The sequence below is a fragment of the Amborella trichopoda genome, chromosome 5 (assembly GCF_054954075.1).
Source record: "Amborella trichopoda isolate Santa Cruz 75 chromosome 5, AtrichopodaSantaCruz75HAP2 v2.0, whole genome shotgun sequence".
NCBI classification, from domain to species: Eukaryota; Viridiplantae; Streptophyta; class Magnoliopsida; order Amborellales; family Amborellaceae; genus Amborella; species Amborella trichopoda.
Window position 1 is genome coordinate 13,858,224 of NC_142340.1, and position 114,431 is coordinate 13,972,654.

Sequence of the window (114,431 nt, forward strand, 5' to 3'; positions counted from 1 at the left end):
ATTTTTTTTTTATTGATGGCTTAATATGGGTAAATTTTAGAGGAATGTATTTCTCATTTTTTAAAAAATTATATATATGTTTCTTGTAATTTTAAGGTCCAAATTTTTGTCCCATTAAAAGAGGGTTTTGATGGAACTGTATCTTATAAAGATGAGCATTTGATTGATTTATAACCGTTCTCAGGTAGAGTAATATTCTTTTTAAAAAATCTCAAAGGTATTTCGCCATTAGAATTCTATTAAAAAATTCAAGTAACCCATCTTCCCCATTGGAACTCCATTCAAATATTCAAGCAAACAATCTTCACCAATGGAATTCCATGAAAAAATTCAAGCAAACAATCTTCGCCATTGGAATTCTATTAAAAAATTCAGCCATCGGAATATATGCACTTATCGAAAACCTTTTCATGGGAGAATATAGAAATGATTTTTTCCAATATTTTTTTGTGGGAAAATATAAAAATGATTTTTTCCAATGTTATGAAATTTTTTGTAAGCAATGTTTGGCATGAGATATAAACTTACAAAACTATTCCCAATTAGAGTTTGGTTTTCATAAACTTATATACCATTACCGATTACAATTTGCTTTTCATAAACTTATAAACTATTCCCAATTACACTTTGCTTTTCATAAACTTATAAATTATTCCCAATTATAGTTTGCTTTTTGAAACTAAAATTTATTTTCAAAAATATAATTTGCATATTTATTTTCATGATAATCCCAGGTTAAATACTGCATAAATATAAACTATAAAATTGGATTGGATGAATAAAGCATCACACAATTCCCAGACGCCACCAAGAACCATAACCGTGATGAATACATAAAAGCATAACACATATAGAGATGGAAAGGGATAAAGGGTTGCTTTTATTACTTCACTTTATCTATTGAACGATATGGTATGTATGTAGGGATTTCGATAACCCCTTAACTTGCGGCACCGGAAATCCCAAATATCGAGATCCCACCAGTACATGATTGATTAAATGCAAAATGAATACAATTATAAATCGAGTGCGATAAATAAAGCAAATATAAAAAACACACCACAACAACACACGATTTACGTGTTCACTCCGTAGGGCTACATCCATGACCTCGACAATTAGAAATCTACTATTACAATGAAGATTACAGTTTTGGGTTACAAGAGATAATACCTATCCGCTTTGTCCACTGAGAGATACCGTCCATCAACATCATCTTTCCCACTGCAATACCATGACCAAAAAGGTAACCTCGAGAGCAACATAGAGAGATGAGACATGTATCATGGAGACCTATCTCCATATTGGAAATACATTCCCATAACCCTAAAGAAGTGACCATACATTCCCATAACCCTAAAGAAGAGACCATACATTCCCATAACCCTAAAGGAGTGACGCTCAAAGGATAAGTATTATATCATCTTTGACTCTCTAATAAAGATATCACTTATTGCTTCTTAAGAAATTTAATTTTTTATTTCCCATAATACCTTAATCTTTATAAAAAAATATGGGTATGATGATTTAACTATCACTAAACCCAACAAGATAGACTTTCAGTCCTCTTCAAAAGATACGAACTTTTCAGTCAGACTGAACAATATGGTCTTGTTAAGCTTTAAGTGAAAGAGAACGATATGGTATTGTTAGACTTTCAATAAATAACGTCTTATTAGGCTTTCAATATGGTCTTGTTAGATGTTCAATAAAGTAATGTGAATATGATGATAGAATAGAGTACGAGGAAATAGATAAAATAATGTGAATATGATGAGAGTAGAGAATGAGGGAAGAGAAAATAGTAGAGAGAGAGAATTAGCGACAGGAGAGAGAATGACAATGAAATAATGTGAATATGATGGGTAAGCTTTCGATGAAATAATGTGAATAGGTTGATAGAGTAGAGAATGAGGAAAGAGATGAAAAAATGTGAATATGATGAGAGTAGAGAATGAGGAAAGAGAAAATAGTAGAGTAGAGCGAATTAGCGAAACCAGAGAGAACGAGGAAGGAGGAAATCGTTATATAATAGAAGAACGACTCGGTAGTTATGGCAAATTTGATAGGAGATTAGAATTTTTCACGTAACACACTTTTTCATTTTTTTTTGCCGTTCAAATTTTAAAAAGTCATACCGTTTAACTATCTTTATCATGTACCTCTCGATAGCATAATATATCTCAACGGTCATAGTAATTACCTTCATTTTATCTCTATATCATAATATCTCTCAACCGTCATGGTAGTTACCTTCATTGTATCGCTATATCATAATATCTCTGATAGTAGTTACCCTCAATTGTGATAATAGTTACCCTTCGTTTTGTTAGAGATTCAACATTTTTTTTTTTGTCAATTTGAATTAACAAAAACACACACCTTTTCATTATCTCTCATTTATCTTTTTATATAATAATATCTCACGCATCTGTATATCATAAATGGTCATAGTAGTTATCCTTTCTCTCACGTACCTGTATATCGTACTATCTCAGTTATCCCTTCGTTTTTAGTAAAGAGATTCAACGGTTAGTTATTTCTATTGTATATTATTTTTTTTTTTCTCTCATAGTAGTTATCTCGAGTTTTTTTTTTTTTTTTTGGCCGTTGTGAATTTAAAAACTCACATATTTTAGTTCTCTCATATATCTCTATATATCATAATATTTGTTCACTCATTTTTAATATCTCTCATATATCTCTTTATATCATATCTCTCAACGTTCCTAACAATTATTTTTTCATTTTTTGTGAAGTCATGTCATAATAGTTATTCTATTTATTTATTTATTTTTCTTTTTTTCGTCGATGCTATAACTTTCGCTATGTAGTAATAGATAGTGATATGTTTCTATATTTCCCCTACAACATAAAAGATCTATGCTTTCTCTACCATTCAATCGTCCAATTTTGATCAAAAGAGCTTCTCACCATTTGATCTTAGATCCGACGTCTCAAAGTATTTTATTTTTAATTTTTTTATAAAATTTGTAAGAATATGGAATTCGATATGTGACATCCTTTTATTGGTGCACCTATAAAAAATATTAAAAATAATTTTTTGATAAAATATAATAACCAAAATACCTCTTGAAATTTTCAAGGTATATTTGTCATTTTATTTTATTGGACATATTTGTTTTATATTTTTGGCTAAAGCCATGGGATTGGACATCCAAATTTTAGTGTCAAAATAATTTATAAAAAAAAGTTAAAAATAAAATAGTGGAGAGGTGTGACATTGTGATTGGGGCAATCTTAACCCTCCATTCAAAATGGGCGGTTACGTTTAGATAAGGAGTATGTAAGTTTTTAGATACGTCCCTCTTAATCTATTATCGAAGACCGCGAGGGCTTGTTGTCGTATTGCACGGTTCCCCTTCTTTTCAAACTTCTCACCATTTTACAGTCAGTAAACCTCCCGCTGCAACCCTGCGCATTCTCTGCTAAGGAAGAACGAGAGAAAGAGAGAGAGAGAGATCTTTTGGGAGAGAGGATGGCTGGGTACACGAGCATGGGAGACGCTCAAAGAAGGCTCTCAGACTTTCTCTCTTACTTCGCCGACGCCGTGTCCTCTCAGGACGGCCCCTCTCTCGCTCCACTCTTCTCTCTCTCCTCCAACTCCCCCTACTTCCTCTCTCTTGCTGATGCACTCGACGTTCTCCAGGTTCAAATCTCTCTCTCTCTCTACATTTTGAACGTCGATTTTTTCCGATCTCTCTACAATCTACATTTATACTAGTAATATGTGAGGAATTCAGGGCAATGAACATACTTTTATTACTTGGTTTGGATTGTCTTGCTAAATCATGCCCGTGCTGATTTTGCATATCTTTGAAGAGATTATGGGAGGGCTTTAGCCATGAGATTAGGATAGATTGTATTTAGAGAGTTTTAGAACTATCAGATGTGTTGGAATCTACAGTATATAGGTCCTTGTAAAATCCATATCAACCCTAAGTCTAGCTTTCTTATGTCCTTTGTGCTGCAACTTTATTCCATGACTCTAAGATTATTTATTTTTGAATGAGTGATGCATTCTATGGTAGTTCTCGCTGGAGCGAGCTTATTTTTCAGTCTATAATCTGTCCTTCTTTTTATTAAAAAATTGAATAATTGATACGTTCTACGTCAATTCGTGCTGAACAGAGCTCATTGTTCTCCTGTCTATGATCCACTTTTTTAAAAAATTTCATTTAATTTGGTTTGTTCATTCTTAGTACAGAGAAAAAAAATCATTCAGAAATCTTCCAATGAGCTAATTGCTTTGTTTTGTCCTTTTTTTTTCCTTTATTGGATTAACTCTTGAAAAATCGGCTGTCATATTTACACTAGTAACTTTGGAACCACAACCCATTCTTGATTTGTTTTTTGATCGGTTTGTTCTTGAATCCCTGATAGCCCTCACTTAGATCTAGCCTCATGGATCTAGTGAAACTTTCCTTTTAGCCCACTCCTTGATATGACTTCCTTTCTTTTCTCTCCCTTTTAAACTCCATGTATACTAGCCCCAATTTATTGTTGGCATGCTATGAGGGATGCTTTATGGATTTGCGTACTGAAAATGAAATGACTTTCGGATGGTTTTTCCATCTTGAGAACCACTTGAAATGTAATAGTATTGTTTCCATCTCTGTGTGCACGTATGCATTCTGTCACCAAATCATCCCCCTGCCTCAAACAACCTCTAATACCTCAAGCCTAGCAAACTCACACCAAAACATCACCACTATAGGCCTTTAATCTCCCCAACAACTCCCACTCCCACCCATCCAATATCTCCCCCCCCCCCCCCCCCCTCTCTATAATAAATATATTTAACTCTTCAAACCCTCAACCAAGTCCCTGGTTGCCAAATTGCAGCCCATTTCATCCCTCTTCAACCGCGGGGGCCCCAACCCACAAAACAGCCCCCTACCCCACAATCTCACACCCTCTCTCCCCTTGCCTTCCTTTCCTATTCCTCTCGCTTAAAGTCACATCCTTGTCCAATTCCAACCCATCTTAGCCACCCTGCCATGGTTCAACCTCTTCAAGGTCCTTGATTGGGACCTTATATCCCTAGCCTAACTGTTAGGTTACCTGCTCCTCCAACCACACACTCATCCATGGTAGCCTCTTCGAAAAGAAGTTAGAAGTTTTGCATAATTCTATTGTTGCTAAATGCTCCCCACAAAGACACAATTCAAAGGGCATCCCAAAATGGGCCTCCTCAATCTAGAAATTGAAGCTCACATTGTGTTACCCACCCCACAATGCCTGACATTTTCTTTTTTTTCCCTTCTAATGAGTTTTGTGAGGCTGTGGCCCTATCCAAAGGACTAGTTTGCAGAAAAGGAAACTAAGTCTCTCTCCTTGGAATTTGGCTTCATTGCTACCCGCCCCGATTGTTGTTGGATTTGTGTCCATGTGATCCCTGTCCATGCTTGCTAATGTGCTGTTTACAGAGCGATTGGAAATCTTTGGGGTGGTTTCCTTAAGCTTTGTCCCAACAGGCATCTCCCCTCTTGGGCTTGTTTTGATTCTCGTTTTGTCCCTTTCCTTGGAGGTCATCCCCAGATCTCTAGTCCTGACCTTTGGGACCCATTCTAATTCCATCTCCATCAACCTGTAGGCAGTGGATTTCCCCTGTTGGTCTGTTTCCATTGTGGAGCACCAATTGGACCACCTTTTACCTGTGCTCCATGAACAAATCCCTACTCTGTAGGATCACGATCCTGTGCCTTGGACCATAGAGCTCCTTAGGCATTGTGGTGACCATGGTAGTCCTAGGACACATGGCCATCCCACCGCTCCTAATGCTTGTCCTACGTTAAACTTGAGCCTTGAGTTGTTTCTTCTATCTCTTGACCCAATTTTCCAGAAAACGGCAGGCGGTGGGGGGTGGGGTGGGGGGGTCCTGGCTGCCCAACGCTTAGGCGGCCACCCAAGTGGAAGGAGGTGTTTGATCCAATTGTTTATTTTGTGCAAAACATACATAATGAGGCATAACACATCAAGAGTGCATAACAAATAGTCCATCCATAGTCTATACACTGCATACCATCAGTCCATACTCCATACATAGTAAGAAAAAGAAGAAGCATATTGAGGTCCAAAGTATTTATGATTTAGACAAGGAAAATATAATCCAACATCCTCATGTAATCTTCCTTCTCCTTAATATAATAACTTTCTCTCAAAAGAAAAAATAATATAATCCAACATTTAAATTTACTACTAGACACCACACAGTGCATAGTCCATACACTCCATACTCCATAGTCCATATACATAAGGAGGAAAAGAAAAAGAAAAGAAATATAGATTTGAAGACTCTAAGAGTCTTCAATCATCATTAGAAATAGTAGGGTCAGTTGCATTATATGCATTGGAGTCGAGCCCATCATCATTGGTGTCATCTCCCTCCTTAACATGACGCTTGTCCTTCTCTGTAACTTGTGCGCCCTTCCTCCTCTTCCTCTGCTCCCTTGTCCTTTGTGAAGGTGATCTAGTGGGCCTTAGGAGGGTCGACTGTAATACTTGAGGCCTTCATAACCACATCAGTCAATCCGTCATACCCCTTGACCTCGTCATCATCAACCAACCACGCCATGGCATTGTCCTTGTCTTTTGTTCTAAGGGGGTCGTCTTTCCTTCAAGATTCAATTCGTCTTTCCTTCAAGAATCAATTTAACTTTACATAAACTAAGTCATTGGAAGCTTTTTTTTCTTTTTAGGAGCCTACATGGAAAATTGAAAACACATATTGTAAATTGAAACTAATTAATATTACAATTTATATGGTAATGAGTAATTACTAATACCAAGTAGTAAAGTGTAGACTAATAATATAATTTAATTGTTTAAATTAAAGTTAATTAGCATAGTAAGTTAGTAACAAACATAACATCTCACAAGTAATCCAGTTCCGTTCACAGTCAGACAGGGTAGTGGTCAGGCTTAAGATCCGAATTGCCCTCTTTTGTAAGTTTGGAGCACTACACCCGTGCTCATTCCATTAATTGGCTGCAAATTGATTATAAATGTAAAAAACAAACAACAAACATGACACTGGAGCTTGAAGACGTGGTTAAGTATATTATTACCTGGATCAACTTTGGTCCTTTGTTTTATTGACATTGCACTTTCAAAAGACTTAATGCACACTTGTAATTTATTATTTCATCAACGCATATAATGTCTTGGATTTCCTGATTAGGGACTAGTACATCCAGACTTATTAAATCCAGTCATAATTGTATCATTTGTCTGTATACCCCTAACAACCAAAAAAAAAAAACTTTGGGTTAAAAAAATAACTAGCGTTATGCAATGGTCTGTGTAGCTGCTGGTCCCACTTCTCATCAATAATCGTCCAAATTGGCTCATAGTGGCACTAAAAGAATTATGGGCTATCTCTCTCTTGCAACTTTCTATTGCCTCATATATGAAGCCTTTAGAGGGCTCATCACCGTCAACCATTCAAAGGACTTTGGCAAGAGGAAAAAAATACCTGTAGAGTGGCCTTCACCACTCGACCAAAAGGCTTAGATAGGATAATATGTCTTACTTTCTTCCCTTTCTGATCCCTGGCCCACTTACATGCTCCTCAATCATCAAAAGTGAACATCTGCCTCAACTAGACTCTCCTCAAATGTATGCTATCTAGACATAGAAAGCAGGGAGCAAATCTTGTGATTCCCGACCTCACTATCTCCTTCTTCTTTGTAAACCTACGCATCATGCCGAGAGTGAGGGTGTGGCTATAGAAGATGGTTGTAACTAACTTGGCCTTCCTAACTATGCCTGCAATCTCGCTAGTATTGCCAATAGCCTCAAGCATGAGGTCGATGCAATGTGCTGCTCATGGTGTCCAAAAGATATGAGGTTTGCTCATGTGTAACAAATTAGAGGCAACAAAATTAGGAGCAGCGTTATCTGTGACAACCTGAATACTATGCTGCTCCCCAACCTCTTTGATGCCTTTCTCAAACACTTTAAATAAGTGAATGGCATCATGGCTATCATTGGAGGCATCAATAGACCTAAAAAAAAGTCCCTAAAGGATAATTCACCAACAAATTCATCTGACTTCTTCTATTCCTGTCACACCAAGTGTCAATGATAATAGACACCTCATATTGGTCTCATGTATCCTTCTGTGAGTCCACAATCTCCCTCGTGATCTGCACCTATTTTTCCAAAAGAGGCTCTGAAAGTTCATATAGGGTTGGGAGCTTCAACCCAGGTCCAAATTGGCCAATTGCCTCCACCAAGGTTTAGAAACTGCTATGGGTGAGCAGCATTGAAAGGAATACTTGCCTCATAAAACCACCGAGCAATGTACTTAACAATTCTCTCTCTCCTCCCTTATTTTCTTCTCAATGGTTGTTTGCTTCTTGATTTTCTCAACTGCAGCCTTGGGGTTAGGAAGGGTAAAAAAGGTATCCTTAGGCCCCTTAACCGGAGGTCTCTTAGGCCCCCTAGATCCAATTACATCTTCCTTTCCTTTCCTAGACTGAGACAAAGCAATCTACTCCACATCATCACCTCCCTCAATTTTTATTTTTTTGAGAAAGGTTAACTTTATATATATATATATATATATATATATATATAATAAAGATTTAGACAACAGCCATAAGACGACATCCCACAAATTGGGTGTTCAGTATACAACAGTCAAAACTTAGATAGGAGACGGAGAAAAGGATGGAGGGGGGAGTGTTATAGAGAGAAAAGGAAGAGGCACTACTTAAATGCTCAAAACAAAAAAGAAAAAAGAAAAAGAAATACAGAGTCTTCTATGGGCCTCACTTCTTAGTAGTCTGTGAGTCTTCCAAGCTTTCTGGCATCTTTGCAAGAGACGGGTAGGGACCCGTGGTGAGATATTATAGCAGAGGTGATGGTGATGGGGATGATTGGTAGATGAGAGAGAAAGAGAGACATATAGGTTTACAGTAGAGCAGTAGATAGGAGGAGGGGAGAGAGTTATAGAGAGAAAAGCAAGAGGCACTACTTAAAAATATCCTAAACAAAATAGGAAAAGAAATACAAGATATTCAGAAGTTGCAGGGCCAACTTCGTAGTTGTCTGCGAGTCTTCGAAGCTCTCTGACATCATTGCAAGAGACGGACAAGGACCGTGGTGAGAAGTTTCCAGAGAAGAGTGCAAGAGACGGATAGGGACCGTGGTGAGAAGTTTCAGGAGAGGAGTGAAAGTTGGACTATGTGATCAAGCACAGAGCATATGGATTAAATTTTTTTCTTATTTTTCTTATTCTTACACCGACAAGACCACTCACAATGTCCAATTACAAACAAATAACTCTTGAAACAAATAACGAAAAGAAAAGAAACACGGTTCTCACTTGCTACCGATATTGAATACAATCAGTGTTTCAAAAAGCGCTAGGCGGGTCCTCGGCGGCCTGGGGGGTCCAGGCCGCCCAATGCCTAGGCGGGCGCCTAGAACCTAGGCGGCTCAGTTGAACAAAAAAAGGATTATATGGTCTTTAACAATATATATATTGTATACAATATAAGAATTAGGTATTTAGGGTATATTAGAATTCAAAAGTATACTACACATTAGCACACACTCGAAAAGCATAACCATCACTCGGTCCATATCCAATTAATACTTATTTACCAACCAAATTATCAAACCAAAGTTACCAAATACCAAACCAGTGGAACTACAAATCCACTATCCACAATACACAAGAGGAAGAAAACAAAATGAAAGTAAATCTTGAAGACTCAAAGAATCTTCAATCATTGTTCAAAGTTTAATCGTTATTCATCATTCATCATTCATCATCAGAAAAAGTAGGGTCAACTGCATTTGCATCATTGCATCAGAGTCGTCACCCTCCTCGACATATTGGTCGTCCTCCTCTGTCTCTTCTGAATCTGCCTCTTCTTCCTCCTCTTCCTCCGCCCTCGTCCTTTGTGCAGAAAATCTAGTGGCCCTAAGAGGGTCGGCTTATGTCCTTGAAGCATCCATATTCATGTCCCATGTCAATCCTTCATGTCTTTCAACCTCACCATCATCAACTAACCACTCCATAGCATTGTTCATATTTTTTGATCTGAGGGGTCTCTCTTATCTCTCTTAGCAAACCTGTCCTTCAAGAATCGATTATACTTGACATAGGCTAGGTCATTGAGCCTCTTTGATTCATGCCTGGTCCTTTCTTTGTATGAATCTAACATAATCAAATGAAACTAACTAATATAAATATTAAATAATTAAAATATATAGTTCATGAATTTTTTTTTGATTAATGTTGACTTTTGTATTGTTGTATAAAGAAGTAGTACAAGAAAGTGAAAGTTTGAGAGATCCCTCTAGATGAGATTCTCAGTGAAGTTAGGTCAGCAGACCTTATACAAAAAATTGGGTTATAGGATTTCGGATTTCCCCCTTACAAGACTTACAAAAAATTGGGTTATAGGATTTCGGATTTTCCCCTTACAAGACTTACAAGCCAAAAACCAAAGATGGGGCCTATAAAAGTGCCCTTACACAGTGAAAGTTACAGTGCAATATGTATGAAAAAGTATAATAAAAAAAGTGTCCACTGGTCCATTGCAAAAAAGAATGTGGATCTGTTTTGAGCGACTTGACTCCGACTTCTAGCGCCCTCCTTCTTACAAGCCAAAAACCAAAGATGGGGCCTATAAAAGTGCCCTTACACAGTGAAAGTTACAGTGCAATATGTATGAAAAAGTATAATAAAAAAAGTGTCCACTGGTCCATTGCAAAAAAGAATGTGGACCTGTTTTGAGCGACTTGACTCCGACTTCTAGCGCCCTCCTTCGCCAGCCGATCTGGGAGATCGTTGGACATCCGCCAAGTATGCTGCCATGAGACGTCTATAACCCTGCAAATTTGGTGAACCTCATCAAAAATTGGGATCAAGTACCATGGTGGATCGCTTGTTCGACTGGCCCAAGAGATTTTTGAGTCCCCTTCAACTATTAGACTTAGACCCCAAGAGGGGTTGAACTTTTTCAAAGCTAGTAGGAGGGCCAAGGCTTTTGCATGGTGAGAGTCCTTGGGGCAGAGATATTCGGATATTGTTAGGAGAATATCGCCTTAGTAATTACGAAAAACTCCTCCAACCCCTGCTAGACCGGGTTTCCCCAAGGAACATCCGTCAAAATTTAATTTGATGGTGCCTTGGGTTGGTGGTAGCCAGTGGCTTGATCTTCTAACGCCTTGTCTTTGAAATTAAAGGATTTTTCCCCAATGTAAAGGGAAGAAATTCCCTGGAATTCCCGCAAAGAATGTATGATTGATGGCCCAGAAGGTACCTAAGGTCGTTACGTTATGAAAAAGCGTTGGGGTTAGATGTTAAGAGCCCCAAAAATTCTTGAGTTTCTTTCCAGCCATATAATCCAAATGGTAGCAGCTATAGTCGCCCTCCACAGGATTCTTCCTGCCTTATGCCAGCAAGAGTCGAGATTGTAGGTTAGAAGGGCTTTTACCGAGGGAGGGGTGACCCATTCTATGCCAAATAATTGTAGAACCTTACCCCACAGGTCAGAGGAGAAGTCACACAGTAAGAACAAGTGAATATTACTTTCCTCCTCGCATTCACAAAGAGTACATCTATTAGGGATGGGGATCCTTATGTGAGAAGGCAAGCCAGTTGAGGTTCTGCACTTTTGGTGGGGCAATGGTGGACCAAATTCGTAAGCTAGTTGAGGTTCTGCACTTTTGGTGGGGCAATGGTGGACCAAATTCTAGAATAGAGATCAAGGGTGGAGGGTAAGGAAGTGAGACTTTTATAGAAAGAAGCAACTGTGAACTTACCCGATGGAGTTAAAGTCCAGACAATTTCGTCTCTTTCATGGGAAAGGAAAAAGAGAGAGTGGAGGGTATTCAAGAGCCGTTGGAAATCAGCAGTTTCCTCTTCGGTCATGTTTCTTCGAGATGTTGGGTTCCAAACTCTACGACCTCCTAAGAGGCTAAATTCCTGGGCTATTGACGGTTCCTGGTCACGAGCAAGGGAGAAAAGGTTTGGAAAGACCTCTCGGAGGGGGGAAGGTCCTCCTAGCTATAAGTCTTAGATGGAATCTAATGTGCGTCTTGAAGGTGGCCAAGACTGTTAAAAGGGACTTCCAAGCTCCTGACACATTATGCCCTTGAGTTCTTCCTGGCAGCCAGGTATCTACGGGTATTCTATATATGGTTCATGTATTATTAATGCAATTATACAAACTACCATTACCCCTTCAAAAGTACCCCTATTGCGCTGACAACCCGATGAGGAAGTGGTTAGGTTTAAGATTCGAATGAAAAACTTTTGTAAATTTGGAGAACTACACCCATGTTGGTTCCATCAATTGGCTGCAAAGATATGAAATAAAATCATAAATAAATAATAGAATTATAAAAATGAAACTGCATTACTTGAACTTGATGAACTTAATAATATTATTACTACCTGGATCAATTTTGGTCTTTTGCTTCATCACCATTGGACTCTCAAAAAACTTTAATAAGCACTTGTAATTTATCAGCTCATCAGCGCATATAATATTCTGGATATCAGGATCAGGGACTAGCACATTTGCACACTTATTAAATCCAGTCATTTGTGTATATATCCTCGTCAACATAAAAAAAGCTGGGTTCAAATAATAACCAGTTGCATGAAATGGCCGATGTAGCTGCCTATCCCACTTCTCATCAATAGTCTCCCAAACAGGCTTGTAGTGGTTCTCATCATCGTCAAAATTTTGGGCAATCTCCCCATAGAAGCCTTGTCACTATCAACCGTGCAAAGGCTTTGACAAGAGGAAAAAATAACTTAAGAGCGCCCTTCACCCCTCGCCAAAAAGCCTTAGAAAGGATAATGTCTCTCACCTTCTTCCCAACCTGATCCTTGGACCACTTGCATGCTCTCCAGTCATCCGAGGTAAACATTTGCATCAACTACATTTTCCTCGAATGTATGCTATCTAGGCATAAATAAGTACCAGGTCGCAAATCTCGTGACCCCAGGCCTCACAATCTCTTTCTTCTTTGTAAATCTACGCATTGTGCTAAGGGTGAGATGGTGGTTATAAATGAAATTTGTATCTGACTTTGCCTTCTTCACTGCACCTGATATGTTGGTTAAACTACCAAGAGCCTCATGCATGAGGTCTATACAACGTGCTGCACATGGTGTCAATAGTCTCCCAAACAGGCTTGTAGCGGTTCTCATCATCGTCAAAATTTTGGGCTATCTCCCCATAGAAGCCTTGTCACTGTCAACCGTGCGAAAGACTTTGACAAGAGGAAAAAATAACTTAAGAGCGCCCTTCACCCCTCGCCAAAAAGCCTTAGAAAAGATAATGTCTCTCACCTTCTTCCCAATCTGATCTTTGGACCACTTGCATGCTCTCCAGTCATCCGAGGTAAACATCTGCATCAACTACATTCTCCTCGAATGTATGCTATCTAGGCATAAATAAGTGTCAGGTCGCAAATCTCGTGACCCCAGGCCTCACAATCTCTTTCTTCTTTGTAAATCTACGCATCATGCTAAGGGTGAGATGGTGGTTATAAATGAAGTTTGTATCTGACTTTGCCTTCTTCACTGCATCTGATATGTCGGTTAAACTGCCAAGAGCCTCATGCATGAGGTCTATACAATGTGCTGCATATGGTGTCCAAAAGATTCTAGGATAAGCTATGCGCAACAAATTAGCAACAATAACATTAGGAGCAGCATTGTCTGTGACAACCTGTACAACAAGATGCTCCCCAACCTCCTTGATTCCCTTCTCTATAACTCGGAATATGTAATGGGCATCATGGGTGTAATTAGATGCATCAATAGACTTGAAAAAAATACCCTAAAAGACAATTCACAAGCAAATTCATCTGACTTCTTCTCTTCCTATCACTCCAAGCATCAGTCATAATAGAAATTCCATACTGAGCCCATGATCTTTTTTATCTTCTACAACATCCTTCGTGACATTCACTGCTTTTTTCAAAAGAGGCTCTGAAAGCTCATATGGGGTTGAGGGTTTCATCCCAGGCCCAAATTGGCCAATTGACTGGATCAAGGCATAGAAGCTGCTTAGGCGAGCGGTATTGAAAGGGATGCTCGCCTCATAAAACCATGTCGCAATAAAAAAAATGGCTCTATCTCTCTTTTTCTTCTTCATTCTATTTTCAATAGTGTTTTCCTTATTTGTTTTCTCTCTTGGAACCTTAGGGTCAGGCCGGGGTAAAAACTATCCATGGGGCCTCGAACCCAAGGCTTCTTCCTCCCAGAACCAGAAGCAATTACGATTCCTTTTCCCTTTCCCTTAATAATGGATTGTTCTACCTCTTGACATCCCTCCCCATCCTCATCACTATCATCATCGTCATAACTGACCCGAACCCCAGACCTAATCTCTGTTATGGAGGCAAATTTCTCATCTTTTTTCATTTTTACCGTACTAAAAAAATTAGTTATTTCATCTTTAACAATATCAGGAGTCTTTTTACATGGGGCAACATCCCCCCTAATACCGACAAGATGTTTCTTGATCGGTTTATGTCCCTTTTTGTATCTTTCTCACAAAACTTGCTTCCTATACAATTTTTATTATTAGGATCTGAGTTGTAGCCATATTTCCAACCGGGATCACCACTTCTATTAGATCCCGAAGAAGACTTTGGAGATTGAGTTTGATTGCTCAATCTCCAAACTTCTACCTTAAACCCACATATTTGGGCCCTTGGCAAAAAATGCCCCTACCAAGTGCTTTTTCTGCCTCTGGGCGGGCCACAGTTCCTGGGCGGCCGCCTAGGCAAGTTCCCGAGCGCCTTGGGTTTTTCGCTTATTTTTGGCGGCTATGCCTGGGCGATGCGCCCAGGCACTGGGAGGTCCGCTTTTTGAAACACTGAATACAATTCCTTAAATCGAAACCTTAATTGATTGTTTTATGGGAATAAAAGAGCTCAACGCAAAAATAAAATTTAAAGAAGTAAAATTGCCAGAGATTACCTCAACCGGGCTTTAGTACACCCCATGCCGAGTCTCCTCCTTCCGATGGTTCTCGGGATCTAAGATCGGTCTCTTGATTTTCTTACTTATAGCAAAACCCTCTCAATGGCAAATGAATCTCAATCTAGAACCAACTACCTAAGACCTCAATGCCTTGGTCTTGCTCAAGCTCCCTTGGCTTGATCTTTAGAGAGATGAGAGAGAGAAATCAAAGCGAGAGGGAGAGATTTACTAACAAGGGAGCTAGGGCCGTGCCCCTTTTCAAACCCAAGAGAGATTGACTAGGTTGGGGCGTGCTCCCTTGTGAGAGAGATAGATGGCTGGTTGGGGCGTGTCCCTCTTTTCAACTTAAGGAGAGAGGGAAAGATCCTTGGTGGGGCAGGCCCCTTAGGGAGACCTAGAGAGAATTCTTAGAGAGAAGAATTTTCTATGCCTTTATCAAATCTTGACTGTTGATCTAAGGAGATTTGTGGGGTGAGAGATGTGAGTCATCTATTTCTTTGATCCACCATCAAGATTCAAAGGAAGGTGCTAGAACCTTTTCCAACCATTTCTTAAACCTATTCCATCAAATCTTTAAATAAGAAAAATATATCTCTTATCTTGATTGTTGATCTAAGGAGATTTGTGGGGTGAGAGATGTGAGTCCTCTATTTCTTTGATCCACCATCAAGATTCAAAAGAAGGTGCTAGAACCTTTTCAACCATTTCCTAAACCTATTCCATCAAATCTTTAAATAAGAAAAATATATCTCTTACTTTCTAGTTTAGTATATCCATTACTTATTTCTTGAATCAAGCAATCTTGATTCACAAGACTTACTTGTAATGGGATAATCATTACCACATTAAGCAAGTTTGAATAATCCCCTATGGGTGGGGCGTGCTACGTTTTGGTGGCCTCTCATAGGCCCCACCCATGCGTGCTACCTTTTGGTGGTCTCTCATGGGCCCCACCCAATTGCCACATGTGTTAAATGGGCTTCCCACATAATTTTTTGAAAATATTTAATTTTGATTTTAGAATTTTAAATCTCATAGTTCATCTAAAACATTGGAAAATGACTCTCTCTTAATTTAAAACATTGGAAAACATTGGAAAATCACTTTCTCTTAATTTATAAATTCAAATGTCAAAAAATAAAATATGTGAAAATTCACAAAAATTCAAATAAACCTTCTGAAAAATCATATAACATAATATTAATTAAAATTAATTAATTTTAATGGAATCAGATTCGTCTAAGTCTAGGAATTTATCAATGTATTGGAGCACTCCACCTTCAACTGCGGACCAGGATCCACCTAGCTTTCTCAAATTGACCTAGCAGTTCCCATGAGCCACAGTCCACTGCAGGGGCTCATGATTGGACCACCAAAGTCAACGAATAGACTAGGGGACACAATTTGAGTCTATGAATTTCAGGTTCTCCCCTAAAGACAAAACCATGGTTCGCCAGACCATGATGCAACCATGACTCAATGTTGCATAGAGGTAATCTCTCGCACATGTACACGCTTCACTCTCAATGGTGGATTATTATCTCAATACGGTATTTATATGTACATATCGTGTGATGGTACAACGATGAGGTTTTAGCCATGTCTCTAAAGGCCATTCATCACACACAAGGGTTACACAGTCCCTCGGCTCTCATTCGGGCATATTTCGACCTCATCAAGGGTTAACTCGCTAAAACCTTCTCGGTTACATCCCTATGCCTAGGTACCTTGGGTTTTTCCAACTCAGTTGGCCTAGCACGTCGAGTCTAATCGGAGTATCGACAAATAGCATTTGCCTAGTATGGTCAACAAAAAGACCATACTCCCACTGAGTTTATGTTTCACTATATATAATGTGTATACAAGCTCTCATAAGGCCTTTAAAGACCATATAAACCCAACATGTCCCACTTGGCCTTTGAAGGCTTTACAATTTCTCTTCCTCACATTCTCATCCCCGCAATTACAGTCTCTCTATCAAGCATTTTTCACTTATTCTCTCTCATTACATTAATCATGGCTTTCGTCATCGATCCTTTGACAAGGGATTTATGGAGGCAGCGCGTCTTTCTCTTTGCTGTTCAGATCTCATCTCGTACATGGTCGTAGTCCATCTTTCATATCGCATTGCGAATTATGGACTCGTTGTCGCAGAAGATCATCACGTACCCTCATCGCATGGGGTCGTATTTCCTTGGGCTTAAAGCAGTTTTTCAATCAAGCTGCTCCCTTATGTAGTCATACAACTAGCGTCATGCATCCGGGTTCCATGGGTAAACAACAGTATGTTGTTCTAGCTGGCCTGTCAAACACAAGCAGGTGCTCCCACTGGAATATTGAGTTTATCTGGTCTTTCATAACATGATACCTATATATCTAAATATTGAAGCAGCTAAAAATAATCGTGGGATTGTCAACAGCTCCCACTCAAACGTAACAAAAACAAAATTATGAGGTTGTATAACAATCTTATGCGAACATAAATAAATCAATACCCGTTTGGTTTCACAATATGTGAAACCTTCATGAATCACAAAGGTTCAACTACACTAGTCTTCTTGTTAGTATACCCATACAAACTAAGTTATCTAATCCATACAGCACGTGTACATATACAAGAGATACCCCTATGCACCATTGAGTCGTGGTTGTTTCATGGTCTGACAGACCATAGTTTTGTCTCTAGGGGAGAACCTGAAATCCATAGACTTGGATGGCATCCTCTAGTCTATTGGCTAACTTTGGTGGTCTAATCATGAGCCCTTGCAGTTGATTGTGGGTTAGGTCATGGGAACTGTTGGGTCAGTTTGAGAAAGGTAGGTGGATCGTGGTCCGCAGTTGACGGTGGAGTGCTCTTATGTATTGATAAATTCCTAGACCTTGGCGGATCCAATTCAAAATTAATTAGTTTTAATTTATTTTATGTTATATGATTTTTAGAATGTTTATTTGAATTTTGTGAATCTTCTGATATTTTATTTTTGTCATTTGAATTTATAAGTTAAGAGAAAGTCATTTTTTAATGTTTTAAATAAACTATGAGATTTAAAATTTTAAAATCAAAATAAAATATTTTCTAAAAATTATGTGGGACCCTCCATAAAATATGGAGGCCCATATAACACATGTGGTAATTGGGTGGGGCCCATGAGAGACCACCACAGGGTGGCACACCCCACCCATAGGGGATTATTCAAATTTACCTAATATGGTGATGATTATCCCATGCAAGTTGGCTTTCTAATTTTGGATGAGGCAAATTTAAGTCTTGTGAATCAAGATTGCTTGATTCAAGAAATAAGGAATGAATATACTAAAATAGAATGTAAGAGATATCATTTCCTTATTTAAAGATTTGATGGGAATAGGTGATGAATCAAAGGAATGAATGACTCACATCTCTCACCCCACAAGTCTCCTTAGATCGACAATTAAAATTGATCCTACTAAAAATGGCAAACTCTAAGGCGTAGAAAATCCATAAATAGAGGTTTTCCCACCTCATAAATCTCGACACCTCTTCTCTCTTCTTTCTTTAAGAATTATCTCTCCCAAAGTCTCAAGAGAGGCACGCCCCGTCACTCTCTCTCAAGTCTCAAAGATGGCCATGCCCCAACCTTGGAAGATCATCTCTCCCTCTTCGGGTTCCAAAGGTGGCATCCCCAAAATCTTTCATCTCTCTCTCTTGTGGGGCACGCCTAAGGCTAAGTTTGGATAGCAAAGGGGATCATCCCCTAGCTGGTAGATCTCTCCCTCTCTCTTTGATTTTTGTCTCTCATCTCTCTCCCTCTTCGGGTTCCAAAGGTGGCATCCCCAAGATCTTTCATCTCTCTTTCTTGTGGGGCACGCTTAAGGTAGGCTAAGTTTGGGTAGCAAAGGGGATCATCCCCTAGCTAGTAGATCTCTCCCTCTCTCTCTGATTTTTATCTTTCATCTCTCTAAAGATTGAGCCAAGAGGGCTTGAGCAAGACTAAGGCATTGAGGCCTTAGGTAGTTAGTTCTAGATCAAGTTCCATATGTCATTTAGAGGGTTTTGTCATAAGCAGGAGAATCAAGAGATCGATCATAGATCCCGAGCACCATCGAAAGGAGGAGACTAGGCGTGGGGTGTACTTAGCCCAGATGAGGTAATCTTTGGCAATTTTACTTTCTGGCAATTTTACTTTTTTAAATTTTATTGTTGTGTTGAGCTTTTCTATTCCCATAAAGCAATGAGTTAAGGTTTTGATTTAAGGAATTGTATTCAATAGTGGTAGCAAGTGAGAACCGTGTTTATTTTATTTTATTTATTTGTTTCATGAGTTATTTGTTTGTAATTGGACATTGTGAGTGGTCTTGCCGGTGTAAGAATAAAAAAAATAAGAAAAATTTTAATATATATACACCGTGCTTGATCACATTGTCCAACTTTCAATGCTCAGGTACTTTGGGTTTCCAACTCTGTTGGCCTAGCACGTCGAGTCTCGAGCATCGACAAATAACATTTGCCTAGTGTGGTCCACAAGAGGATCACTCTCCCACTGAATTTATGTTTCACCATATACAATGCTTATACAAGCTCTCATAGGGTCTCTAAAGGCCACATAAACCCAACAAAGAGATGGGTGATTGGTAGATGAGAGAGAGATAGGTTTATGGTAGAGCTGCAGATAGAGAGAGAGCCCCGTGGTGAAGCCCTAGGAAAGATAGAAAAAATGGACAGTAGCCAAGATAGAAAGAGCAGTTGAGATAATAAGTCCAATAGGGAAGAAGAAGAAAAAAGGAGTAGAGAGAGAGAAGAGAGAGAGAGAGAGAGAGAGAGAGAGAGAGAGAGAGAGAGAGAGAGTAGAGTATCGGGTTGAGCCTTCGAAACGAAACTTGTTCTAGAAGGGAGGGAAGACGAGTGTGCTAATAAAGTTGTCTTGCATGAAGCCTTTAGTTATCCCAATCATGTTGTCCTTGCTGCTAGAGAGAGAAGAGGGGGGGGGGGGGGGGGGGGGGTTTGGAAGGCAAGGAGAGTCTCCAAGGTAAAATTGATGAGAGTAGAGGTAAATTTAGAAGGTTTTGCAAAGAAAGAGGGTTATTAGAAAAGAGGGTTGTCAGAAGAGAGAGGGCCTTAGAGCAAAAAAGACTGAGAAGGTTGTAGAGAGATGCAAGAGGGTTTGGGGAAAGGTAACGGAGATGAAAATAAAGTTTTTTTTCTTTTTTGTTTTTTTTGTTTTTGTTTTGGTTTTTTGTCTTTGCTACGAGAGAGAGAAGGAGAGAGAGAGAGAGAGAGAGAGAGAGAGAGAGAAAAGGGGGGGGGGGAAGACGAGAAGGGGGAAGGAGCGAGAGGTGTAGGGGGGAGGAGAGAAGAGCGAGAAAGGATCAGGGTATAGGGGGTGCACCTGTGATGCTGGTGCTCCTTACTTGGCTAGTCCATTCGCCTCACTGTTGGCCTCCAGAAGAATACGCTTGAAGATGACTTGGGGAATGAAGCTGCATAAGAATGCTATTTGCTCAAAAATAGGGGAGAGTCTCTAAGGCGGATGGTGTTGTTGGTTTGCCCAAGAAATTGAGTTACTAGAGTTTGATTTCACAATCAGACCTTCGTACTGCGTTCAAGATTGAGGCACCAGCTTGAGTCCTTCTAGGAGGGCCTTGCTTCAGTGAAAGTGGAATAAGAGATTTCAATATAGTGTGAGAAAGAAAGTGGAGTTCTTGCCGAGTTTGCAAGGATACCTCCTATTCCTGAGGGTCCTGCGTTTCCAAGATAAGAACCATCAGTGTTGAGCTTTAGGAGGCCAAATGGAGGGGGAGACCACAGTGCTCTAGGGCGAAACGCGGGGACAGAGAGGTTGAGAAGGTAGGAATAGAGGCAAAGATAGGGATAAGCTGAGCCCACAGAGAGATCCAGACAGTAATTTGAGTAAAAAATGGAGTTATTGCATTTGGAAATGCCTCTAAAAGGTCTAGAGTTCCTTTCGATCCAAATGCTCAATCGAAGGGTCACATTCTCAAAACTTTTTCAACTACATTTTTATCAGAAATATCTTCTCCAAATGATTTCATTTGATTTACTATTGTAGTCACCCTAGCAAGAAAATCTTGAATTGTCTCATTATTTTTCATAAGCAAAATTTCAAATTCTTGTCGAAGTGATTGGAGTTTTACTGTTTTTACCTTATTTGTTCGATGATACTCCCTTTGCAAAATGCTCCAAGCCTCATTCGACGAAGTTGTAGAAGCAATCCTTGAAAAAATTCACTCATGAACTGCTTGCTGTATGAAAAATAATGTCTTCAAATCCTTCCTTTTATTTTCTCTTATTTCTGTCCTTTGGGCTGTAATAAGTTTAGCCTCTTCACCTAGATGCTCTGCACAACCATTCTCAACCACACCCCATAAATCTTGAAATTAAAACATTGTTTTCATTTTAATGCTTCAATGCTCATAAAAATCACCTTTAGAAATCGGAATTGATGGTTGAGAAATATTTGAATTGCTATTGTTTGCCATATGGAAAAATGTACGAAAATAAAGAAATTTAAATTTGTGTCACCTTCCCTTTGAGTTTTGTTTCTGTCCTCTCCAAGTAATAAATCTACTTTGCTCTCCAATTCCCATCTTTGGCAACTTGTGCTCTGATACCAACTTTGGTCAAACCTTTTGCTCTTAGCTTACTTCCCTAATGCCCTTGTAGAGCAATGTCTTGATTCTCCTCAAAACATTACTTTTCCTAATGCCACTGTAGTGGAACGTCTTGATTCTCCTCAAAACATTACTTCCCTAATGCCACTGTAGTGGAGCGTCTTGATTCTCCTCAAAAACCCCTAGTTTGGACCCCCTCGTTTTGGAGACTTCTCTTGGACTAAGAAACTTCACATTTTTTAGATCTCTTGATTCTTAAACCTTTTGCAATCCTTCTTTCTCCCCTTCCAAACTCTAGTCTTGACTGAATCATCTGGACCCCTCTCCTTTGGGAGTTTTTAAGGTCCCCTCTTTCTACACCTCTATGACCTCCTTCAATCCCCCCACTCCACATCACAAAGTCTGGCTTTCAACCTTGCCTCCCAAATTTCGTGCTTTTATTTGGCTGGCTATCCTTGGCCTCTATCTTACTGCTGACCAACTACAAAAAGGGGCCTCCATCTAGCTAACCGTTGTTTGTGCATTGATGCTTATGGCATGCACGCGCACTTGTTTCTTCATTGTTCTGTCGCGTCCCATCTTTGAACTTAGACCTCAAGGACGTCAACTGGATGTCCTCAAGGATGTTAACTGGATGTGGTTTCCCTCTCAATCCATTTCTCAGCTCTTCTCTACCTTTCCTTATCCTGTGTATCCTGCAGCCACCATCTTCCTTTAAAGAAATTTGGTCATGGCTAACCTTTTTTGGTTCATCTGGCGTGAGAGGAATTTCAAGGTCTTCAGAGGCACCCATCATACCACTCCTAGCATCGCAGAATCCTTTCATAACCTGACTATAGTTTGGGCCACTTAACTACAAACTCGCTTAAAACTTTCCCCAAGTTAGCTTCATTGGTTGACATTATTAGTTTCTACCTGCCCAAGCCCTGTTGTTCATCATCTTGGTGTGTTGTGTCCTAAGGGGTCATCAAGCTTTGGGGCATCTTCAGCGATTGCAGTGCGAATGATGGGGGAGGAAAGGGTCAAGGAGCGAGGAAGGGAATGCATGGTCTGGAGGAGAGGGGTAGAAGGAGTGCACCACTAGAATGCCATGGGGGAGGGAAGAGCCTCCGTATTCCATGGATGGGAAAGTCCCTCCGTATTCCATGGATGGGAAAGTCTAGGTGGTATTCTAAATAGTTCTTGACGAAAGCGGGCCTCCAACCGGTTGAAGATTGAGAGGGAGAAGGGACAAGGAGAGAAGAGGTAGGGGAAAAGAGCTAGAGGGAACAGAAGGGTTAGAGGAGGAAGCTAGCCAGCAGGGGGGGGAGGCAGAAGAGAAAGAGGGGAAGACGAAACAGGGGAGGAAGGTTGAGAACATTCCAGTCGGCTGTGGGGAGGGAAAGTGAAGGAGGGGATGGTACCCGAGGCGGCTGAGGAGGAGGAGAGAGAGGGGGCCGTCGGGATGTGGCCAGGTGGCGCAGCGATTACTATGAGACCGCCTTGGGAAGGGGGGAGGGAGGCAGACGAAAGGACGGTGGTAGGTGAAAAGGAGGCGGTTGACTACCTCTGCCTGCCTGGTGTCTCTATCGAAGGAGAAGGGGCATGCGAATGAGCTGGCGCGTTCGCCACGTGGGGAGTGGAGGGATGGTTCGAAAGCCCCGTGTCTATCGATCGAAGGGGAAAAGCTTTGGCCTGGACAGATGTCGAGGCATCATTCGTGGTCTTCGAGATTTGGGTCCTGTCTTCATGGATCTCTCGAAGGTACCAAGCCCGTAAAAGCAGCCCTCTAGCACGGTTGGACGGCCTGGTGGATCTTCATCCTCTATATGACCTCCTTGTCGGGGTGGTGAGTCAGGGGAGCTTGCAAGCCCGAGGAGAGTTGACGGGCTTCAGCTACCCCACCGACATCGGGGCTTGGGCCAGTGTTGATTGGCTGCAGAAAAGCCTACGTCGGCAGGGAGCTGACATCACGGTGTCCTGTGGTGGCCGAAACAGTGCCACTTGGAAGGCTGGCTGGAGGTTGGCCGGAGGGCTGGGACGGACTGTGTCCAAACCTGAACCATGCCTGTGGCTGGCGACGGCGCCTCTTGTGGTGGCCGGATTTACGCAACACAGTGATTCAGGAAGAAGAAGAGGGATCCTTGGTTGGGGAGGGAGCCTACCTGTTAAGGAAGTGGGCTGATGGCGGGGATGCATCCGACCAAGAGAGGGAAATTGGATAGAATAGGTTATCAGCTTCTACCCAGACACTCGAGGGGATGAGACTAGCATCTAGGACTTCCAAGAGAAGACAGATCGACCCCAGCGGAAGAGTTTCGTTAGACTTCCAATGGATCGAGATGAGACTACTGCACGCCTCCGCCACCCTTCTAAAGGTAGATGGAGACCAGACATGAAGTGGTAGGTGATGAAGGGTTAGCTAGATTTTTTTCGTTTTATACGATCCTTCTTGGGAGGACCAAACACAAAGGTGGAGGGTAGCCCCTTTGAAGACCAAAGGGTTAGAAGATTGTAAACTTAGGCAAGCTTGTTCCAGGGAAGAGAAAGAAAGAAGGTAGTCTCCGCCAGAGAGTCTCCTTGCTATAATATTGGGGTCCTTCCAAATGTTTTGAGCCCATTTTTCTATACCTCTCACGTCGTCTTTAATAGGGAGGAAAGTGCCAACTAGAGAAGCAGTAAATTTGGTTTTAAGGTGGTTGGACTCTTCTGGAGGGATGGAGACTATGAAAGGGCAAAAAGGGGAAAGGTTGAATGTGGGGAAAGCTTTCCTCGGCCACTAATTCTCCTGGTGCACCAGGAGAATTTGTGGCCGAGGAACGAGCCGCAACCTGAGAGTAAGAAACAGGGGGAGGAGAGGGAGGCTGCTTACCCTGTAAGCTAAAGGCAGGGAAAGATGGAACGACCTTCCTTTTCTTCAAATCAAAGGATTTAACACCAAGCTCACGAACTAGTTGAATAGGTGGAATGGAACGCTTAGTCTTTGGAAGAAGACAGATGGAACTCCAATGGGGTTTGGGATAAAGGTCGTAGATGCAAATCCAGTTAAAGGTGGCAAGAGGGGCAGGGGAAGGAGGAGGACGACGACGTCGCCTTCTTTGAGTCCTGGACATGCGTATCAGAGGGTTTTCCTGGACATGGACATCTAACAATGACATAGCCAATGTATTTCACCTAGACAAAGTGCGACGATTGCAATGTTAATATTATCTCAACTTTCAACAGCTTTCTCTGCTTTGGTAATTCCATTTAGATGGTGGCTAACGCTCTGCTCCAAGGTCTCTCCAAATTCGATCCCCCTTAGGGGGATGAACTTATAGTGGAAAAGGACAATGCTAATGTTATGTGGTGGCTAGGAGATGCCAATTCCCATGGCATCGTGTTTTGTTATGTGGTGGTTAGGAGATGCCAATTCCCATGGCATCGTGTTTTTGGACTGCATTTTACATGTGTGCGAGCTTCTTCGAGTTGGCTTCTATGAGTCTTTACCAAAGATTCCACCTAATTTTTTGACTGATGTGCTCGCTTCTCTCTCAATCTTGTCTCTTCTCACCATTTTCTCTTTCTTCTTTCTATTACTTTTCCTTACATTTTTTCTAGTGGAATTGGACTAATTCTCTTTGCGGTGCTCACTTCCCTGTTGCTTTTGTCCAAGAACCCGGCTTGTGGGTTGCCCCTTCTCCCCACCCCCTCAATCTCCGAGCACCCGGTCTGTGGGTCGCCTCTCCCTGCTTTTCTTGGGCTCTCTCTCTCTCTGCTTCGGCTTATTTTTGTACTACACCTATTTTTTGACAAGCTTGACAATATATCCTACCTTACTTCAGTCGCCACACACTTTTGCTCTCCTTTCTCTTTACGTCTTACTCCTCGCTCTGCTATTCCTATGCCTTTCCCCTCTATCTCCTTCATGTATCTCTCTACGTCACCCCTATTTCCTCCCCTTTCTTTGACCTTTTCCACTCTTCCGTTCTCTTGTTATCTTATTTCTTTTTCTCTTTTGTTTTCTTAACATTTTTTAAAGGAGCACCCGGTTTGTGGGCTGCTATGAAGTCTCCCTCGTCATGAACATGTTTTGTATTGTCACCTTTCTCAAAGGAAATGTGTTTCTTTTCCTATAGCAATGTGTATATGTATATGTAGTAAAGTGTGTATTGATATGAATTGGCATACTGTTCACTAAGGTACCAATAGCATCAGAGTTTACCTTTTGAAGGAATGAAAGTAAACAATGGATTTGAAGAAGACGCCATTTGAAGGCCGAAGATTGTAATGCTAGAGCCTTAGGTTGTAAATTGAGTGTTGCACTGACATGTAATGTAGTTTGCGGGCTCGTTTCAACCAGGAAGTTCTTATTGGTGATTTAGCATCAAGACCAAAGACTTGATGGGGATCACATCAAAGGGGTGGATGAAGAAGTGTGAGGGTTGAGAAGAGGGTAACCTGAACCTCCTTTTTAGAACCAGGGAGAACTGTTGCAGAAATGGGAAGTGATGAAATTGGAATCTGAATGCTTGGTGCAAGAAAGGGGTGGAAGTTTGCAGTCTCTGCCATAGTTAGGTGCTAGGCAGGAGGATTGTAGGGGTGAATTCCAACCATGGAAGGGGTAGAGCGCCTTAGGGGATGCTTTGGTTGCAGGTATTTATGTTGGCTTGTGGGCAGATCTCATATTTTACTGATAGATTGGGGTAATGCAGAAGAGATAAATACTGGATAGAAAAAATCAGGGTGTTTTACACCTTGGAACCCGATTCAATGTTCCGGTGATGAGGTTGTTTGTGGAAGTGAACTGACAAGCTTTTAGGGGAAGCCCTTTCACTCATTGGCAATCTGGTGTACAACAATCTTTTTAGCTCAGATCCTTGGAAAAGATGCAATGGGAATTTGAAAATGAAGTATTAGGAAGATTTAGAGGTAGGCAAACATTGTTAAGCAAAGATAAAATGCAGATGCTTATTGACAACAGATGAAATGAGACTGTTGCAATGGGAACAATCCAAGTGAAACTGTGTCGTTGTGGAATGCCTTATTAAAAAACAATCCAAGAAAAACTGATATTTCATGGAGTCAAATACTTTGTATTCTTGGAAGGGGTTACTGAGATGCCACCTTTACATTTTGTTTCCTTACACTTCCTTCTCTCGTCATCATCATCATCCGAGCCGTATTCCAACTATTTGGGTCGGCTATACGAATCTTGTTCACTTTTCCACTCTATCAAAGGCCATACCCTCAGTCAAGACCATAAGCTACCATATCTTTTTTTATTACTTCCATCCATGTCGTTTGAGGCCTTTCCCTTGCCCTTTTAGAGCCTTCTACTTGGACCAAATCACCTCTCTTAACCGGTGCTATCCTAGGTTGCACACAGACCACTTAAGTCTACTTTCCCTCAGACTTGGACCAAATCACCTCTCCTAACTGGTGCTATCCTAGCTTGCACACAGACCACTTAAGTCTACTTTCTCTTATTTTATAGCCTATTGGTGCTACTCTTAAGTCCCCTCGCATTCTGGGTTCTATCCCCCCTTGCCTTGCCTTGTCACTCATTCATCTCAACATTCTCATCTCAACTACACTCATTCTTCAGATATGTTGTTCCTTGATCGCCCAACGTTCCACCTCATAAAGCATGCTGCTCTTAAAGTCGTCCTATAGAACTTCCCTTTCTGTTTCATTGTTATGCGATGATGACATTAGACTCCAGAAGCACATCGCCCTTTCGTCCACTTAGCTCTAATTCTATGAGCAACATCTTTCTCAATCTCTCCTTTCACATGGATTATTGATCCAAGATGTTGAAAATAGTCTCTTTTAAGTAATTCTTGGCTATCGATCTGAACTAAGGCCTCCTTTCTGCCCCATTTTGTAAACTTGTCCTGCTAATTTTAAAACCTTTATATTCGAAAGCATCCCTTCCAACATTGCATTTACATCATTTTACCTCCTTTTGTGCTTTTTGAAATATTAAAACAATAATGTTACTTATCAGGAAAATAAAATCTTAAGTAGAACTGATTCTGCAATAACTAATCTGGTCACTAGATCTAACTTGGACTTGTGCTTGTCAAGAAACCCTGTATCTAATTTTAAATGGCTGGTTACACATATTTTGATAAAAAACTTGTGTCATGGCTTGTGTAACTTTCTACTGTTCTAATACATAATCCATAATATGTATTAGAAATTGTCTGTTACTAAGTAAATAGATTTTTGAGACTTGTAATAATCAAATAATGATATACATGCATACTTTTCTGTTTTGGGTTGATAGGAAGCAAATAGGGTGGTTAAGCAAGTGGACAAGTATGGGCAGCTTAGTGAAATACTTCTCCCTTACTTGCGGTGTGTGCAAAGCTTCCGCAACAATCATTTTGTGGATGCATATAATGCTTTCGAGAAGTCTGCGAAGTAATGGTTCTATTTCACTTCAATTTTTTCATTCCTCTTACGAGTCGTAAATTTCACTTTGATTACCTCCATAGAAGTATACAATTCCCATAGTAGCAAGTTTTACTATTGGTACCTTGTTATTTCTATCTCCTATAATTGACCTGCAGAGCTACAGTGCCTTTCTGCAGGAATTTAGGAACTGGGAATCTGCATGGGCCATGGAAGCTATGTGCATGGTTGCATATGAGATGCGGAGACTAGCTGAAATGGTAATGCTTTAAGCTCACTTGAGAATTTGTTTTTCTCTATATTTCTTTCCTTACAATCTTAATCGTAATTGCAGGCTGACAGAGAGTTGGCTGCTGCTGGGAGAAACCCTGAGAAACTGAAAGGAGCAGGCTCTTTCTTAATGAAAGTTTTTGGTGCTCTTGCTGTATGTGTCTACGTATATCTTTTTTTGTGGCTGTATGTGTCTACTTATATCTTTTATTGTGGTCTTCTGTCTATCTTTATGTGCCAAACTGAATCCCTTGTCTACCATGGATTCTCTCATAAATGTTCGAGATTTCTGTACGGAGTAAAATGTTTAGTGATTTCTGTTTGTTTCATCTCTGTTTCTTATATTAAGAACACTTGTTTACCCTTCATTCTCTGAATGATGAAATCGTAGAGTAAGGGATACTTGTTTGCCCTTCATGTTCTGAATGAGGAAATCCCTTGATTCTCTGAATGAGGAAATCGTAGAGTAAGGGATACTTGTTTGCCCTTCATGTTCTGAATGAGGAAATCATAAAGTAATGAACATAGTATTTCTGCTACATCTTTGCATTATATCTTGAACTTTTGTTTTATATAGGATTTATTCTTACAAAGGGGTGTCTACCATTGGTGCTTCTTTCCTGGACTCTCAGATGCTTAGTGGTTAAGACAGGCTGGTTGACTTGTGGGACTTAGATGCCTTATCAGTCCAGCAAACCTATAACTTCAAGCTCATTCCTTGAACTTTTTATTCGGAAGCTTTTTTGAAAACCAGATTTCTAACAAACCTATGGCCTTATTTGGGTGTCTAAATAGCCTTATCCCATCCTTATCTTTACCTGCCATTAGGTGCAATCTTAGGAATGGGCACCATCGATATTCTTTTGCGGATAATGAAAAAAGAAATACATCTTTCTTGGCTGATAATGGGAAAAGAGGTCATTTTTTTGTGAAAAGTATGCAAAGAGATGATTGTCTTTTAGCATAAGTAGGTCACAACCACTCTTGTCTGTCAGATTTCGATTCGAGTGGTTATGAGTATGTCTTTGACTAAACTCAAAGTTCAAAGAAAAATTTCTTGAACTTCGTGGCACACCCCAAGCCATCCAATTTGAAATCTAATGGCTAGGAATAATTGTTACCTTCTTGTAGCAAAGATAAATGATTTCATAGTATACAATCCCTTTTTTTTTCTTTCTTCTTTGTCTCTCTCAGCTAAACCCCTCTATTGGCTGCATTTGGAGTATTTACAGGTTTTGATTCCAGGAGTTGTTCCTGTGGGTGGTGTTGCACCAAGCGGGTCAGGCCCCTATTTCTCAGCACTACTATAAGGGAGTTTTATCTCTAAGCCAAAAAAGGTGGATGTCCAAAAGGGGCCTTTGTGAGATGACTTAGAGATATTTATACTTCAGCAGGCCCCTGCTTGATTTCTTCCATTGTTCTACTACATAGGTTGCTCTATTGATGGCCTTGCGTGAAATTTAATGGGTGTTGCCTGCGACTCCATGCAGTCGTCCGTGTAGTATCTTATATTAACATATCAATGACCAAACCCATGGTCACCCAATATCTTATTGGCCCTTGTTTCTATTCATCAACAAGATATGTGTTTGATTGTTGCTCCCAATTCCGTGAATTGCAAATCACTAATGCAAGAACATTACAGGAGAAAGTATCACCATTGAATATCACCTGAAGCTTGCCTTTATGGATAACACCTAATGTGGTGTGCTTCTCATAGGAATTGATCTGATTACCATATCATGTGTGGTAACTTGAGTATAATTGTCAACATCGTTTTCACCATTGAATATTATCTGAAGCTTGCCTTTATGGAAATGTAGAGATGAAGATGTTGAGATGAATGAGTGGCAAGACAAGATATAATTCGAAATGAATGCATTGGGGAAAATTAAGTATGGCACCAATAGGCGATAAGATGAGAGAGAGTAGACTTAGGTTGGTTAGCCATGTGTGGCACAGACTCAGTACAACACCTGTTAGGAGGTGTGAGTTAGTTCGAGTGGAAGGCTAAAAAAAGACAAGGGGTAGGCCCAAAAGGACATGGTTGAAAGTAGTGAGAAAAGATATGGGGACTTATGGCCTCACTAAGGGTATGACCCTTAATAGAGCAGAATGACATACCGGGATTTGTGTAGTCGACCTCAGATTAGTTGGGATAAGCTTTGACGATGATGATGATGACCTAATGTGGCATGCTTCTCATAGGAATTGATTTGATTCCCAAATCATGTGTGGTAACTTGAGTATAATTGCCAATACCATGGTGATATTTCCTTAGGGCCTGTTTGGATGCACGATGTAAAATTGTTCTCCTAAAAGAAACAAAGAAAAACAAAAAAAAAACTTATTTCTTCACCGTGAATTGAAAAGTATTGCCAGTTTATTTTATCTTGCTCCTAGACATTGTGGGTCTCTCGAAAATCTCACATAAATTTCTTCCATGTTCTCTCTCTCTCTCTCTCTCCTATCCCATGAAGTAATTGAAACTCTTTCCCCTTGCCTTCTCTATCCCTGGAAAGTAAGCCCCCTCTCCGTCTCCAAATGCTTCTCCTTTCTTCTTGGAAAAATTCATTCCCTCTCTTTCTAAACCCCAAAAATAGAAATGCTATTTTTTCTCTCTAATTAAAATCCATTAGCAAATCACTCTCTCTCTCTCTGTTACTCTATCCATGCGGGGTCTCTCTATTTCCCCTATTCTATGTAATAGGTTGACTTCAAATCTCTCGCCTCCCCCGGAAGGTCCATTTAGATCAATGATTCCTAGTTCCAATTCTTAGGGTCTTAAGAAGGAGCATTTTGCAGCTGACTTTTTGTATGTGTGTGTGTGTGTGTGTGTGAGAGAGAGAGAGAGAGAGAGAGAGAGAGAGAGAGAGAGAGAGAGAGAGAGAGAGAGAGAGAGAGAGAGGTGTTTTCAGAAAAGAAACATATCATGAAAGATTTTGATTGTTAGGAGAGGTAATTTCATTTATCTGGATTTTGAGTCAGAAGATGGATAGAGAGAGGTGATTCATTTTGGAATGGGAAGATGGGCATGTGAAATTTGATTTTGATGAGTGTGAGAGTGCTCCTAATTCATTTCCGAAGCATTTGAAACAAGAGGAGTGAATCAGGGCCTTGTGAGTGAGAGCTGGAAGCTAGTATGGTTCTTTTTATTAGTCTCTATGTTCCCTGTTTTCAATTCCGAAAAGTAGGTCTCTTTCTCTCTCTAGAGTTTGATGAGAGAATCAAGGGCTTTTCGTGTTTTTTGATATGCAAAAATGCCTCCTAGATTTCCTATTTTTTGTTGGGGGCAAATTCAAAGCCAGAGATTAGTGAAAGGAAAGGATTTATCTCCCCTCCTAGTGTGAAATTTGGTGGTTATTTATGGGGAAGGAAAGCAATAGCTGGTGTGATTTTTGTGCAAATCAAGCAATAGCCCGACAACCTTCCCTTCCTTGCCAAACAATATAAACAGCTCATTAACGGCAGCCTCACAATCTTCATCATATTTCCGGCAAGGAAAGGAAGTTTGGTGAGTTTTTCAGGTAAAGTTTAGGGATTAGGCTAGGTCTATGGGGTTAGAAATGGTGAGGTTAAATAAAGTTTTGGGTTTGAATTTCAGGGTTTAATAGAAGGTTAAGTTGCTGGAATTCAGCAGGTTCAGTAAGACATGAGGATGTTATGTTGGATTCTATGGTTTTTAAAGGATTTAGGTTTAATCTGAAGATGAAGAGAGGAAACATTATTTCAGAGCCAAAGTTTATGGAAGTAGAAAGAATTGCTAAACATAGAAGGATGCCTGTGATATTATAAATAACAAGAGAAATGTATAGAAGTTCAAGGACCTAAGAGCAAAGATGAAGAGATTAGCACTTAAAAGAAGCTAACTAAATTTTTTAGTAGGAGGATGAGTAAGAAAACCTATGAACGAGAATAAAGATGATAAGAAACAACAAATATTAATAGAGCCTCAAAACCAAATAAGCCCAAAACTTCAGAGGTCCTAACAGGTGTTTTTCTCTTTCTAAACCCTATGATGTGTGCACAGAAGCTCTGCAACTTTTCTTTAACCTCTCTTTTTCTCGCTCTAAAATCTTAAGCTTTGATACACACATTCATGCTCTGAATGAATTAAAAACCCTTTACATAAAGTGTTTAATCCGAGAGTCCGTACTAGGCGGGACTCTCAGTAAAAACAAGAATAGGCCAGTCAACCTGTACAAAATGGGCTTATAGATCTACCCGATTACAAAAGATTTACAGTGAGATTACAAAAAATGGGTTTATAGTTTTGCCCGTTATAGTTTGTTCATTCTATTTTATAAAACCAAAACAATATATCTAATGGCTGATAATCCGAGAGTCCCTACTAGGCGGGACTCTCAGTAAAAAAAAAATAGGTCAGTCAACCCTGTACAAAATGGGCTTATAGATCTACCCGATTACAAAAGATTTACAGTGAGATTACAAAAAATGGGCTTATAGTTTTACCCCTTATAGTTTGGTCATTCTATTTTATAAAACCAAAACAATATATCCAATGGGTGAGAATTTTTCATCTTGTATTTTACTTGATTGACAATAAATACAATTAGGGTTTATATATTGATTCAAAAAGTTTAGTTTTGATATAAAATATATATTTTATATTTTATTATATTTTTATTATATAAATAATATAATACATACATTTAAAACACCCGGTTCTGGGTTTGGTGGACCAGAACTAAACTGAATGTTGGGTCCCTATTTCCGAACCAAGATCCAATCCGCTGGGTCCAAAAATTGTCAGGCATCGACCCCAGGCTGGTCAACCTGACCCCTTTGCTATCCCCAATCTTTAGGGGAAGTTTAGCTTAGGTTTGGAATGTTTGGGCTAGGATTTGTGATAGGAATTGAATCGCTCACATTTTTGGTTGTTATGAATGTTAGATGGGGATGTGTCATATAAGAGAGAGCGAATAAGGGGCCCAAGCTTACATGTGGAAGACCTATAATCGACAAGTTGAGGTTTTGGGGATTCTTTTTTCACCAAAATAAAAAATGGGCTCTCCTTTGAGAGGAGACTTTCTTTATCCTAGATTGGAGTTGTAAAATCACTCTTTCGGACATAATAGTTCTGGAATCTCTCCTTTGAAGATGACCTCTCACTGCCATCGGAAACCGATTTATTATTTAACTTGAATTGATTTTTCCATAGGTGTACTTGGGTTTTTATAGAGGTTTGGATCGCTTTTTATTTTATTTTATTTTTTTGACAAGGTTACATAGGTATGGAACTTGCGACGTAGCGCTATGAAAACTCAGCTGTTACCACCTTGACCAAGCCCAATTCACGATTTATTTTGACTTATTGACTTGTCAATAGGCTTACCTTGGTAAGCATTTCAAATCACTGTTTATTTTGACTTAGCTTGGGATTCAAGCTATCATTACTTTCCTAAGTGTCATAATATTCTAGTTTCTTTCAGAATTAAGTAATTAGTTCTTAGTAGCTTTAGGAAACTAGATCATTGCAAAACAAAGAAAGAATCTTTCACACACAAACAAAATGTTTTGCTATATCTTAATTGCAAGTCTGGAAAGGATCCTATCTTTCCCAAGTAAATTAAACCTTATGCCTAATTAATGCTAAAATTTGTGCTAAAGTCCTCAGCTGGCTTTCGACTATGATTTCTAATCCAACATGCTTGAATTATGTGAAATACGTAGTGATAAAAGTCAAAGATCTTGAATAAATCTTCATTTTGAGCTTTGGATTACTCTAAATGGATATCCAGGTGAAACACTACGTCCTTGAAAACTGATTGTATTGCATAATCTTGGATTTAGGAATGTAATCGTTGAGACCATTAATAACCTATTTTGGCAGGTTCCATGTTAGGTTTATCTTTTTGTTCGTGTTTTAAAACAACCTCATTTTGTAATTTTGCTAGTGGCCATCACCTCTCTCTCTCTCTCTCTCTCTCGCTCTCTCTCGTTGCTTTCGTTCTTTCTTTCACAGCAGTTTCCTACTGCAGTGAAATGGAGCTCCCTTTTTTCCTTTGTTTTATTCTTGTGGGCCATGATATAGAAACTTATTTTATTCGACCTTCCGTTCCCTTTTTTATTTGGCTCCACGTTTTACCCCTAGTAGCCTCCTTTTATAGTATGGAGAGTACCACTTCAATCCCCCCTTTTCTCACGTCACAAGCATTAGAATAATCTATTATGCAAAAGGTACTTGATGGAGGATTTCATTTTTATCGAGGACTTCTCATTCAATTTCTCGAGCACTGTCTCTTCCTCTTCCACATGAAAGTTACAAGAAAGTGGTGGAAGCAAAACATAGGAAAAAAGAGAGAGGGTTCATATAGTAGCCGTCGGGATTGAATAAATTCTCTCTCTAGAGTTCCATCTCTAGTGTGTATGGACACATGCTAACCAAGAGAGACAATGAGTATTTAGGTCTATTGACCTTTGGTTGATGTAGGAAGTTTTATGAATCCTTTTTGTATCATCCATTGATTGATATAATTTTCTGGATCTTTTCTTGTGTCATCCATTGATCAATGCAAGAAAATTTATTCTTGCATCTCATACCCAATCAACAGTCTGTGAAGCATTTTTATAGGAATTTTGTTTCCAATCGATGTTTAACGATATTATATCAATTGGAAGACATTTTAATATTTTAAACTGTGGTTTTATACGGGTCTCTTCAGTGTGCAACTCAGGGATTCAGGAATATTATTTCCAAACTAGCTATATCCCAGGACCCGTTTGCACCTCAGAATCTTACCGACACGGGGATGTTTAACACTTCGATGAAAGCAAGTTCACTTGCCCCTCCATATCCCCTATTTTTTGTCTCCTTGACTCTTTACTAAATATCAAAGTCCATTGACCCTTAAGTAAATTTTAAGGGATAGCCGAAAGCTTTTCGCCACGGTATTAATTTGACCGCTATGGGACCCACTTGAAAGGTGGAATTTATGTCCACCGAGGTGAATCCATAACCCGGTGAGACCATTTACCACCATGGTGATTATTCATTGCGATGCAGATCTTGTCCACTGTGGTGAAAACTCAACAGGGTGAGAATGCAAATAACCAACAATTTTGGAGTGTTACGTGGATCAATTCTGGAGATAAATATTGGAAACTTGTTGAAATAAAGGAACCAGGATTGTGTAAAGCTCGGAGTAGTTTGATGATGCTCATCTTTTAAGATGGCCTAAGAGGTTCCAATTTTCTTTGAATATTGAAAGGTGGTAAAGTAAACACCAATAGTATCTGCCTGCGAGCCACACTCCAGGAATAAGCCGCCTATCTTCTGATTTGGTGACTGACCCTGTCACACGCGGAGCTTTGCAGGCTTTGTAAGAAGCAAGGGCCATATGTGGTAATGATCTCAGATGTCACTATAGTAGGGGACACTATTGCTTAGTGGTGGGACTCAGGTGCCACCAGACATGTCTTCAAAATTGGAGCATGTTTAGGGCCTCTGGAGATTGCGGGGGAATGTTATTGTACTATTTAGGGGCTACCCCATCTCTGCCAATGTAGTTGGCAAAGGGATTGAATTAAAATGCATGTCTGCAGTGGTCCTTACTTTCTTAGTTGTATGTCATGCCCCAAAAATCCGGAGAAACCTCGTTCAACATAAGAGTTAATGCGCCTCAGTAGGCATGTTTAAATAAGATTGGTTTTTAGCCTTTGCTGTGGGTAAGTTGGATAAACATATCAGTAACCCAAGTCAAGAGCATTGGAATGCGGTGTATAGGCTCCAAAATTGTTTCAAAAGAACTACATTGTGGGTGAATCCGCTACATTAGAAGGTTATAGTGACGCATACTGAATTTTGATGAATTCATGACTACGAGCTGATGAATCTCCACTTATGGTGGGGTGTCTTACTTAGGGTTCCAAGAAGAAGACTCATATCTCGAGATCCATAAAGGATAACAAGACAACTGCCTTGGAAATTACTAATAAAGAGGCTAAGTGGCTAAGGGCTTTTTGGTAGACTTACGATCTATTCTTGGACCTGTGCAGTCTCAATTGTGTGAGACTGTGAAGCTGTTGTATACCAAGCAAAGGGTAAAAGATTTTTCAAAAAATATATATACACTCACTTGAGTTCACAGTCAATTGAGACTTTGCTTGAAGACGGAGTCATACAATTCTTCATGTCTACTCTAACCAAAATTTGGCAAATCCATTAATAAAAGACCTTGCAAGGGACCAAGTCTCCAGGCAGCTAGAAGGATGGGTTGAGCCCTATGTGTAATATGTCACAGGGTGATGGGAACCCGACCTAGGACAAGGAGATCCCAAGTCCAAATTTCAAAGGAAAAAAAAGGTCACTTATTATGAAAATTTATAAAATTTCCACTCCATCCTTGCTTTGTGGTACAATTTACTGCAAATGATGGAGAGGCTGAGTTCTACTCGTAATGATTCCATTTGCTTAGATGGTGTAAAGCCTATGCTCGGGTGTTGCACTGTAACGCATCTTCCATGGAGTCACCTATTTGGATGTGGAAGTGGAGGCTGCTTCCTATGGGGAATTGAGCCCCTGGAGCGCTCATAAATACTAGGAATGGCACAGGGCCTCTCCAATGTGCGAGCTTGTTAGAAAACCACAACTTTTGAATGTGCGGTATGTGGGAGGCTTATCAACAAAGACATAGTTGAAGGTGGCTTTTTACATAATAATATGTGGAGGTTCAAATATGTAGAACACCTTCACTTATGCATTCATCTTTCCTGATATATATGGAGAAAGGTTTGTTGTTTTGAAACGGGTGGGGAATTTTTAGCTTTATTTTTTTGTTGGTATTTCAAAACAACCTCGTTTTGTAATTTTGTTAGTCCATTTTTATAATGTCGTCCTTGTGGACCATCATCTCTTCCTTTCTCTTTCTTCTTGTTTTTTTTCTTTCCTTTCGTGGTGGTTTCCTACTACAGTGAAAGGGAGCTTCTTCTCTCTTTTGTGTTCTATTTTTTGTGGACCATGATATAAAAACTTATTTTATTCCACCTTCCCTTTTTGATTTGGTGCCACATTTTACCCCTAGTGGCCTCCTTTTTTTGAATGAAAAGACCACTTTAATCCCTCCTTACATGTCACAAGCATTGGAATAATATATTAGTGAAAGGGTACTTGAAAGCAGATTTTGGTCTTAGTGAAGAGGTGGATGGGTTTTACTCTCTCTGAGTACACACGTTCCTTCTCTCTCTCTCTATTACCTATCTTCCAATCTCTCAGGCGTAGTCTCTCTTCCGCTCACATGGGAAAGTTGATGGGGTTTACTCTCTCTGAGTACACAAGTTCCCCCTTTCTCTCTCTATTACCTCTCTTCCAATCTCTCGGGTGTAGTCTCTCTTCCTCTCATATAGGAAAGTTACAAGAAAGTGGTAAGCAAAGTTGAGGAAAAAAGAGAGTGGCTTCATACAAAAGTTGTCAGGATTGTGGTAAGCAAAGTTGAGGAAAAAAGAGAGTGGCTTCATACAAAAGTTGTCAGGATTGAAGAAATTCTTCTCGAGTACCATCACCATTGAGTATGAATTCAGGCTATTTATAGCAAGGAGCAATTGGAGAAAACCAAGAGGCACGAGGAGATGGTGTCCATATTTAGATCTATTGACCTTTGGTTGATGTAGGAATTTTTGTGGATCCTTTTTGTATCATCCATTGATGCAATTTTTGGAATTTTTGCTTGTGACATATTGATGCAAGAAATTTTATTGATGTAGGAATTTTTGTGGATCCTTTTTGTATCATCCATTGATGGAATTTTTGCTTGTGACATCCAATGATTGATGCAAGAAATGTTATTCTTGCATCTCAGACACAATCAATGTGTCTTAAGGCATTTTTACCAATTCGATGATATTTTTATAATGAGAGAGAAGTTTATTGGAATTTTGTTTCCAATAAATGTTTAACGGTATTATATCGATGGGAAGAGATGTCAATATTTTAAATTGTGACTTTGTATGCGTCTCTTCAATGTGCAACTCAGGGACTCAGGAAAATTAATTTTGATCTGGCGGTATCTTGGGGATATACTCGTCAAGTTTCATTTGCAACTCGGAATTTTAGTAAGATGGGAGTTAACATTTCGAAGGCAACCAGTTCACTTGCACCTCCAGATCCCCTAATTTTGGTGTCCTTAACTCTTTAGTAAATATCGTAGTTATATCGATGGGAGGACATGTCAATATTTTAAATTGTGACTTTGTATGGGTCTCTTCAATGTGCAACTCAGGGATTCGGGAAAATTAATTTTGATCTGGCAGTATCTTGGGGATGTACTTGTCAAGTTCCATTTGCAACTCGGAATTTTACTAAGATGGGAGTTAACATTTCGAAGGCAACCAGTTCACTTGCACCTCCAGATCCCCTAGTTTTGGTGTCCTTGACTCTTTAGTTAATATCGTAGTCCATTGACCCGTATAGTAAATTTTTTGGGATAGCCAAAAGCTTTTTGCCGCGGTATTATTTTGACCGCATTAGGGCCCACTTGATTGGTGGAATTTATGTCCACCGAGGGGAATCCATCGTCCTGTAATAGTCACTGCAGTGAAGATCTTGTCCACCTCGGTGAAAACTCACCGAGGTGAGAGCCCAAATAACCAACATTCCGTATATCTGATGTGTTGTAAAAATTATGAGGAATTAAGAAAGTAACGAAATGCTGGAGAGCATTGTGGAGTCACATGTTCTATCTTTTTAATCAATGTGGTCCCATATTGTCTTCTATTTGTTTTCGTCAAGGTTTAAAAAAACTTATTGGTGACCCGGATTGTCCGCCCCAAAAACTGTGTTGGATTGGCGGATCGGCGATTTGGATTGGAGAATCAGCCGGATGGAGCCTTAAAAAAATTGCAAAAAATGCTGAAAATCCCTAAGAATATTATTTTTTTAGTTCCCAAAAAAATGGGGGTAGTGCAGTATGTATCTTCTTGTCCGAGTGTCTGTTGATATTGATTTTGATACTATTTTTTATTCCACACGCTAAACACACACTTAGAAATGGTCAAGGGCCTCAGCCTGTTTTTGTTAATCTTTACACTTAGATTGTATACTGCCACAGATGCCCCCTCTAGGGTCTGGGCCAGGGGCTTATATAGCCCTTTTTACAACGGTTACAATATTTGAATTCAAATGCACGTGGTGCCCATGCAGGCCTTAAAGCTTGGTCGTTGGCAGATGGCATGCAGCCAGGCTACCCACGCCTAAGCAGTTACATCTTCAGGCTAACGCCTCTGCCACACCTGGTGCCAGGTGGCCTCCCTCGCGTTAGCGTCCCATCATGCACGTAACCGATCCCTGTTTTGTGCCTCATGACTTGGTCGCCCACCTAGCTGGGCGTTACGCCAGGTTGGCCTGGTCTTCTGGTCCCCCCTCATGCAAGCGTCCCGCCATGCATGCAACCGATCCCTGTTTGCGCCTCATGACCTAGTCGCTCACCCAGCTGGGCGTTACGACAGGTCGACCTAGTTGTCTGGCCTCCAACGAGGCCGTTGCACTCAATGCGCTTGGTCATGCGAACTCCAAGCCGGGTGTTGCACCATGTTACCCACCTTAGTGGGTTCAAATTCAAACTAGGCGCCTGTCAGCTCACAGGTGCCCCTGCATCCCTCGAACTACCCTCGGCAAGGGCCTGTGCACCTTGCTAGGGGCATGTCCACTGCTGCCCCTGCCCGCCAGTGACCCAAGACTCCCACTCCCACACTTCCCTCAAGTATGGGGCTGGTATCGAATTCTCTCGTTCTAAAGCATGCCTGTACCTTGCCTTCAAGTAGTACAACTTTGATGTGTGCACCAGGCTGGGGCTGAGGCTCACAGGGTGTAGTGGCCAACACGAGGGCCAGGCAGAGTCCCAGGTTGGCTGTGCAAGGCACTAGGGGAGGTTTGCAAGTCTCCCCCATTGGCTAAGTTGCATGCATCCATCAGGAGTCCTGACAAGTTATAACTGATGTTATTTTTGTAATTTGATTCGATACAATTAAGTATGCCACATTATCAAAATATCCTAAATTGTTAGCGATTCCCAACCTTGAGATAATTTAGAAATTTTTAACAATTTTTTAGATAGTATCTTTATGAAATAAAAAATAAATTTTAAATGCCATTATTGATTTTGTAAAATAATTGAAGCCTGATTTTGTAAAATAATTGAAGCCCTTTAAATTAAAATAAAAAATAAATTTTAAAAGCCATGATTGATTTTGTAAAATAATTGAAGGCAGGCTTCAATTATTTTACAAAATCAATTATCATTTCTTCTTCCTCCAAAATAATAACGCATATGAACTATGTAAGGGTAACCATTGCAGTAAATGTTTTGTACCTAGTAATTTAGAGAGAGAGAGAGTAAATGTTCTCTATCTAGTAATTTAGTGAGAGTGTGGGAACAAATAAGAGTTTTAGCTAGTGAGAGAGAGCAAGAACCAATGTAGTTTTAGAGCGACTCAACCATGCAAGCCTTGGTTTTTAACTCAAGTGCGAGTTCGAAATCGAGAGAGAGAGTCAAAATATCACTAGGTAACCAACACGTTCTATGTGTGGTATCATTTTCTTAAAGTAAAGTGATTAGACCCACATCGTAAATTTGGGGAAGGAAAGGGTGGCCATGGGTCTTTAAAAGGGGCTGAAGCTCTTGCAATTGCAAATTATACCCAAGCCCCTGCCTTCCAAGTGGGGTAGGGGGGCCCAAGTGAAATGTGTTGCTGTGTAGAGAGAGAAAGAAAGAAGAGGAGAAAAAAGAAAGAAGAGATAGAGAATTACCTTCACCTAGGGGTACCGGATCTTTTCTTCTCTCTCGTCTCTCTCCAAGACGTGCCACAATCTCAAGACTACACCTAGGGGTACCGGATCTTTTCTTCTCTCTCGTCTCTCTCTCCAAGACGTGCCACAATCTCAAGACTAAAACTCTCAATTAGTTGAAGCCTTTTACAATGAGATATAGCGTGATATATATAGAGGTTGGCCCAAAACATGGGTGGATGCTCAGAATTTACCCTAATTGCTAAAAAATACAATTTAATAAAATCTAAAAATGGATTTTTGCCCCTGCCCAACAATACACAAAATTTTGAAACAGTCCCTGCTTCACCCATAGAATATGTGCGATTTTCCTAGAATGATTCGGGATTGCTCCGGCGCTCGCATGGCCAACAGATGATTACTTTTTCATTGGGCTCGGCATGACGATCAATTTGATACTAACTTCGAGCCAAGGATCGTGTTTTTAGGCCACGATCATGCGACTTGAAATTTGTATGAAACTTGAAAACTTCAGATCGATAGTGCGCTTGTTTCTTGATGTATTTCCTTAGTTTTTTCGTTGAATTGCACTGAGCATGCCGTCACAATCGCATTGCAATAAACGCAGCTCGATTTCGTGCCCAAACAAAGATTTAGGAAAACAAAAAAATTGAATTAAGAACAAGAAAAATAAAATTAAAATAAATGGGAATACTTACTGATTTGTTACCTAGGGTTACTACCTTAGGACTTAGAACACCCCACACCCTATCACCTGATCGATGGCGCACTTAATTCCATATCACAATCAGGGTTTCACAAAGAATCCTTTTTCACCTAGGGCATGCCACAAGATGGCACCTCCCTTATCTAAAACCTAGGGCTGGGCATGCCCTCTACCTCTCTTTATAAATGCGATCCACCCTAGACGCTTATAAGGGGTGGCGTTCTGCCTGGAGAGAGCGATGGAGAGTGTGGCATGGAGAGGAGAGAGTGAAGGAGAGAGAACTGATGTATATAGAGAGAATGAGGGGAGAACCCCTCCTTATATAGGCCTCTAAGACTAGGATGATGTCATCAAATCTGGATTCAACAATAACTATAATATTTACGTAATTTGTGAGGTGAGAGAGAATTAATCTGAGTATTCATCTCCAAGATCTCTCTGAGTATTCATCTTTAAGATCAGTCATCATGATCTAGATTGAATATTTAAAAACCTTATCCCCTGAGATTTGACCTATATCCACTTCTAATCAAAGAAGATTTTTGACCAATCAAAACAAATCTTTTAGAAACATTGAGAATTATTTGGAATACTTATTCTCTCTGTAACTTCTCTTTATTTACAAAATTCCGTTTATCTTGCAAAAGGGATACTAGGAACTTTTAAAATAAATAATTAGCAAAGATCATCCAAATCCCATAAAATAATTTTCGCTGAGAAAATATTTTAGGATAAATCAACCAAGATTTTCACAAGATCTTTCAACCAAAGACAATATTTTTCAAAATAAAAAGAAAAAATATTCTTTATGTGTGGGCATGTGACCGCCCCACATCCCACCCATGGGAGCTCCACATGTGTGGGGCCATGGTCCTTAGGCTCCGATGCCCCCCCCCCCTTCCCTAAAAAACAAAGTGGGTTATTCACTATTTTCTAAAATACCTTCGTGGAAAAATTATAGAACCTTCGGGGTTTCTATTCATTTAAAGTCAATTTTAGAATTCTAAGAAATATCCAAAAAATCACAAAAGCACTTATTTAGTTGGAAACTATATTGCTGGAATTATTAAAAAATTTAAAACTTTCATAAATACTATTTTAGAAGTGGATTGGTATCATATAGGTCAAATATTGGTGACAGTCAGGGCACTACATCGGTGCCCGGATCATGATCTACAATTGTCTTCTCAAACCAACTCAACGAGACTCGTGACCAACATTCAAGTATAGGGGCTCATGATTGGCCTGTCAAAGTTGGCAATAAACAGTGAAACTATAGTCCTAATATGTGGATTACAGGATCCCCCCTTAAGGGCAAGTCAACTGCACATATCACTATAGTACAAAAAGGGGCTCTCTCTATGCGCGTGTAGACATATACCTCTATTGGATTGCTTCTCAAAAATGTTGTTGTCATATGTACATGCCATGCGAATGTTTTGTTGAGGATTTGGCCCTCACTCTCACAAACATACATCCACACACATGAGACCACTAAGTGCTCCTGGCCTACAAACAATGTCCCTAGGCACCTTTCTGACTTTAACGACAGATTCTATAAATGCTCAATGATGGTGCTTCTGCCAAGGGAAAAGGGTTTTGCACATGTCCGAGCCATGGACTACCCAACCCTAGGTCACTTCACCAACACACACTCCCACTGAAGTGCAAAATCCATTATAATTTTTTGTATTTACATGCTATCATGGCCTTTAAAGGCACCAAATCCCAGCACTAAGTGCATTGACAAAAAATTCACCTTGTTCAATGCCAACCAAATCTAGTTCCTACTAAAAATTTGGCATTATTCCCCTAGCTATGAATATTTTACAAATATTTCTATATCGCATTTTCCGTTCTTAATCTTGCTACACTTTATGAAATAGTATCATCTGTGCTGTTCAACAACGAGGCAATAATGATTTATACTTAAATCTTTATGAGTATTTGTGATGCATGATATTTGCTTTTTGGTTAGTACCATCTATATGACCCCAATTTAGACCTCCAATTTGAAGCATCCTAATAGCATAAGACCACTAAAGATGATTTAATATAGAAAACCATCCCAAACTTTGTAGTTCCATTGGCATCTCAATTGGTGGATGGATTTGAGGTCTTACGTAAGATGCTCTTGATGTTGTTGGATGAAGGTTCACACGATTTGGTTGCATAAATAAATAGGTCTTAGACAATGGTATGAGGTGCCAAACAGCAGGGTATGGGACCATCCCAGTTTCGTGGTCTGAGTCACCTGTTGGAATCTTCAAAATCATTTTTGATGGAAGTTATATTGGTAATCCTGGTCCCTTTTTGTGTTGGGCGAATTATTAGAAGCCAGGAGGAAACTATAGCATCTCCTATCTGTTCTTTATATATGTTCCTAGGACTTACTGCATTTTCATTGGCCCAGCTGCGATAGCAGATGCTAATTGAGCTGAAGCTATGGGCCCCGTTGCAGGGATACACATTTTCTTCCAATCTTTCATGGGCTCCCTTATTGAAGGTGATTCCTTAATTGTGATTGGGTGGGTGGGGGGAGGGCTCCCGTCATGGAAGCTTGCCAATATTTTAGAGGAGATTCATGATCTTTGCCTTGATAAGCCAATTATTTCCAGCATATAACAGGAACGGCTGAGGACATAGCAGACTCACTAGCATGTGCTAGACATAGGAGGTCTGAACTCTTTATGGGTGTGAAATATCCAGTTTAATGTTCTTTGTTCCCTTTCCTATGTCTTCTCTTCCTTAATGTTTGTCTCAGTGTTGACTTCGCTTTGAAGCAACTTGATGTGATAGTTTCCTCCTCACAACAGTTCTAGGATAAAAGAGAAATAAATAGGTCAGAACTGTTACACGAACCACAAAACGGCTCAATTCTTGTATAAAATTAATGATACCAATACACTTTAGATTGATGTGTCTTTTAGTTTGTGGACTTGACAGTCATCAGATTCGAGTTTTATAATCACCAAATTGTTTAGTGGACTTTGAAATTCAGGAGAATCACCTTCAATTGTTAACAAATTAAAATTGATTCACTTGTGTTAAAGAACGCACCGCAAAGATCTTCAGATTCCTGGTAACCCTATAAGAAAAATTTCACAAGAATGAGCTTTGTGAGCTGATTTCTCCCCAATAGCCCGAAGTAGCGGCTGAAAAATTAATCCTTGGTGCTCATTTAACATTGATGAGAAAATTGATATATATATTTTTGGTTCAGCTTTGATTTCTTTATATGTGAAGGAACCCAGGCTTTCATACCAGAAAGAAATACTCATCAACCTTAAAAAGGTTATAGATAGAATGAAGTTACTATGAGGTCTCTGATTATCTAATAGAATGAAGTTACTATGAGGTCTCTGATTATCTAAATTACGGATGCATTGTCGTGATAAAGGCTGTAAGAGATCACTTAGAAAGGTTGGTGATGCGTATTGGACCTCTGTGCATTATCTTTGTGAATCACATGGTTGAATAGAATTACGAGACTTCTTGTCATTCAGAAGGTTTGCTATTTCTCTTTTAACTTTTGCTTGTTCAGAAATATATTAAAACTTCTCTAGTAATTTTCATCCCTGAATAAAGAATATGGCCTAAAACTTTGATTATCATGGTTTTGTTGTCTTATCTATTAAGTGTTAACCATTATAAATTTTGCAGGGAAAAGGTCCCAAACGTGTGGGTGCATTATATGTTACCTGCCAATTGTTAAAAGTGTATTTTAAGGTCATTTCTCATGCATTCTCTCCTCATTTCCTTCACTGGGTCATTAATTTTTCTTTTCCGGAGAAACTGGGATTTTTAGATTTTAAATGCATTTGACTTTAAAATGGACCGAATTCAAGAATCTTACACATGAGATTCTTTACATATTGAATCCGTGATGATAATATTATCTTGCAGCTTGGAACCGTTCACCTTTGTCGAAGTGTAATAAGGAGTATTGAAACTGCTCGTATTTTTGATTTTGAGGAATTCCCAACCAGAGACAAGGTGCTTTATTGTCGTGTCCTTTATTTTTTCTCTCCTTCATTTCTTGAAAAACCAGTAAGAAGTCACATCTGAATTTCTTTTGCTTCCAATTTCAGGTTACATACATGTACTATACTGGCCGTTTGGAGGTTTTCAATGAGAATTTTCTTGCTGTAAGTGATGAAGTCTTTATTGGTTTGGGGTCATGATACTGTATTTATCATATGCATAGTGATTCAAATTGGAAGTCATAGCGTGTATGTGTGTGTGTGTGTGTGCATGCATGTGCTAGCTGGGGTTTGCATGGGTACACCACCCATTTTATTAATATGGATGAAAATTTAATAGAGATGAAATAGACAATGTGTAATAAAGTATTTACACCATGCAAATCACGAGGCCCAAAGGTGTATTGATTTATCTCATATGGCTTCGAATGTTTATGCTTTCGAGTGTTTTGTTTTTGGCCTCATGCTTTCAAATAAGTGTATGCACACTCTTTGATGTGATTTCCTCTTAGTCATTAGGCATCCGTGAGAGTCAGTCTTCATCCCCACTGTGCCTATATAGCCTTTTTCTAGTAGTATTTGAGCCCTCAATCTCCTACTACTTGTTGAAAGATAAGGCTCTTTTATGGGTTCCCATCTCAAAATTGAGAGATAGTTTGGGATCTTGAATGCCCCAAATCCTATATAATTTCTTCCCTAAACCTTTTGATAGAATACATCACACGAGTTGGTTAAGAATCCAGAAAGTGTATAATAGAGATCAAGAATTAGGAGAAAGAAGGTGATAGAGAAAGAGAGATAGAGAGCGATCACGTGATGAAGAGGGGAACCAAAAGAGAGTCATGTGTGGTGTTCTTTACATCCCACGCCCCTCACTTATGTACTCTTATTATTATTATAAAAAGTGCAATTACAAAAATACGCCTCAAGGGAAATGACAAAACAGTCCACAAGGCCTTAAAACAAAAACACATAGAGGAAAAAACTTAATTATTCACAACACTCCTCCTCAAGCTGGTGCATAGATATCTATCATGCCTAGCTTGCTTAAAATCATTTTTTTTTTTTGATAAATGTTAACATTGTATTACTGGCATAGAGCTACATTGAAGTCCGAGATCACCCTAGAGAAGGGTGACTCGGTAAAAAATGGTGCTAGCCTACCATATACAAAAAAGGCTTTTAAGGCCACCCAACTACAACAATTTACAATAAGCTTTTGCAAAAATACATTGAGAGGGAAAAACCAAAAAAGCGAGCCATATGAAGTCGTGAGCCCTTGGTCCTGAGCAAAAAAGGAGTCCGACCCAGGTAGCGCTTGTCCTTGGCCCTGGCTTCTAGCACCCTCTGTCGCCAATAGATCTTCAATGTCGTTGGACGCCCTCCAAATATGCCTCCAGGAGACGTCCATATCCCTGCATAAATGATCAATTTCGTCAAACAATGAGGCTAAGTACCACGGTGGTGAGCTCGTTCTCCTTGCCCAGGAGATAACATTATAGGAGTCTCCTTCTACTAGCAATAGAAGGGCCCCAGGAAGTATCGAAGAGTTTTAAGCCTGTTAGGAGGGCAAGAGCTTCGGCATGATTGGAGTCCTTTATCCCAATGTTCTCTAAGAAGGTTAGAAGGACGTTGCTTTGGTGGTCTCGAAAGACCCCGCCCCCCCCAGCCCCTGCCGGGCCAGGGTTCCCTATGGAGCACCCATCGAAATTCAGTTTGATGCATCCTTGGGGTGGTGGTTGCCAAGTATGAGGTCTAGTCACCACTCTCGGATGGTGGTGAAGAACATTGATCCATTGGGTGAGGAAAACATTTCCTGGGATTCCTGAAAAAAACTTGTGATTGGAGGCCGAAAAGGTAACCAAAGAGATAATCTTGTGAAAGAGAGCTGGTGTGTGAAGTTAAACTCCTTGGAAGATTCTCAGGTTTCTTTCCAACAAAATGGACCATATGGTTGCTGCAATAGTTGCCTTCCATAACAATCTTCCTGCCTTAGGCCAACATGAGTCAAGATCATAAGTGATCAAGGCCTTGACCGAAAGGGGGGTGACTCATTGTATGCCAAAAAGTTGCAATACTTGACCCCAAAGGTCGAAAGTAAAGTCACGGAGTATGAACAAATGTTGGTTCGACTCCTCCTCGCATAAGCATAGGGCACACCTGTTGGGGAGCGGGATTCCTCTCTTTTCCTCCTCGCATAAGCATAGGGCACACCTGTTGGGGAGCGGGATTCCTCTCTTTTGAAGTTGATCCACGGTGAGAGCTCTATGGGAGCATGCGAGCCAGTTGAAAGTTTGGACTTTTGGAGGAGCAATGGTGGCCCAAACTTTGGATTTGATTGCTGTTGGGTTAGCCGGGAGAGTAGGAGGTAGAATTAATCCATTGTAGACGAAAAGATGGCAGAGGGAGCTAGCGTCCAGGTGATAGCATCGCTTCCTTGAGGCGATAGGAAGTGGGAGTGAAGAGAGGTTGAGAGAGATTGAAAATGGTTAAATTCCTCATCAGTAAGATTCCTTCGGAATGAAGGGTTCCATACTCTCTGTCCCCCTGTAAGGACCTTCTCCTTTGCAACTGAGGATTCTTTGTTTTGAGCCAGAGAGTAGAGGGTAGGGAACACCTCTTTCAAAGGGGAGGGTCCTAGCCACAAGTCAGATCAGAATCTCACTCTAGAGCCTTCTCTAGGGTGATATCTTATGAACTTTCTGAACTAGGAAAGGGCCGAGGCAAAAGATCTCCAGGCCCCTGAAGCATTGTGCCAGTGACTTCTAGGAGGCAACCAAGCACCTTCTAAGATATACTTTTTTCGTAGGACCTTGGCCCAAAGGGAGTTCAGCTGAGTGGCTAGACGCCACCACCATTTCCCATGGAGTGGCTGGTTATGTTTACAAAGGATTCGAATACCAAGTCCTCCCTGCTGTTTGGATAAGCAAATGTTGTCCCATGCTACAAGATGGAACTTTGTCTTATCCGCCTGGCCCGATCAGAGGAAATTATGCATGGTCTGGTCAAGTTGATTGGCAACCTGGGCTGGCATGTGAAATAGAGACATGAGGTAAATCAGGGAGTTGGCAATGGTAGCATTGATCAAAGTCTTTCTACTTGCCATAAAGAGAAATCTACCCTTCCACTCTGCCAAACGTCTGTCTACCTTGTCTAGGACATGGGACCATCGCCTTTTCTTGGGTTTACCCAGTCTCAGGGGTAGGCCTAGATAAGTAGTCGGTAAGTCCTCCACTTTACATTCCCACCTTAGAATGATGGATCTGGCCTCTGTTGGTGTAAGGGCTATACCCATCATTTTTTATTTATCGAAATTAACTTTGAACCCAGTCGTTGTTTGGAAGCACCTAAGGAAGAGTTTGAGGGTTTCAACTTCATTGCAGGCGGCATCAATAAACACTAGAGTGTCATCTGCATACTGCAGATGAGACACCGTTGGTCCGTGTGAACTACTTCTGAAGCCCGACAGCAAACCAGTCTCATAGAGCCGGGAGATGGAGCGACTAAAGACCTCTACCGAGATAATAAAAAGGAAGGGGGTCTCCTTGGCGGAGACCTCTTGAAGAAGGGAAGAAACCTTTTGGGGTTCCGTTGATAAGAATAGAGAAATGTGGATGTGAGTAGCAACCTCTCATCCACATTCTCCATCTATTTCGGAAACCCATTCTAGCCATCGTCTCATCAAGAATTGACCAGGCCACATGATCATATGCCTTCTCCCAATCAATTTTGAAAATAAGGCCAGGTTTCTTAGCCAGGTGCCTCGAGTGGATACACCAATTAGCTACTAGGGCCCATCAAGAATTTGTTAGTCTTTGAGAAAGGCAGATTGTGTTGAAGAAATAACTGAGGGAAGGACTTGTTGGAGTCTGAAGGCTAGGACTTTAGCCAGGATCTTGTACAAAGAATTCAGGAGACTAATGGGGTGGAAATCTTTGATTTCCTCAGCACCTTCTTTTTTGGGAACCAGAGCTATGACGGTTGCATTAATGGCTTTGTGTAGAGTACCCCTATGGAAGAATTCCTCGAAAAATTTGATGAAGTCAGGACGAAATGTGTCCTAAGACTCCTTGAAGGGAGCAATCAGGAATTTGTCAGGACCCAGTGCCTTGTCTTTGGCTAGAGCATTGATAGCCAATAAAATTTCTTCCTCTGTGAACTGTTGCTCTAGCCAGATCGCTTTTTCGTTTGTGAGGGTAAGGAAGTCAAGGGAAGACATTCTCGGTATAAGGCCAGAGGGGGCAGAGTATAGAGTCTGGAAGAACTCTAAAATTGCATGCTCTATCTTAGCAAGTTGAGTGAGGTGTTTGTTATTGAATCATCGAAATCGAATTGTCTCTCCTGCGACAATTTGCAATGCGATGAAAAAGGGCAGTATTCTGATCACCTGCTTTCAACCAGGTGATTCTAGATCTCTAGAACCAGTAGATCTCTTATTTTCTTAGAGTTGAATGGTACTCAAGTTTAGACTTAGATCTGAGGTCAATCTCCAAGGGTTCCAGTGGCCTAGTTTCCTCGAGCTGATCAACCTCTTGGATGGTATTCAACAGGGAAGACTTGAGTTTGGAAAAATTGCCAGGGATGGATCAATTCCAAGTTTTGATCGAGGTTCTAAGGATTTGAAGTTTGGTCTAGAGGATATACCCTGCTCTGCTCGAGACCTGAGCGGCAGGGGAGTTTCACCAGGTTTGCATAAGGGTAGGAAAGTCCTTTTCAAGGAGCCAGTGGAGTTCAAATCTGAAGGGCCTGAGACCTCTCAGAATGGCAGTTGTGTCAAGCAAAATGGGACAATGGTCCGAGGTGGGTTTTGGAAAGGCTAAAGACAAGGATCTTGGAAAATGGTCCTCCCAGTCCAAGGACAAGAGGAACCTCTAATTTTGAGAGAATGGGGTTGGAAGCGTGGTTGGACCAAGTAAAACGACTGCCCTGGAGGAGGATGTCTAAAAGCTCAGTCCGGCTGATGAAGTCTGAGAAATCCCTCATTTCCGGAGAAATAGAATTTGAGGAATTTCTCTCTTGGGACCAACGAGTGACATTGAAGTCCCCTCCCAAGCACCAAATGGGGTGTGAGAGGGAAGCTACATGTCCCAGTTTAGACCAAAGCTTGCTCCTGAGGGAAGAAGAGGTTGGGCCATAGACTGCTGTAAATTTCAAAGGGATCCCGTCCGAGATACAGGAAAGGAGTATTGTCACAGAGAAAACCCCTATGAAGTACGAGTTTAGGGTGAAGTCAGAGGGATGCCAGACCACCCAAATCCCTCCTGAAGCACCATTAGCTGGTAGGGACACCCACTGACTAAGTCTTCTCCCCCAAACTTGGCGGATGAGTTGAAGGTTAGGTTCAGGGAGTTTGGTTTCAAGGAGGACAAGAATAGAAGGGCAGAGTTTAGAGGTGAGGTCCTTAACAACACTCTTCTTGGAGGATTGTCCTGGCCATTTTATGTTCCAAGTGAGGAACTTCATTTCTGAGCTGTTGGTAAAGAGGGGACGGAGGCCAGTCTAGGAGACTTCCTTGGACGAACCGTGGAGAGGGGGGCGGGAGAGCTAGCAAGGGGCTCTCCTTCAAAAGGCAAAGAGGAGAAAAGATTACAGAGTTCTCTTTGGCCGCTGAATCTCACCTGTAATCTACTATCTGCGTTTGCTGTGATAAACCTGTGGGCTGGTCCTTCCGGTCCATCATACTCGAAACCCATGATTCTGTACATCTCTCTCATCCTCGCATCAATGCAATTTTGCCCATCCCTGTCGCCCTCCTCGGCTTCTGCAGACACTTGGGAGGGAGAGATGGGGGTCGAAGTATTATCAGGGTTAGTCGAGAAGTCCCCACAACTTTGGTGAGAATGTCTTCTAGTTGGTCTTCGGTTTTAACATATGGAAGACAAATTTCCTTGGTAGCAGTCCTTTCTCAAATGAAATGACAATCCACTTCTATATGCTTCATTTTATCATGTTGGACCGGATTATGGGCTATACTGATGGCTGCCTTGTCGTCATGGTACAAAGATATTGACCCTTTCACGGGAAGACCAAGTTCTCATAAGAGAATTTTTAGACAGAGTAATTCACATGCACCATGAGCCATGGATCTATACTCAGCTTTTGCACTTGATCTTGCTACTACTAACTGCTTTTTACTCCTCCAAGTCACAATGTTACCTCCAACAAAAGTGCAGTACCTTGATGTCAATCTTTGATCTATAATAAAACCAGCTAAATCTGCATCTATATAGGCTTCAACCCATAAATGCTCATGATTAGCAAATAGTAGTCCTCTCCCGGGTGATGGTTTGAGGTACTTGAGTATTCGAGTAGTGGCTTCAAGGTGCATAGTTCGTGGGGAATGCATAAACTGACTAATCACACTAACAACATATGCAATGTCTGGACGTGTAAGAGAAAAGTATATTGACTATGTAAGAGAAAAGTATATTAGTAAACCCTCTAATCTTTGAAACATAGGAGCTTCTCCCCTTTTGTCATCATGCTTGTGATTTTGTTTTATGGGTGTGTCTGCTGGTTTCTCCCAAGCTTTCTAGTTTCGTAAGTAGAACCAATATATGCTACCTTGGAGAGATGAAAATTCCGCTTTTTGACCTAGCTACTTCTATTCCAAGAAAAAACTTCAGTGGGCCTAGGTCTTTGATTTCAAATTCTCTCACCAAAAAAGTATTGAGTTGCTGAATTTCCTTGCAATTACCAGTTATAACAATATCATCCACATATACAATTAGGATTGTGGTGATGGTCTTGGTATGTTTATGGTCAACATGACTTTGATTATACTTGATTCTTTGACATCCCCACTGAACCTTTAAAACCATGCCTGCGGAGATTGTTTTAGTCCATAGATGGCCTTTCTTAGTCTACACACTTTCCCTTCACATCCAGGTGCACGAAACCTACGCGGAGGTACCATGGACACTTTTTCATGTAATTCCCCATGAAGGAAACTGATGGCAATGGCCACTCCAAGTTAGCCGCTAAAGACAAAAATACTCGAATAGAATTCATTTTAGCTACAGGAACAAATGTTTCCTGGTAGTCTATTCCATAAGTGTGAGTAAAACCCTTGGCAACCAGTCTTGCTTTGTAGCTGTCAATGGTACCATCAGCTTGGTGCTTCACAGTATAAACCCAGTTGCAGCCAACTAAGTTCTTTCTTTGGGAAGGTTCACCATCTCCCAAGCACCATTCTTAAGTAAATCCCTCATCTCCTCACACATAGCCTCTTCTTTTCCACTTAGGATGAGCTAAAGTTTTTGTAATACAGGAAGAGATAGGAAAACAAGACAAGCATTGTAGGAAGGAGACAAGGACTCATAAGACACAAAATTGCTAATTGGGTGAGCAGTACAACTATATTTACCTTTATGTCTAGCAATGGGCAGATCCAATTGTTCACACTAAGAATTGATGAAAACATAATCAAGATTACCTAGATCAGAGTTATGAGGCTGACTTTGAGGCATGCTAGCTATAGTGGTCTCCACTTCTTTGGTTTCCGCCGAGTATAAACCTTTAATTCCCTTTTTTCAGCTTCGGCGTCACAAGACTGCTCCCCACTGTCCTCTATGACCTTGAGTCATTAAAAAAGGGAACAGGAAGGGGAACATGAAGAGGAACATGAGAGATCTCTTCCACTCTTCCACATTGTGCTCCCCCTGAAGAGAGGTAGGGAAGAAAGGAGTAGGTTAAGAAAAGGTTACATCCATTGAAACAAATTTTTTCCCAGACGTGAGATCATTGCATTTGTAACCTTTCTGAGATGAAGGACAATAAAGAAAATAAATTTTATGGACTTCAGGTCTAATGTTTTTATGATTTAGACCAAGAACATGTGCAAAGCAAGCACGACCAAAGACCTTAGGAGGAACACTAAAATGTGGGCAATCAGGATTGAGAAGTTTATAGTGCAATTTATAGTCTGGAACACGAGAGCGAATTCGATTGATGAGATAGGAAGCAGTAAGCACAACTTCAGATTAGTACTTTTTAGGTTATTTCATACTCAATAGAAGAGCATAGCTCCCTTCTAAGAGGTGTCTATTCTTTTTTTCTGCCACCCCATTTTGCTGCGGCGTATATGAGCAAGAATTTTTATGTTCTATGCCTTGTTCTTCAATGTAGGACAATGACTCGCCATTGCAATACTCGCTACCTTGATTGTACCTTAATTTTAGTGTCAAATTAGTATGAATTTTGAGACTGGAATGAGGAAATATACCCTTGGGGCTGATTTTCTTCTTTTGGGTGCGGGTTTTTTTTTTTTTTTTTTGGATGGGGGGGGGAGGGTGGTTGTGGTGTGTTTCCTTTGAATGCTTTACTTTGCTTTCCTTTCTTTCTCCTCATTCTGGGCCTTGGCACTCTCTTTCATGCTTGGCTTCCTTACTTTTTTGTTTTTTGGCTTGAGGTGAAAGATGTTCTTTTTGGGAACTTCCTTTTTACTGGTGTGTTTGAGTTCTGGGTAAGTGGGGATGGCCAAATGGGGTTGGGTGTGGTTGGCGTTTGGATATTTTCAATTGGATTCCCAAAAGAAGTTTCTGAATTTGATTTTATGGTAGGTGGATCTGTTTATATTTGAGGTTGTGTTTTGGCGCATTATTTGCTTTGTTGGGGTCTTGGGCTCCGTATTGGACTTCGCTGGAAATTTGTTCATTGAGGAGGACCCTGCTTAACCAAAATTATTTTGATCATTGGACTGCACTAGAATTTAGAGGTTGTTAGCGACCCGATAGAGTTTGGCCTCTCATCAAAATCCAGCAGAACTCGACCCCTGGCATAGGTTAGTTTCCTCACTTGTGCTATCAGTCCCAAGTGTTGTGTCGACTGCTGCAATGGAGCCGAGGATTTTTGGAAACCAGCAGAACTCAGGAAGGTTAGGATGCCTGATCCAAGCAGGCATCAATGTACATGAAGGTATTTCTGGGAAGCCACCTCCACTCCATCTTTTTAATTGAATGAACTTCCTCCAAACTTTAATGAAGCCCCCATCAAGACCTTTTCCCAATTTTCTTCCATATAGAATCTACGAGGGGTTGCCTGAACCAGTCTTTTCATACCCCAAATCGATTTTAGCCTATCAATTGCATAGGTCAGTGGAAGATGGGGACCCTTGAGGTATCAAACCAAGCAGCTCTTATATTGATTCATTGCTACCTTGACATCATGCTGCTGTAGATTGATGACAACCCGACCTTGAACCTTTGAGCTGGGGTACATTTGGTCAAATTTGAGGGCAGTATTCTCTCTTGCAACAATTGCTGAGTAAGAGGTCCGGGGGCATTTTCAGCTGTGTTTGATCTTGTAGGACTTTGCTTGGTTGGAGTTTAAGCAGGATTGCAGTGGCTTCTAGTGTTGTTTGAAGGAGGGTTGAAGATTAAGATGGGGGGTGGTGTTTGGGTGGTTAATAGAGATGGGTGGCTGTGTTGGAGGTCAATGATGGAGGAAATTGTTTGATGTAGTGAGTAATAGGTTCTGGTTGTTCACCGTTCAGAATTCTTGTTTTTCAATTGTTCCGTGTTTCAGCAGTAGCATATTGTTCCGTGGAGCTAAGGTTCAAAATATGGGTGGAGGTGTTGCATGGGTGGGAAGGATGGAGGTGGTGAAGGGTATTTGCATGGGTGGGAAGGATGGAGGTGGTGAAGGGTATTTGGTATCCGTAGCTGTTGGTGGAAATGGTGTTTGAGCTGGTGGCCAGTGTGAATGCTGGTGGGTGATGATGGTGAATGTAGGCGGGGAAGTGGAGGTGGCAGTTGGGGATGGTGATGTTGGTGGAGCACACAGGAACTTTATTGTTTCTTTTTTATGAAAGTGAATAGCCTAGAGATTTTCTTACTTTCTTAAGAAATATAAATTTTTAAGAGTGTAACCTATTGATTTCTTTGTTTCTCATAAATTTCAAAGTTATAGTATACAGCCTTCTTAGTTCCTTAAAGTTTGAAGTTGTGAACTTATAAACAGGAAAGTTTTTGCAAACTAGTCCTAGTGATAATGAGATTTTTGGAGAACTTCTCAAGCTAGTATATCATTGTCATTCTTGGCAGTTTTTTGGTCCATATTTTGTTGGTTATTATCTAGCCACCTCTCACTAAAATGGTTGTTTGTTTAACATGAGTCACTACTTGTGAACTTTATGAACTTTTGTCAAGTGTCCATCACTCTGTATGCTTTGACATTTTTATAGATTTTTCCACTGATTAAAAAATAAATTTCAATATATATTAATAATATCACATATAGTTCTTCTACCTCACATACTTTGTGGAATTTTATTCGTCTGTTCATTCTTATGGGAACTTTCATTTATGATGCTTAACAGGCAGAGCAGAAACTCATGTATGCCTTGGGACATTGCAACCCTCACCATGAAGCAAATATAAGGTTTGGTTCAGGTGTGCCATGCTTTTAATGTTCTAGAGTTTGGTCTTGTTGTTGTGGTGCACTAGATCTCAGGGTTGGTATTTGGCGAAAATAAAAATGTAATAAATTTTTTTATTTGCTGTAAATTTTCACGTAGTGTGATTCTTGCATGCTTTTCCCATGAGGTATTCTATAAACCAGTAGTTAAATGTCTTGCACTACGGTAAACCTTCCAACCTTGACTCAAATTTCAATTTCCGGGTAATAGGATGATTCTCAAGTACCTTGTACCTGTAAAGCTTTCACTTGGCATCCTGCCCAAAAATCAGCTACTAGAGAGATACAATCTTCTTGAGGTAGAGAATCTTCTTTTTTCTTTTCCTCTCCTAACTTACTCTCTGATTGACTTATGTATATGGAAAATCTTTTGTAGTGATATGCATTTGTTTAATCTCTAGAGTCGCATTTATTCATTGAACAAGGGATGCATAATCCACATTTCCATAATAGGTCCTTTTGCTGGATGAAATTCTAGGAATGCATGGTTACTTTTGTTTGCGAAGTTATATTAATAGAGCAAGTAAAATGCTGTGTCAACTTCTAGATGCAAGTTTTATCAAGTAATCTCAGACCAATATACACCAAAATTAGTATGATTGTTCTCTACTGTCTTTGTGCATGTGATGAGCAGGCTGCTGTTTGTTAGTGTCTACAGTCTTTTATTTCTTCAAAACCTGCCTTCACATTAGATGATATTGAAGACATCCTCGATGATGTTAACCCATACTTGTTTGGACCTGGGATCAACCCATAGTTGAAGCTCCCAGCCCTGTTCAAGGAGCAGCCTCTGATATATGTGGTATATGAATATGGGAGCACTTGGATGGTGTCCTTTATATGTATGCATGCTATTTTTTTTTGGGTGATATATAAATATTATTTTATTTTTTTAATGCGATATTTAAAAATTAAGACATATACAATCCACCGCTTTGTATTATCTATACACGTGCACAATGAGAACTCTATACATAGGAAGACGCATAAATGGGACTCAAGAATTGGAGTCCCTCTTTGAATCCATGGATTCACTATAGTATCATCTGATTGTGGACAACTTGGGAGATTCCCCAGTTCCTGACCATCTGGGATCACGAACTTCTTGGGTCAGAGCTCGCTCTAGCAATTCCAAATTTGGTAAATGATTTTTAACCACTGTTGCACTCCGTGACCATAAAAATCAAAAGGAAAAATGTTAACTGGTGGTCGAAATAAATCTTTTAGAAAGCAAAAAAGCAACTTAAAATGAAAGACTTCAAATTCCAAATTCAATACCTTTTAAAACTTCCCCTAGGATTGAAAACCATTCGAACCAGGATTGCAACCCATTTTCAATAGGGCTGCAATTCCCCTTCTATAGTGGTTGAGATCCCTAAAAGATAGGATTGAGGTCCCTTAATGGGTGGAGTAAGCTCCATTGAGTTCCCCTCACCACCTGGATAGCTGAAACAAGGTTCCACGGAGGGATCGCCTCCCCCCTAGGCCCCTTGCATATATGGATTTTATACTTTGGTTCATGTTTACACTAGTGTCGGATACACTACGGCTATATTGTTGACGATGGTTCCATACTGGGTTCAGCAAATACCAAGGAGCACCTTTAGTTTTTGTTCTACACATTACTCATCATATTTCACAGAACGTTTCTAGCGGTCCAGCCTCCTGTGCCATTGGAGCTAGAGTTTCTTAGGCTCGGGAGGAAGACCAATAAAGCAAGAGAGCTAGCAAGTAAGCTACCAAGGCAGGCAAGCAACAGTATTGCCTTCTCTCGCCCCTTTGCGCTAAAGCTCTTCGTGGCCCATGAAGTAATGCTGCCCTCCCTCAGCTCTCATGCGTACGTCCGTCTCGAGTTCTCTTTAAGCCTAAACTCACCCTTGAGACTTAACCTGTAAGTGGATCTTGTGACTGTTGAGCGGGCCTTTCCAACCCTTAGCCCCTGTAAACCCTAGTGAGCGAGCGAAAGAGCAGGTCTCCCATTCCCTAACCCCTTTATCCCTTGAGCGAGGTTACAATGGATACTTTGTAATGCATTGGGATTGGTAGGCCTGGAGGGCCAGTCTTCATTGTTGCCTTATCTTGCTGAATCTTACCATACGACAATCATTCATGAATTCTACATTCGTTCTTGGGCAATAAGATGGAGGTTGTTGAGGAACTAAAAGACTTTCAAGATGATTACCATGCTTAATAGCTCATATAAAATGCTTTGTGAGGTGCTTGTCTCCCACCTTCGACAGATGTTAAACTCTGTTTTCTTTGTAAACCAAGGAGAGTTTGTCCAGGACAGGTAGGTATTGTGCGGAGACCTAACAGCACATGAGTATATTCACGCCCGGTCTTATCTGGGAGTTAGATTAGGAAAAGGTATAAGGTCATCTTGATTGGGCCATCTCGAACGAAGTGTTACACTGGATGGGATTTGGAGAGAAATGGAGATCCTGGATCAGGGGCTGCAACTCATTGCCATATTATTAATATTTGTTAATGGCTCCCATCAATTTATTTTTCCTTTGAGAGATCTCAGAGAAGGGGACCCCTGCGCCTTTTGTTGGTAGTCCATCCATCTCAAGATTGTTCCAATTGCTAAGTGGTTTTAAGTCCTCTAAAGGCAATATCCACAGTCAGTATGCAAATGACACTTATGTCTTTTGTGACTGAAACCATGACACTTTTGTCTTTTGTGATTGAAACCATTAAAAACCAGACAACCTATTGTTGCGCCTTAGGATTTTTGAAGTTGTCATGGGTCTAATAAAGGTTGGGATGTGGTGTAGACTCCTTAACTTAAAAGTATCTTGCCCTCCCCGTCTGCATGGGCAAACCACCCAAACAGCTATGGATGCAATTGTAGATAGAGTTGAGCGTGGGAGGGCAGCATGGAAAGCCAGATTTTTGTCTTAAGATGGGAGATTATCCCTCATAAAAGCCACACTCCCGAATATCCCAATGATGCAGATGTCATTGTTTTACATGCTGGGAGCCATTGTGGCTTGGTTAGAAAGGTTGATCAAGGAACTGCTTTGGTCCGGTGCTGCACAAAAGTTACACCTTGTTGATTAGGACAACGTGTGTCTACCAAAGGGCCGTGGTCCTTGGTATGCCTAAGCTTAGGATTGTAATTTGGTGGCTGCTCGAAAAGTGGTGGTGGCATTTTGTGACTGTAGACTTGTTACTTGTAACACAAGTGATTTAGCTCAAGTATGGCCTTGAATGCGTCTGGGTGGTTCCCAAAGGCTGTAGCAAGTTCTTACACTTCTGGGGCATGGAAAAGGATTGTCTCGAGATTTACTCTCTCTCTCTCCCCCCTCCCCAAATCAGACTCTCTCTCTCTCTCTCTCTCTCTCTCTTGTTTCAAATTAGACTCTCCTCCTCCCTCTTACTTTTTAATGCTTAAATTGTGGGTGAGGTTTGAGCCTATGGAGCTCAATGATGCGTTTGTTAGATAAAGATGGGCATGGTCTACCTTGGGGGAGAGAGATCCTAGAGGAGAGAGAAATAACATATATTGAGAGATATATTAATGTTTAACTATATTGAGAAATTGGGAGAGATGGTATTCAAGAGAGAGGGAGAGCATTTTCGAAAGAGAATAAAAAAGAGAGAGAAGGGAGATGGCATTCAAGTGAGAATGTAACTACCTTGAGAGAGGGAGAGAGCATTTGCGAGAGAAAACAAAAATAATCAAAAAAGGGTAGAAAGTCCCCCAGCAATGCTAATAGCTAAACCCTCAAAAATTTTGTTTCTCATGATTAGAACGAATAAAGCTAGACAGAAAAAGTCCTAATTAGAGTGAACAAAGCTAAATTAAAAAAGAACAATAATTAAAGTCAACATCTTTATAAAAAAAAATAGATCCCAATAATGCTAACAGCAGTGAATAAAGCTAGACAGAAAAAGACCCAATTAGAGTGAATAAAGCTAAATTAAAAAAGAACAATAATTAAAGTCAACATCTTTATAAAAAAGTCAACATCTTTATAAAACAAAAATAGATCCCAATAATGCTAACATCAGCGAATAAAGCTAGACAGAAAAAGACCCAATTAGAGTGAATAAAGCTAAATTAAAAAAGAACAATAATTAAAGTCTACATCTTTATAAAAAAAAATAGATCCCAATAATGCTAACAGCTTGACCCTCTTGTTCAAAAGAACTTGAATCTTCCTCACAGTCAATGGATTCCTTCTCTATTGAACCTATATTAAATAGAATAAATGTTTAATAATAAATAAAGTAGCAATGCTAATCTATTCCTCACAATCAATGGATCCCTTCTCTATTGACCCTATATTAAATAGAATAAATGTTTACTAATTAATAAAATAGCAATGCTAATCTATTCGACAATTAATCAACTTCAAAAATTAAAGTAGTAATGATTAACTTATTTTTAATTTGAAGCTAGTTATGTTTAATTTGAAGCTAGTTATTTTTAATCTAAGCAACAATTAACTAGCTTCAAATTAAAAATAAGTTACCTATGGATGCACGCAACCCATCTTGAGTACAAACCAAAGCCTCTACATGCTTTGATTTCAAGGAACTCTGATACTGGTTAAGAACACAACCTCCAGTGCTAAATACGGCCTCCAAAGCCAAAAAAGAAATAAGAATTACCATGATATCACGGGCCATGCAAGAAAGAATAGGGAACCTAACTACAAATGATCTCTAGAAATCCAAATTTTTTATATCTTCGTTTCTATCTATCCTCGGTTCTTCCAAGTAATGTTCTAACTAACTTATTCTTTGTTTCAAGAAATGCATCCTTAATTAGATTTCTCTCTAAATCCCAACATCATTGGGAGTCTCTTGTTATACTCATGAAATAATGCTTGTAAGCATTCCTTCACATGAGAGATACTTATACCATCTCATCACCATATATCCTTCTAACATAATATCCATTTTCTAACAAGGATTCGATATTATCACAATTGATAATATTAGACTATACTCCTTCCAACATGTATCTAATTTCTTAAACATTTTCTTGGCCATCTCACAAGGTGTGGAGTTAGTGCTCTTCATCTCATCAGTTACGTGTATTTGAATCCTTGAAATCCCCTAAAAATATAAGTTGGCGGTGGGTTATTGTGTTCTAGAGAAAATTGGTGATATATCCAAGAAACTCTCTAAAAATTTGCATAAAATTTCAATGTTATGCCATTCTTGTGGAGATGGTGTATCCTTATAACCAGGATCTCAAGATCCAAAGCGAGAGAAGACTTCTTTAAATTCCTAAGCCCTTTCAAGCATGAGGAATGTTGAATTCCATCTTGTTGGAATATCAAGACAGAGACCTTTCAAGTTACTATCATTTATTGTGCAACTCCAAAAAAATTTGTACATGGGAAACTGAGTCCTTCACATATTTAATGCTCTCGCTGACCTTCATAAGGCTTTCATCAATCTCTTTCAAGCTAAATCTGACATTGTCACTAAAACTACCCCAACTGTGTGCTATACTTTCCCAAGCTCTCGAGGCCTATAAACAGCGATGTGGGAGACTCTGAGTCCTCTAATCCGTACTTCCATTTGAGTACCACCTGCTAGAATTGATCTTCTTGGGTGGCAAGCCTCCACCACCATTTCCCAAGAAGAGACATGTTGTCCTTTTTCAAGCTTCTTATTCCTAACCCTCCTAAAGATTTGAGTTTGCACTCCTTGTCCCATGTTATCAAATGAAACTTATCCTTATCTGCTTCTCCGACCCAAAGGAAGTTGCGCATTAGTTTTTCAAATATTGTAGAGATCTAGACTGACATGTGAAACGGTGGCATTTGGAAGATTGGGATATTGGCAAGAGTTAACCCCCCACCCCCCCCCCAGAGAGAGAGGAAACGACCCTTTCCTAGAGGCCAACCTCCTATGAGATCGTTCTTCAGCATGGTCATATTGTGCCTTCCTGGGACTGATAGTTCCATATGCCCTTTGGCTCTCTCTCTCTCTCTCTCTCTCTCTCTCTCCCCCTCCATCCCTACCTTCCTGTAGTATTCCATCTGCCCATGGGCTCTCTCTCTCTCTCTCTCTCTCTCTCTCTCTGGGAAACACTTCGAAACCGTCGTGAGTGAAGTTCTACAGTATTTCACTTATGGCTCATCACGGTCCAAGGTCCATCAAACTGTCACGAGTGTCTAATAAGATTTCAATTTGAATTTTATTTGTTTTAACAAATATGATTAACCTCAAACTTTGTGGTTGTGTGTGCCTTAGTGAGGTGCACCCAAATAAAACATAAAAATATATTCAAACAATAAAATGACCAAATTTTCCCTCTAAATATTTTAGGGGTATTTTTGTCATTTTTTTATAATTATTTTTTATATTGATATAGGGAAGAGATGGCTAGATGTACATACGTCCCAAATTTCAGATAAATTGGATTATGAAAAAACTATTTCAATTCAAATATTATTGAACAATTGGCCTTCTAATGGACTTTATATGGTGATGAGTCATGAGTGAAGTATTGTAGAAATTCACTCATATGTATTTGTAAGCGTTATCATGTAGGTGTGTGTGTGTGGAGAGAGAGAGAGAGAGAGAGAGAGAGAGGCGAAAACACCTAGTCATCCTTAGGTGACCCTTGGCAAAAGAATGATGTTAGGTCCCTTTAGCGTCAAAATTTGGGCATGTTCCATTCCTAACAACCAATACAAAAAGAATTAGCACATTCATATTGCCTTAAAAGTCACACCCCAAGAGTGAATACAGACCATCCAATTTTCGGCAGTTAAATCAAGGTCTTATAGAACTCAAAATTATTACTTTTTTTTCTTCTTGTTGATCTCGTTAGGACAGGACCATCTACAAAATTTGGGGTCAAAGATAACCTATGCAGGACCTTGATCTAGCTGTCCATAAAATGGATGACTTTATTCATTGCATTGTTTTCTCCTCACAAAACATTTTAGGTTTTTTTTTTTTTTTTCCAATGAAATTGTTTGCTGAGATGAATATAGATAGTGTGCAAACTCACAAAACATTTTAGGTTTTTTCTTTTCTATGAAATTGTTTGCTGAGATGAATGTAGTGCGCAAAGTTCGGGGCAAACAAGTTCCCTTTGCGTGGGGTTTCTGAAGGGTGGACACAATAGGAAATTACCCTAAGGTGATTAAATCCCTTGTGTGTGTGTCTATAACTGGCTGTGTGTAACTCTCTCTTTGTACCATTATTAAGGTTTTACATTACCTTGTTACTTCTATTCGAATTGCTTCACATATTTTCAGTATGATAATGCTCTGATGTTGATGATTTTCAGTATGCTAATGTTGTAGAAGCATTGCGAAGAGGTGATCTCAGGCTGCTTCGACATGCCTTGCAAGAGCATGAAGATCGGTATGTTATCCTCTGGTGATTTCTGCTCCCATATTGTACTTGTTTGCATAAAGTTGTTCATGAACATCCACTTGACAAGCCATTCTTGAACTATCAGATTCTTGAGATCAGGTGTGTATCTCGTCCTCGAAAAGCTTGAGCTTCAAGTTTACCAGAGATTGGTAAAGAAAATGTGAGTTGAAAATGGATCATCAAAATACCAAGGAATTGACTTAGCTTACTATTTGAAGTAGATTCTGAACTGGCCATACTTCATTGGCAGATACATAATCCAAAAGCAAAAAGATCCCAACAAAGCACACCAAGTTAAATTGGAAGTCATTGTGAAAGCCTTTAGATGGCTTGAAATAGATATGGATGTTGATGAGGTAATCAACACTTTATGAAATTTCTTTTCTTGTGCGGATAATATGTTTTCAGGGCCTTGTATGTCAACGCTGCCAGCCACTATGCCAGGGTGTTTGAAACCTAAATCGTACTCACTTATTTGATATCCAGTTTTAGAACTCACCCCTTTGCACTTATTTGATATCCAGTTTTAGAACTCACCCCTTTGCCCAACTCATGGAGCTACGCTTTATGGTTTGTAGGTTGAATGTATAATGGCCATCCTCATCCACAAGAATCTGATGAAAGGTTATTTTGCCCATAAAAGTAAAGTGGTAGTACTTAGCAAGCAGGATCCTTTCCCCAGGCTAAATGGAAGACCAGTGAATTCATAGATTTGTATTTGTGCTGAAACTTGGCCATAAAATTACAGGGTGAAAGAAATGGATGTGTATTGGTATCAGTTGCAAGTTTTTCCTGCATGAAGCTTTGGCAGTTCCCCAGCACATTTACTTTTTATCCAAGAGTTGAGTTACATGTGTATCTATTCATATTTAATAATATGGATGTAATATTCATAATGTTTTGTTTCATCCATAAAATATAAATGTTTTGTTTTTTACTTTTAAATATAATGCACTTTTACCATCGTTTTATTGTATTTTAGCCTTTTAATACCAGAAACTGATCTAGACTGGGATTTCTGTAGCTGATCTTATTCTCAATCTTTGCCCCATCCTTGCCCACCCCCGGCTTTTTGCAACGCTCATGTCTCTCTTCTGTCTCCTACCAAAGTCCTCACTTCTTTGCTTCATGGCCTTCCCTCCTTTCTGGAGAATGCAATGCGGCTCCGGATTGGATTGTTGTGACATCCGATTCATTAATTGGATCGTATGCTAAGATCCACTTCCATCATTAACCCACTGATGGGGCACTAACAATGATCCTTTATCTGAGCCCTCTATGCAAACAAGAGCTTTTCAAAATGTGCTTCCTAATCAAAGCATTTTACGAAGTTTGTTATTTTCTCGAAGCTCTAGCCGTAGCAGAACACAAAACTAAAGGCGGGATTCAAATGGCCTCTGATAGGAAAGTGGTTGCTCCTAGGGTTTTGGGCAGGTCTGAAGATTGATAGACAAGTAACTGAGTTTAGCAGGGATGAGGACTGGTGGGGCATAAAATCATAATCATGGGGAATTGGTAACCACATTGATCATGTTATATGAAAGAATAACTTTGAGAAATAGCTCAAAAAATTGATATCGAGTCCCAAGAAAAAGAGATCTTGACTGTCTATTTTGATGGGCGATCAGATCTAGCCTTTGACTCTAAAACTGTCTGCTAAGATAGATTGGCTCATTGTCAAGGGAGTACTCAAATTCGTTCCTTTTGTTTTTTAAGAAATTCTTCACAAGTTGAATCAGATATGATTTGCAACATGGTATGTAAAGATTGCCTAACTGGTTTTTTTTTGTTTCTTACTTTTTGAAGGTTCCCCATGATGGAGTGTTTCTAGCATATAGAACAACTATATAGTTTGCTCTGCGAGAGTGTAAGGCTCATGATCAAAAACTTACTTGGGAAGTGATACTTGAAGAGAAGCAATGAATGCCACACTTGGCTCCGACGACACGTTCTACATCTGAGACAAAGAAGCAAATAACATTGACATTGAAAGCATGAAACAAACTTCAAAAAAAAAAAAAAAACAAGGATAATAAAAAGCTGCTGCGTTAATGCGCATTCGTTTTCTTGCAACAAGCCACAGCTAGCTTAGTACAAGAAAGACATAAAATGTGGACTAAATAAAGTTTTAAAAAAAAAAATTGTATAGTTGAGGGTGAACTTGAGGAGGATTTATCGGCTATCGTTGATAATTCACTGTTTCAATCAAATTATACTTGATAATGAATTGTTTGTTATATGATAGGGTCCATCATAAAGTTTCCTGAGACAAATAAATTTATCTTTCTGAAGTTACTGTCGAGATACATATTTGATAATTCAATATGAAGAATCCCAATTTTGTAATCTTCATATTACACTTTAAAACGCAATTAACAAATATGTTATTACCATTATTTCTGTTCTGACTGTTGATTTGGGAACTTGGCGAGAATAAAACTTTGGACCTATAATGAATAGTAGTTTCAGATGCGCTCCCAACTGTCATATCTATCGAATAGTTAAAAATATATATCACTATTTAAATTTTAATATTTTTTTTATGAATTGAATCGGGATGAAACTTTGGGCTTAAGTACTAAAAATAAGGTGCATAAGAAAAATATATATATATAAATTAAAATAATCAAAATACACCTGAAAATGATTGGGGGTAATTTGATCATTTTAAATATTTGAAAATATTTTTTTGTGTTTTTATATGGTGTGAGATAGTACTAAGTATAAACACCCAAAATTTTAGCTCAACGTGATTTGCACCAAAAAGATTAAAGTTTAAATAATTATATGCATTTATAACCCTCTCATCAAACAAATGGGAGAAAGATCCAAACTACTAGTCATCTTAGGTCTAGACCTATCGGTATGTTTATTTGCAATAATCTACACCGCTTATTTAAATGGATGGTTCATAGCTTTGGCATTGTCTTTAAAGAAATGTACATTATCCAAATAAAATGGAAGTTATTAAAAATGTATTGTATACTGTGAAACCATTTATTTTTTGTACAAGGATGTCACAATTATTTTTTACTATTAGATGTGAAATCCAATAGATGAAATTGTATCACAATGTTCAAGAAATTTTGTTTTAGATATTGTACCCAAACAATGACACTCAAATCTAGCAATCGATAGTAATTGTGATCTTCTTGTATAAAAATAAATAGTCCCATTGTATTATTGCCTTACTTCTACAAATAAGATTGCCGCTTTATATAAACTGCATTAAGTTTACATTTCTCACTAACTTTCTTTTCTCATAGGGTATGAACAGTAAATTATCATATTTCTATGACTACGAAAATTAGGATACCGGGTTTTGCTTCTCATATGAGTAGACAGAAACTTAATGTTGTATATTGATTACTCATTTTCCTACACCTTTAAGAATATCAAATATTCAAATTATGTTATTTTCAACAAAATTTACATAGGATAAAAATAGATTATTAAATAGATTTAATATTATTTTAACAATTTTGATATGCTTTATAAAACTTTCCCACACTTTTGTACAAAAATGGGTACATGGAAACGATCTTTTTTTTTCTTTTTTTTACTACTAATTAATCTTCTGTTTTTTACTATGTTTAATGCCCTTAGAAATTATTTGCAACTAATTTCTTCAAATCTGAAATACTAGAAACTTTCATTTGAACTCTTTATAGCAAAAAAAGCAAAGGTGTATTTTCAACAAAAGATTTCAAACATTCAATATTTTTACGAACTATTTTAATTTTTTTTGTATTTAAACTTTTATTTATAGAAATTCATGTGTTATTATTCTTAAAGTCATTTATTATGAATTTTTATTAAGAAAATATAAAAATTCTAAAGTTGCATACCAATTTTTTGCTTTAAAATTTTGAATTTATAAATATTGTGCTCCCAAACATATTTATGAATTTTTAAAAATATTATTTATTTTTCGATATTTGAAGAATTTATGGTTTTAAGGATGAAGCTTTGGTAGCGAACTTTCTCAAATCTAGAAAGTAAAAAAAAATAAAAATTTCCTAAATAAAATTGGTTGTATCTACTACAAAAGTACAAAATCAGTTTTAGATCTCTTATATTCCTAAGATTTGAATTCCTAATGCTTAAAATTTTCAATTATGATACTATTTCCTTTTTCAAGAGCTTTTAAAATATATATTTTGAATCCTTTACCAAGTTCTCCGTGCTTAAAAATTAGTTCGTGATTAATTTCCAAATATTTCACAACCGTTACATCAATGCTCACAATTTCGATGTTTTGGCATAACTTTTATGATATAAAAGAAATGATGTTTAAAGTTCCACCTTACTAAATAAGTATATTCAAATTGTATAATTGGTTTTGGTTTATTTGGTTATTTAATTTTATTTTAGTTTATTATTTTCATCTCCCTTCTACCATTTAAAATTCTTTATCTCGACTTGAAAATATGGGAAAAGTTATCAAATGCTAAAAATTCTACTATTTAACATTTTATCCAATAAAGTAGATCAAAAGATGAGTTACAAAAATTAGAGATGATTCCCTCTTAAATTCAATAAATATTATATAAATATTATTTTTTAACATGTGCGGCTCGCTCTTATTATCAAAACTGTTTCTCATCGTTTTAAAACAGGTGAAATTCTAAATTTTAGTTGAGGATTTCTGTACAATAAAATACTAGTGTGTTGCATGTGCTTCGCACGTGTAGTATTAATATCAATATATAATCATTATATTTATTTAAATTAAATTTAATTAAGAAAATACATACTTAAGTTTATAGAAAAGATAAATTATACTTTCCCTGCATAAATTTGATCGAAGTATACAATACTGGTTTGTTGCATGTGCTTCGCACGTGTCATATTAATATCAATATCTAATCATTATATTTATTTAAATTAAAGTTAATTAAGAAAATACATACTTAAGTTTATAGGAACGTTGAATTCTACTTTCCCATTGCATAAATTTGATCAAGTATAAAGAAAATAAAGGCAATTATCATACTTGGCTTCAGAATCTTACAGTTTTTTGTGTTGCATTCTTGATTACATGCAATTAAAAGAAAAAAAATTACAATTAGAAGACATTTTGGCTTTTCAATGGAATGTGGTGACATTTTCACCTACATATTTAATGAATATAGACATAATTAACTTCATTTAAAATCATCATCATCATAGCGTTTCCCAATTTCAATTAAAATAAATATTACAAATTATTATAAAAGCAAAATATGATAAGAGAAAGAAGGAAGATGTTAAAATTAAAATAAGAATTTATTTAAGAACATTGTATATCTATTATTATTTGTAATTGTAATTATTATAAGAAAATAATTTGTTCTTTAATTTTTGTCTATAATTGTACTTATGAATGTAATGTTATGTAACTAATTTATTATAATTACATTAACAATATTATGGTACATATGAATATGACACTATCTTTATTAGTTTTTATAAATTTAAAATTTTGATAATATAGGTAATAATAAGTACATAAACACTGATATTGATAAAGTTAGTGTCTATCATAGATAACGATCTCATAAAATAAATCAATTTTAATATTATCTAATTATTGTTCTTATAATTAGTGAAATAAATAATAATAATAAAATAATACTAATAATAATAATAATACATATTATTATAAGTTTACAATGTTTATAATTTTAAATACTAACAGTTATTATAATAAAAATAATTTATTACATATTATTATAAGTTTTAATGATTTTATTGTTTTCCTATATTATATAACTAGAAGAACTTTATGAATTACATGCAAATATATATATATATATATATATATATATATATATATATATATATATATATATATATATATATATATATATATATGTATAAAGTCATTACTTTATTTTATATTAAAGAGCAATGATCCAATGCAACGGTTGTATCATAGTATAATGCAATAGCACTTCTAAAAAATAATGTTTCTCTTCATCTCAATAATCAATCCCAAAAAAAAAAAGTTCAATTTGAACCTTAAATATGGTCAAAATGAATCATCTCCAAAAACGAATCTAGAATTTTGTGAATTTTAAGATCTTAACCTTTATAAACTCAAAATCATTTTCTTTTTTTTTTTAACATTGTTCATCTAATGATAATAAAATCATCCAAAAAATTAGAAATGAAAAAATCATTTTAAAATCTAGATCTAAACATCTCAACAAAATGAACGACCTATGTTAAATGGGTTAAAAAAATACATTCTTGGTTGTGTTTTCAATTTTTTTTTTTTCTGTGATTGTTCATTAAAATGAAAAGAGTGCATATTTCAAATTTTGAATTAAACAAATAACCATAAGATGGTTTTGTAACGTTTTTTGCATCATATTACTATACAACGATTGCATGATATCATTACTCTATATTAAAATATTATTTTCATACTATTATTATAGTTAGTTATAACTATAAAAAACTTTTATTTTAATATTTATAATATAAAAATATTATGTCAATCATTTCCAATGGCCAATAAGATGAAAATTATAGACTCAAGTGGGCTGAATCTGTACAACACAAACCCCGTCCAGCACATGGTAGGGGATGTTGATTGGTTCAATTAGAAAGCTCAAAAAGAGCAAAAAAAATAGCCCCAAAAAAACATGGTTGGAAACAGTGATAAAAGATACGACGACTTATGACCTCACTGATCTTAATATTACAGAACGGTGGATCAAGATTCGTATAGCTAACCCAAAATAGTTAGAAGAAGGTTCTGATTATAATAATGATGATGATAGTAATTGCCAAGCATTTCTATAACTAATATAAGGAAAGAGAATAATGAATGAAGAAAGGATAATTAATGCTCACCAAGAAAGAGAAACGACCATTGCTACATAGATTTCAAATTACCATAGTGTTAATTCATGATATTTTTACCAAAAAAATTTGTGGTGATGGAGGGTATGAATAAGAACAATATGCTCAAGATAGTTAACAATTGATGTTGAATGCATGTGGCGCTCTAGACATAGACATTAATTAGGAAGGAATAGAGAGTCAAATAATTCCAAATTTTAGAAGGGCAAAATGAAGAAAACAATAAGAAATAGTAATACTAACTCAGAAAAATAAAACGATACATTAAAAAAAAAAAAGACCCCTTCCCGCTTAATATATCATGAGAGAAAGGCATCAACATTTGAGGCCAAGTCTCTTGCAGCTCCAATGTAAGTATGGGGTGCGAGGTTAAGAAGGGTAGACATGGCTTCCTGTGGAAGGTGAAGCCCCCTCACAAACTCTTGCATGCTCTCCTTTGTCACTGCTTGACCTCTAGTCAGCTCTTTTAACCTCTCGTACGGCTCTGGAATACCATAACGCCTCATCACCTGTAACATCCATCCATCAAATCACACAACAAATAAATGCATACTAGTAGGTATCAATACTATCTTATTGCAAACTTCATTATTGATTGTGGTATGTTTGTCCTTGCAGCACCAAAGACAGGCAAGGCCCTTGAATGTTCCTAAGAGGAAGAAGGCTCTCCAAAGTTCTTATCAGTGATTTTGTCTCAAAGAATGTTACAATGCTTCTGGGTCATAAGAGCAGGAATTTAGCTTACAGTTTGTATTGGTTCGGCAAGCACCTCCCACGATTGCTCCAAATCTTCCATCACGCGGGCATTATTTAGCTACAATGTTAAACCAAAACAGATCATAAACAAATTCATTTTCTTTCTGTCCTCCCCACTGCTATCTTAGTTGAGGTAGTTTTCTGTGGGAAGAAATTGGGGGATAAAGCTTGAGTAACACAATAGAGCAGTAGAGCAGTAAGGAAGCACAATGCAGGCCCCTCCCTTAGTTGAGCTAGTTGTTTGTGAGAAGAAATTGGGGGATTGAACTTGGATTAACACAATAGAACTGTACAGCAGCAAGGAAGCACGAGGCAGACCCCTCCCTCCCTCTCTTATATATATAGGCAGACATCTCCCTCATATACATAGACAGACATCTCCCTTATATATAGAGAGACAGACAACCACAGACGTGTGTGGGAGGAGGATGCAGCTACATGATATTTCTGAAAGGAAAAAGACAAGAAAATTGATGCTTGTAGTAAACAGCTTTTTCTAAAAACAACCTGATAAAAAGAAAAGCTCCAAACCATCAGCTGAACAATTTAGAGATCATTGCTGATCCGTAAGCACTATAAACTTTGAAAGGACAAAAAGTAGGAGCTGAAAGCATGAGGTTTTTGTAATAGGTTACTCATTCCCTTCCCCAGCTTCCAGTTCCATCACCATACACAACAATAAGGATCTCGGTGAACCAACAACCATTCCTTTTTTATCTTTTTTTGCAAATAACAATGATATTGGAGACTCTCAACAGCAAATCAAAACAAACAACCCACAAAAATAACACAGCTTATACGAAGTGTACCTCCAGCTTTCTAATTCCTTGTAAAGCACTCTTGTATGCAAGAACAGCATACCCCAAACAAACACCGAGATTCCTTAAAACAGTGGAATCTGTTAGGTCACGCTGCACAAAATGAATTACATTAGCAGATATGCATAAGTGCAAGCTGGGTAGATCACACGACGAAACCAAAAAAATGAGGAGAAAACTAATTACGACCTTCAAAGGGACTCGTCCTACAACGCCAGACTATGAGATGTCTATAACAAGATGCATTATTGAGGGATTAATACTAGAAATGAGTTGAATGGTGCATTCTTTAAAAAGTTTACCACGCCTAATGATGCAAATTTGCACCAAGAAAAATCTATTTAAAAAGAAAAATAAAATAATAAGATGTATCTTGTCCTGCATCACCTAGCTGGCCAGGTCACACCTATAAACAAGTTGGTTGTGTGACTGCACAATATCACCAACCATGTCACTTCCAAAGCAACAGCTATTCGACTATGTTTTATAGTTTGTAATATCCCTTGTAAAACTAAGACCTTCACCTTCACCTTCACCAAGCGTGGGTTTCTTTCATAAGCCACAGTCCATTCTAGTGAAAAGTAGTTCAAGCTCAAATCAGAATGATTATATCAGAGCACATGCGATAGAACAACTCAAATACCTGCCAGCGCGAAATAGGCAACTTTGCACTTAGGTGATGTAATACTTCATTGGCGAGACCCAGATTGCCCTCACTGTTCTCAAAATCAATGGGATTGACTTTGTGAGGCATGGTTGAAGAACCAACTTCCCCAGTTTTGGTTTGCTGTAGAAACAGATTTATGAACTCAATTACATCAGCAAACCAAGAAACATGCAATCCAATTCCTAAATATAATTTGGGGTAACATAATTCTCAAAATATTAAACACAACCTCAACATAACACACCTGCTTGAAGTAACCTACAGAAATATAGCCCCATGTGTCTCTGTCAAAATCCAATAAGATGTTGTTGAAACGAGTAACAGCATGGAAGAGCTCTGCCATGTAGTCATGTGGCTCAATCTACAGTAATCAAGACAAAAGATCAAATGGACAAAAAATGCTGAGCCAAAGACCATGAAAGTTTTTCAAACACCCACTAGTAGCTACAAATGCATGAACACAAGTAAGCGCTTCAGCATGATTCATTGTCAAATCTCCCATGCAGATGAAAGACAAAACAATAAATGAACAGGATAGTCTCATGTGCATGTGGGTACTCCATCAACATCATGTACTAAGTGCATTCCAATATTTACAAGGCCAATCATTCATCTCAATTGTCACGTTTGGTTGACAAATGGCATAGACTGGAATGTGCATAAACCAAACATTCAGCTCATGCTGATAGTCCTTTCAAGCATTATAGTGATCATGTGCAAAAATATAGTCCAATTAATTTTGCAATAAAGCACAAGCATCGTAGAGGAAAAGTGAAAATATTGGCCATAAACTGCCATGTGTTGGAATGACCAATTTTGCTGACACCATAAAATGCATGGTTTGTCACTCTTATCAATCTCTCATGTTGTCGTGCGAAACAGTTACTAATTGTTTATAATGGTTTCCTGTTTAAGACTTTAAAAACATTTATCCTAGTCCATAAATATCTATCTTTACTTTTGGATTTCTACATTTGGATGCTATAAATTTATTAAATAACTAAATAACATGTGAGATTCTTCTGGCAAGCATATCAGTTACCACACGAGATGAACTCTAGCGTGGATTCAAAGTGCATAATGTTAGAAAACCGTGACAATTATGATATATATTCCACATCCATTCAGGACCCAAATAGAAGAATCCAAGTATATATATATATATATATGGAAAAAGTATATGTAAGGTTGCAACCTTAAAATGTAGAATCAAGGTGAACCTCAAAAATCCATCGGAAAAGGTTGTCATTGACAAATATGACTGTAGAGTGGCAGGGTGGGAAGGCAAATTCCTATCTCCGGCAGGCCACCTTACTTTGATTAAAGCCACTCTCTCTAGCACCCCTATAATTCAGATGTCACTTTTTCATATGCCAGCCTTGGTGCCCACCGTTTGGAGCAGCTAATGAGAAACTTTTTGTGGTCCAGTAATGGGGATAGGAAGATCCATCTTATATCTTGGAAGAATATCTGCAAATCTAAATCTCTAGGGGGGCTGGGCATTCGAACCCTCAAAGAAATAATCATGCTCTACTTGGGAAATGGTGGTGGCGCTTAGCTACCCAAAACAACCATCTCTGACAGGAGGTGATGAACTCGAAATACCACAATTCTGACCCCCGACGAGTGCATAGCAACTCCTCGGGGATATGGAAGTCCATACTGCGTTCTTACCCACACTTTCAGTCCATGATTAGGTACAGGCCTAGGCAGGGCGACAAAACGTTGTTCTGGATCGATACTTGGCTGGAGAATGCACCCCTTAAAGACCTATACCCTAGACTTCTCCTATTGGCCAGTGACTTTAATGCAACTGTGGAATCCCAGTTTCAGCTGATGGGTAATAGGAGGGTGTGGAGTCCTACCCTCAAAAGACCACTCTCGAATTCAGAATTTCAGGAATTCACAGCCCTTTCCATCACTCTAAACTGACTTCCTGCCCCTTCGAGGCCAAGATAGCCTCATCTGGACCCCCAACCACTTGGGTTCCTTCTCGGTGGCCTCCTCCTACTCTTCTCTAGCTCATCGCAGAAGCCCCCTTGCTTACCCACTACTGTAAACAAAGTTTGGGTCCCTTTGGTTTCCCCCAGGATTCAATTCTTCAATTGGATAGCTGGATCCGAGAGAGCCCTTACAGTGGATCAATTGCAGAGAAAGGGTCTCCAAATCCCAAATAGATGCATTATGTGCACTGAGGACGAGGAGACCAATGCTCACCTCTTCATCCATTGCAAGGTGGCCTCGTCTATATGGGCTGACATCCTTCAGTTATTCCAATGGCAATGAGTGACTCCACTTGATGCCCCTCATCTCATCAGTTCTACCTTTTCAACCCCCTGGCCTAAGGCCGACACCCTGCTATGGCAAGCCTTGGTGGTTGCCACCCTTTGGACAATCTGGACTGACAAAAATGCCAAAATTTTTCAAAGCCAGTCATCTTCGGTGAAAGAACTAGTAGAAAAGATCAGAGAAGCAGTCATCTTCTGAGCCACTCACCAGAAACAGTTCTAAAACCTTTGCCACTCTGACTTTCTCCACAATTGGACTCCCATTCTCTCCTTCAAAACTCAGAGGCCATCATGCTTTTCCCTTTGGAGACCACCCAAAGTGGGCCACATCAAGCTTAACTTCGATGGGTGTTCTCTCAGAAACCCGGGCCATGCAAGCATAGGTGGCTTGTTCCAAGACCACAACAGCAATACCCTTTGCTCCTTTTCCCATTAGTGCCTCTGATTCAACAATTGCGGAGGCCTCTGCCCTCCGGGAAGGCCTCAGGAAGTTAGACACTAGCTTGGGGTAGTATGCAGGGTTTAAAAAAACGTCGAGTCGAGCCGGACTCGCCCGGTTCGACTCGGGAATCGCCACAAAACAAGCCGGTTCCACACATAAAACGGGAACCGCCCATGTCTAGAGAGAACCGGGCGGTTTTAAACAGTAAACCGCCCGATGACATCATCAACCGACGGTTCTAACGTCACCACTCGGACACGGACACGTGAGACAAGCAGACACGTGCCACATACCACGTGTGAAGTTGCCCCAATGTTTCCACGCGTATACTTCACTTCCTATTACATAGGTATTTACATAGCAAAGTTGAATACCGATCCTTCGATGTGGGATTTTTCCTAAACATCATAAAGTGAAAAAGGAATGTAAATATATTCTATTAATCAGCAACTAATAATCACATCCGGCGAGACGGCATGATGGTTATGACCTCTGTTTATTGCTTTGATGTCCCAGGGTCGAATCCCCTTGGGCGTTGTATAGTAGTTTTTGTTGTATATATGTTGTATAGTAGTTTTTGTTGTATGCAGTGGCATAAATATTTTTTTAAATAATATAAAAGGCCTAAAAAATTGAAAAAAAAAAAAGTTATTTTTTTGTATAGCAGTTAATTTTCGTTGTATATTGTAGTATAATTATTTTTGTAAATAATATGAAAGGCATAAAAAAATAAAAAATAAAAATTTTAGTCTATTTGAAATCTCTCTCTTTCTACTAACAATCTCTTTCACTAAATTTATTATAGAAACCTAAAAAATTAAATTTTTGAAAAATTGAAATGTTATTTCCAAAATTCGTACGCATTTTATTAATTTTTACATTGATAACCAAATCTTTTATTTTATTTATTAATTTTTACATTATAAATCATGTAATGTACTATTTTTCTTACAGTTGTCAATAATACATTTTAAATTAGATAATATTATAAAATATTTTTAATTTGTTATTATTTGTCTAATAAAATAATTATAAAATGTAAACTGAATTGTAATTAGTTAAGTTGTAATAATTTAGGATTATAGATAATTTGGCTGTAATAATTTGGGTTTTTTTAACGGATTAGGGTTTTTCGCCAAAACGAGATTTTAATGGCCATTCTTTCATTGATTTAGTCTACTCTTTATTATAGTCCATGTATAATTATATATTTTATCCATGATAATTCTATGATTTTTCTTTTATGTGATGCAAATTTAATACTTAAGTTCATATAGGGAAAGAGCATCTCAATATTGACAAATTGATGAAAAAAATGAAAGTTAACAATGTAGTACCCTCATTTCTTGTTGGATTCCTAAAAAACAACATTTATAATGAATTTTAATAATTTTTTCGGATTTTTTTGAAACTTTAATCCGACCGATTCAGTCGATTCCCGATCCGGATCGCCGATTCGCCGATCCGGATCGGTTTGTGAGGTGCCCGATCCGGGTCACCGATCCACTTTTTAAACCATTGGTAATATGTAACCATTGAAGGCAACTCTTATAGTGTTATAGCCTGGGCCTCAAGCACTGCCCCCTGGCCTTGGAGGCTTGACAACATATTCGAAAAAATCTGTCAACTCACAAGGAATCTACAAATCTACAAATGGTGAGGCTGATTCCTAGCAAAGGCAGCTGCAACCTTGTCTCAAGCCAACCTGAGCAACCCTTAGGGAACCTCAACTTGAGTCCCTATCACAGATTGGAATTGATATAATGGCTCAATTCATGTAAAGCTGTTTTGATATACCCTTGGTTTTGTACAGAGCATCCATTTGTGGGTTACCTATTTTTTGGGTGGATATCCTGCCCCCCCTCTCCTCTCACATTTTGTACTCACTTTCAGTTCAACACAATCAACTTATTCAAAAAAAAAAAAAAAGGTTGTCTTGATGTTGGAAAACCCTCTAATTGATCATCTCAACATCGAGATGTATGAATATGTGAAAAAATAAAGATTTCGAGTCCAAAAAATAGTTTGCAACACATTATCTAGACCGTTTATTTTCAAGATTTTTATGTGTTTATAGATCTACTTGATTTAAACCATTTTTAGAGTTTAAAAATTCACTATTAGAGATGTATAGGGAATATAAGGTCATCCTAAAAAAATTTGACACCAATATTATTACATCTTGTGATAAAATTTGGAGGTGCACCTTATTTGAATTGTTGAAGGTCGCAACCTTATACAAACCACGCTCTATATATATGTATATATATATATATATATATATATATATATATATATATATATGTTTTGAAAAATTACTTGTACATACTTGTATAGTCTTGTCTACTTTTTAGGCCAAAGTACTAGACACTTAAGACATGTACTAGACGTGATGCCCATGTCAGTATCCATGTAACTGATTAATAGACAGGCTGAAGCAAAATCCAAATCTAAATTAGAAAAGGTTAACAGTACCTATATGAACAATGTCAACGCTTACCTGTGTCACGTAAGGGTTGAAGTTTATTCCCAACGATGTCACAAACTCTTCAGCAACAAGTGGCCAGTTAATGTCAGGATATGCCACAAGATGTGCATTATAATTTCCAACTGCACCAGCAAACTTTCCCATCAATTGAACATGCGAAATCGACTTTCTTTGCCGGCTTAATCGGATAGCAAATATAGCCATTTCCTTCCCTAAAGTAGTTGGTGAAGCTGTCTGAATGAAAATAAATGAAGCATAAACATATACAAGTTTCCAATAAAATCAATACTTGAAAGCAAAATATAGTTTAGCAGTATGGCAAGAAATCCCTTCAAACTTACTGTTTCTTAATACAAGACAATCAGAAATATATCAATAAATTCCATCAAATTTTTAAAGCCAAATCATCAAAGTCGAGATAATTTGTAAACCTTCCGGAGTGATTGAGAAACTGGCTACTTGGGCTCAGGATCGAACAAGTAGCACAGAACTGGTGGCTCCTTGGTGCTGGAGGACTCCAAAACCATAGACTCGCCTGTTGAACCTAACCCAACCAGTTCATTTTAATGAACCCTCAGAATAGCTGGCTCTTCGGTACTAGGGGAATCCAAATGTGAGACTCGCCCATTGAACCTAACACAACTAGTTCACTGTAGTGAACCATCCAATTCAGCGAGACTCAGGCCATTGCCGGGTCTTGAGTGAGTCTTGTCGAAATCACCAAGTCTGCCCATTTTGTCTCTTTTCATCCGCCAAAATATCAATCATTTGGAGCTCATTTTTGGGTATTCACCCTCAAGTTTGAGTCCAAAGCCTTTCTGCATGCCCTTGTAGACCCAAAAACAATTTTTAGAATTAACAACCTTTTTTCTCAAAATCAGAATAATGTGAAATTGGAGTTCTTTGTTCAAAAACAACTCAGCAAGCCTCAGATCTCTGATATGCAGCCTAACCTCAAGAAAGCCTCAATGATTTGTTCTAAAAGTCTTAGGGTCGATTTATAAGAAGTGTTTGCCCTTACAGAGTTTGACTCGTGTAGATTTGAATTATTTTTTTTTTTATTGCTCAATTTTTAATTTCTGGCAATAGCCATTTTCAGTTTCTCGAAACAATGTTGATTTGCATAGATGTATGCCTTAATTCAGCAAGGTCTAGCTGTTATCTGCTGATCAATCCTTTTGCTTCACTTTTTAGAGAGAGAGGCCCATCAAAAACATAGATTGGTGCGATTTCACAAGATCAAGAAAAAAAAAACATTATGTTTTTTGTTTTATTAAGAACTCAAGAAATGTAGAGACCCATACTTTTTTGTCTTTTTCCCGGTTCTGTTGTTTTAAGTCTTTTGAGTTTGAACTTTTGTGAATTGTGACACTCTGTTTATACGATGGCCGACGTGGATCGTGGAGTATGGACTGACTATGACACATTGGAATCACAATGGTTTGTTTACATAACTATTTAATGATACATACAATTTCGTATGAATTTTAGGAAAGTTATAATCTTCTAAAGTCTCAGACTTTTACTCATTCAATTTCAAGTTTCAAACAAATGCATGTATGTGGACAGCTTAACCTGCCATCATCGTGGCTAGGTTTTGATGTGCCTCAGGGTCTCAGGTTCGTAACACAGCTTTGACGCTGTTACGCCCCGCCCCTCAAACAAATGCATGTACGTGAATACTTAAAGTAGTTTTCTTCCTTAAATTCTTTTTACCTGGTTCAATTAGGGGGACTTGGTATCCAACACAGACCCCCGACAACCTCCTAGAGGACTCAACACCCCTTCCTCTCTATTTGGGCTGCCCAGGTAACTAGGTGCCAATGCCAGCAGCAAGATGTTTCTTGAACGATGGGAACAATGGGAATGTGACCACATAGGACTTCTATTTTTTCTTTTCTTTTTTGGTTTTTTCCCTCTTTTGGCAGGACCACATGGGACTTCTTAAGGTAGTTTAATCTTAAAATACCAACAACTCAGCATATAGTCATGCATGTCATCAATCACTGATACTAATATCATTCTAAAATCAAATTCTAATCAAAATTATAAAATTTGAGTGAGAAAATATATTATTTGACAATATGGATTATTTTTCTTTCAAAATCAGATTATACTGCCAACAAGATATTTATCCGTAAAGGATATTGGATATAATGGGTGATTTATCACACTTTGATATGTTTGGATCTTTAGGCATGCAGCCATACATGAATTTTCAAGCTATTTAATTTTAAAATGTCGAAATAGTGCCAAAGGTCAATAATGAGTTACATATTTGCCATTTCATTAATCTAAACATTCCCAAATTGGTATTGTCCACACTTTTTATCGGCAAAGGAGGGGACAGTACTACATTTCCTTTTCCTATGACAAAATAACATGCTCAGATTATCCGAACAATCCCTTGGCTCAAGGATCACATTTCCCTAACCATTGGGATTGTGCTCTGGACACTCAAGGGATCGCATTACCCTACAAAACCCACTCTTGGATTCCAGTATTGCGGTTCTAGAGCAGGTTCACCACCCCAGTAGTCATCCCCATAACTACGGAATGTACTTCCTTGGACGTGATGCAAGGGGAGGATAGTGTACTTCCTATAAATAATATAGAAGGGATCTGCAGGAATGTAGCAGGAAGGACCCCCTATCCCCTTTCCTATCCGAGGTTATAGTTGAGGTATTCAGTAAATCAATGGAAAGAATGTATTCTATAGGAAAGTTTGACTCGATGGAAAGAATGTAACAGGAAGGCCTTTTGAAAGGTTTCCAAGTGGGCAACCAAGGGCCAATTGTCTTCCACTTGCAATATGCCTAGCGCTACTCAGCAGCCTGTGGCTTTATCTTAAATGCTAAGAGCTCACCATTGGCCTCAAGATCATTATGGCCAAATAAAAGATCATGGCATTGCCAGAGACTACCAAACAACTCAAGTCCTTGCCAAAAGGCTAGGCCGTGGTGTAAATGCTTGCCCACCAAATAGCTTAGTCCTCCAATTTGCATTTGCAAACCTCAGAAACAGTTGTGGGAACCCAAAATGGAATCATTCTGTCAAAAACTAGCAGCCGGGAAAGGAAGGTTCACTCCTTCACCACCTGCATTACAATAATCAAAATTCAAAGCCACCCTTACAAATGTTCCCACCTATCAAATTTCCCACCTATCAACTGTCCCTCTTTCAGATGCATGCCTGAACCACGTTGCGACTTGAGAGGCTAATGAAGAAAGTTTCTTATGGTCCAAAATGAGTGAAGTCACAAATTCCACCTCATAGTTTGGGAAACTATTTGGCCCCCTCAAGCTGCAGGTTGGTCTAGGCATCTGAAACCTAAGGCAATACAAGACCACCCTCCTTGGAAAAAGGTGGTGGTGCTACGCCACCAAAGAAACAGTGGTTAGGCAATAAAACCAAGTGCCCCAATCAGCCTGGTTAACAAGTTGCAACCCAAATGTATGATCCTTAGGAGCTTGGTGCTCAATTTGGAAAGCATGAACCAATTTAAAATCGCATTCCCTTTAATGACAGAGGTGGATAAAAAGTTAATTTCTGGAATGACCAATGAATAGGGGATCCCCTCCTTTGAAAGAAGTGACCACATGGAATTCAAGAGAGTAAAATCAAAAAAAATTATTTTATTAGTGTATTCGAATTTCACTTTCAAGTGTCACAAAACACTGCTGTAAAACAAAGAATAAAACCCTAAATATAACCAAGGATCTTTCCTTTTACTGGCCAAATAGAATTAGACACAATCCAAGGACTAAATACAAGCTTAAACTAAGAAATTCCAATCCACATAATGTTCCAGAAAATTGTAATAAAACCGAAAATTAATTACTGAAAATAAACTAAGAGAGCCCAAAAGATTTTCTTGACTTTGCCTAGGGTCACCCCTTTAAGGATTCTTAATAAACTAAGAGAGCCCAAAAGACTTTCTTGACTTTGACTGGGGTCACCCCTTTAGGGATTCGTACATCCCACACCCGATTACCTAACTGATGGCACACTTTGATCCTATTGCCCCTGCTGAATTTCTTGAATCAGGAAGCTTCCTAGGGTTTTGAGAGCATAAACAAAATTAGGGTTTCTTAGACCCCTTTTGGACCTCTCTAGGGCATGCCACAAATGGCACCTCCCTTGTCTTGCTCTGGGCTAGACGAGCCCGTTGTCTTTGCTTGGCGTGCCACCCTAGCTGCCTAAGGTGGTGTCTGCGACTCTTCTGTTGACTAGAGAGGAGAGAGAAAAGGAGAGAATAGGGTGCGTGGTGGGGGGAGGAGAGAGAGAGAGGCTAAAACGTGGTCTAGAAAATGAAGGTCCCCTCCTTATATAGGCCTCAAAGGCCCTAGGAATGCCTATCAAATTTATGACTTATCATGACCCATAGGATTTTAGGTAATCTATGAGGTGAGAGAGGAACAAATCTTAGTCATTCATCCCATGAATTAGCTATCATGATTTATGGAGGAAGCTAGGAACCTTATCCCTTGAATCTTTGACCCATATCCACTTCCAATCAACCTAGGATAAGATCAATCAAAAAACAGAACTTCCCTCATCTCACATGATTGTAGGAAGTCAAAAGACAAAAGATGTGGTCAAAGATAAGAAGAATACTTTTGAAAATATTCTTTAGTCCCGCAAAATAAGGTCAAAAAATCTTTTCAAAAAGATTATATTGGATATCCTTCCTTAATAAAACACCTTCTAAAAAATAAAACCAAAACACGGGGGCGTGCCAACTCATTGGTGTGATGTGTGGCCCCCATGGGCTCCAAGTCCCACACATGTGAGAGTGGTGCACAGGTGGGCTGGATCCAAAGGCCCCCACATGTTCCACCTCACCCTTCTACAATCCTTGTAATTTCTAAAATGCCCTTCCAAGGGTTTTTCTTACTGAAATAATTTTAAAAATTCTGAGAATTTCTAACATCCACAAAAACATTTATTACACTCAAAACAAGATACCTAGAAGTGGTCTCGTACCAATAGATCAAGAAAAGTGACTGTCAAGGCACTCCACCCAACCTAGTAATAGTGATCCTCGACTTCTCACACCAACCCAACGAGACCCATGACCCACATTCTCATGCAAGACCTTATGATTGGTTCGTCAAAGCTAGCCAATAAATAGTTGCACTAAAATCCCGGAATGTGGATTACAGGTTTACCCCTTAAAAAAAAGACAGGCGCACATATCACTATAGTGCAAAAGGGACTCTCTCTACGCTAATATACAGGTAACCCTTTTCAGGGTTGCTTCTTAGTATGTGGTTGTCATGTGCACATGTCATGCGGAAGTTTATTGAGGATTTAGCCCTTGCTCTTACAAGCCTACATCTGCCCACAGGAGATCGCGAAGTTGTCCTGACCTACAAACCATTCTTAGGCATCTCTACAGCCTCAACTAGGGATGACCCTCAGAAAACCCTCTTTAGAAGTACCATATGCCTATGGGTAAGGGATTTGGACATGACCAGGGCCATGGAGTGGCTAAACTAGGTCTGTCAACCAACACAGGCACTCCACCTGAAGTGTATAATCCACTATAATTCTTATTTACATGCTCTCATGGGCTTTAAAGGCCACAAATGCCAACATCCTTAAGTCGCTTTCAATCACTTTTTTTTATAGCCAACAAATTGGAAAGCAACTTTGGCTCCATCTTTTGAATCACTGGCGCAGATTAGTGCAATGCCCAATTTTCAGAAGAACCATCCAGAAGCAAGAGCAATCTGAGTTCTTAGCTCTTTCTTCCCATTTATCACTATCTAAAAGAGCATGGCTGAATCCCATTACAACCCCCCCCCTTCCCCACCAAACCAAAAATAAAAAATAAAGTGGATCGCCATCTCAAAAAGAGTACTCACAATGGACAAAAAACAAAGATGGAGGACTCTACTCCCCAAATGTTGCACTTCATGCAAAATGGAGGAACAAACAAATGAACATCTTTTTCTCGATTACAAGGTGGTTGTGCCCCTAGTGGCTGACCTACCTATGGGCACTAATCCGTCAGAATCCTTTTTGAGGCCCTTTAATCACCACATTCCTCATCTGCCAGTGGATTTTTGTGGAGAGCAGCCTTAGCAACTATTTAGGTCCCATGGACCAAATGCAACACCAGAATTTTTTTGGGAAACAAAAGCACCAAGTTCCTTACAGATCGCATCAAATCTATGGTACTTTTCTAGGAAAAAATCTAAATACTTCAAACTGCACACCACCAAAGACTTCCTAAACAAGTGGAAAGCAAAGATAAATGCAAGGTCACCTTAAATTTCCCGATCATCCATAAGGAGACCACAAGAACAGGATGAAATTAAATTGAACTCCGATGGACCCTGGGAACAAGAATTCTACTCTGGTTTCATTGGCCACACTGATTCTAACATGGGCGAAACAGCAGCATTGGAATAAGGCATCAAAAAATTCAATCAAGAATGGGGCACCTTTTTAGTGATAGAGAGCGACTCAGAAAATGTGATATCCTGGGCATCTGGGGTCTCCCCTTTCCCATGGCACCTTGAACACATTTTTAACCAAAATTTTGAAATATGGAGGCAAACTCAGCCGCTGATTCCCTCGCCAAAGGAGCTACCGTGGCATTTGCTAATGGAACCCCTTTGGCAGCTTTATTATCTTGGTTCCATTCTATTTTAGTTCTCCTCTAGTTTCTCAGGTCCAACAACCCATACTTCCTTTGTCCAAAGCACCAAAGGGTGCACTTCATTTTTGTCATGTGCATAGCACCCATTTGCAGGATGCCATTTTTGATGGCTGGTTATGTAATTACTTCTATTCTTATACAACCGCTAACATTTACTCAAAAAAAATCATACACATGAAAATGCAGTTCCTAAAGAAGTTGCATTAACAAACACCTAGTGGCAACATAGCCAATGAGTAGAGAATGGCTTGGGGCCTTGGCAGTAGTATTGCCGAGCCCAATGGTGAGGTCTCCAACTCCATTCTCACCAAAGGGTAGGGGCCGAAATCCCCACTGATTTACCACTTTAACACAAAAGAATAGAAGCCCAAATCCCCACTGACTTACCTTTAATTAACCCAAAAAAACAAAGCCAGTGAGTATCTTAGCTACCTTATAAAACTTATGTATAGTCAAGGATATTCAACATCAGTAATCAAATACTCTCTTGTGCCTTTGACACCTCTAGTGTGATTCTACACACAAATATTACATTTTTATTATCCAACCTCTCATCTGAGGAAGCAATTTAACATACTCAGGCACCACTAAGTTCCTCTTGTCTAGTACTCAATTTTTTTTGTGTGTGTGTATGTGTGCGTAAAAGTGTTAAATGTTGCATTAAGAAAAAGGTACTACAAGAGAATGAGCAACACGTAGATCAGATGCCTCATGACAAAACTCCTAACGGGGCCCAAAAATTGCTTTACATTCATTGTATAGGCATCCAAAGACATCCAAACGATAAGCAAAAGCATGGCTCTAGTGCTCTAAATGTTGCCCAAAACTCCCCACAAATACTGTTCGGTAGCACCTTCCTTAGCAAGGGAATCAGCTGCAGTATTGGCTTCCCTCCAGATATGTTGCCAAACCACGTGCATATCCCTACAAAGGTGGAAAATTTCGTCAAAAATGTGACCTAGGGCCCAAGGACATGGGGAAGCTCTTGGGGCCCAGGTTATGACATTCTTAGAATCCCCATTGATAATCAAAGTGGGCCTCCAGGAAGGATTGAAATTGCGAAGGCCTTCGAGTAGGGCAAGTGCCTCTGCGGTGTTGGAGTTGGTATGACCGATGAAGCGGGAGAAGGAGAAGAAAGTAATGCCATGTTATCTCTGAAGATGCCCCCAATGCTCGAGGGACCGGGGTTGCCAAGAGAGCAACCATCGAAGTTCAGCTTAGATTGGCCTATTTGGGATGGCCTCCAAAGTGAGGCTCGTGGGATGCAGATAGTCCGAAGATGCAGTAAATTGCACCAGTTTAGGTGGAATTCTGAGATGGAGTAGTGCTGGATAATATTGCTGATATTGCTGTTTTTTGTCCAGAAGATGACCAATGATATGACCCTCTCTTTAAGGGCACCGAATGGTAGCAATCTCACCACGAAAGATCCTACTGTTCTTTCCAATCAGATTACCCAAAGGGTAGCCGCTATGGATGCACACCATAGAAAGATAGCGGATTTCGACCATGGTGGTGAGAGGAAGGACCTGTACAGGTGTGGGATTGATGGAGGGGTCACCCACGCCCAGCAAATAGATGAAGGGGATCCCCCAAAAGTGGGCTAGCTGTCTCACAGTGAATGAAGAGGTGAGTATTGATTTTTTCCTCCATGGAGCACATTATACATCTATTGGGCAGCTGTAGGTCCCTTCTTTGTAGTTGGTCGACAGTTGACGCTCTTTCAGAGATAGCAATCCAACTGAAGAGTTGGATCTTGGGGGGGACGAAGGGGGACGAGGGGGAAACAAGCTTTAGCAGAAATGGAGTTAGGTGGGGTAGGCATGGTAGGGGTTGAAAGAAGTGAGCAATAGGAGAAGGAAACAGAGAACAGGCCAGAAGGGGTGGGGCCCAAACAATTTTGTTAGTCCCGGGGGGTGGGAGGAAGGTTGTTTGAATTAAGGAAGACAGGGTCTTCTAAATACTGGATTCCACACCCTGTTGGGGCCCAAAGATTCGACACTATCGGCTACAGTGGCCTGGAGATTCCGGGCTACAAGGAACACTTGGGGGAACTGGTCCCTCAAAGGTGAGTTGCCTAGCCAAAGGTCACATCAGAACAGTACACTATTGCCATATTGAGGTCTAAATCTGATGTTGCTAATGAAAGGGATGCAGCTGCTAAGTAGGAATTTCCAAGGCCCTGCCTCTGGGAAGCCACACATTTTCCATGCAATGATATTTATTCCTAATCACCTCCTGCATCACCTCCTGCCAAAGGGGATGTTTTGAGTGGCAAAACACCACTAACACCGGCCAAGTAGGGTAGGTTGGTGAATCTTCCATTGTATATTTCTAGTCCCCCTTGAGCCTTCTGAGAGCATACTTTGGCCCAAGATATGAAATGAAATTTTCTCCCCCCACCCCCCCCCCCACCCCCGCCTGACCAAAGGAAATTTCTTATAAGCTGCTTCAGTCAATTGGCAACCGAGGAGGGCATATGGAAGAGGGATATTTGCTAGATGGGAATATTGGAGAGTGGCCTTCTTCAGGGTGAGTCAACCTGCTGATGAAAGAAACCTTCCCTTCCAACCCCCGAGTCTACAGCCAAATATGTCTATTATATGACTCCATTGACTCTTTTTAGGCTTACCAATGCAGAGAGGCAATCCCAAGTAGGACGAAGGACGCCCTTCCATTTTGCACCCGCAACACCCCGCAATTTCAGAAAGGGCCTGATTATCAACTGCCACCCCCCATAATCATGGTTTTAGCCATGTTCACTCTAAAACCAATAGCCATTTCAAAGTATTTTGAGGACGAGCCACAGATGCTCAATCTGTTGGGGGGTTGGCATCGCAAAACAATAGGGTATCGTCGGCGTATTGGAGGTGCGAGATCACCCAGCCGTGACTCCCAATACTGACGCCATTAATGAGGCCACTTGCATACATGCCAGAGATTGATCTGCTGAGCACATCAGCCGCTACAACGAAGAGAAAGGAGAGAGAGGATCCCCCTGCCTTAAGACCTGTCTAAAAAGGGAAAACCTTTTGGGGAGCCGTTGATGAGGATGGAAAAGAAGGGGCTAGAGATGCACCCACTGATCCATGACCTCCAATGGTGACCAAACCCCATTCTCCTAAGACTAACGTCCAGAATACTCCAATCTACGTGGTCGTAAGCTTTCTCCCAATCCAACTTGATGACAACCCCCATTCTCCTAAGAGTAACCCTAGGGATTTTCGCTGTGTGGCAAGAGTGAATACATTCGTGGGCTACAAGTGCTCCGTTGAGGATATAGAGGCCCTTGACAAAAGCCCCTTGGTTGGGGGAGATGACGCACCAGAGAACACATATCAGTCTGGGGGCAAGAACCTTGGAAAGAATCTTATAAGAGGTGTTAATAGAACTAATGCGTCGAAAATCTTAGAGCTCTTCAGCCCTTTCCACTTTCGGGATTAAGGCAATGAGAGTGGGAGAGTGGCATTCATTGCCTTGTTGATAACACCGCGTTGGTGGAATTCATGGAAGAAGGCAAGCAAGTTGAAGCAAAAGGTGTCCCAAAAGTCTTTAAATAAGGCAACCGGGTAGCCATCTAAACCAGGGGCACGCTTGTCCAAGGCATTTGATGGCGCATAGAATCTCCTCCTCGGAGAAAGGCCATGCGAGCCAAGCTGCCTGCTCAAGGGAATGGCTTGGAAGGAAAGGATGGCCATTCTAGGTATGGGCCCTGAAGGGGCCACAAAAAGGTTCCTGAAGTAGTCGCTAATGGCCTCATGCATGAGGGAAGCCTGGTCAATGATGAGATCCCTAACTTTGATTTGGGATATGTAACTATAGCGCCTTTTGCAATTAGCTGTTTTATTAAAAAAGGCAGTGTTGAGGTCCCCGTATTTCAGACACTTTATTCTGGACCATTTCTACCAGAATATTTCTTCTTTACGGAGGAGGTTCTGGTAGCTGAACTTGCGTGGGATCTCAGATTCCTTTCATAAGAGGTGAGATCCCGAACTTCCTTGGTAGAAACCCAGAATTGAATGGAGTTGAGGAAGGCCTCTTTTCGTTCTCTGAAATTACCAGATAGGTGACGAGACCACCCTTCAGGGGCAGATTTAAGGAGTTGAAGTTTTCTTTGAAGGCGGAATCCAGCAACCGTTGACTTGATTCATAAAAGATTCCTACCACGACGGAAATAGGGTTTTAAAGTTGGGCTTCTCGAGCCAAACCAGTTCAAATCGAAATGGTCTTGATCCTCCACTGGCGGGTGTAGTGTTAAGAAGGATGCGATAGAGGTTGAATAAGCAAGGGAATGGGAACCTGAAAAGGCCACATCCCAATCGAGGGAGACAAGGTCCCTATCCAGTTTGGAGAGGGTCAGAGTGGAGGTACGGGAGTGGTCGGACCAGGTGTATTTGCGCACCTTGGAAAGGAAGGTCTAGAAGATGATTCACAACATGAAATCAGAAAAGACAAGCATGGGCCGGGTAATACTTGAGTTTGAATTTCTTTCAAAGGACCATCTGGTGACGTTATAATCACCACATAAGCACCACAACGAGGGAGTCATTGCAGCTACTAAATTGAGCTCTTCCCATAAGCAGTCCTTGAGGGCATTGGAATTAAGGCCGTAAAGTGTGGTGAATTTGTAAGGAAATTCATCAGAGGCTCTAGAAAGGGCAACTGTGACAGAAAAGGCACATAAGTGGCAAGAATTGTGGTTATGAACGGTTGGGTCCTAGATGACTTAAACAACCCCTAACGCCCCTTGGGCCCCCATGACCTCCCATTGACATGGCCTTGATCTCGAGAGGGGTGGAGAAGGGAGCTTTGTTTCAATTACAACCAGCACCGCTAGCCGGTGTTTGAGGCAGAAATCATGGACTGTCAAGCGTTTAACCCAAACCCCGAATGTCCCACGTGATGATCTTCGTGACGAGGAGGAAGGAGGGGGCACTCTTTTATTCGAGCACCGTGGGAACTGACCTGCAAGTGGAGAAAGGTGGGTTGAGGCCGTGGGGGTCTTCCCTCGATCGTATTTGACCCCAGACTTGAGTCTAGCGAGTTCCATGTGTCCTTTGGCTCTTACTTTACACCTGGTTTTGGCATCGGCAATGACGAAGCTTTAATGTCCTCTTAGGATCCATCATAGTCAAAACCCATTACTCTTAGCACTTGTTGAATGGTGCCTTGAGCTTGGTCCATACCATCCACAAAATTAGTATTCACAGATGTGGAGGGTGCTATTAGAAAGGTAACTGAAGCAGTTGGGGAGTGGTAGCACAAGAGGGGAGTGTTGGGGTTTGTGGCTTTTAAGGCCTAAGGAGCATGAAATTAAAATTACTTTTAATGGTTTTCACATTTTAGTAGGAGTGTATTGTGGTTGACAGACTAACCTAGGATTAGGCGGTTTATGGCCCAGGTCATATCCAAAACTCTTACCTTTGGGCATGTGGTACTACCATTAAGGGTTTATAGTGGGTTAGCCCTTGTTGAGGTCGAAGGGATGCTCAGCGATGATGTTTGTAAGCCGAGAGAGCTATTTAATCTCATGTATGGGGAGGAAGGGTCTATGAGAGCAAGAACCAAATCCTCAACAAAAAACTTCTACAAGGCATGTACATATGACAACCGCATTTTGGGAAGCAACCATATCTAGAGGAACATATGTACATGTGCATAAAGAGAGCTCCCCCTAGCACTATAGTGATGTGTGCACCTTACTTGTTTTTAGAGGGGGAACCTATAATCAACATATTGGGACTATGGTTCCACTGTTTATTGGCTAACTTTGGCGAGCCAATCATGAGTCTCTGCACATGACTGTGTGTTATGGGACCTGTTAGGTTAGTTTGAGAAGACAGTTGTGGATCATGGATCCTGACACAGGTGGAATACCCTAACGTCACTTATTTTTTGGCCTATTGGTACCAATCCACTCCCAGAGGTATTTTTCTTCATGTTTTCAGAACCTCAGAGATATTTATCGCTGTTGTAAAAAAAATCTAGAAAACAATCGATATTTTACATTCTAGTATGGGCCTGATTTTTAAGTGGGATCCACGTGGGGGGCTATGGGCCCAAGTCCACAAATGGGTAGGCCACATAAGTTGGCAAGTGGGACCATCAAGGGCCACACCTCCCACACTCACACAAAGTGGGATGTCCTTAATTAAATTTAAAATTAATAAAACATTATTTGAAGAATCCTAATTGAATTAGAAGTCCTACTTGACTAGGACTTCTAGTTTGGCCAAAACTCTTAATAATACATTACTTGAAAAGTCCTAATTGAATTAGGAGTCCTACTTGACTAGACTCCAGGTTTGACCAAAACTCTTAATAAAATATTATTTGTTTGAAGAGTCCTAATTGAATTAAGAGGCCTATTTGGATTGGGATTCCTACTTGGATTAGGCCCCTACTTTAATCGGCATTCAAAACAAATTAGAAGTCTATCTTATCTAAAAGTGGATATGGGTCCAAAGGTTCAAAGGATCAAGTTCCTAAAATTATCGAAAAATCATGATGGGGATTTCAAGGATGAATGGCTCAAATTATTTCTCTCACCTCATAGATTACCTAAATAGTTTTTTAGATATTGTTGAATCATGATTTAATTGGAACACCCTGGTGCTCTTGAGGCTTATATAAAGAGGGGAACCCCCCTTTATTCTCTACACACTTCTTCAGCCCTCTCTCTCTCCTTTTCTCTCTCTCGCTCTCCATGCCATTTCCATTTCTCTCTAGTTCTCTCTCCTCTCTTCGTGGCACGCCACCCCTATAAGCACATTGGGGTTGCACGCACCACTTAAAAGAAGGGGGCACACCCAGCCCTAGAATAAGCTAGGGGTGCCATATAGTGGCATACCCAAGGGATTAAAAAGGGGCTAAGAAGATGTCATAGTGACCCATACTTTCAGCCCCATAGACTTCAGATAAGGGTGTTCCAAAGGTGCTTCCCAATTCATATTGATGGATTCCACAAGATCTAAGGATCAAGTGCGCCATCGCTCAAGCGTTCGGGTATGGGGTGCTAAGCCCTAGTAGGGTAACCCTAAGAAAGGCCAATAAGTCTTCCCTAATTTCTTTAATTTTGTTTGCTGCTGTAATTATTTTATTTTGCTTCCTAAAGTCTCAATATTGTACACAGTTTAATAAAAGATTGTATGGCAATAAGTTTTTAAAGATCCTAGATTGTAGTAGGGTTGATTTTATTGCTATTTGTGGCACCTGTAAGTAGAATTTCCAGCAATTAATAAAAGAAAAGAAGGAAAATTTTTTAATTTATTGCTTGGAATTTTACACAACCACATCTTCCAGGGAGGGGGTGAAGAAGGTCTACCAGGGACAAGGAAGGGGCTCATCCCCACGAAGGTAGCTAAAATAGGGGAAGGTGTAGTGGTGACAAACGAAGGGAAGAGGCATTACCCCTTGAAGGGGTTCGAATGAAGAAGAGGGTTGAAGGTGCAGTGGGAGATTAGAAGATGGCTGCAAGAATGGGTTGAAGGAGATGAGAAGAACGGTTGGGGGGGAGAAGGGCAACCAAAGGGGAAGTGGTTGATGATGGGGGAAGTGGTTGATGAGCGATGTGAGGTAATATCCTGCAATATCCCGGAAGAGCAAGGGAAAAGGGGATTGAAACAAGGGGTTGGGAGGGAGACAATCTAGGGGTGGGGTGAGGAGGTGGGGGCACAAGAGACAAGGGGGAGGAGGAAGAGGGCAAGAGAAAAGAACAAGCTGAGGAAATAGCCACAGGGGTCGAGGAAGAGAGGAGTATAGGGTCGGTGGAGAGGCCGGCTACAGGTGTGGAGGGTGCCGCTGAGTGGTGCAAGTGGTGGTGCCTTAGTTTCAAGGGGTGATAAAGGGGGTAGTCCCTGAATTGAGAAGGGCAAGGAAAAGGCCTCTGAAATGAGATGGGTGAGGGGAGGGCCTCTGTGGCAGTGGGAGGGGAGCTTGACAAGGGGAGGGCCACCAAGGCGGGGGGATTGATTCTTGAGCCAGGAGAAGTAAACCAAGACGCATCAGACTTGGAACAAGGCGCAGCTGATGGGGAGGGAAGATGGCCATCAAAGGGCCGAAGGGGGAGCTCGATTGTCGTAGAGGGCTGAAGGTTACGGATAAGAAGTAACTTAAACCGACTGGCAAGAGTGGGTGGCCATCGCTCGTCTACAGGGGCAAATCAGGTCAGCATGAGAGGTGATGATGCACTAGGGGGGTAAGTGGGTGGTTGCGAGGCCAGAAAGATGAGGAGGTAGCAAAAAAGGGGAGGATGGTTATTCGGTGGAGAGATAGGCAGAAAGAGAGGTGTGGTAGCTAAGGGAAGAGAGAGAGAAGGAGCCAATGAGGGTGAACAAGTGACTGGGAGAGAGACCAAAGATGAAGCAACATGGGTTGTCTCGCACTGGCTAAAACACATAGAGGATGAGGATAAGGGAAGGCCACATGATGAAGAGAGGGTTGAGCCACGTGTGCCGCAGTCTCAAGGGAAGGAGAGCGAGGCAGATGGGCTAGGAGACGAGTGGGTGGGGTTCGTCCAGTGGAAAGGGGGGTGGTTAGAAGAAGGACGATTCAAGTTGGTCACGTGAGTGGGTAGGGGAAAAGAAGAAGGACAAAAGACACACATAGAGGAAAGGAAGGGGTGAGGGCTAGGGAAGAAGGGGGGCCCATTGGATGTGGAGGAAAGGAGGGGCTCATTGTTGAATCTTGGCCGTAGAGAGAGCATGCTCCCTATGGGATGGGCTTCAGAACCTAGGAGGATCAAACACTCAATGGGTGGAGATGATCAGGGTCGTCGAAGATTGTGGTTCTTTCTGGTGGCCCATCAGACGGTGCTGATAGGTTCTCCCGCGACTTCTAGGATCAACCGTGGTCCACCTATCGTGGCCTACCAGAGTGGCCCTGACCTTGTTGCCCAGGTGAAGCTACGATGCAAACTTGGACATGGTGTTGTGGAGGCGGATAAGCAGAGATCCAAGCAATGTGGAACTAATAAAACTTATCATGAATTTGTAGCTAGAGAGAGGGAGGAAAAGGGGGTTGGGAGTCTCGAGGAGTTGAACAGCTCCCAAGGGAAGGTATTTAACGGACTCCCAATGCATAGAGAACGAAACCACCACAAGCTCCATTGATGAGTCTGAAGGTGTCTGGATGCTAAGCGTGGAGGGGGATGTTGAAGGCTCTGAGCCAAATCTTTCGTTTGATGAATGCTCCCTAGTTTTTGCTCCACCTAGAGAACGAAAGAGAAGCACCTTTTAAATGGGGTGAAGGCCATTGAAGAGCTTTATGACCAGCTTCAAGCGACGAGAAGGAGAAGAGGAATTTACCATTTGAGATCTTCCGACATGTGAGGTTGGGTTTCCCCCAAAGGCCTTGGCCCCATTTCTCTTTACCCTTGATGTCATCTCTATGGATTTGACGTGACCAACCAGAGAGTGTTGAAGAGACTGCTCGAGAATGGGGATATGTGGGCTGTTAAGGCGGATATTGTTGGGTTCAAGATGATGTTGGATGGGGATTAAGTGGACAAAGAAAGGAGAAACCTGAGGGTCGAGGTGGTGGAAGGCTGTACAGAGGTGGAGGGGAGGAGAGAAGAGGTGTGATGAGGAGCAGGGGAAGGGGTCTGCATGGAGGTGTGGTGGCTAAAGGGAAGGGAATGAATGGGTAAAGAAGAAGGTTTTAAAGGATGACGGGTGGAGGAGGTACGTATGATTGTGGTAGACGGGAGGAAGGGGAATGGAGCAGGAGCCATCCGAGTGTCTAGCACACAACTTTTACCCACTTTTCTTGTATGTTTGCATTTGACGTTAATATAACCAATCAGTCAGCTACGAATGTCCAGTTGCAATCCACATTTGATAATTTTGAGGGCAGGGATGCTAGTGGCACTATTCATGGTATTAGCCTAACAGGATTAACTATAATTCCATTCTTAAAAATGCTGTTTAATTTGTCCTGCAGTTGACTATGAATATGTCATCTGTTTGTCTACAGATTGATTAAAAACTAATACTTTGTCTATTTGTAGTGTTACTTGATATAAGAAAACATAAAGGGGAACTTGTGAAGCCATAAAGTGAGTCATCTCTTTCACCTAATTATTTCCTAAAACCCATTGATGGTAGCATCGAGAATTATATCAACTCATTTTCTTCATACCCAGCATCTTTGGGCTAAGCGCTCTAGTCATATTGTCTCTAATAGGATTAGGAAGTTTAATTCTGGAACATTCCTTCATACACTTCTTTTAAGAATTTTAATCATGAATGGGCTGCAACAAATGCAAGTTGGCTAAACTTGAAATTAAATGTAAGAATTACATTTGATATTGTTCATTCTAATGTTTGAGGAACATCTCCTGCTTTGTCCAACTTTTGTGCCAGGAGTTATTTTATCTTTCTAGCCAACCCCAAGTAGTTGGGAAAAGGCTCTGATGATGATGTTATGTTATCTTGTGCATGTTTCTCTAGTAACACTTGGGCATATTTAAGTTAATGATGATTGTCACATTCATAAATCTGAATATAAATTAAGATCCTCGACTTGACAACAGAATATCTGATGGTGAATACCTACAAAAGAAATTTCACTTTTTAAGTCATAATGGCATTCTCCACCAGCACTAAACCCTAATAAAAAAAAATGGGGATGTCATGTCCCATGCTTCCAATGCAAAAAGGTTCATACCTTGGGACACTTCCCAAACACAAACTTGCATGAGATGTCAACACACAAGTCATAATCTGTGTTAAACAGCCTGCATATGCAATAAAAAACCCGAGACTTTCTATGCCAAGTGATAGAGGTTATTTTGTTAAATATTTCAAGGTGAGTCTCAGCTCCCTCCTATCCTTCATTCAGATTAGAAGGAAAAACAGGTTCTTAATAGTCAAGTTGAAAAACCCCCAACCACTATAAAACTCAATTTTTTAAGTCACTAAGGCAAGGAGGTTATGAGTGTTGATATTTGATAACATAAAAGAATTAGGTTCAGAGTCAACCATCGACTACTTTTATATTTAAGTAATCACATAATACATTCAAAATCTGCTCACCTTCATCCTGAGGTCCCATTGTTAATACCATTGTATACCATCTTCCCCATTGCTTTAACGAATTCACTTCCTACCCTTCTGTTATCTTCTACTACGGCAAGCACGTATTGGAGAGATATTTATTGGAAATAGAAACGTATCATGAGTCACAATCTGATGTGTCTGTTGGAATTATAGAGAAGTTTAGTAAATACTTTTCTATATTATTAGAGGAGCATTAAAGGTAGTCTCCAAGGAGGCCTCACAACGGAGAATGTAGCATAGAAAACATTCACGGCGCCCTTTTATGATGGCAAACATAAATAACAATTATGCAACAAATATTAATCCAGATTCCAGCTTATATCTTAGAAATGACCTTACCTGTCCATGTGTTCGAGAAAGCATAGGAACGTCTGCATTTTTCTTCGCAAGATCACATATAGCTGTAATCAACTCATCCATGATAGGAAGAATTACCATATTGAGGGACTCCCTCAACATTAATGCATGAGCCAAATTATTGATATCCTCAGATGTGCAAGAGAAGTGAAAAAACTCCAGTACCTAAAACACAAACAATATATCACACCCAAAAATGTAGATCAAAGCAATCTAAAAAGATACATACATGCCATCAACTATATTTTTTCTTAAACGTATTTAAGTTCCATGACTTAAAATTCCAACATGGCAACATGATTGCAACAATTACAGCATGAAGTTTGAGAACAGGTACTAAAGCTTTAAAGTCAACAGAATTGGCTATTACCTCAATGGCTAAGATAATAAGCAGGTCATACACTTCCCAATGCTGATTAGAAGCAAAGGACTAAACTTGGGTTGAAAACTTCATGAGGACATGGAGCCATGCCTCAGTTGAGAATTTAACCAGGCACCTAGAATAATTCACAAATTCAAATGAAGGATTTGGTCACCCATACATTATTGTGTAGGTCTAGAGAATGCATAATCACATCAAACCTCCATGTTTTCCAATGTAGGTATAGTCAAGAGCACCTGAACTCTGTGGCTTCCAACAGTACGAATAATGATATCAGGACCCGACTTAGCCATTTAACCAGTGGAGGCACTGGTTGGCTGGACCAGTCTAACCAGATCAATTGACTGGTTAACTGATCATATTTAAGAAAAAAAGGTCCTTTTCAACAGAAATATCTCACCACAAAACTTCAATACCCAGGAACAACAAGTCCTTTTCCGCTTAAGTTATCTCATCAAAAATATTTTTTTTAATTTGTGATCAAACAAAAACATAAAAGTGCATATCTTCATAATACAGCACAGATAAACATTTACCTTTAGCATAACGAGTAACATAAATTTAGAACTTCATCAGGCAAGAAGAGCATACATAAAGATCTTGACATCAACTGTGGGAATACAACCTAGGGATTCATGCCGAGAAAGAACTTCCCAAAATCAAAATACACAACACAGATAGAATCACTCCAAGAGCAAGCGAAAAGAAAAGATGTACTAGACCCTAGCCCACACATTTTAGGGGCCTTGAGAGAAGGAAATAAGTGAAGTAGAAATAACATCTGCAACTATTACGAGAACAAAAAAAGAAAAATCACTGACCTTTGCAACTTCTGGAAAGGATTGGCATCTCTTTTTCAAGAAGTACTCCACGGCCTTTACATCATGATTGGTAACTTTCTCTATTCTTTTCACTTCCCAGGCATCATCCAAACTAAAACTTTGAACTAGGTCTTCTAAATAAGATATGGCATTGTCACTAAAGCTTGGGACTTCAGTGACTTCAGGAATTTGTGACAACTTTATCAACCACTTGACCTACAACCACAAAGAACAATACGAGCATCACTACATCAAAAACCTAACATACGAAAAAGAGCAGACTTCCACTGCACTTAAGTCAACAATGATTGTTACATGATGAATGTTCAGACTAAGCGACTAAATAGAGAAGCAAACAGGCTACAAAAAGTAAAGAAAACATAGTCACATAAACAAATAAAGCTGAAGAAATTGAAAAATATGACCACCCATAGCTACTCTTAGTTTTAGAAACTCAGATTTAAGTTTGATCTCTTTTGGCTCATTAGAGTATTTCGAGAAATAAAACTTCAAACAGTAAGATTACTACAAGAAAAAGCACCATCAAAAAAGAAAAAAACAAAAAGAAAGCTCATGAGGTGCGAGGGGAACACTAATAAGGGAACAAATCAGTTCAAAACTCTTTAGTCCAAGTAGTCTGTGGAGTATGCTTGGCTATCCAACCAAAATATATTTCTAGACATAGTTGTGCCATCCTTCTTATTTGTTATTATACATTATCATCATTTGTGATTATACATTATCATCACCACCATCATCCAAGCCTTGTCCCAACGATTTGAGGTCGGCTATACGAATTATGTTCCACCATTCTGCTCTCTCAATGGCCATAGCCTCAGTAAGACCATAAGTCACTATATTTTTTCTCACTACTTTCATCCATGTCCTTTGGAGCCTTCCTACTGCCTTTTAGAGCCTTCCACTTGAACCAAATCACCCCTAAGCCGTGTTGTTCTATGTCGATGCTTCACATTACCAGACCACGTAAGTCTACTTTCCCTTACCTTATCGCTTGTTGGAGCTATCGTAATTTCGTTCAAATATATTCATTTCGAATTCTACCTTTCCTTGTCTTGCCACTTATCCATCTCAACTTCTACATCTTAGCTAACACTTATTACATGCATATGTTGTTTCCTAACCACCTAACATTCTCCCATAAAGCATGGTTGATCTTACAGTCGTCCTATAGAACTTTCCCTTCGTTCATTGGTATGTGATCACATAAGACTCTAGAAACACACCTCCACTTCATCCACTAAGCTCTAATTCTACGAGCAACATCCTCCACAATCTTTCCTTTCTCATAGATTATAGATCCAAAATATCGAAAATAATCTCTTTTGGGTACTTATTGGCCATCAGTCTTTACTAATTCTTCATTTTTGCTCATATTATTACTAAACTTGCATTCCATACATTTTGTCATAGTCCGACTAATTTTAAGAACTTCAGATTCCAAAGCATCCCTCTAAAGTTCTAATTTTGTATTTATGTCGTTCTAGTCTCATCAATCAAAAACTATTTCATACGCAAACAGCTATACTACAGGACCTCATCCTGTAGATGCCACAACCCATACAATGTCCTCACACTAATTAGCACTCCCTCTGACATATCCATAACTATGTCAATGTATCCTATTGAGACTCATTTATTTTCCAGCCGACCAAATTATCACTCTAGCTACCCTATCATATGCTTTTTGCTGATCAATAAAGACCACGTGGAGGCCTTTCTCTTCTCCTTAAACTTCTCAAACAATTGCCTAATTAAGAAAATAGCCTCAATGGTTGACCTCCCTAGCATAAATCCAAACTGATTTTATGACACTCTTTTCATGTCTAAGTAGATTTATTATTATATGTTTTCAAAATCTAACAATGGATATAGCAATTGATCCAACTTCACTTGAGTAGCGTTATACACATCAACAGAGAGGTAGGTGACTGAAAAAGAGAGCCTGATATTCTCATAACCTTTCTCACTAAATGTGCCTTTTCACTCATAGAATTCTTCCATTATGCATGTTTATAAAAGATTAAAATCATGTTTTGAAAATATAAAATGCAACAATTTTTTAAGACCTAATGCTTTCAACGTGCTTTTCTTATTTTTCTAACTTTTAGGGATTTCCCAAAATAAGTAATATGATTAAAAAAATCGTTGCATAAGAATCCATTCCCCAACTCAAGTCATTTTTCCCAATGCTTAACATCGGACTGAACTTTAACTTAATAGATGTAGCATCACCAACTTCCATTTCTAAATAGTTATACATTTCTACATATGATTGGAACCAAAAAATTTGTTAAAGAATAACTTGTTTTGCATATTGAGGCATTTCTGTCATTTTGATATGTTATCTGATACTTATTTTCATTGACGGTATTTTTGTGCTTTGCAAACCCCAAACAATTATAAATAAAGACATTAGTGGGGCACAGGGTGATTGAATCTCTTGTCACTCTCTCCCTTCTCTTTCGTTCTTTTCTTCTTCATTTCCCTTTCTCTCTTTATTTTTGACACCTTTTACTGTTCATGGCACTTTTCATGGAACTGTTCATGGCAATATTCACTGTATTGTTCACCAGTATTGTTTATATGGTATCAAAGAACTGACTTGCTTATTTTCTTCTTCTTTATTCTTTAAAGAAATAGCAACCTGAACAAAAAAAAAAAAAGAGTGAGAGAGTGGAAACCCTAATTCTGTTAGTACTGATTTCATCAAGAAATATTCCTTTGTGTGTGTGAGGCCAATTGGTCTAAGACAGGTGAGGACCTTAAACTTTCCTTTAACCTGCCCCATGCCCAAGTAAAGGAGTTGGATTGTGTTAGGTAGGCAGCCAACGTAAAACGTTACCAAAACTTATCATGAATCTTGTGTGTGAGGCCAACATGGTAGCCTCTATGTGTTGAGCATGTTCATGCGATTGAAAGGTCCTTCCTCGGATGTGAAAAGCCAAGAGGAACAAGTGTGAAATGCTACAAAGTGTATCGCATAAGTTGTGAATGAATTATTTTGGGGTTTCATCGTGAGTTATAGTGAAAAGAGCTTGTGGTTTTACTATTTATTGGCAAGCGTTTTCAAGCCAATCATGAGCCGCTACAAGAGACTATGGGTCAAGGGTCTCATTGGGTTAGCATGAGAAGATAATCGAGGATCACGATTATTGAGTCAGGTGGAATTCCCTGCCTATCACTTTTCTCGAGCCATTGGTAACAATCCACTTCTAGATTTTTTTTTCCCAATTTAATAAATGATTATGTCATCATAATCATCATTAAGCCTTATCACAACTATTTGGGGTCGGCTACACGAATCATGTTTCGCCATTCTGCACTATCAAGGGTCATATTCTTAGTAAAACCATAAGTCCCCATATCTTTTCTAACTATATCCATCAATATCTTTTTGTGTCCTCCCTAGTCCTTTTAAAGCCTTTCACTTTAACCAAATCGTACCTCATAACCGGTGTTGTATCGCATCTACATTGCACATGACCAGCCCATTTTATCAACTATTGAAGCCACATCTAAGTTCCATCAAATGTATTCATTTTGAATCCTATTTGTTCTTGCCTTGCCACTCATCCATCTCAACATCCTCATCTCAGCCACAGTCATCCTATGGGTATGTTGTTTCTTGACTACGCAACATTCCATCCCATAAAGAAAATATAGTATCACAGTTGTCCTATAAAACTTCCTCTTCAGTTTCAATAATATGCGGTGATAACATAAAACGCCAGATGCACATCACCATTTCTCCCACCTAACCGTAAGTTTATGTGCGACATCTTCCTCAATCTCTCTATTTTCCTTGATTACATTTTCCAGATATCAAAAATACTTTCTTTTAAGTATATCTTGGCCATCAATCTTAATTACTTCCTCGTTTTTATTCTTATTATTACTAAACTTGCATTTTATATACTCTATTTTAGTCCTACTAATTTTAAAACCTTCAGATTCTAGAACATCACTCCAAAGTTCTAACTTTGTCGATCAAAACTATGTCATCCACAAACAACATACGCCACGGTAGTACTTCATCCTGTAGGTGCCTAGTTGACTCGTCCATAACTAAAACAAACATATATGGGCTCAAGTCTAACCCCTAATGTAGGCCTATCAGCACCGAAATGATTATGTAGTTTTCAAAAAAATTTCAAGAATTTTTTAAAATTATTTTTAGCAAAAAAAAATACTAAAAGGGTGTTTTTGTAATTTTCCAAAAATCCCTAGGGCATTTTGGGACTCTTGTGACAAGGGCCCAACCCACATGGCATGGGACATGGGGGCCATATGGACCACGTGTCCTAGCCTAGTGACGATGGCCATGTCATTTCATTTTTGTTAAGGATTAAGTTATGTTTTTAATAAGGATGGTTTATTAAAGAAGGAAACGCAATGAAATCTTTGAAAAAGATTTAGTGTCAATATTTGTGGGAGCAAAGAACACTTTACGTGTGAAAAATATTATTTTCAAATCTTTGTTTTTTACCAAATCTCTTTGATTTTGAATTCCTACAATCTCCTTGTAAGAGAAGAGGAAGTACTACTCAAGATAGAAGATCTTTTGATTGGTCATATCCTAAGTTGACTAGAAGTGAATGTGGGTCGAAGATTCAAGGGATAAGGTTCTTAAATTCCCCTCTCAATCATGGTGGCTGATTCAAGGGACGAATGGCTCAGTTATGTTTCTCTCACCTCATAGATTACCTAGGACTCCTATGGCCAAGATGAATTCTAAATTAGATAAGTATACCTAGAACCATCTTGGAGCTATAAATAGAGGGTAGACTGCCTCATTCTCACCATCTGAAATCTCCTAGCCTCTCACTCTCCTCTCTCCTCCACACCCCTCTCTATATCTCTCCTCTCTCCTCTCTCCTCTCTCCTCTCTAGTTCCAAAGGTATGGCATGCACCACCCTAGGGAGCTTGGGGTGGTATGCCACCCATATAACACAGAGGGGTATGCCAGGCCCATTCTGAAAAGGATGTGCCACTAAGGTGGCTAACCATAAGAGTCTCAAAAAAGGTCTAGAAAAACCCTAATTTGTTTTATGCTCTCAAACCCTAGTTTTGAAAAAGGAATTGTCCAAAGGAGCTTCCCAATTCAGAGAATTCAGCAGGACCAATAGGATCAGAGGGCGCCATCGGTCAAGTAATTGGATGTGGGGTGTACCAAGTCCTATGGGAGTGGCCCTCGACAACATCAAGCACGTCTTCTAAGTTTTCAGACATTACTACACAATCTATTGTAATTTTCAGGAACATTATTTGTATTAGAATTCATAGTTAAAGCTTGTATTCAGCCCCGGATTGAGTTAGGATTATTTGGCAATAAAAGGAAAAGGCCATAGGTCATATTTAGGGTTTCATTTCTTGTTTACAACATTGTTTTGTGGCACTTGTAAGTGGAACTCAGATATATTAGTAACAAAATAGAGAAAAGTTTTTTATTTTATTCCCAAAAACTCCACATAACCAGTTCTTTCAAATTTTTGCAAATTATACAGGAGAAAAAGCAGCAGGAAACAAGCTACTCTTCAATTATTACACCAAGGATTGCATCTGCATGGCCATTAAATAGATTTCAATTATTCACACAACTTAAGCTTAAAAACAGAACAAAAACAGCAGGTTTGCACAGCCTGCTATGAGACAATGACTACTGTGAAAAGTAATGCCAAGATCATGTTAACTTCTTTAAGGAGCCACAATGACATAAAATGCACAAATAATTATAGGATGTTGAAGTGGAAGCATTCCTTGGAAGGAAAATATACATCATATTTGCAAGAGGATACTGCTGAACAAGGTCAAACCAATATCGCCAATCATGGTTAAAATCTATTTGAAAGGATCAACGTCAAAAGGTACTAGAGGATTGGTCACATAATATGCATCCCCTTGTAATTGCAAGTGACTAATCAGTCCACTGCATAGCGCATACACGTTGCATATACAGAATAATCTAGCTGGCTAGCAGACATCTGTAGTATGCAAGAAAGAAGATCAAAAATATTCAATTGAAGACAAACCCACCATCTTGGCTTTCCAAATTCCATTAGTTCAAAGGAAAATGTGATGGAGAAAAACAATTAAAATATGAATCAAGAATAGAAGAGTTTGAAGAACAAATCATATCACTTATAGAAACAATCAACAGTTATTTACCTCAACCAAAATACGATAAAGAATCAGGCCATATTCACTAAAAAAGCAGTGCAACTCCTTGACCTTTTGCACGTATCTACCATCAAAACATGCATCAAGAATAGAAGAGTTTGACGAACAAATCATATCACTTAGAAAAACAATCAACAGTTATTTACCTCAACCAAAATACGATAAAGAATCAAGCCATATTCACTAAAAAAGCAGTGCAACTCCTTGACCTTTTGCACGTATCTACCATCAAAACATGCATCAAGAATAGAAGAGTTTGACGAACAAATCATATCACTTAGAAAAACAATCAACAGTTATTTACCTCAACCAAAATACGATAACGAATCAGGCCATATTCACTCAAAAAGCAGTGCAACTCCTTGACCTTTTGCACGTATCTACCATCCAAGGGTGATAATGCAGTTAAGCTAGACAAGTCATGGTCACTGAGTCCTTCACAATGGCTCTGAGAAAAATAGCAAAAAGCCCATCACAAATCTAAAGTAGCATGTGTCGATTACGACTTTAATACACAAATGACATCCAAGAAGAGGGAAAAAAAGCAGCGCATAGGCATAAAAACATCTGTTAATTTTTTTAACATAATCAGGCTTCTCAATGCACATAAATGGTTAGTATTACTGACTACAGAGATTAAAGAGATGGAAGCATGGTTGATACTAATGTTTGGGATATGATATGATCTCACATGTATATCAGGTATAATAATATATCATTCAAAAATATGGACTAGTATCATGTTAGGAAGATTTGTCGAACTCAAGACAAGATAAGAAGCATGATGTTTGAAGTCAATAAAAGTCCCCCTATACTTAATTCCTAGTTTAAGAACCACAAATACATCCCCAATCCAAAATTTCTTTTTTGAGGGAATGTCAGAGACAAGTCAAACTCAAATTATATCTAAAGAATGTCCGAAACCAGTCTAACTCAAAGAATCCTATGATCAATCAAACATAAATTTACATCATTGATATACATCTTAGAATAATAATCTCCTCACTACTTGACAGCACACCAGCATAACAAAGATGATTCGAATTACAAAGGTAGAAAACACAAACCAAGGTCCAACATAGTCGTTGGAAACGCCTGGGAACCCGAATCATTTCAAGAATTGGAATCGTGGCCGCATGGAAGATTCTTGTTTTCGGAATCGACAACCGTACAGTGGGAATTGCGGGGAACGAGATTCCTAAATTCCTAGAATTGCGTCTCAACTAAAATAGATTTGAGATTCATCCACATCAAGAGTCGTGATTCCAGCCTCCTTGGATTCGAGATTCCTATCCCCTGGAATCGAGATTCATCGATATGTGGAATTGAGATTCTGACATTTATGGAATTGAGTTTTTGACATATGTGGAAGAGAGATATGCTGCAGTTTAGAATCATGATTCCAAAATCTTTGGAATTGAGTTTCTGACGTATATGGATCCGCGATGCATGCTAGTTTGAAATCGAGAATTACATTAATACGGAGACCACTACCCAACAATCGAGATTGCAATTATATGGAGTAGGAAGTCCCATACACATCTTGAGCCTTACCAACTTTAGAACCTATAACAAATGTCTCTTATTAGACTCGTAGAGTAAATTTTAAAATGATTGTGTTGACCACTGAATTTAGGGTCAAATAATATATTAGGAAAATTATATCCCAAAGATATATTTCTAAATTGGGATTATGACTTCATTATTATATAGACAAAATAGGATTATGTATTTCTAAAAGATATGGAAGCAAGATTCCATATTGATTGAATTGCACTTCCCTACTCCTATGAATTGATATACATTGTAGATTCTAGATTCAAAACCCTAGCAAAAAGAGAATCATTAGATGTGGAATTATGTATTATTTGAGGTGGACTCAAGATTCAATATTTGCTTGAGTTACAATTCAATGTATTTGGGAACGACTTTCCACAAATAATGGGTTGAAAATTCTAAACATTACTGAAACAAGATTCCAAAATTAAGGAATCGAGACTCCGTGGTTCCAACAAACGGTCTTTGCTGACCCACGATTCCGGTTTGGAAACCTGATTCGCCAATTCATTTAAGGAATCCTCACCGAAACCGTTTCTCAGACCCACACACATACACACAAACACACACATGGACCTATATGTTCTCTCTCGTCGTATAAGAAGAAATAACAAGAAGATGGCCTCCAAGTGTTTGACACGAAGCCTCTCTCTCTCTCTCTCTCTCTCTCTCTCTCTCTCTCTCTCTCTCTCTCATATTCACTCTATCTACTTATATGAATCTCATATTCACTCTATCTAAATATATGAAGAAGAAACAGAAAAATACAGGAGCCTCTTTCTCACACACGAATGCATAGCCTCTCTCTCCACATATACAATAAGAAAAAAAATATGAGGACCTTAAGTGTACTATGATGCAAACCCTGACACCCGCTCTCTCTCTTCTCTCGTTCTCTCATAATATATATATATATATATATATATATATATATATATATATCCAACGTCAAAAAATTCGCCCGCCCGAGCACGTAAGCGGCTAGAGGACCTGGGCGATGTCGGGCAAGTAGGGGGGTCATGCCACAAGGCGGGTGCCTAAGCTGCTCACAACAAATTACTGGGAGAGGGGCGAAAATGCCCTCTTTGCTCCTCTTTTCTTTTGCTCCTCTTTTCTTTGTATTAACCCCCTAAAATCCTTGTAGAACCAATTTCAAGCCAAAAAACTCCTGAATCTGGATTTTTATGAGAAATTGAAGATCAACCACAAATCTAAAATTTTAGATTTCTTGCGAAATTAAAAGGCATTCGAGCCCAATCTTTTTGGGACTTGAAGTGGTTGTGAAAATAGGTTTTTGGCAACCAAAGCTCACCCTTTGAAAGCTTGAAAGATTCCACTTCAAAGGTTAGAGATTTTCAAGTTTTGAATTAGGGTTCTATGAGCAATTATTTATTTCTCATTAGATATTTATACACATACTTGAACTTTAATATTTTTTATCATTTTGTGAAACAATGAATGCATGTTCAGTTTCTTTTTTCTTTTCTTTTTTCTTTTTTTTTTTAAATCAGGTATTTAACTCATATCCAAGGGGTTGGTATTCCACCAAACCCTTAAAAAAAAATATGACATTTGGGCGCTCATGTCTCTGGGTGCCCGCCACGCCGCCTAGAGAGTTCTCCAATATTGTATATATCAACTCTTTGATCTCATCTCTTTGACACACGCATGAACACACACGAGCGCGCACACACACACAGAGAGAAAAACCTTACAAACACATATAGGTGAAGTTCTATAGTACTTCACTCATAGCTCATCACCGTCCAAAGTCAATCACACAGTCACGATTGTTAGAAAGTGTTTGAATTTTAATAATTTCTACAAATTTTATTAACTTGAAATTTTGTGGGTGTGTGTGCCTTAGTGAGAAGCACCTCAATAAAATATAAAAAATAATTTAGATGATAAAAAGACCAAATTACCCTATGAATATTTTAGGGGTATTTTTATCATTTTATTTCTTGACAATTATTTTTTAATATTGTATATAGGTGTGAGTCGGTCGGATGTATGCACACACCAAATTTCAAATAAATCTTATTTTTAGAAAAATTATTAAAATTCAAACACTAATAGATAGCCATGACAGTATCATGGATTTTGCATGATGATGAGCCGTGAGTGAAGCAATATGTTTGAAAATGTTTTGCTATATATAAAAATGTCAAAAATAATAGGGCTATTGTTGAAGGGAGTCATTGTTGAGGCCTACAGAATGGGAAAGAATAAAAAGAATGAGAGAGAGAGAGTCCGATAGACTACAATCTAGGACTCTTCTGCACTCAAGACTCGAACCAATTCACCTCCTCTCTCTCTCTTTAATGGGTTCCTTGTTTTTAGAGAGAGCTAAACAGTGCCCTTTTCTGCAGCCATGTGATTTAGGGCAGAAATATAGGAAGTGCCTCTCCAGTGGTGTGATTTAGAGAGAGAAAGAGAAGAGGCACCTCTCCAGCCGTGTGATCCAGAGAGAGAGGAAGTGCCTGATTTAGAGAAAGAAATAGAGTTTTCTCGTTTATTTAGAGAGAGACTGTCATCATCATCATCATCATAGTCGACTCTTGCTCCACCATACTGCTATATCAAGGGTCATACCCGCAGTGAGGCCATAAGTCCCCATATCTTTTTTCACTACTTACAACCATATGCTTTTGAGCCTACCCCTTGCCATTTTCGAGCCTTCCACTTGAACCAACTCGCACCTCCTAATATGTGTTGTAATTGGTCTACACTACACATGGCCAGCGCACCTAAGTCTACTCTCTCATTTTACCGCCTATTGAAGCCACACCTAAGTTCTCCCGAATGTATTCATTAGGAGTTTTATTCCTTCTTGCCTTGCCACTCATCCATCTCAACTACATTCATCCTATGGGTATATTGTTTCTTGACCACCCAACATTTCGCCCCCTAAAGCAAAGCTGGTGTCATAGTTGTCCTATAGAACTTCCCCTTCAGCTTCATTGGTATGCGGCAATCACATAATATTTTAGTTGCACGGAAATCACATAATATTCTAGTTGCACATCTCAACTTCGCCCACCCAACTCTCATTCTATGCGCGACATCTTCCTCAATCTTTTCATTATCCTAGATTATCGATCCAAGATATTGAAAGTGCACTCTTTTTGGTATTTATTATCATCAAACTTAACTACTTTCTCATCTCTACTCTTGTTATTACTAAACTTGTATTCTATATACTTTGTCTTCAATCAGTTAATTTTCAAAACCTTTAGATTCTAGAGCATCCTGCCAAAGTTTTAACTTTATCTTGATGCCACTTCTGGTCTCATCACTCAAAACTATGTCGTCGCAATATACACCATGGTACCTCATCTTGTCGGCACCCCAGTCAACTCATCCATAACTAAGACAAAGAGCATGAGCTCAACCACTGACCCTTGATGTAGACCTATTGCCACTAAAAACTCACATGTCTCTCCACTAGTTGTTCATACACTAGTTTGCACTCCCTCGTATATATCTCTCACCAAATTGATATAGTATCTAGAGACTCCTTTCTTTTCCAACACCGTCCAAATTAAATCTCGAGGTACTCTATCATAAGCTTTCTCAAGATCAATAAAAATCATGTGGAGGTCTTTTCCCTTTGCCCTAAACTTCTCAATCAACTGCCTAAGTAGAAAAATAGCCTTAATTGTTGGCCTCCTTGGCATAAAACCGAATTGGTTTGGCTTTCTAATCCACTCATTTCAGTCGTTCTTCAATCACTCTCTCCCGCAACTTCATAGTATGGCTCATAAGTTTGATCCCTCGATAGTTCGTACAATTCTATATGTCTCCTATTTAAAGAGAGATTGTATAACTCCCTGTTTCCAAGGAGGTGTATGTTGAAATCAGGACATGCTCGCCTTGGCCATAGGCCGAGGCCGAGTTACTTGGCTTTGCTTGAGTAGACTCAGCGAATTCCCGAAACATTGATATATACATACTATTTTTATCAACTACCTTTCAAGTTCCTTTTGAAGATTTATGATAGAAATCTTATGAGATTCTATTTAGAGAGCCTGTTAGTATCTCGCTATCAGTCTTCGTATATCGAGCTCCAACTCTATGCACTAAAATGAAAACCTAAATAAACAGAAAACAATAATTCATGTGGCATATCGAATGCAAACAAAGACCATTTCTAAATCCCATTAAGTTTATTTATGCCAACCAACAAATTTTCAAGATAAACACTCTTATTCTTGCATAGACATGTATACATAAAAACAAAGGTAAAGGAAAGCGCAATGACCCAAAACATGTATGCACACAAAAATTCAAAACACAACTCCCAACAAGTAAGGTCTCTTAAGAGAAACCCTACTCTACCGTTCCTTATCACATAACCTACCTTCCTTACCACATAACCTACAAAAGATAACCTTTTATGATAAGAAATGCAGAACCCTGAGTCAAGGTACAACCTATCAGTCTCAAATATACAACCAAAATGCTAAACAATAAAAATGCAAATATACACTTCAAAAAATCAGAACAGAAGAAGAAAGAGAAGTATCGAGCAATAAGAAGAACACACGGCATACCTCAGTTTCAGGCTGAGAATGATCTCTCATCGACGTTACACCACACGCAGGTCTAGATCGGTAGGTTAATACAGTCCTAGACAGATTGAGGTGAGAGCTTTCTGGGAGAACTCGGGGGCTTTTCGCAGAAATTGGAGGAGCTTGACTTGAAATGAAGTAGTGAATGGGCCCTGAAACCACCCTAACCTTTGAGGCCAAGGTGAATTCCATGGCGATGCAGAGCCGGTGGGAATTATGTAGATTTAAAAATGGTACGAAATAAAGCCCCTAGGGCATAACCTGAGCATAAGGAGCAGCAGCGAGAGATGCGATGAAAGAAAATACCAGCTGCTTCAAAATTTGGTTTAAAAAAAAACTTTGGATTTAGTCGCGGGTGTCTTTCTATTTTCCAGTTGATAGCAAATGATTATCTGGTTTTCAGTTCAGAGTCTAGGTCCCTTGTTGGGTTTGCTTCGTCATCTTTTTTGCTGCATTAACAAGAGAGGGAGAGGGGTCATTTTGGCAGAGACGAGCGGATAATGGCGCTTCCGGAGTATCCACATATGGCGGCCCGCCGCTGACATGGCGTCACTTGAGTATTCATTGTAGATAAGGGACTGCATACAATGAAACAATTTATCTTTCATACACGATACCGCTAATACTTACAAGCATCCGATGGGAGATCTAATCGCTTGGATGTGACACAAAATTGGATAAAAAAAATTTTAGACTTTGAATTTGGTCGATAAAATAATTGCAGCTACCAATTATCATATTCATCGAGAGGTCAGGTCAAAAATCAATTGTGACCGCCTTATATTAAAAGTAGATGGTCTCATTATATATTAAACCAAAAGAGGATCTTTCACTTTTTGAGCGATATAACTCAATTTTCTCGAGCTTCCTCTTAACAAGCGGATTATGACCATTCTAAGTAGTTTGATTGCTTCCCAATAAAATGTTTTGTTTAATCTCATACATATTCCTTCTTTGTCAAACCCCAAACCCTAAATTTTGTTTTCCACTAATTTCTTAATTTCAAAGTTTGCAAAGATCCCTATTTTCTGGTTTCTTTAGGCAATAAGATATTTGATATATTTATGACATTTTTTGTGTGGGGTAAAAAAAAAAAAGTCAAGGAACTTTACTATAATTGGAAAGTTAGGATACGTAAGAATTTAGGATGAAAGTTATTCGTAAAAAAAAGGTGTTGGTAAAAGAAAGTGTAACCTTCCTAGAAATGTGAGGTTGTCACAAGTATAAGGTTGCTAAAACGTTAAAAATTCGGGATAAAAAACTTATAAGCACGGAAAGTGAGATAATCTTTGCTGGAAATTTAGATGTCTTTACTCTCTACAAATTGTGGGACAATATATACATGTACATATCCCAATGGGAGTCACAATATGGTTAGGTTAATATGTAGAGTTATCATAACAAAATAAATCACCTGAATATGGAACAGCTCATTGTAGATTCAGAATTCATCGAAAGTTTTAGCGAAGTTTTATGTTGGTTGCTTATTAACATAACTCATCTTTACCCGGGCTTGAGACAGGTTAAAGGGAAAGTTTAAGGTCGTTACTCTTTTAAGACAACACATCGATTTTGGAGAATGCCCTAGCTAACTATTGTTCATTTCTCACTATATCCGGGTTCAAGTTCAACGCATCGCTTACAGGCAATACCCTCGAATATGGCAACAATTTCAACAAAAAAAATCACCCAAATAGGGTAAAATAATATGCACATTATCACCATGTGCAGGTTTTCGAAATGGGCATGATTCTTTGCAATTCCAACATATTGTTGGTTCTTTCTATGATAGAACTTAGGAGATCTTTCATCATAAAAGAATTACGATGTTGTGTGAATAGTGTTGTATGAAGGACCATCTGTTTAAGGAAAAAGCAAGGCTTTATCAAAAATAATGCCCAAAACCTCTATAAAAGGGGTAGAATATAAGAGATCAAATCATCTGTAGATCAATCAAAGGAGTTTATTCTCTCTCCCTTCTCAGTCTCTCTCTATATATCTTTTCATTGCTCTCTCTCCCCCCACTAGAGTGAGAATTCTCTCTCTCTAACCTTCTCTCACTCCTCTCTTCTCCTTGCTTCTCGAAGAGAAGACCCGTAGGCAGAGCCCAAGTCGATCCCAAAACCGAGTCTAATAATATGTTTAAACCTGTAGTTTAAGTAAATTCTGGTGCAGATCTAAACTATATAAGGGAAGGTTATTCCCCTATATTTTTTTTTATAAATCTAAATTACTTGAAATTTTGAGCGTTTATTCTCAAAAAATAAGCAAATCTAATAAAAATACCAAAAAATATTTTTAAAAAAATTAAATAGATGAAAATACCCCTAAAACTTTCAAGGGTATTTTGATCAATTTATTTTTAAAAAATATTTTTTTTATATATACTTTTATTAGGTGAGCCTTGAGAAGAATAGCATATGCCCCAAATTTCATGTGATTTATATTTGTAGAAAAAATTAAAATTCACATACAAAATGCAGTTGTGATTATTCGATTGGCCCAAATTCAGTATGGACAGTTCGGCTTCACTATTCCATAACCTCACCTCGAATTTGCATCCAAAAAGCACTTTGGGCATTGAAAATCTCCATTATAGCTTAGCTTAAAAAAGAAGATTCCATAACCGTTCTAAAATTAATTTCCAATACCAACTATGAAATTTGAAGTTAAAAAAATGGTATAAATCTTACATATCAATGAATACTTATTTTTAGGATGAAATAGACAATCTAGATAAGTTTTTTCAATATGCGCTATTTTAGAGTTTGAAATCCTAAATTTTTTAACAACTAGAATGATCAAGGCCAAGATGATCTATATGAAAAATTGTCAATGTCATATTTTTTTTTTTAAGGTTTGGAGGTGAGGCTTTACTTGTTTTAATAGGGCTACAACCCTGTCAAACCATTTTTATGATAAATAAAGCAGGATATTGCGATAAATTTTTAGATTTTCCAAAAGGCTGAAAAGAGAAAATTCAAAGAAAGAATGAACTCAATGAAGTAGAAGAAAAGGGAAAATCAATGAAGTAGAAGAAAAGGGAAAATTATAGATACCCCAAATTCAACTTTCTAGACATCCTACCTCCAAAACTTTTTACATCCCCTTAATACAATACTTTTTTTATATTTACACCAAAGTAAAAAAAGTCAATGGATTTAATAGAAAAATACCCTTTGTCTTTCATTTCTCATCTATTTTGGGCCACATGACTCTCTCTCTCTCTCTCTCTCCACACTCTCTTTCCCAAAGTAAAAAGGAAAAAGTTTATATAAAGATGCAACCTTATAATGTAGAACTATGGATGCACCTAAAAAATCCATCTGAAAAATTAAGTTTTAGTGTTAAAAAACCATTGGATTGATCATCTCCATATCGAGATGTATGACCATGAAAAATAAAAAGATTTTTTAGGTCTAAGAAATAGTACATTTACTGTCTATTTTTAAGATTTTCATATGTTTATAGATTTACTTGATTTTAACCATTTTTAAAATTTAAAATATTATAATTAGATATTAAAATAGATTTTGAGATAATCTTAAGAATATTTTACATCAAAATTATACACCATGATAAAATTTGAAGGTGCACATTACCTCTACAACTATAGATGCATCCGTATGCCAATTGCACCCAAGTAAAAAACCTTTATCTCTCGAAAAAGTCTTCTCAATGCCTATAGGCCAAAATCAGTAGTGATTTCGCTTACCTTCATCACCGTCCAAATTTCATCGCGCCATCACGATTGTCTAATAGTGTTTTATTTTTCATTGTTTTTCTTCAAATCAGAATGACTTGAAATTTAGAGAGTATATACATCTTATTGAGTTGCATCTAGTAAAAATATAAAACAAATTATCTGTAAAAAACAAATTGATCAAAATACCCCTGAATTTTTTAGGGGTATTTTAGTTATTATTTTCACGTAAAATATTTTTTATATATTTTTCAAAGATTTCCCTATTTTTGATGAATATACACTCCAAATTTCAAGTCATTTCGATTTGTAGAAAAAAAATGAAAAATAAAATACTATCAAAATCATGACCACACGATGAACTTTGGACGGTGATGGGGGTGGGTGAAATTACTGTTCATTGTCGCCTATAGGCATTGCGTAGTGTTTTTCTTATCTATCTCTCTTTTTCTCATTCTCTAATAATGCGATTCGACACAAAAAAGTGTTGGACAAAAAAAAAAATTGATCCGACACAAAAAAATGCCGGACTGCAAAAAAAACTCGATCAGACACCAAGTGTGCCAGATTACATTGAGTTCCAGTAGCGTGGCTTGTAATGCAGTTCGACTTCCAGTGTGCCGAACTAGTTAGAATTTGAAATAAAGCTAGGAATATGGTCTGGCACATTGGGTGCATACTGCATTACCAGCAGGGCAAAACTCTTAGTCCATAGCTAGAGAGTGAAAGAGAGAGGGCAGGTAGAGAGAGGAAGAGAGAAACAAAAAATGAGAGATAAAGAAATGGAGGATGAGAGAGAGAAAGAGATAAAATGGGTTTTACTTTAAGAGAGAGTGTGGGTGGAGAGAGAGTCAAGTGATTCTAAAATAGAGGAAAAGAAATCATTTTTATGTCAGGGAAAATTGCTAAAAACTCCTAAACATATACTTTTTAGACATTCTACTCCCACCCTAGACGTTCCTCACTTATTTTTCTCAAAAACCATATTTTATAACTAATCCCCTCAACTCAAAAAGTTACATATTTTTTGACGAAAATACCTTCCTTTCACATGAGAAATCATTTTTGGATCTCAATAAAAGGAAATGGCAGATGGTATTTATACAACGCCTGACTGTTCAGTCTAGCGTACTTCAAAACGCCGGGCTGCCCCTACAAAATTCCGGACTGCCCCTTCAAAATGCCGAACCACAACTTCAAATTGCCGGATCGTAACTTCCAAATGTCGGACCTCCCATTCTAGCAAAAAAATAATCGTTGGACCGTCACTATGAAATGTCGGACTACCCATTCTAAAAAAAAAAAAAAAAAATCATCGAAACGGTTG

The 114,431-nt window shown here is 39.1% G+C and overlaps 2 protein-coding genes across 18 annotated transcripts; one reads left to right on the plus strand and one right to left on the minus strand.

Annotated features, from left to right (window-relative positions):
* Nucleotides 1-3,446: 3,446 nt before the first annotated feature.
* Nucleotides 3,447-65,710, plus strand: EER5 (proteasome family protein). Of its 13 annotated transcripts, none has more exons than XR_016056032.1 (13): nucleotides 3,447-3,670; nucleotides 27,852-27,988; nucleotides 28,146-28,239; nucleotides 28,314-28,403; nucleotides 45,382-45,447; nucleotides 45,625-45,714; nucleotides 45,810-45,866; nucleotides 56,020-56,092; nucleotides 56,329-56,416; nucleotides 63,385-63,461; nucleotides 63,559-63,633; nucleotides 63,724-63,829; nucleotides 64,052-64,436. XR_016056032.1 is itself a non-coding variant. In XM_011622518.3 (13 exons), exons 1-13 carry the CDS (start codon nucleotides 3,500-3,502, stop codon nucleotides 64,181-64,183), a joined length of 1,245 nt encoding a protein of 414 aa, XP_011620820.1. In that variant the 5' UTR covers nucleotides 3,447-3,499; the 3' UTR covers nucleotides 64,184-64,436. The 13 variants fall into 13 exon arrangements, 6 of the variants coding, with proteins under 6 accessions (XP_011620820.1, XP_088723645.1, XP_020518686.1 ...); XR_016056034.1 differs by having other exon boundaries at nucleotides 63,401-63,461; XR_016056031.1 differs by having other exon boundaries at nucleotides 56,020-56,081; nucleotides 63,401-63,461.
* A 4,611-nt stretch (nucleotides 65,711-70,321) lies between these two features.
* LOC18421871 (uncharacterized) lies at nucleotides 70,322-109,636 on the minus strand. Of its 5 annotated transcripts, XM_088867525.1 has the most exons (11): nucleotides 109,384-109,636; nucleotides 103,575-103,718; nucleotides 97,072-97,287; nucleotides 96,239-96,365; nucleotides 95,851-96,033; nucleotides 77,797-78,018; nucleotides 72,811-72,927; nucleotides 72,543-72,686; nucleotides 71,891-71,992; nucleotides 71,071-71,139; nucleotides 70,322-70,834 (listed from the first exon to the last, which is right to left on the minus strand). In XM_088867525.1, exons 5-11 carry the CDS (start codon nucleotides 95,968-95,970, stop codon nucleotides 70,625-70,627), a joined length of 984 nt encoding a protein of 327 aa, XP_088723651.1. In that variant the 5' UTR covers nucleotides 95,971-96,033; nucleotides 96,239-96,365; nucleotides 97,072-97,287; nucleotides 103,575-103,718; nucleotides 109,384-109,636; the 3' UTR covers nucleotides 70,322-70,624. The 5 variants fall into 5 exon arrangements, 4 of the variants coding, with proteins under 4 accessions (XP_088723651.1, XP_011620824.1, XP_088723650.1 ...); XM_011622522.3 differs by lacking the exon at nucleotides 96,239-96,365; XM_088867524.1 differs by lacking the exons at nucleotides 96,239-96,365; nucleotides 103,575-103,718; nucleotides 109,384-109,636 and adding an exon at nucleotides 103,259-103,411.
* Nucleotides 109,637-114,431: the final 4,795 nt, after the last annotated feature.

Bases quoted from the DNA above. Each gene is read 5' to 3' on its own strand.
- EER5 (XM_011622518.3), top strand. From the start codon at position 3,500: ATGGCTGGGTACACGAGCATGGGAGACGCTCAAAGAAGGCTCTCAGAC. The intron at 28,404-45,381 runs GTATGTGTCTAC...TAAATTTTGCAG, and splicing joins AAGTTTTTGGTGCTCTTGCT to GGAAAAGGTCCCAAACGTGT. The intron at 56,417-63,384 runs GTAGAGAATCTT...GATGATTTTCAG, and splicing joins AGAGATACAATCTTCTTGAG to TATGCTAATGTTGTAGAAGC.
- LOC18421871 (XM_011622522.3), bottom strand. From the start codon at position 109,593: ATGGAATTCACCTTGGCCTCAAAGGTTAGGGTGGTTTCAGGGCCCATT. The intron at 72,687-72,810 runs GTGTGTTATGTT...CTGTTTCTACAG, and splicing joins CTGTAGGTTACTTCAAGCAG to CAAACCAAAACTGGGGAAGT. The intron at 70,835-71,070 runs GTAAGCTAAATT...TGGATGTTACAG, and splicing joins TTGCCGAACCAATACAAACT to GTGATGAGGCGTTATGGTAT.